This window comes from Aethalodelphis obliquidens, unplaced genomic scaffold (assembly GCF_003676395.1).
Source record: "Aethalodelphis obliquidens isolate GAN/ISIS:26980383/991018 unplaced genomic scaffold, ASM367639v1 scaffold110, whole genome shotgun sequence".
Lineage (NCBI taxonomy): Eukaryota > Metazoa > Chordata > Mammalia > Artiodactyla > Delphinidae > Aethalodelphis > Aethalodelphis obliquidens.
The window spans coordinates 1400079-1544257 of NW_020838054.1; the positions used below are offsets into that span (position 1 = coordinate 1400079).

Consider the following 144179-nt stretch of genomic DNA (forward strand, 5'->3'; position numbering starts at 1 on the left):
GGAAAACAGAAACATAAATAAGTGATGCTAGTATATTAAGCATCATGGGTGACGTATTCAACATTTACCAAGTCCCTGCTATATGCCAAGCAGTATGGTGAGGAAGCAGGAGGTGTGTACAAAGTTCTTTAAGAGCACAAAAGAAATTCTTGCAAAGGTTTGTAAAGACATTCACAAGGATTTTCACCACAGTGTGACATCAGGGAGTTGGCAGTAACCTAGACGCCCATCACTAGGGAAATCACAGCAATGTGGATATAGCTCAAGAACACAGTGTTGAGTGAAAACAGTGGGAAACAGAGATTTACAGCCCAGCACCATCTTTGTAAATGTAAAAGGCGTACACAAAACACCGCATGTCTTAAATGATCAAGGATCTATATCAAACATATTGCAGCTTGTGTCTAGAAGAAGAATGAGAGTGGGTATTGAGAAAGACGAGGACAAATAATTTAAACAATGTAAAATAATATAAATAAGAGAGGGGCCTTGCAGGGACTGATGATGACAATGTGCTGAGAATTGAGGAGCAAAGTTAACTCTCTGCACCTGAGATACAAATAACAAGCTAATGGGAATCCAGCCAATAACCCTAATGAGAAGAATATTTCAGGGGGCCAAGAAGCATGGGGAGACATGAAGGCATGAAAGTGCATCAGCGGTTCAGGGAACACCACCAGGTTTAGTGCAGCTTGTAGTGGTTATGAAGAGCTAGTACTATTTGAATATTTGAACAACACCCTACACGTGGAAGGTATAACCATTCTAATCAATCTGTCCCCCTTTACTACACTGGGGTTAAAGCTCATGCTCTGCTCTGCTTCCATGCAGCCAACTGGTGAGATTCTCTTTCAGCCTCCTTGGAATCTTTGCATCTTGTGACTACTCCAGAAACCCTAGTTCAATAGATCATCCCTGTTTACCATGGCCTCAAGGAATGTGGCCCTTGATCTGAGGCTTTCATGCTGGAGTTCCACCAGCAGCAATGCTGCTGCTCTGGCTAGGAGTGGGGTGGGAAGGGAACTGGAGGCCCAAGGATGCCTCGCATTCTGGGGCACCTGCCTGGGGCGGTTCAACCCGCCTCCACCAACTCTGTGCTGCCAGTTAACTCTCACTGGTCACATTCCAGCTGGAGTCATTTCCCAGCTCTGACCTATGTCTCACTAGCACTCAGCACGGTGTCTGGCATATAGTAGGGGCTCAATAAACTTCTCAGTTGAATACAAGCCTTCCAAAGGAAACCTAGGTCAAGGTGGATACAAGCAGGATGCAGAAGCAGGAATGAGAAAGAACTGGGGTTTGCTGTACTATGGAGGGTAAAGGGAAAGAGCTGCAAGAAAACAGGTGCACAGGCCCTTGTAGACAGGTCGCCTCTGGGGCACGGTGGGCATACAGTAGGCGTGAAATAGTAGGGAAATAAACTGTAAAGAAATTAACAAGTGTTTAACACATTTTCTTTTTTACGTATGTCAAGTAAAAGTATGAAACTGAATCGAGAAAAGGGAAGTATGTGGGTCAGTGCTGGGTCTGTGGAAGGACTAACACTTCCAGAGGTCCTGACACACTCCACTGCCCCTCCGAGGACACAGAATGCATCCACAGGACGGCCCAAAATCTCTTGGGGAAGGGAGGGCGTTACTCTCACCTTCAGCCTCTAAGGGTCACACAAGCCTGAGTCACCGCGGTTGCCACTGTCACTAGTTCAAAGGCTTCTTCAATCTAATTCTTCAACTTCATTCTTGTCCCCCACTCCACCTCCAGCTCAATTAGGCTCTGCCCCACTTTAAAAAAAACAAAAACAAAAACACCTCCAACCTAAGCCAGCCCGGACTTGGATAAGTGAACACTCTAGTTTGCTACGGGAGGCCCTTTCCCACGCCTCGGCTTGCCCCCGCTAAAGGAACGGGCGCTCTGGTCCTCGCCAGGCGACGCGAAGCGGCGCGACCTGTCTCCGCCCTTCCCGCCTTCCCGCCCGCCGCCGAGCCCGCGCACGCCGAGCCCGCGCGCCTTACGTTAGGCCCGGCCCCCGGTGCTTGCCCAGCAGCGCGCAGGCGCGCGCTTCTGGGCCCGCGAGGGGAAGGAGGGCGGGGCCGAGGGGCCGAACCCTGGGGGAAGAGGCGGCGTCGGTCATGTGATGCGGTTTCACTGTTTACACGCGGAGCGGCCGGAGCTTTCGGCCTCAGTCAGGCGCTCGGCTCCGTTTCGGTTTCACTTCCGGTGAGGGGCCGCCTCAGAGCGGGTGGTTAGCCGACGGCGAGCGCAGGCGGCGGCGGTGACTGCGGCGCCGCTGCCGGGGGGCGTGCAGCAGCGCGGCGGCAGCGGCGGCTGGGCCTCGAGCGCCCGCAGCCCACCTCTCAGGGGCGGGCTCCCGGAGCGAGCAGGGCGGACGAGAAGATGGAGGAGCTGGTGGTGGAAGTGCGGGGCTCCAATGGCGCTTTCTACAAGGTACTTGACTCCAGGGCAGGCCCCATCTTCGCCCTTCTTTCCCTCCCTTTTCTTCTTAGCCTCGGCCGGAGGCAGGCCTGGGGCCCTCTTCCCAAACGCCGCGCCCGGGGCCAGGGCGCGCTCGGCGGGATGTTGTTTGGGAGGGAAGGAAGGACCGGACTTCGGGCCTGTAGGAAGCCCCTTGAGCCCCGCTGCCTCTCCTGTATGAGGCCCCGGCGCCTGTCGGAATGAGAAGCGGGCAAGGAAAAGAGGGTGCCCTTTCGGGGACCGAGCCCCGGCAGGGAGAGCTGGGGATGGGCGAGGGCCGACGGCAGGTAGGAGATCCGGGCGGGAAGGGCCGGTATCCGCGCGAAGTGACGGTGACGGCTTATTTCTGTTTTCTTAAATATCCTCTCCCAGTGGGATCCGGGCCTGACGTGTGGGTAGTTGCCGAGGAGCAGGGGGCGCTTCCGTCAAGCCGCCTCCTGCCTTGCAAAGAGGGTTTGCCATCTCCTTTGGCTTCTCTTTTCCTGTCCAGCATTGGGACTTCGGAGAGCTCCACTGTTCTGGGCGAGCGGTGTGAAGAAAGAGTAGTAAGAAGCTGCGGTCGGTACCAAATCACAATGGCAACTGATTATTAGTGACCTTTCTTTGTGGATTTCAGAAAAGATTTTAGATTCAAAAGTTTCAGGAAGACCCAGACATATCCGAGTAATGGTTTAAAGAAGTTGGTAATCTTGAATATTCGTGGCCCCTCCTCCCTTGTTATAAATGTGGGCAAATTCAGGAATACAGATGCTTCAGCGTCTAAAAACATTGGCAGCTCTGCTACTTAAGAAAAAAAATTAACCCTCCAAAGGCCTGGATATATGCCATGAAACTTCAGGAAATTATCATTATTGGGGAATTTTTTTAAGTGAGTGGAAATAATTGTTCTGTGCTCCAAGGGCTTGACTATCTCCTCTGTGTAATGTTGCAGTGAACTGTATTGTTGAGGTTTTAAATAGGCATGCATGGTTTTGCTGCGGGCTTTTCTTTTTTTAAGTTACACCATTGCAGACCTTACTAATATCTTACATTTTCAAAAGGAGGCTTAAAAATATTTTCCTATGTCGGTAGTGCGTCTCTTGGTCCATACTTGCTGTGGATCTAGCAGTCTATAAGTTCTCGTTTCCTCTTGAATGTCTCTCTATAACTTCTGTAAGTAATGTCCCACCTTACTACAGTATCTTGGCGACAGAAGGTGCATATAGAAGGAAGCATGGGAGTTAAATATTGCCATTGTCCAAATGCAATTCTTAAATCTATATAGGATTACATAAACGTTTCAAACGAGGTATATAGGAAAATAAACATTGACTTAACTATATATGTGTTTACCAATTTTATGGAGATTTTGGAGATCAATATATTTAATGAATGAGTAAAGTATGTAAACTGTTCCATACTTTTAGCAAAATGATGCAGTCAAAATTCTGGTTGCATTTTTTTCAGTGATCCATAATTCTGCTGGTTAGTTTGTGTAGAATCGTTCTGCTTCCTAGATTGGTAGTTTTACTCACTAGATTTGGGGCACTAGCTGTAATAAATATGAGCAGGGGCTAATGGTTGAGCGGTATTCTAATAGATCTGGGATATTAGCTTAGATGAGATGCCACTCTTACTGTCTTTTAGTGGAGTTTGCTTGCTACAGAGGGCAAGTAGTACATCGTGGTCTTGAAGGATATATTGTTCTGTTCGAGCAACCTGTGATTTGCTTCTGTGATTTTGCTTGCAAACTGATTGGAATATAAGAAAGACCCTCTATCTCTGCTCTTAATCTCCCCCTATTTTTGTTTTTAACGAAGTTGCTTAATTTGAAGGTGAATAAAAGGAATGGGTTGTCCCTTAGTTCCTTGAGGGGAAATATTAAACATGAACAAACGTGTGCAGAGAAATTGCTGTTATGTTTATTTAGTTAAGGTTTTGTTTTTAAGAAAACCTCAAATGGTCTGTATTGGTAGAAAAATAGTTTCTATAATGACGAAGGTTTAAATTCTTATAAGGCTCAATATTGATGTGAGTTATAAAAGTAAAGCAAAAGTAAACTGAGTTACTTGTCCAGTGGGATGGGCAGAAAAGATGGGAAATAAAGATGAATAAAAAATGAACTATTATGGAGAAATGTTACATTTATGAAAAAATTGGGAACCTGGGTTCATCGGATTGATTGAAAAGGCTTAAAGAACTAAACAACTCAAACAGCTTCAGTATAATTGAATTCAGACTTTGACTTGCCTAACAGAACCACCATATTGTAAGGTAGAGTTCTCCATCTTCTGAGCACATGGTCCAAATTTGCAGTATAAACTGGGTAGAGTATATGCTGGGAACAGTTGGGTTTTTTCCTCTAAAAAATTAACTCAAACTTAGGATTCAGAATTACCAGAACCATGAAACCCAAACCCTAAGATTGTAACAGCTCATTTCTATTTTTCCCTCTGGTGTTTTTTCTTAAAAACTCGAAAGTTGGATTTAGTAACTGTCAGAGCCACTACTTTTGTGCTTAGGTATTTCTTTGACTTAGAAAAAGTCATGTAATGAAAATTTTCTTCACATTTTCTCTGAAGTCTTCTGTACTTCAAGGAAGTAAATTGTTCAGGTCAACCACATGTTTTTTTCTTCCCAGTCTAAATAACCTTTTTAGTGTTTAGTATCTTTATGGAAGCATCAGTACTCCCCTTTTGAGTTGAGCATTTTCCAACTTCATACTCACACACTCTGAAAACCTCCAAATTATTCATTAAATGTAAAATTCAGTGGTATAAGAACTGGCTTTCTGATTCCTGCCCACTATGGGAATGTGCTTCCTGAGATGACTACAATCGTGCTTTTAACTGTTAACAGGTGCTGAGAGCTCTTGAGGTGCCAGGCAGGGTTCTAGGTGCTTTACCTCTCTTAATTTGTTTAATCACCTCCCACAACCCTGAGTTACCATTGTTATTTCCAGTTTATAGATGCGGACGTAGATGTACAGAGAGATGAGGTAAGTGAGTTACTACTAAGTGTCAGAGCTAGTAAGGGTCAGATCTGGGCTTTGAGATCAGGTAATCTGCCTTCCTGAAATGATGAAATTTAGCTTAAAGAAATGAATTGGATTGGATTTCCCACCCATTTTTGTAAATTTCATTGTAACTTTGTATTTTTTACTGTAATAATGCCTTAGCATTATTTTGTAAGTACAGTTGCAAGGATATTACCATTGACACAAAGACATCACAAAATATTGAGCTTATGTATTAGCTTCCTTTTTATTAACTCTTGCACCTTGACACATTACACTGTAATTCTTCATATGAATGCCTATTAATGAAAGATAAAGTTACAAATCTTTAATGCTCCTATGAAGTTTGCTTTTGTTACATTGGGAACACATAAGAACTGAAGCATTCAAAAGTTAGAATACCTACACACAGGAAAATTAATAACTCATTTAATACTATTCTCTCTATACCTGTGTGTTGTCTTTGCGTCAAGGTGAACCAGAAAGGATGCATTTTTCTCAGAATTTGTGGTAAATGCCCAAGTGAAGGCGAGTATTCCTAGTCATGCACTGTGGTTGGAAGAATTGTTGATGAGGTTTATTGTACTTTTCCCTTCCCATTGTTCATTCTCATACATTGTTAGTTCCCACATTCAAAGGGCGGCGAAGCAATAACTTGCTTTATATGTGAAGCCTTGGGTTTGAATCGTATTTTATCACATTTCATATGTCCTTATTGTCTATCTCCTACAGATTTTCTTTAGGAGGGATATTTTGCAATGCTTTTAAGTTTTCTCTAATGAGAATTATCAATGCACTACATGTGCTGTCTTCAGTGATAATGTAGTAGTTGTGTTCATTGGTGGTCAGGGGCTTACATTGAAATTTCTCTGTACAATCTAAGGTGTGAGGTATAGTGGGAGAGTAAGACTTCACCCAAATAGGGACAGACTTTCTTTTAGTTTCAGCAATCCCGGTGATGTAATGTTTGACTTAGATATCTCTAGTCATTACACACTTTGGTTAGTATGATTTTATGATTGCCTCTTTGGCCCAGTTGCCAGGTGGGGGATCCCATAATGATTTTTTGATTTTCTGTTTATTCCCCCTGATAAGGAGCCTGTGTCTGTCTTTTTTTTCCCTTTCTTTTTTTCATTTATTTATTTATTTTTGGTGTGTTGGGTCTTTATTGCTGCACACGGGCTTTCTCTACTCTTCATTGCTGTGTGTGGGCTTCTCATTGCGGTGGCTTCTCTTGTTGGGGAGCACGGGCTCTAGGCATGTGGGCTTCAGTAGTTGTGGCGCATAGGCTCAGCAGTTGTGGTTCGTGGGCTCTAGAGTGCAGGCTCAGTAGTTGGGGTGCACAGGCTTAGTTGCTCCGCGGCATGTGGGATCTTCCCGGACCAGGGATTGAACCTGTGTCCCCTGCATTGGCAGGCAGATTCTTAACCACTGCCCCACCAGGGAAGTCCCACTGTGTCTGTCTTTAACTGCACTTTTAGCACCTTTCTCAAACCCCAAAGATTTTCATCACTTTTTCTTCTGAAAGTCTAAATAACCTATTAGTATTTAGTATCTTTGAGAAAACAGCCTTTTCTCTTTCTATCCTAATTTTTAAATCTTTTTTTAAGTGTGCTTTTGTTGAGATGTAACTTTCTCAGATGCAGGAGTGTTTATGGTTCTGCATCTTTTATAAAATAGGCCCCTCTCTGCTTTACCTCTCATTTATTTAGTGCCACCTATGTGCCAGCCATCATGCTAGGCACTAGACATGTGTGATTTCATTATTCACAACAGCTTTAGGAGGCAAGTCCAGTTCCCCTGTATCCATTCCTTACTTACACAGACAAGGCATCTGAGGACCAGAGACCATTTCTTGGAGAGTCCCGCAGCTGTTATGTCTTAGATCCAAGGTTTTGAACCTATCTCTCATTCACAGCAAAACTCTTAACCACTAAGTTTACTGACCCTTGTAAGAGCCCTAGCTCTCATCCAGTCCCATGCAGCTCCCTTCTTGTATTCATTCAAACCTATTCAGTTGCCTTCTTTGGTAACCAACCCCTCAGGAATCCGCTGAACCTATCTTCTCATCAACTTTGCTTGATGTAGATAGGTAGAGAGCACAACAAAACATAGTTTTCCATAGTTGTTGGTGGGTGAGGTGATAATGCTCTGGGGTGGCCAGGGAAGGGAAGGGTATGAGTGTTGGGGTAAGGCAGGGGCAGGGCCGAAAAGGAGGGTTATTGGAGAAAGTATGATGAGAAGCAGAAAGACGGGACCTTTGTTGGATTTTTAGCAAAAGGCCTCAGGAGTCAGAGGAGACCTTTGCAACCTCTGAGTTTCTTTTATTCCCCTTATTACAGCAGCAACAAGAAGGTATTCCATGCCTTCTGTATTCACGTAATATGCAAACAGTGGCTAAAAATGACTGGTTTGGGAACAGTCACGCCAACATCCATATACAGGTAAGCCTCATTAACTCGAGGCGGTGGCCGCCGTAAGCTGTGATGATTACTCAAACCATTTTTGACACTCTACATCCGGAATTGCTTTTAGTGTCTTTGAAAACTTGGAAGCTTTTTTTTTGTTTTTTGTTTTTTGTTTTTTTGGTTTTTAGTAGTCACACAGTTGCAGATCTTCCTCCTTTGAAGGGACGTTTAATCTTAGGAAATAGGCAAATGTGGTGAATGAGTGTGATTAAACTATACAATAACTCTTTGGCAAATAGAAATAAATTAAAATAGAGCAATGAAGTAATGAGACTAACTTTTAGAGTGCTTTCAAGATGGATTTGAAAAGTCCCCAACATTTATAAATGTTTTAAATCAGTGCTATCCAGTGGAACTTTCTGTGATGATGGAAGTGGTCTCTACCTGCGCTGTCCTCTACAGTAGGTACTGAGCCCTGTGTGGCTTTTGAGCACTTGAAGTGTGGCAAGTGTGACTCAGACTGATTTTTAATTTTATTTAATTGTACCTAATTAAATCGAAATATGTACATATGACCAGCAGCTTCTATGGTGAGCAACAGCACGGTTTTAGACAAGGGCAGTAGTATTGGAAAGGTACCTGATTTAGTGAGAGCAGTTCTTCACCCAGCTGTAACAAGGTTCTCTTAGCTGACTAAAGGACTTAACATTTTCAGCATATAATATACAGTAAAGAACTAATACTAGTTACTGCCAAGGCATGCAAACATAAAATTTTAGGCGAGGATGGAGACAGAGCAAAGACATTTTTGGGTAAATAAGGGATTAGCTCCTAATAGGAGTCCCACCCTCAAAAAGCAGATTGTTAATTTGGTATTCGCCATCATGTAAACACAAGGGAGAAGTTGGGGTGGGGTGGGGGTCTGTTTTTCCTTTCTCCGTAATTTGTGGGACTTACTTTATAAAACTAAACGTCGAATTCCTCCAACTTTAACTCAAAATCAAGCCTTTCTGTTGCTGAAGTAATAGGCAAACCCCTGAGAGCACTGGGGGCATGCGCCCTTATAAAATCTAGTATATTCTAAAATATCATGGTCAGTATTAAACTAGAGTTCTTGAAATACTCTGAAGAGAATGGGTGTGATTTAAATATGGCTAAGGAAAAGTAAGCAAGATCAAAATGATAGGAAGAAAATGTGGATTTCCCCCCCCCACTTTAAACCAGCAACTATAAAGATACACATACATGCTTAATTTAGAAATAATAATTTAGCCATTTTGAGTATCGCAGAACACCTAGATTCCATTATAGTCCACCTTGATCATACAAGGAAACTGTCTTCTAGCATAGCTTTGCATTTATTCTTTTGCATGTGGATATCCAGTTGTCCCAGCTCCATTTGTTGAAAACAGTGTTCTTTTTTCCCCATTGAATTGTCTTGGCTTCCTTGTCCACAAAGGATTTACTTCTACCGCACCCCAAGCTGTTGCTCCAGGTCTAAGCCTTTGCTCCTGCTGCCCATTAGGCCTGCTGGGCCTCCCCATCCTCCACTCCCTAAGTTGGATAGGAACCTCGTCCTCTTCTGTTTGTCTTTCCTGACCAACATACTACCACCCCACCACCCGCATACCTTTCCTCCAAGGCTAGGATAGGAACCCCTTAGGCAATGATCCATGATAACAACTATTCATTGAACCCTTAATAGGTACTCTGAAGTTCAACAGTGAATAAAAGGCCTATATCACCCACCCTCAGGAAACTTACTGTTGGTAGGAAAATGGGCAAAAGACTATAGTGGGATAAGTTTATGGTGAGGATACTCAGAAGATGCTATAAGTATGTAGAGGATAGAATTTAACTTAGTCTTCTGGGTTTTCCCATAGCAGCTGACATCTGAACTGAATTGTAAAAGACCAGTAGGAGATAGCTAGGTGAAAAGAGGGGAAGGACAATAGGAAAGAAGGAACAGCAGCATGTACAGAGAGGCCCAAGTAGTTTAGCACTGCTGGATCACAGCCTACAAGGATGTGAAAGATGAAGCTTGGAGTGGTGAGCAGTGGGGCCAGGTCACAAAGGGCCTTTTTCAGGCAGAGGAGTTTAACCATAATCCTGCAGACAGGGAGAAACCACGAAAGGACAGAAACATGTACAGAACACACTGGAGTAAGAAGCTTAAATCTCTAAAGCCATTTTAAAATGAATTAAGATATAAAGCCCCTTGGGTTTCTTTATGCTTTATCCTACTCCTCTAATTGTCAAAACAAAAACAAAACCTCCTTTCCTGCACCTATTAAAAACTTAATTTTATAGAATTACGGACAGCATGCTGATTAAAGAATTCTTGATAATTAGTTAGCTATTACTTTTGTTATGTCCTTCTGCAGATTATTAGCAATTGCGTCATCAGATTTAAAAGATTTAAACCTCTGTACTTTATATTACTATTTCTTTTTTGCCAAGTGCCTGCGAGATTGAGAATTTAATTAAACTCTGGTAATTGGACTTTTAGTGGTATTAGCAGCACATTGCTTTTAAAGAGAACTTAGTGTACTTGTGCATATATAGATTTGAGATTATATTTAGTTATTTACTATTGTATTCTCCTAAAATTGTATTAAGGAGAAAAAGATAGGTTACAGCAGATCTACACTGACTGGTATATAGCTCTGGAACAAGTTTCTTAGTTTCCAGTACTTCTAGCCTGAAGTATACCTTCAGCTTTGCATTGTAATTTTCAATTTACTTGTCTGTCTTTGTCCTATGAGATGCTGAACTCTGGAGCAATTCTTTGTGTTTTATTTTAACTAATGAGTATTCCTAGGGCCTAGCACATAGTAGGTATCTAAATATAGATGTGACTCATGAATGAGTGATCCTCACAAACTGACAAACTTTCACTTGAAGCTTCATTCTGTTAAACATAAAATGTTTGGTATCTGTAAAGTGTAACTGAAAACAAAAATGATGTTTAAGCTTAGAAGTTAATTTAACTGGTGTTTTTTTTCTTATAGGCATTTGTAAAAGATGTTCATGAAGATTCAATAACAGTGGCATTTGAAAACAAGTAAGTGTCTTGATATAATTTTAATATTTAGGTTCTTTAATATTTTATGCTAATTTTTCCTTTTACTCCTCATTTTAAAAAATTCAAGTGTAGTTTGAGTGTTTTTCAGGAATGGATCTTCATGTTACTGACCAGGAAGTTCGTGAACAACTCAATATTAAACCAATGGAATGACTGTTCCTGCTAATGACCTCAGAGATCCCTTTTGTATAATCTTGATCCTTACATCTCAGTCCCCTTGAATGTGAAGAAAGAAACCAGATTCTTCTGTATTAGTAACTGAGGGTTTGAATAGGAATATTTGTAAATGTTAAAAGATGAAAATGAATGGATTCATGGGTACTGGGAAAGTTGATGTGAGTTTTGTAATGTTAAATCTAAAATTGATGGTTTTAGTCATCTGGTATATTTTATTGGAAATAATTGTTTGCCCATTAACATTTTTATCTGTTTCATATGTTTATAATCATTAATAGCAGTAACTGATCGTTTCTGCTTTCTTCTGCTAGGTGAGTAAATAAAAATACCTAGAGGCCTAGGAACATTAGCTATACAAAGGCATCAATAGTATAGATGTTAGCATTTTATTGGGGGAGACAGGTCTCTTGACTAAATTTTTTTAATGCTCATAACGGCTATTTTCAGAGTAGCCATTCAAGAATATAAAGTACATATAACCTCCTTAACCGGAGTATAGATGTGGTCATGATCTTAGGATTTTACTGAACTCTGAAGTCTGGCCAACAATTATAATGTTTGGCTTTTATTTACCAAGAGGAATTAATAGTGTATCAAAAGCAGATTGCAAGTCTACAGAGAGAAGAAATAAATTAGTGGTTGCTTAGTGGCTGGTGGGGATGGAGAACCATAGCTAAAGAGTATGGGATTTCTTTTTGAAGTGATGAAAATTTTCTAAAATTGACTGGTAATGGTTGCACATATCTGGGAATATACTTAAACCCATTGACTTGTACATACACTTCAGTGGATGCTTATATGGTTATGTGAATTATATCTCAATAAATCTGTTAAAATACAGTATCTGACCCAGACGTGCTATAATTAGAATGTTAGCAGAATCTTGTAGCTGCCAACAGGGCAAAGTACAGTTGACCCTTGAACAACGTGAGTTTGAACTGTGTAGGACCACTTATATGTGGATTTTTTTCAGTAGTAAATACTACAGTAGTGCACGATCCAGGGTTGGTTAAATCCGTGATGCAAACCACAGATATGGAGGAACTGTGGCTACGGAGAGCTGACTGTAAGTTATCCGTGCATTTTTGACTGCACAGAGGGTCAGCATCCCTAACCTCCGAGTTATTCAAGGGTCAACTGTAGTTTTCTCGGATGCCTAAAACGCATTTAGGGAGACAGATAAAAGGATTTAGAGTATCCAGCCCAATTCTCAGCTCCAGACAAATAGTCTTGGTCCCAAATACAAGTTTGGATAATAGAATACCTTTCTCTGAATACATAGAGCCAAAAGTTCCAGAATGTGCCTCTGCGTGATTATCCATGCATTATACACTAGATAACAGCATCACACCTCTAACAGAGGAATCTTTGATAACTTGGAGAGTAATTTTTTTTCTTGTACTTATACTCTTATCTGCTTGTTTCCATCACTAGGTAAACACTGTTTCCCATAAAGGGAGAGTTATCTTTATTTGCTACTCTTTTAGTTTCTCCTATAGTCCTTAATCTAAGGTATTAAGCAAACACTTATTTCCTCTGTGCATTCAAGAATGTATCTGTATTTATTTATACAGTGATAGATCAGTTCTCATTTGTTTTCAACCAGATTTCTACTGTAAACTTAAAATTATTCTTTCTATGGACCTCCTAATTGTCTGCCGTACCGTAGCTGTGTACAAGTTTCTCTTCTAGCTGTCATCCTGGGAATTTGAAATAGATCAACTTTTTCCTTGTGTTTGTGTAGTATGTATGAGATTCAACACTGGGTTTGAGCATGTCACCAGGATTTGATAGGTCCCTACCAAAGTAGTACTTTCCTTGCGTTTCCTTTTTGTTTTTCTGGGTTTTTTAAAACAAACAAAAAACAAACCTGATGTTTTGTAAAACTTCAGACTATATTTACCCTTTCTTTCCTTTCAATCATAAAGAAACTCCTATAATACCACATTATTTTAGATGCTTTCTTTTTGCCTTCCATATTTCATATTTTTTGAATAAAAAATTTGATTTTTATCTCTATACTTAAGACAAAATAATTCTTTGGAATGAAGAAACTTTATTATTATATGCTTTACAAATCAAATTTAGCAGTGAATCTTTAACATGTTAAGTCATTGAATTCAGTAAGTATATTAAAAAATTTTTCTGAAGTAAAGACTTTTTTTTGTTTGTTTGGCCACGTTGCACAGCTTGTGGGATCTTAGTTCCCTGACCAGGGATTGAACTCGGGGCCCTGGCAGTGAGAGCACCGAGTCCTAACCACTGGACCACCAGGGAATTCCCTAAAGACAATTTTTTTTAAGTTTCAGAGTTTTCAAGGGTGTATAATAATACAGAAAAGGGGTTCAGTGTAATATAGGCCCTAATCATATTTCCACAAATTCTGACTTACCTACTGTGCTATCTTATATAATAGCTCTTCTTAAAAAAAAAAAAAAAAAAAGCACTTTTCTCAATAGGATTTTACTTAGAGAGCCCTTTAGCAGAAAACCCAGAAATGACTGCTCTAGCAGTTGAATCCTCCAGTGTTTCTGCAAAGTTTATCTTTTAATACTCTATATCATTGTAGATATAAAAGAATAATTTGGTGTTTTTCAAAATTGTTCCACATAACTTTAAATTAAAAAACATAGGCAACTTACTGAACTCCTGTAGGCTGTCTCCATCGGGTTTCTGTGGTTTAGGAGACCCCACCAGGCCAGTGCATTGCTGGTACGCCATACTGATCAGCAGCCAGCTATCCATGGCAAGAACTGACCGCCTCGCGGGATCTAAAATTTAAAGGGGGAAAAGTGAGTTGTGAATTGCTAATGTGCTGACTGCCCCATTTTGCTTGGGAATTAGAGGGCACTTAGGACCAGTTTCTGTGGTCATCGGAATGTGGTTACAATTCCTTTGCAAGTGGAAGTATGGTGATGACGTTACTAACGCTTACTGATACTAACGTATTTAAGCATCAAAGGAAATTGCTGTTGTGGCCCTAAGTTTAGAACTCTTAGAGGTTGAAATTATTGGAAGAAAGACTTGTTTGGAAAATTGTAATGTTGATCTATTGTGTTTAGAGAAATATTCCAACTAGAACTACAAGGCTGCTGTGCTGCATGCAGAGTTTGTTGAAATGTGTCTATATTGCCATTATGCCCCACTCAGCGGAACACTGACAGTTTTAAAGCATTTGCTTCTTTAAACTAGAAAACCAAAGGGTCACACTTAACCAAAAGTTGATGGCAGCATGGTCATTGTTTCCATTAAACCAAAAAACATGTTAAATAATTGCATTTGCTTATTTGCAGCTGGCAGCCAGAGAGGCAGATTCCATTCCATGATGTGAGATTCCCACCACCTGTAGGTTATAATAAAGATATAAATGAAAGCGATGAAGTTGAGGTAAGTTTCCCCTGCCATCAAGTTATTAAGCACTGAAGAAGGGGGAGCATTTAATTTGCCTGTGCCTTTTGTATCCCTTGTCTTTAACACTTTTCAGTCTGCATTGAGAATTATAGCTCTGATGTATGTGTGCTTTTGACCGCTCCATCTTAATACTGATTGGAAATAATACATTATGGATGCTTAAGTGTGGCTGCCCGAGCAGCACTCAGGGTGCAGCTTTGAAAGTCACCACTGATTTCCTTTGCCCACTAGTATTTCTTTTCCCCCTTCCCTCATTCTCTGAATCTTTTGTTTGAATAATATATTGTTAGTTTACAACTGTGTCCCCGTTCTAAGTAAAATGGGTTAGGAAAAAATCATTCCTTAACGATAGAGCAGCATCCTAGGCTTGCTTTAAGTAGCAGAAAATCCTCCTGGGATATTTGTAAGAACTCATCTGCGAGTTTTAGTATATACACATACAGGTAAAACATCTTTTCACAGGAGATGCTATGAACCAACTGCTTATGTGCCATTGATGTCTGACCAAAAAGTGCTATGGAGATGTAGCACATTGACAAAAACATTATATTTGTGATTTCTCTAGCCGCTGAAGATTGTTGTGACACTTAAGGCACTTGGAGTCTGCTTTATGTTGTAGTTGGTCTATATAGTATCCTTTTCTTCCTCCCTGTTCATGTACTCCATTTTAAGCTTCTTCTCTTCTCCACAATGCCTTGTTAACAGTTGAATTTCATGAGCATTTGTGGTATGATGGAGGCAGCTAAGAATCCATTTGTACAGGTCAGGTAAGGTGTACTAGGTCCTTGAATTCTTATTTCCTGTGCTAGGTACAGATGGTCAGTGAAACAGAAGAGGCCCCAGCCTTGACAAGGTCACATTCTAGTGAGGATAGCTAATATTACGGCAGTTGTAAGTCCTAGGAAGAGAAAAAGAGGATGAAAGGTGATGTAGGGGCAGGAGTGCTATTTTAGAGAGTGCTCAGAGAAGGTCTCTGGATGTCCAGGCCTGTGTTCTTTTCTCTACAGCTTTATAGTGGAAATAGAATAAAGTGCTATTTATTTACCAAAAATGTACTCAGTACTTACTAGGTGAAAGGAACTGGGCTTGGTTTTGTGACGGATCCCAGTAGGGAGCACAAACAGTGTCTGTACTTGAGGACCTTTAGCTGTTCACTTTCCCCAGGAGACTACGAGCTTCCTGAAGTCAAGGACCAGGACTTTTGGTTTGTCTATATCAGAAGGCCTCATAATAGTGTTTGGATGGATAAAGGGGACTGTTTTTTCTTTTTTTCCCTCTCAACTGAGTCACATGACAGGTGGTAACCAGTGAGATGCTGTTGCTACAGTGACCTCACTAACTGAGGTTGTTGCTCTAGCTAGCGCAGAGCTGAAAGGAATTGATGGTCACAAGAGAGAAATGTAGGTTAAATCAAGTTGTACTGAGTCACTGTATTGTATAACCATTAACTTAGGTCTTTTGGTCTGTCTGTACCACGAATGCTCATAATAGTGATGAATAGAGGGGACTTTTTTCCCAACCTAGTCACACAACAGATGGGAACCAATGAACCACAGTTGCCAGGATGACCTCATTGTGTTACATAACAATTAACAAATAACTGAGGTTATTTCTCTGGCTAGAGCAGAGGTGAGAGGAAGTGTTGGGGGCAAGAGGGAAAGGAGGTTGAGTTCAGTTGTATTTCATCTCTGTGTTGTGTAACTATTAACTTCAGTAGTAAAAGGGAGACGAGAGTCAGAGCCTTGAGTTGCCGGTCTTCTCTCCTGTCCTCTCCTCCCCATCCTCCTCGTCCTCCCTGTGTTGTCTTTCTGCTTCTGAGTATTTCTTTCTCTCTCTCCATGTGTCTCTTTTCCTATTAACCTTGATTTGCTAGTGTCTTCACAAAAGGTTCCGTGCTGCACATCATAAGTGAACTGTGAAGTGGTCGCCAGAGAGATCAGTTTAGAAGAACTGATCCACAGTGTGTGAGAGCAGGAACGTGGTATCCAGAGGATTGCCAGCGTGGAGTTGTCCATTTTAGTGGAGAGGGGACAGGAGACCAGAGAGTGACCAAGGATCTGTCCGTTTAGTTCCCAGGATACGTGAATGCCAGGTGGTATCCTTAGTGAGCTGAGTAGTCAGCGGCCTTACCCATTCAGTGACCATGCAGCCAGGAAGTAGGCTAGGGTTAGTAACTTCCAATTTGTTATTTGCTTATTAGAGTAAAACAAAAACAAATCTATCTTTACATTTTTTAGATACATTTTCTTAGCTCTCAAAGTACCCAAGGAAAGTATGCCCAGGTTTATGAATGGTCATCTTTTCTTGAGCATTCATATTCAGATTACTGATTATTACTGAGGCAGCATAGAGAAATAGGAAAGCACTTTTTACAGGACTCTCCCAGGTAATCAGGTAGTTTCTGAGTGTGTGTCTATGTCTAGAAGTAGGGGTGCAATCTGGCTTAAAGTCTACAGCTTATGGGCTTGAAAGACACCTAAGGTCATTTTAAGAAATTTTCCTTGATGTCTGATAATTTATAGATTTCTGAATGATGTTAATCATGAAATATTCTATGTTGTAATTTTTGTGTAGGTTTATTCCAGAGCAAATGAAAAAGAGCCTTGCTGTTGGTGGTTAGCTAAAGTGAGGATGATAAAGGGTGAGGTAGGAAAATGCCTATTTAAATTTTTTTTCTTATGCGATTTCCCTTTTCTAAAGCCAGGTATACTACATTTCAGTCTGGATTTCTATTTGAAAGTAATATCTAACTTGAGCATTTTATTTAAATGTTTACATGTTCAGTATATTTCGTGTGTTTGTTAGTTGATCAAATAGTTTTTTTTCCTCTAGAGAATTGAAAAACAACTGAATAGGTATAGCTTCTTGTTCTTACTTTAAACGCTGTGACCAGGAATGACTTTCATTTATTTCTCACAGTTTTATGTGATAGAATATGCAGCATGTGATGCTACATACAATGAAATTGTCACAATTGAACGTTTACGATCAGTTAATCCCAACAAACCTGCCACAAAAGATACTTTCCATAAAATCAAACTGGACGTGCCAGAAGACTTACGACAAATGTAAGTTGGTATGCAAGAAAAGGCTGAGAACTTAGAGGTGCTATGCAATTAATTTAAAAGAATATAAGTTTTCGAATAATAGAAATCAATTTTTAAATTCAGTGAACTTTGGCAAAAATGGTTTGCAAAAGTAGTGAAAAAAACATATTTAGCTTTTTCCAGTTATATAATCAAGCCAACATTCCACTTGTTTAAACTTACTTGGTTACATACATGGCTAATGTACATTTGTTTTCTAAAATACACATTGTTCATAGAATTTTAAGATTTTGAAACTGGTTAATACAGATATTCTGTCCTAAGTCACAGATCAATTTCTAGGCAATGGAGATTTGTCCAGGTTTTTTCCCTTTTAGCTAGTATTTTCAGATAAATATGTAACAAGTAGAGCTTAAAGAAGCTTCGAAAGGTCATCTCTCTTATAATCCTTGATCTGAAGTAATGCTTAAAGACCTTTTAGAGAAGAAATTCCTTTTTAAAGATTTCATCAAGGGCGTATATTAAGTTTGATTTGGACATGTCACACCTTAGATAAACAGTAACTTGTATTTCACAATACACAGAAATCCTGCTTCTTGATTATAGAGATTGCATATGTATGTTTGTGCCTTCTGATTCTTACACATTTCCTTCTCTCCCTTAAGTTGGTCAGTACTTTTTCTTTAGAAAAGAAACAGCAAAACAAAATCGGGTATCCTGTAGCTATCCCCAAAAGTGTTCAACAGTTGACTCAAGAAAATTAGTGACCTACCATATGTAACTGAAATCAGGAAGCCTGCAGGGGAGAGTAGTTCCCCTAAAGATGTCACCTCTGGTCATCTAAGACCACCAGTAATCCCCTAAGAACATAACTGGTTTTTTCCTTTCTCTGTAATCTCATATGCTTGATTGGCCTGAGTATATCAGAAATGTACAGCAAAGGAACTAAACTGTTAAATGGATACAGCATATTTTGCATAAATCAAGTTTAAGATGAATCTACAGTTCTACTAAGTGCAAATGTCTCTGTATATATTTGTACCAGTAGTTGGTAATCAGTCATCTGAACTTCACAGTGGATATTGTTTTTATTTCTAGGTGTGCCAAAGAATCGGCACATAAGGACTTTAAAAAGGCAGTTGGTGCCTTTTCTGTAACTTATGATGCAGAAAACTATCAGCTTGTCATTTTGGTGAGTGTGTTTGAGTTGTCTATTTTTGGTGTATTTCATTTAGGGCATTTGCTTTGATAATAATGATGTCGATTTATATCCTTTAGTCTATCAATGAAGTCACCTCAAAGCGTGCACACATGCTGATTGACATGCACTTTCGGAGTCTGCGCACTAAGCTGTCTCTGATACTGAGGAATGAGGAAGCCAGTAAGCAGCTAGAGGTATGTGGCTTTCCCTAGGGATGGTTGTAAGATTATCTAGAAATAACTGTGTGTTTACAAAACTTGAATATGGGCAGCTTGTCCTTTATTTATTGTTTCTTAGCAATTCCTTATATTCTATATTTTGAAAAATTAAATTGTACAGTGCATAATCGTACTAAAATTTTTATGCCTGAGGTTTCAGAATTAAGCAGCAGTTTATGTATGCTAAGGAACTTCTGGCCAACTCACTTTTTACTAGAAGTTCATCAAAGCTGCTAATAAAATGAAGCAATGCTTCTTCCATATAACATGTTATCATTAAAGTACTAGAGAGTATTTAAATATCTAATCATATTCCTTTCATTATGTATGTTTATCTCTGTTTAAAAGGGTATAGAACTTCTTCATTCTAATTGGTTGTCACTCTTTAAAACTCCTGTCTTCAGATTCCTGCCAGAGGCTATTTCCCTAACTTACTATTTCGTCTCTTAAGGTGCATTTTATCTACTTTTATTAATCCTCCAATAATTTCCATCACCATACATTTATTTTCATTGATAACTATTTAGTACTTCCATCCATTACCATAGAAACTAAATGGATCTTAGTTTAATGTGCCAACTGAAGTATATTATTGTCAGATTCCAGAGTTCCTCATCATTATTCATTTCGTTAGAGGGAGAACACCATGCAGTTGAAATAGTAAAGAAAAAAAGGAGTTCCAAACTGCATTTTAAGAGAGAAGGTGACTACTACTAAAGGCTGTATTCTTGTAAAACCCTGTGAAACGTGCCACCTTCCAACTTACTATGTGATCGCTGAACTCTCAGCAGGAGAGGAGACATTCATATCTCCTTTTGCTACTTTGTTTTCCTTACGGCCATATGGAGGTCTATTTAATTGGTTTTTTACTCTCATTCTTTCTTGATGTCCCTGTGTTCACAAGTTTGTGGTTTCTTTAGTGATTCTCTCATAGCTTTTAGGCCAGAACAGCCTCCTTACTTTCATTGTGAGTATTGTGGAAATATACTCATTTACCTCTTCTTAAACATCTAATTCTTCTTAAATGGTCTGTTATCATACCTTTGGCTTATCATTTATCAGTGAATTATCAATTGAAAAGAATGAACCAGGTGAATGAACCAGGACTCAAAAAACATGACCTCTTGAAAAGTCCTAGGAATATTTGATACATTTTGTTGCTCTAATCTACAAAAAAGGATTTTATACTTTTTAAATTGTTTATAGTAGTTACACTCATTCATTCAAATTATCAGGTATGTTGAATAATGAGAAACTAGCGTGCATGCCTATCTTTTCTCACTACTAATATTAAAGAGATCCACATATTCAGATACGAAATTTCCATTTTTCAACATGAGCCACTAATATGTTTGGTTTTCATTAATGGCATGCTAGAACTAAACATTAAATTTTGATAATACTATCTAAAGAGAGTGATTATCCACAAGTTTGAGGTGTCAGTATAACCTAGTTCAGTCATCACTGAATATTTGAAAGAATTCATCTTACTTGTGGATCCAGATCACAAGGTCTTACAGACTCTGATCTCATTTTAGGTTGCAGGCACATATGTAAGATAAGCTGTAAATCTTTGATACTCTGTGATCATTCAATTTAATTACTATACCAAAATTTTTATGATTCCTTTACTCAGGTTGGGGATGGGGGTGGGAGGGTGTCTTTCTAATGTCATCACTTCATCAGAGGACTATCTAGGCCCACAGTATCTAGTGATAAGTTATGTAAATGGCACTTTCTAGAAAAAAAAATATATGCACACACACACACACCAATATCCTTTAATAAAATGAAATGAAACACAACATTGTAAAGCAACCATACTCCAATGAAAATGAATTAAAAAATGAAATGAATACAATTTTCTGTAAAGATGGTATTTAAATTTTTTTTTTACTTAATTAATATTGAGTCTGTCAGACCCAGTGAGCTGGTTTTTATTTGGGAACATTTGATCTGCTTCTTAAGTATTACATTGATGTCATTGGTTAACTAAGGCAGCCTTGCAAATAGGTTTGCAAAAGTTACCTTGGAAAATTGTCAACAAGCCCTTTCCTGTTAACAAAAATATATCAAATGGCATAGACCTTTAGTGACCTAAAAAGTACTTACGCTGTGCGAAATATTTTCTTAAACCTGTTAGTTTCCAAGTGAAACTGATTTATAGGTCCCTGATATACAGGGTCAAGATAATTTACATGGCTGACCTAAATACAGTTGTCTTAATAGTTGATAAAGCATACTAATCAGATGTGTGTTTCTCTTCAGAGTTCAAGGCAACTTGCCTCAAGGTTTCACGAACAGTTTATCGTACGAGAAGATCTGATGGGTCTAGCTATTGGTACTCATGGTGCTAATATTCAGCAAGCTAGAAAGGTACCTGGGGTCACAGCTATCGATCTAGATGAAGATACCTGCACATTTCATATTTATGGGGAGGTAAATATTTTACTAAATAGTGTTTTTCTAAAATAAAAAATAGTATTTTAGCTGGCTCATCTTTTGTTGATTTAAATCTTTTCCCCATTTGTATTAGGATCAGGATGCAGTGAAAAAGGCTCGAAGCTTTCTGGAATTTGCTGAAGACGTCATACAAGTTCCAAGGAACTTAGTAGGTGAGTCGTCAATTGCTTTTGACACACACTACAAAAGCAAAAGTTAGGTAAACAGTTTATTTATACCGATAGAATTCCATTTTCACTCACTTGGGGAGTCACTTAGCTGAAGCTTAGTCTTTGAAATAGTCTGTTGCTACAGTGTACAAAAAATATTTGGTAAATACAGTCAAAGATTACATTTTCAGAAGGTGTGCAAAAGATACTGCTTTGCTAGTTCAAACCTACTGGTTCCTGGAAGGATAAATTTTGCACAGCCTCTTCACTATATGTATTTATATCTTAAATATGTTTTTTTCAAAATTAATGACATTTGGGGGCTTTTTATAATTTGGAATAGACTGGTATTTGATCTCTCTAATGGGGCTATAAAATGATAGCACTCTTCATTATCTCAGAGTTGAAGATCTGAATATAGGTTACTTAAATCTAATAAGTTCCAAAGCTAGAAGTAATTCCGAATGTCTCTAGGGCTTTCTGCAACGTCAACTGTAATTCTTCATTTTGACTTGTTTCATGATCATCACCAATCACGAGTACCAGCAAACACATGGGAACTCTGTATCTTTAGTAGAACATATCAACAAAGTGCAGTTTTATCAAGAATACTACATATGTTTTAAATTTATAAATAAAATTGGGACACACTGCCTATACATTTAAAAAAATTTTTAACTTGATATCATGACTGATTATAAAAAGTAATGCATGCCCTTTGGAATGTTTAAAGGAGAAGATAAGGACTTTCTATGCATTTTTTTCACCTACTTTCAGTTCTACTTAGCCTGCTCTTTTTATCAGCATAGAATTATAAACATCTTCCTATGCCATTAAAAAACACTTGGAATAGTATTTTTCTCCCAAAGACAATTAGTTTGAAGATGAAGTATAAAATACTAGTGAAATAATGCAGAATTATTTTCTCAACTATATACTACAGACAACCGAAGAGCATGACTATGTAATGTTACTGAGGTAACTTGCACACCAGTTGTGTGTATGGGAAATGTGTGATTAGCACCATCCTGGTTACCTCAGGATAAGTGGGGTTGTGAATGATATTTATTTTCCTCTTATTTGCAGTTTGTCAAGCAATTGCCTACATTTTATAGTTAGAAAAGTTATTTTAAATTTAGAAATTCTTAGAAAATATAACCATTAGACAGTTTTTTCAAAAATTACTGAATAAAAACTTATGTGTCAGATTCACGAAAGTTCATTTTGGAGATGGCTTGATGATAGGGAAAGGTCTTGGGTGTAGGCGCTGGACCCAGATTTCAGCTCTACTTCACTTTTTGGTCGCTATTTGGCCTTGGGCAACTGACTTAGCCTCCTTGAGTCTACTTTCCTCACCTCTAAAACAAATGTGATCATAGTGTCTACCGTATAGGATTGTGATAATTAAATAGGAAGATATAGATAGATAGTTATAGATAAAGATATAATTACATAAGCTCTGGATATAGTAGGGGACTCTGTAAATGTAGTTCTCTTTCCTTCCCCTATTCAAAACAATTCCAGTTCGGTAGAGCAGAATTATAGTAAGCTGTCAGTTGGGAATTGGAAATAACTATGTAACGTAGAATTGGATTATTTGCTATTAAAAGTAGATTCTACCTGTGGTCTTACCTAAACAGAAGAGGATCCCAGCAGTGACCTTTCACCAGAAAGCCTGATTTTCATTTTGTTCCTACCTAGAAAAATAAGACAGTTCTGTTTTAGAGGCTGTCTCTTCCAGCACTGGGAATGTTGGGAGTTTTCAGAAAGCGTTTTTGTATAAAATTTGGCAAGGCAGATCTATAGGGAGATGTCTAATAAGTATTGTATGAGTTTTCAAGTCCCACAATATGACTTATGATCTCTCTTATTTCCCACAAACTCTCTTTGGTACGTACACTGATTTATCTTTCTTTTCTAAAAATTTGCTTGTTTTTCACCCACTTTGACAGTGAATTGGTCTAATAAGTGTTATAGACATAAAGAAAAAAACCATGGGAAGACTCTCTCCTTCCTCCACCCCTTTTCATTTGAAGGGAAGAAGAGCTGAAATAATTGACAGAAAGACCTAAATCAGGAGTCCTGATTTAGTGGTGTCAGTTCTTTTCCCTGACCACTGACCAGTCATGCAGGTTATGACCAGTCAGAAGAGGTTATGGGGGTGAGTGAGGCTGGCACGCAAAGCAAGAGTGCCAAGGCTATGCTGATTAGAAGAACCACAAGGTTGTGCTTTGACAGGGCTTTCCCTGCATTCTTATTTAGGATTGGCTCAGCAAATTTTCGATTCCCGTTTTTTCCCCATCCCTACCTCAGGTGAAATGGTGGGGCAAGCACATGATGGGCGGGGCCAGTGCTGGGTGCTTTAAGAACCTTGGGAGAGCCCTTGGAATCAGATGTAATTCACATGTAGATTTCTAGAATCCCTTGTTCTTAATATTTGTAATGTCTTGCTTTACACTAATGCATGATGATGGCTGTGAAAGCAGTCATTTCCCAGTTAAGTATATGATTAAATTTTATAAAATGAGAGAGAATCGAGTGCCCATTCATTACTGGTATTTGAAGTCTTTGGAGTTTTAACAGATGATACTGATAAAACTTAATCTTGAATTGGTTTTAAGCTTTTCCATTGTGGTTTTAAGTTAAAAGTGTGATTTCTTAATCTTTTATTCTGACTAATCCCTTTACCTTCTAACATACTAATATAATTTGTGAGTAATGCACAAGAGTAGTAGTCCACTAACACATTGGCCTGAAGAATGTGTACTTTTAGATGTACTTATAGCTGCTTAAGCCACTTTTAAACTTAGAGTACCTTTTATAAATATGCCATATAAAATTCTAAAAATCTTTGCCATGGGCAAAGAAGCAGATTTCAATCAGGTACAGATAGAATTGAAATTGTCAAAGAACGAAGCCAATGTATTTTCTACTATCTGTCCTTTTCCTTAATTCCTTTTATAGAACTTTGCAGAAAGAATGATACACGCCACTATAGCTGAACATTTAAAATATGCCCTTTTATGCCAAATAAGAGCCTATCTTTGAACTGCCTTAAAAATTCAAAATTGCCCGTATCAGTTCACAAGTATTATCAGTTCACAAGTATTAATCAACTCTAATACCTGACCAGAGGAGTTTGAACAATGATGACCTCATAAAATGGAAAGCCAGTTTGACTCTGTCTTTTTGAAAAGAGTCTCTGTTTTGGTTTTGAGATAGATAGACAGACAGACAGATACGGAGGAAGAAAGAAAGAAAGAACTGAAATTATATGAAATTTTATACGTATATATAAAATGTGATCGTTTATGGTGGGGTGTGCTTACTGGTTTGAGGTATGTGTTTTTAAAACCAAACATGAATTATTCATTTCTTACCTTAGGCAAAGTAATAGGAAAAAATGGAAAACTGATTCAGGAGATTGTGGACAAGTCAGGAGTTGTGAGGGTGAGAATTGAAGCTGAAAATGAGAAAAATGTTCCACAAGAAGAGGTATGTTTCTAGTGCGTATGTTTCTGGTTTCTCTAATAAAAGTAAAAGTCTTTTATTGTCTTATTTGAGATAGTAACTTAGAGGCCTCCAATATGCACATAATGTGAATGTAAAAAGTCTATCAGGCATTCCAGTTAATTGCAGTTGTAGATAACGGCCTCTGTTTATTCTCTAATGCTGTGATTGTGGATTAGTAATTTTAACCCCTTTAAGCCTTATTTCTTGATCTTCAACATGAGTAATCACAAATGTAAAAAAAAAGTCTGAAGCACTCTTCACATATTACTTAATGTTCCTGACAGAGACAAAATTGGGACACTAGTTAGGTCTTCTGGCTTTCATCCTTTGGCTTTTTTACTTTGTGTGTCTGCTTATTTTCTGTGCTTTACATTTTTTAAAGTATTTGGGGTGGGGGGGTAAGGGCATGCTCTTCTGTACAATGGTACTGTTTAAAATAAAATCCTTTCAAATTGCCATAATTTTCATATATTTCATAGTCTTTTGTCAAGGTTCTTTTAGCTGAAGTTGAATCTTTGTGCGCTTTTACTGCATAATGTTTGCATTCTGTAAGTTTGTTTACCAAGACTGTTTATAATAGCTTCTGTTCTTAAAAATATGATCATTGGTACAATAATGGAGCTAAATAAAGTCTTAGAAATTGGTCCTTTTTTTTTCTCTTTTGTGTTTTGTGTTTTTCACCAAGGAAATTATGCCACCAAATTCCCTACCTTCCAGTAACTCAAGGGTTGGACCTACTCCTTCAGAAGAAAAAAAGCATATAGATGTAAAGGAAAACAGCACTCATTTTTCTCAGCCTAACAGCACAAAAGTCCAGAGGGTAAGAAATAATGGTCACTTTGAATTATACTAAAAGTCATTTCTTCAGCCCAAATGTTACAGTTGGTGTTTTGGGTATTTTCTGTGGTTAGGCTCATAAGGCTACTCATGCTATATTTGTTTCAAATCTGATTGCCAGCTTATGAGATATTACAAACCAAAGTGATAACTACTCTTCAGTTTATTCACAGTGACAAATCTTATGCTGTAAACATAAAATACAGGGTTGCATTCAGTGGTCACATTTTTCTTTTGAGGGTGGACTTTTATTTTTTCATGCTGTAGCTCTTGAAATTTTACAGGTTGTAGTAGCTCAAAATGTACCCTCTGTTAGATGCATAAGTTACTACTTAAAACCATATTTTTAAAACTGACTTTCAATATTTGAACTAACCTAATTGTTTAGAAATGGATTTAGAAGTCCTGCAGTGAAAGTCCTGCGTTCAGGCTTCTGTGTATCGTTTGTTATAGTTAATGACATCACTTGCATTCCTTATACTGCTTTAGGTGTTAGTGGTTTCATCAATTGTAGCAGGGGAATCCCAGAAACCTGAACTCAAGGCTTGGCAGGTAGGAAAACATTCCTTGAAAAATACATTTTAATTTTATATTTTAATGTTTATTCCCCTGGTTAAGAAAGACTACAAATGATCGTCAGAGTTGGGGGATGTGGAGGAGTGTCTGTGGGTTCGTGGACCCATTGCCCTGGGAAAAAGCTCATATTCCTTCCTGTTGCTTATAATAAGGGCCTTTCTTTCACAGTCCCCTGACCAATATCATCTCTTACCACTCCTCTCCCTTGTACTTGAGAGAGGCTTGAGCCATACCTGAAGTACCTAGAGTTCTTGAAACACTACTCTGCTCTCTGTTGCTTCTAGACGTATGCACATGTTTCCTCTGCCTGGCGCACTCTTTTTCCTCCAACCTGCCACCTTGCTTTGACCGTACTCCTTGTGCAGCTTTCCTTGTATACTTTCCATAGGTCCCCTCCCCCTGACGGGCTCAAGAGCCTTTCCCCCTTTCATGCTCCGATGTGTTCGCCCCTATCGTAGCGCTTACTACGTAGATATTTACTAGTTATCTCGTCACATTGTTAGTTCCTTGAGGGCAGACACCCGCCCTCAACCTGGCCTGTGAGAACTGTTTATGGGGAGAATATTATGACTCACAAGAGATTAAAAGCAAAAATGCCATTTTGTAAAAAGAAATATAACCGCAAGTAGATTGGATATTCCTCTCTGCTGGGCAGGCCAGTTCTCATCCCAGAACAGGAAATCACTTTTTCCTGGTGTCTGCTCTTGCCTTTCTTTGTCGTAATTTAACCATTCTGGTCCACTAGTAATGTGCTTAAATTAGAGTGGCACTTGGGTACATCAACAGTTTGGAAATGTTGAACGAGAATTTTTTTTCATTATTTGCTCCACAGTTGATCAACTAAATCTGTGACATAGCATTTTCAAGCTTATTTTGGTCATATGTGATCCAGGGGGAAGGGCGTAGCATTTCATCATAGGGCATTTTGGAAAATAATATGGTTAACTGCTTTGTAACAAAGCTGGGGAAAAAACTCAACCGTCAGAAATGTTTTTGAGAAAAAAAGATCTGAGTCATAGGCCTGATTGTTTCCATAGTTCATATATTATTCAATCAAAAAAAAAATCCATGTGAAGCTCATGGGTTTTCAATGGCACCTGATTCATTAGGTGGTTGTTGTTACTAGGAAGCAGTGCCTTGCTTACCAGATGGATGTCAGTCTGCAAGCAGTATTTCCTAATTGTTTAGTTTTGTACCCTATCAACAGCCATGTTCATGTGGAAGGAAAAAGAAAAAACCTATTTCAACCCCACATGCATGTAAGACTCTGTGTACTGAGCGCAAGCAAACAAAAGCAGCCCAGCGGTACCCACACCTATCAAATGAATGCTCTTTTTTTTTTTTTTTTTTTTAAATGCGGTACGCGGGCCTCTCACCGCCGCGACCTCTCCCGTCGCGGAACACAGGCTCTGGAAGCTCAGGCGCAGCAGCCACGGCTCACGGGCCCAGCCGCTCCGTGGCATGCGGGACCCTCCCGGACCAGGGCACGAACCCGCGTCCCCTGCATCGGCAGGCGGACTCTCAACCACCGGGCCACCAGGGAAGCCCTGAATGCTCTTTTTAGAAGGGTGATACTTGTAAGCTTCTTGGCTTCTCACACCTAGAAACTTCACCTAGAGAATTCTAATGTATCTACATCAAAGCTCCTGTGTGCTTTTCTTTAGTCACTTGTGAATATCAGTAACCATGTGAATTTCATCAGTAGCCGAATATTGAATTATTCTTAACTTTGAATGTCATAATTGCCAGCTATTAGTTTGCACAACTGGCCTAGGCTTCCCTATAACTGTGACAAGAAATAGTTTTTTTCTCATTTGTACTGATGGGCTAGAAGTATACATTTTTAGTCTACTCCTTTTTTAAAATCTATCCTTATATTAAAGTAGTACCATAGAGAGATCAAACTTTCCTGATGATTCAGTCCTTTACTATGTTCAGAGCGCATTATGGAAGTATATTGAAATGCTAAATTTTATGCTCATGGATGTGCCTAGTTTTTTTTCCCCCCACAGAATAATTACTAAGTGCATTTTAATTTCTTATTCTTCTTGTTTGTGTTTTGTTTGTACTCTGTTGACTCGGCTAGCAAAGTTGATTTAGTTTCTACTTTTGTACCCTGGTATCTAATTTTGAATTATTTTTTAAAGAATTTGATCTAGATAAAATCTGTAGTAAATGATTTAGAGTATTTTAAAGTATTCGTTTTGTTTATGCTTCTCATGTTAAAGCTTATATAATTTTGAGTTACATAATTTATGAGTTTACCAACATTTATTAGTAGTGTTTATATCATAGTAACCTGATGGATTTAAGGGTTGCTATACTGATCTGTCCTTATACACAGTAGGTGGGTAAAATATACCAACTACTTTTGTTTTTAGGTATTGGTTTATATTTTCAACAAACTTTCATGTACTTACTGTTTGTCAGACCCTGTGCTAGGGATTTAGTCATTATTTGCATTTTTCAGATTAATTCACCATTAATTTTATAGGATTATTGTTGCCATCTCTTTTTCAGGGTATGGTACCATTTGTTTTTGTGGGAACAAAAGACAGCATCGCTAATGCCACTGTTCTTCTGGATTATCACCTGAACTATTTAAAGGTGAGGACAGGAAGAACTTTAACGTTGAAACCTTTTGCACTAAAATATAAAAACTCCATAGTAAGTCTTAAAGCAATTAAGTTTCATACTAGCCTGTACATGATAATCAAAGACCTGTAAAAGATAATAGAAAAAAATGTTCATTTCGTTTAGCTTATTATATTCCTTCTGAAAACACGTCAGTTTTCCATCATTATAAATTTAAGGACCAGTATCCCAGTTCTCAAGAAACTCCCCTATTTCCCATTATTCTTCTGTTAAACCCTTATACTCACTTTAGACAATCCTGTCAAAAATACATTTCATCCCATTGATCCTTTCTAGCCCTTGTGAGTTTTTTCCAGGACAAATTTCGTGTCTGTAACACTTGCCTTTGTTGTCCCTTTTATGTCATTTATCAAGGAAATCCCAGGGTTTCATGAAGTCCTCTGTTTAAATGTTTACCCTTCGTAATTTTCTCTATACTCTGTTATTACAAAATAGAAACAATTTGTGTTGTTTTATAAATGCACATTTTAGTTAGTATTTGTACAGTTATGCCTCCTCTAGCTTACAAACTGGAAAGCAGGAACGAGGAGGCTGCAAGGCATAGCAGAAAGAGCACTGGATTGGCAATCCAGTGATTTGCTTGGGGTCTCTCTTCTTCCATGAACTAGCTCTGTGTCTATAGGCAAATCACCTCCCTAGACTAGGTGCTTTTTAAAATTTCTTTTGGCCAAATGTTCTGTAATTCGATAAAATAGAATTTCACCCATGTCACTTTTATAATTTCTTCTTTGTATCCATATGTATCAAAAATACATTGTAACTGGTACTAAATAGTATTTTTAAAGCAATCCAAGTTTCTATTTTATTTATGATGCTATCTTAATAAGAATTTTTTTGCTGATTTCTTAAAGAAATAAAATTAAATAATTTATAGTTATATGTAAACAAGGAAGGAAAATACAATAGCTAGGCACTTCTTATCATTCTTATGGTGGTCAGTTAATAATTGCAAGTGGGGAGGTTTCATCCAGCAAGGTTTGCATGGATAGGATACCCCATTGATTTGCTTATTCACTTTTGTTTTAAAGTGTGTTTTATGTGTAATCTGTTGTATGTGTTTTTCTTCATATTCTTAGCTTAAATAATTTTGAAGACCTGGAGAGTTAGGGTTGCATTGTATCAGTCCCTCGTTCTTTTGACTAATGTTCTTCCTTAGATCTTTTGATTTGTTCTTCACAATTGAGTATCTTTTTTGGTTATCAGCAGCTGTCCTGTTGTTGCCATTCTTTCCATCACCAGATCTTCCCTCGAGTGGGCTTGGCATCTCTCACCAAAAGGTGACTGCTTTGCCCCAGTGGGATAACCTGGACTACCATTCTGTTTTGCAAGATACACCCATTCCATGAGCTCTAACTGTACTTTTGGAGTAAGCCACTCACTCAGCTGCGGTCTCTTCTTTGTTCAAGTCCTCTGTAAAACAAATTCTGGTTCAGAGCACAGATGAAGCTCATCTAGATTCTTACCTGCCCTTTTCCTGAGGCTGCCATAACCAAGATTTTAGGAACCTAGCTTTACAGAGGCTTCCCCAGTGACTGTTCATGTGGACGGTCCCTATGACGGCGTCTGCTTGACTGAGACACCCAGTGCTACTCTAGTTGTGGATCCAGTTCCCTATAGCTAGTAAACAGATGCTTATGGGTAGATTGGAAGAAGGGTTAGAATTGAGACTTCATCTGGATTTGACAGAACCCAACATATTGGAAGCATTGTGTGTGAGGGTCTGTTAATGGACCCCAGGTGTATATTTTGATCAACTGACTATACTGTTCGTCATACTTGTTCTAGCAGAGTTGTAGTCTTTAAGAGGTTTTCAAGGCATGATATAAGATATCCAACTTGTTTTTGTCAACTGTTAAATAGTTCCCCTATATAAGGAATATAAACATTTTCAGTTCATCGAAGATAATTGTCTCTTAATTGTATAGTCACGTCCAAAGACCTGCCATAGTATATGTTCTTTGAAAGCAGAAGATGGCCCAGACTCAATGTTTTGTTAATTAAGATATTAAGTGGCAAATCTATTTCAATTAAGATTATTTACAATGTGTGATTTTTAAGGTTAGCTGGTTAAACCTTAAATGTCATTTATCTGTATTCATACGTTTTAGAGTTGTTTTATTCAATATCCTATTATCAAGAGGTCCAAAAACTAGCATATTTGTGCCTTAGCAGATCTATCGGATAATAGTGCCAAATTAAATAACTTTAAATTCTATCAGTATAATTTTAATGCTTAGTATTTTTGTTATATCTCTAATTCTGGACATCAATAATATGTTATCTATAGTAAATTTATTTTTAAGGAGACCATTCAATTTCCTGATAATTCTGTGTAACAGTGTTTACTATAAATTTAGAACTGAAATTGAAATATTTCCAGTATACTTTTTATCTGATGAAAAGGAGAAAGGTATTTTTAAGTAAAATGTCAAACTATTTTTACTGTTATCTTGTATATTTTAAATAGGAAGTAGACCAGTTGCGTTTGGAGAGATTACAAATTGATGAGCAGTTGCGACAGATTGGAGCTAGTTCTAGACCACCACCAAATCGTACAGATAAGGAAAAAGGCTATGTGACTGATGATGGTCAAGGAATGGGTCGAGGTAGTAGACCTTACAGAAATAGGGGGCACGGCAGACGCGGTCCTGGATATACTTCAGGTACAAACTAAGCATTTTACTCAGTAACTTTATCTGTTCCTAGACTTAATAGCTGCTAATCTCTAATACTCATTAGAACCCCATTATAACAGTTTCTCACTACATGGTTTCCAATTCACAGTGCGTCAAATTGTGTTGCAAGAGACATAGAGTAAAAACCTGATAATAACACATAGAGTTCACAGGGCAGGTGTGAGTCTGTCCACATTCTGACTGGGGATAAATCTGCTTAAGCCCTTGTACGTTGATGACTTTCCTAAGGCCTTTCCTGATTTTATTACTGTATAGCCAAAACTTTTTTCATTTGTGTACTGTGGCTCATTTTTTGTCAGGCATGTGCTGGTCATACTTGCTGGATGGACTGTGTAAATCAGGGGTCTGCATCCTGTGGCTCGTCAGGTGATTTTGAGTGGCATGGCCAAAGTCAGCCCTAGGCACAGTCAAGAAGTAGGCGAAGCTTCTCTTTGCCTTCTCAGCTCTTCTTTCAGTGCTTCTTTCTTCTCTCCCAGTACCTTTCATTGAACGCTGTCCCACTGCCAGTGCCTACTGTCTTTCTTGCTCAACTGTGTATCTACTATGTAACTTGCTTATGATGGTATAAGGTATAATCCATCTCACAAATATTTGCATTTCAAAAAGGAACTCTTTAAGATGGAAAAGCCTTCAAGATCCACAGGAATGAAGCTATAATGGTGAAGCTATAATTGGTCATTAGCTCCAACAGAGGAAGAGAGAGAGGTAGTAGAGCTGATATTCTGGAGTCGGGGAGAGAGACACCTACTCCTAAGGCCAACCTTGAACCTAACCCCTAATCCCTCTCCCAGCAGTCTGTTCTTTATGCTGTTGAAGTCCCCCGTCACCGTGGAGCTCTTTTCCCCACTCCCATCCCTTATGTCATTAACCCAGACCCTCAGGCATAACAAGTTTATTACAATAAATCCTTTATAATGATCAATTATCCCAGTGGGAGTGGGAGGGAAGGTTGTGGACCAAGCATCAGGCAAGCATATCCCCATTCAGCTAGGTCCAATCCCTTATCGCACAAGAGACCCTTCCCTGAGATAGTAGCCATGGTGGCCACCTTTGCCACCCTCTCTGAGGTGACCAAAATGTATGCATTCCCCTCTGTGCCTGGGCCAAACCTTGTTAAAAGGAACCCTCTTTATAGAGGTTTTGTTGATCAAGGTATTGCATTTAACTGTTGTAGACAACTTTTCCTCCAGAGAGCACAGATGTTTAAAGGAGCACAGCTGTTTAATGATGTGGCATACTCAGGTTTGAACTTAGATGGCTAATAAAATCTTTTATTTTTTTTAATGAGAACCAAAAATGTTTAAAACAAAAATTACCTCAAATATTGTGGAGACCTTCATTTTGAATTTAAGATAATTTGTTTTACAAAATGGAAGGTGATAATACTCTTTGGTGGGCTTATAAATTGGGAAGAGTAATGGATTACCCCTGAAACGTCTCTGGAAGCTTCTGTTAACCTAACTTTTTTTTTAAGTCGGACAACGGTATATAACTTTTAACTCTCGATAGGAACTAATTCTGAAGCATCAAATGCTTCTGAAACAGAATCTGACCACAGAGATGAACTCAGTGATTGGTCATTAGCTCCAACAGAGGAAGAGAGGGAGAACTTCCTGCGCAGAGGAGACGGGCGACGGCGTGGAGGTGGAGGAAGAGGACAGGGAGGAAGAGGACGCGGAGGTGGCTTCAAAGGTACAGAGGTTTTCATTAGTCGAGAAATGAAGGTCAGTTGTAACAGCTGTCTGAAGTTCTATGAAGAACCTTGCTGATTCAGTGATGTATTACCAAGACCCCCATTTCTCTGGTTTTGTACTCGTCACCATGGGAAAGGCTCATGCAATTGGCAATATTAGGCAGCCTTCCTTTCCCTCTGGTTCACATAGAATAAATACATGAATTAACACTGATAACTAGTTTCACCTCTTCTGGTATTCTAAACATCACAGTCTGATCATTAGCTCAGGTTGACCTGTAACAGCTGATGCAGAATTGTGATGCCTTAGAAATATTTTCTGTTCCTTGGTAGCATGCTAGGTTATTAGCCAGTGTGTAACTGGAATCACTAGGTTGTTGATCCTATGTTAGATTCTGTGGTGGATCTAAATAAATTGAGGATGGGGGAACAAAGAACTTGCAATAAGCATGTCAGAATCAGTGACCATCGAACCTTTTAAAAACGTCCCTATAGGAAACGATGATCACTCCCGAACAGATAATCGTCCACGTAATCCAAGAGAGGCTAAAGGAAGAGCCGCAGATGGATCCCTCCAGGTAAACCTGTGTGCCTCTTTCCATCTCAGTTGTTTGAGTTACAGTACTTTGAGATGTATGAGTTTATTTTACTTGATTTTTAAGCATGTTCAAAGGTTGTGAATTTGGTACATTGAAATATTTTCCTTTCAACACTACATTTGTGGGCAGTCTTAGTCCTTTGCGACAAGTATACAAAGAAGATTTCTCGAGAGAATATGCAGTCTCAGTATTTCTGAAGACTTTGCAGCCTCAGTGTGACTTCAATACCACATTGGTGGTCCAACCGCCCCCCCACCCCCCCCCACCAACTGCCCAAGAAAAGAAACATCCAGGAATGAACCAAGAGAGACTTGCATCAGCCCTGTGGGTCCCTCCTCCCCTGAGTTACATGGATAGAGTGTCCTCTTTGAGTGGAAAGTAAGGGAAAAAAGGTGTCTGGCTCAAGGGTAATAATCATGATACACAGGGCTGTTGACACTCAGCTGGTACTTGCTGAATCAGTCAGCTGCTTATATACAGCCAGCCTCTATTCTGAGAACCCCATCTCAAGTGGTAATCACCTGTGCCGAACCCATTGTTAAGTAATTTGAAAATTACCCCTGAGCGTGTCCAGACAGACACCTTTGCTGAGTGCTCTGTGTGTGTTTTATCTTACTTAATCTTTCAGCAGCCCCCTGAAGTGTAAAAAGTTTTATTATTCTGTTTTATAGGTGAGTAAACTGATGTTTAGAAAGATTGAATCACATAGATGGCATACGGTAGAGTGATATTTGAATACTGGTATCTGATTCCCAGAACCCATGTTCTCTTCTGCTGCTTCTTTAATTCTGAAGACTTAATCCAAGTAGTTAGGGTTCCTTCATGCCTATGGATTGGTTTGGGACCAATACCCAAGATTAGTGAGAGATGATTTTTAAGGGCAGAAACTCCATGATGGAGTATTTCTTAGAATTCATAGCGGTTGAAGTAGGTGTTAACCATTGGCTGGTTCTTAAGGACCAGCATAGAAAAGACCTTAGACGTAGATAGAGATCGATGAAATAATGCACACACATGTGCCTTACAGAGAAGTAAGGCATTTATGTACCAGTTTTATAATTCCGCTCTTCACAACCCAACAGTTAAAACAGTCACCCAGGACCAACACTTAAACACACTTTGAAATTACAGCAGACCATTTTGGGATTATATGTCACATTTGTACTTGAAGCAGATCAATATTTGTAATTGTTTTAGGCCCATTTGTCAATATTATCTTCCTTTTGTACAGCATTTAGAAGTCTATTTAGCAGTGTTTAAGTGTTCAGTGTTGGCACTTAAAATATTGCATAAATCTCAGAATATTATTTTTTAAATTGTATTCATCTCTACACTCTTCCTGGGATTCCAGTTCTTCCACACATTAGTGTCTTCAAATTTCCCTGTACCATTCTTATTCTTCAGAGTTCAAGTTGTATGATCATCTGACTTGCCTTACTGAAGGCAAGTAAGTAGCCTTACTGAAGCTACTAGAAACCAACGCTCGTATTTTTTTTTATTGTAAGACAGTGAGAGCCCTCAGTGTAAGGAAACTTAATTATACTCATGATAGACAGAAAGATGTCAGCTAAAGCTTAGAAGAAGACATGGCAGGATTGTGAGTTTTTATCTAACTTTGGACACAGTGAGATGACCAGTGTGTTCCAGTTAAAGAAGAGTGTTTTAAAATCAGAAACCAAATGAAGATCCTACCTGACCATAATTTCTTGCACTTCTTCTATTCTCACCCCCATATCCCCCTTTTAAGATGTGGAATTTACCCTTCGGGCTTAAATTTCTCATCAGGCCAATTACAGATTACAGTAGGATATGGTCTGTGTATATAACAACTGTAACTTGTTTTAGATCAGAGTTGACTGCAATAATGAAAGGAGTGTCCACACTAAAACATTACAGAATACCTCCGGTGAAGGTAACCGGCTGCGTACGGGTAAAGATCGTAACCAGAAGAAGGAAAAGCCAGACAGCGCGGATGGTCAGCAACCACTTGTGAATGGAGTACCCTAAACGGCATAATTCTGGAGTTATATTCCCTATACCATTTCCGTAATTCTTATTCCATATTAGAAACTTTGTTAGGCCAAAGACAAATAGTAGGCAAGGTGGCACAGGGCATGAAATGAACACCAGTTCTGTTAAGAATTTTATTTTTTGTCATATTGGCCATAAGCAACAGTTTTCAGATTTGCACAAAGAAACAGATCTTAAAATTTTGAAACATTACTTTTTTTTTTTTTTTTTGGCGGTACGCGGGCCTCTCACTGTTGTGGCCTCTCCGGTTGCGGAGCACAGGCTCCGGATGCGCAGGCTCAGCGGCCATGGCTCACGGGCCCAGCCGCTCCCTGGCATAGTGAGATCTTCCCGGACCGGGGCACGAACCCACGTCCCCTGCATCGGCAGGCGGACTCTCAACCACTGCGCCACCAGAGAAGCCCCTGAAACATTACTTTTAAGTAATTAAGTATACTTAGCACTTCAGGACAGGATTTTCGTTTGGTTTATTTTTTAAATACCAAGCAGTGGTATTCTTTCTTAATTTGGACCGTTACCCTGCGTTGGGTGATAACTCACTGGTACATTTCAGTTTTTCTGAATAAATAGCATTTATGGTAATCATATTACACTTCTGTTTTCAGTCTCATATGGAAGGCCAATGACATTTCATGTCCTGTGTCAGTTTATGTTTTGGTCCACTTTTCCAGTATTTTAGTGGACCCTGAGATGTGTGTGATGTGACGTTTGTCATTTTCATTAGCAAAAAAAAAGTTGTATGATCTGTGCCTTTTTTATATCTTGGCAGGTAGGAATATTATATTTGGATGCAGAGTTCAGGGAAGATAAGTTGGAAACACTAAATGTTAAAAGATGTAGCAAACCCTGTCAAACATTAGTACTTTATAGAAGAATGCATGCTTTCCATATTTTTTTTTCTTACATAAACATCAGGTTAGGCAGTATAAAGAATAAGACTTGTTTTTGTTTTTGTTTTGTTGCACTGAAGTTTGACAAATAGTGTTATTGAGAGGGATGTGTAATTTTTCTATATAGACAGGAGAAGAAATAACTGTCTTTTCATTTGAGAGAGGCTAAAACATTTTCAGCTAGGAGCAAATCTTCCTGGTCAAGAGTTAGTAGGATATGCCTTCTCTTTGGCCTGATGACCAGTTTTAAATTAGAGCTGTTTTTATTTTGTCCTCCCCATGTTTTGTGAAGTTTTTCATACTTTAATTTCAAGCTTATTTGGGGGAGATAGGAAGGTCATTTCCATGTGTGCATAATAATCCTGTGAAGTACAGGTACTTTGTCTAAGAAACAATGGAAGCAGGTTAAATGTTTTGTAAACTTCGAAATATTAGGTCCAAATGTATAAGCAGAATTGGAAAGCAGACTAGGATTGGTTAACAAATGATACTTTTTTTCTTTAGTTTTTTGATGTGTTGGATTTTGGGTTTGAGTCTCTCTTTTTTTTTTTTTTTTCTTATGAACAAGATTTACAGAGGAAAAATATGTGAAGGACCTTCACTCTAAGATGTTATATTTTTCTTAAAAAATAACTCCAAGTAGGGGTACCACTGAATCTGTACAGAGCCGTACAAACCGAAGTTCTGCCTCTGATGTATTTTGTGGGTTTGTTTCTTTGAATTTTCATTTTACGGTTACTTTTCCTTGCATACAAATAAGCATATAAAAATGGCAACAAACTGCACATGATTTCAAGAATATTAAAAAGTCTTTTAAAAGTATTGCCAAACATTAATGTTGATTTCTAGTTATTTATTCTGGGAATGTATAGTATTTGAAAACAGAAATTGGTACCTTGCACACATCATCTGTAAGCTGTTTGGTTTAAAATACTGTAGATAATTAACCAAGGTAGAATGACCTTGTAATGTAACTGCTCTTGGGCAATATTCTCTGTACATATTAGCAACAACAGATTGGATTTTATGTTGACATTTGTTTGGTTATAGTGCAATATATTTTGTATGCAAGCAGTTTCAATAAAGTTTGATCTTCCTCTGCTAAATTGACGTTGATGCAATCCTTACAAATGATTGCTTTTAAAATTTTAAGATAGGAAAAGAAATCTATAAAACGTTCTGTTACAAAATGTAACTGTATTACCATTGGAAATTTCACATGTCATAGGAAGTTAGCCGTTATCTACCAACTTTCAAGAACTTGATCTTGTTTAATAAGGTGAAAAAAGTCAACAAAATGGTACAAAAGCACATTGTGCCATTACAATATGCACTAAGTCTCTTTTTTACAAAGGCTGAATTCAGCAAGGCGCTAACTTGCTTAAATGTGAATTACTAACTTCTAAAACTGTAATTTGAGTCACATGTTTTCAAACGGAGTTGGAGTTTATTCATATTACAATATTTGTGTGCTAAACGTGTATGTTTTTCAGTTCAAAGTCATGTTTTTAAAATCTTATTAAAGTTTCAAAAATCTGAAGATTGTTTATCTAGATGTAAATTTTTATTAAAAAGTTGCACTTATGAAAAAGCAAAAAATTAGTCTGACAGATGTTTGCTCCTGGTCTTAAATTTCTAAATATAACAAAAATTAACGATGGGGGGAGGTATTAATCATGCAAAGCATACATTATGCCTTGCAAATAATCTTTTATGTGCCCTTAAAAAGCAGAAAAGTAGATATTTGAAACTAATTCTGCATATCCCCAGTTAGAGAATTTGAACACATTAATTACATAGTATGCTACTAAACCGTGTTAAACACATACTCTTGTCTGAGCACACATAAACTTCCCTTGCCATTTGGAAAATATTAAATATGTCTATGTTGAAAAATAGCAGCCATCCTCAAGTAACTTTGTTGGGTTTTCCTGGTCTCGCATTTCAGTGCTCGCTACACGTGAACAACCTATTGGTGGCGGCAGGCTTGAGACTCAACTTGGCTCACTCGGAGGCATTTCTCCCATCTGACCATGATCTTCCCGTTCCTGGTGGTTAGGAATATAGTGCCTTTTAGAGTCAATATACCGATTTGATCACTTTTGAGCCAGTTTGGTTCATGGCCATAAATAGCATCTTTCCCTCATGACCCTCTGATGCCTCTGATAAGCAGTTATTCTGAAATAGCCATTACCAGATGCTAGTCTTGATTGCTCAGAAGGCTTAATGTGTACCAGTATTTAAATTTTGATCGTCTTTCCCTCTGTGTGTTTATCTAGGGCTGTTTAAAAATTTTATTGGGGGCTATTTAGAGATCTACTTTCCATTTCTCTCAGAACTTTCCATGAAGAAACGGGGAAATCTGTATTTTATGCTGATGAGTTCTATGTTAATGGGAGAGGCATCAAAAGTCTTTGCAAGTTGCACTTGCTAAATGATTAAAGATAGGCTTCAAAACTAAGTGCCTAAAGGTCTTCCCACCAATTTCTATATACCATACGCTTGATTACAGGTCCAAAACTGGAAGGAAGATGTAAGTGTCAACAGAAGAAGGTTACATGCAATCCTGAGAACTTGGGGTATATCATCATTGTTCAGTATCATACAGAACATAGATGGTTTATGGTAAGAGGAGGAAAAAAATTCCAGTGTTATTTTTGGTAAATACTAAGGCATCTTTGTCAGATTTCCTTGGAGATCAAAACCTGTAAGGTATTACATCAAAGAACAGAGTACTAGTGCTCAAGGAATATATATCATTAAAAGTTGCAAGCTCAGCATGGATACTACGTGATAAAAAGGAACCTAAGGAATTATACTGTGAAGAGGGAGGAATCAGGAGGTAGATCCCACACTTGACCAGGCCGTAGACTAGCTCGGTGGTTGCTAGAAGAGTCATGTCACCTCTCCAGGTTCCAGTTTCTTCATGGGCTAAGTAAGTGGTTGCTAAGGTATCCTAACTCCAAAGTCGTATATGCATTAAGAAGGTATTCATGTTTTATATGGAGAAAACTACAGAGTAATTGTTAACGAAGCACCCGCCTGATTTCATCTGGTTCTCATTAAATATTTAGTGCACATTCGCTATATAGCAAGCACTTCACAGGCTTCTTGGGAATACAGAGATAATATTTCAGGCCTTCAAGAAGCTTAGTGTCGAGTGGGAGAGCTCAGTGAGTCAGTGGGCAGTTCCAGCACATGGTACAGTAAGTACTAAGATGCACAGGGTGAGGTGGGAGCACATAGAAACAACCCAAATCAGGGTGGCGAGGAGTCAGTAAAGGGCTTCTCGGATAAAGTGAAATCTTACCTAAGCCGGAGGACAGGTTGGAGAGGTTAGCCAGGATAAAAAGGGCTGGGGCCATTGATCTAAGCATGAAAAAGTCAGTTTGGGAAGCTTCCCGAAGCTTCAGTGTGGCTAGGCCACGGAATTTGAGGTAGAGAGTGAGAGAGGTGAGACGAGAGATGAGGCCAAGGAAGGCCTACGTGCCATGTTAGAGGTTTGGCTTTTGGGCGCCTTTGAAGGGTTTTAAACGAGATCAGATTTACACTTGAAGAGTGTGGAGGGACAGGCAGGATTGCCCACCACTCCAGGAGCCTCTGTCAGGTCGCCTGGAACCACCTAGCAGGAGGGACTGGGCCCACATCCAACTTCCTGGACGTTCCTCTGCCCCACAGTCCAAATCCAGCTTCCCAAAGGTCACAGGTGCTAGCAGGCTGTGTTCCCAGACAGCTCCCCTGACAGCTGGCATTTGAGCCCTGGTTTGATCCTTTGCCTGCAAGGCCACCACCATCAGCGTTGCCCTGTGGAAAGGTAGACTCCCAGGGAAGATACACCTTCCCCTGGAGCCCAGCCCCAGGGATGCAGCACGCGGGGTGGGGGGGGGGGGCGGCCTTTGCATGTGTCTCTGCGGGAGAGAATGGGCGTCCACATGCCTCTCCTTCCTGACCCTTACTGGTAATTTTCCCTCATTAAAACCTTCCCCTCTTGCATGCTGGTGTGCTGTTTGCCTTCACCCACCGAGTCACACAGATCGTGACCCACGTGAGTGCCCCACATGAGGCAAACTCCACTTATTCCAGCTCTGGCCTTTGGGAAACTGCAAAAGGGATCAACTAAGCCATACGAGGGCTGCACAACACCCCTCCTAGGGCTAGCGGTGGGAGGCCTAGCTGAGCTGAAATCACTGGTGAACGTGTTTCGGCCTTGGTCTAGGGCCATACCATGTGCCACAGAGGCTCTGGAAAGTCCTCCATGTGAGGCAGATAGAGACTCTTCCATCCCTTGGCCCTCCCTACAAGTTAGTCAGCCCTGTGAGCCCTCAGGGAAAAGAAGTTGACAGAAAAGAGCCCTTGGTCTCAAGTGCCACTGGAACAGTAGATGCAACCTAATCTCAGACATGAAACCTGGCACTGTGCAGTGTACCGCCCAGGGGCTTATTAGGCAGAGGGTGAGGGATTGAGGTCCAGACCGAGGGGCTTCAAAACACAGGGAACTGGACTCCCAACAATAGTCACAGCAGTCCCATGAGGCTTGAACAGCTTGCGTGATGAAGAAGCTACACCCATGAGGTAAGTGGCACTGAATGGCCAGCATTTGAGGTTTACCACCAGATTTCCGTTTGCTGAATGAATTGGCTAGTCCAGCCAATGGGGAGAGAGCACATGTGCCTGCCCTGGGCTTGCATCGGATGCTCGGGGAAATCAGATTCACGTAGCCACAAAGAGGAGACTTCCCTACTGAGGTCGCAGCTGCTTTGAGGCACGTTGGCACTATAGACCGACGGTATGAAAATCCTGGGCGTCAGGGATAACTTGCGAGCAAGTGACCTTAATTCAGAGAACGCTGGAGAAGCCAGTGGGATCTTACATGAGCAGGACGTCCCTAACTTTGCTGCTTCTACCCGGGAGTGAGGGATGGGATAATCCTTCGGTGCTGATTTAGGCCCCACCCAAAAGAGGAAGAGGAGATAAGGGGCCCTGTAAAAGTTGCCCCAGGACCCAGCAAAAATGAAAAGGCCGGAGGCGAACACTCCAGGCGTCCTTCTGAGGCTCCCTCAGGCAGCACTGTTATGGCTCTGGGCCTTGAACAAAGGGATTGCTAAGGAAGGAGAGATGGGAAAAACACTCTAAAGAGGTTGCAGAGAGGAGGTAGGGGTGCAGGAATCAAAAATGACTGATTTTTGAGCGGGCATCAAGGAGACCCCTGTGGAGAGCTGACGCAAGGAGATCCTGGGTGATGAAGGCCGTTAGTTTTCCCACTACCTGGACGGCAAGTCTCCAAAGCCGCCTCCTGTGTCCTTGGAGAAGGGTGCAGGGGAGGAAGCGAAGCAGTTAAGCACACGTTAATGCAGCTGGAATGAGACTCCCCAGCCCCACAGGCCTCTGTGCTACCCAGGAGACTGATTTTCTAGCCCGACTGCTAGAGGGCCCTTCAATCCAGATTTGAGTGCCCTCAAGAGCAAACTCGGCCTGGGGGCCAGTCCTCCGCCCTCGTCATAGGGATTGCTGAGTTTGTGCCCTAGTCCATGTCTTCCGGAACTTAGGTGCGGGGAGGATTCTGCAGACCTGGCAGCCACTGGAGCCCAAGGAGCTGTCATTCTTGGACCCGATGGGTCCACAGTAAGTTTCTCTGGCAGGATTTGAGACTGGTTTTACTTACACCCAGAGACTTGGCACAGTTGCTTCAGATGCCATTGGCCCCTTTGATGGGACCGTGCTCATGGTCCCTTTGTCAGACTGCAGGATTGGTACAGACATGCTGGGTTCCCTCAATCCAGCATAGTACCCTCATCTGCCGGGTGGGTGTGGTCATCGCCATCCCTCCTGGTGACTACAGAGCCTCTTGTATTTTCAAAGCCTGCCAGGATTGTGCAGCTGAAACAGTATCAAGTACCAGTAGGTGAGAAAGACAACCCGCAAGGCTTATTCCGTTGCCAGGAGGGAGTGGTAGCGCATACTACCTTCCAACTCCCAGCCTGTGTAGCCAGTGAGTAAATCCAGTGTCTGTGGCCCCTGATTGCAGATCATTGTGGCTTTAATAGTGGCCGCCATGTCACTCAAAGCACTTGATATACCAGTAGGTGACTGAACTGACTGCATCCATTACCGGCACTCAGTATGTGGCCGGCAGCTGCACTGTCCGGGCCTTCAGCCACTAGCCACATGTAGCTGCTGAGCGATCAAAGGCTAGTCTGAATTGAGATGTGCAATTCTCAGTGTATTTAGAATGCATGTATTTAGAACGGATTTTGAAGACTTAGTTTGAGAAAAAGAATGAAAAATACCTATTTTTTATATTTAAGTGCTGAAATATTAATATTTTGGATCTATTGGGTTAACTGAGCCATGTTAGTAAAATTAGTTATACCTGTCTCTTTTTACCTTTTTTTTTAATATAGTGACTACTAGGAAATTTAAAATTACACGTGTGGCTCACATTATACTACTCTTGGACAGAATAGCCCTAGACATTGCTCATGTTCCTTGCTCTAGATTTCTCCAAGAAGAAAAAAGAAATTATTTTGTTTTCACTTGGCAGAGCAGGGAGCTCACTTTTACTGTCCTACCTCAGGCATGTTGAACTTCCCCAGCAATACTGCAATATATCAATAATACGTTGGGAAAGCCCATTCCATTCCATTGATGACAGTTTCCATAGTGGCGCCCAGAGGAAACTTTTCACCATAATGCATGCTCTCTAAGCGCAAGTGGCAGGGCCTTGAATGAAGATAGATATCGGAGCCAGGCCACTGGAGTGCATAAGTTGGGGGCTATCTGAGCAGCAGCCCAAAGAGATATTCCACAACCTAATAAGGAAAAACTGCTGACCTTTCAAACACTAACTACACAGAAGGAGCCCTTATCGCCTGTTTGGCCTCTTCGGGTATTAGAGGCAGCACATCCTGCACATAGGAATGTTACTCAAGAATCTGTAAGTCACCAGAAGGGTAGCCAAATTCGATTGGGGACCCCAGCAGGAAGCAGCCACAGAAGCAATGAAACAATACCAGCTCCGCCCCGCCCCCAACTCATTCTGATCCCTTGGAGTTTTAATTATCTGTGACCAGTCTCACATCTGATGTCTCTTGACAAGAAGACTCTGCCAATATTGGGGGTGTGTCATCTCACCACTACTGGATGGTACATGCGTTGTGAATGACAATTATTGGCCCTGTTGGGGACAGATTATCTCACTGAAGGGAAAAGTGTGACTCTCAGATCCAACATTCCCAACCTGCTAGTGGGGTTGTTACTGAAATCAATTCCATCAGATGGGTGTCTCAGTGATGGTCCAGTTGGGAAAACAGAAATCACACCAGTGATTTTAACCGAGAATTTAATACAGGGATTGGTTAAACAGACCTTAAAGGACTGAAAATGCAAAACAGAAGCATTAAGTTTCCACAGAGGTGGGTTCTGCGGGAAGCATTTACCATCCTGAGGCCTGGGGGAACAAAGGGAGGAGACTGGGATGGTGAGAACCCAAAGGCTCAAAAATGAGGGCCACAGAGTAAAAACCCAGATCTCAAGCAAAGGGGTACTATCGGTCGGTACAGGTACCTTGATAACATGCAGGCAGACCCCCATGTGGCTGGGCTTAGAGCACCAAGGAGACGTGATAATGCTGGTTCTGAGAGCGGGGCGGGGGGGATCGGAATCTGGAAATTGGATTCAGCAGCTGCTACTGGAGCAAACTCTTCCTGCCAGAGTGAAGAACCATGGTCTTCCAGTCTCCTTCTAGAGCCTCTTATTGGCAGACCCTAATAGGCAGCACCGGCAAAGGAGAAATGTGGTGTGCAGAATCCCAGCCCCAGCCTCATAGAGTAGAGTGTAGAAGGATGGTTTGGAACTGAGATACAGTAGCTTAATAATTGACAAAGTGCAACGAACCGAAAAAAATGCGAAATGGAAATGGTACATCCAACGGGGGGTCAAGCCAACTGCAAGAACACGTGGCTGCCCAGCCAGTAGGTACTGAGATGGCCCTATTGCCTGCTTTGCCTGAGCTACTGGCTCGAGTGGGCCTCAACTTTGAGACTTGGTACCAGACAAGGAAGCCTGTTTCACTGATGGGTGAGCAAGTTCAGTGGAATACTGCTAAGCCATTTGTTATGTGGTGATAAATGCTGACAACCCCTGGCACTGGCTGCTCTGCACATTGTGTGGAAGTGCAGTGCTTTTTTGGTCATAAAGCATTCCACTCTTCAATGAATGAAATATCCCTTTACATAGACTCAGGGGCTGCTGCTAATGGCCTCACTCTTTAGTCAGGTCACTAAGCCACGCAGGACTATTAAAGTCATACCCCATAGAAACAAACACAACTCACCCACAAGCTCAGTTAATAAGTCACATATGCACTTGTCTCCTAGAAAAGAGCACATCCTGAGAAAAGCAAAGCATCTGCAATGAGAAACTCATCCGGGCCTGTGAGCCATCATAGCCATATTGACCTACGGGACCCACATCCAGACCCACCACAGTAACAAAACCACCATGAAGGGTTGTCATTTGACACACAAGAAACTACTGGCACCCCCAGAGCCTGCATTGGGTGGCAGCTACACAAGCATGGCATTCAGGGTTAGCTTGGTCACACCACAAAAGATAGGACTGGCTCACACTGGCAGATATACTTCACAGCCCCCCTGCCCCTCCATAGTCTGGACACACTCTCTAGGTATAGGGTTGCCGCCCACCTCCTCCAATCACATAGCACACGTAAAGTGAAGGCTCTGACGGACTACCTTTGCCACATGCCAGAGAAGGTCAATAGAGACTTCAGACCATGATGCAGATCTGACATCTATGAAGGAAAAGGAAGTAAGGAGAATTGGGTAAGAACGATCTTAGACTATAACGCAGTTCCAAGTATCGCAGGCAGATGGGGAGTTCTTGAGCCGAATCTGCATTAGTACCTCCACCGTGCTCAATTACTGACTGCAAGTAGTCTATAGGCAATATGGCCTTGGCACAAACACAGTTGTGGAGCCTGCAGGGCACCACCATGGGGCTGTTAGGCAATCGTGCTCTCCACAACGGACTGGAGTGGCACACTTGCCTGGCTGCCATACTACATAATAATAATTTCCCTCCTTTTTTGGACCTGCACTGACCATGCTGAGTAAGAAGGTTTTACTGCATGGATCACAGAAATGTGGATAAACACAAATTTGGAATGGCATCTGGTGTCCTTTCCCACTGGGCAGACAACTCTGATGTTGGGTTTGCCACACACCTCCTCTGAAAGTTGGGGGATACTTCTGTGATTTTTATGCTGATGAACAAAGTCGCCTTTGTCCTGAAGCCATCTTCCTTCATCTGAACAGACTGCCTTGGGTAAAGGAATTGTTAGCCCAGGTCTCTGTGCAACTTTTCATTCCAGGATAGAAAATCAGGTCTGGTTCATTCCTGAGGGTAGCTCACGGGCCCCAACTGGTGAGGCACGGACAGATTCAAACCTGTGAATCAAGGAGAGCACTGAGGAGTGAATAACTTCTCCGTTTTCCTAATCCAGATATGGACAGACTGTACCTGTCTGGGGCAGTGACCATAGTGCCAAATATCACAAAGCTAGATATGTCACCCCCAACTTCAGTTGTCTGTGAGGGATCTTATCAGCATCCCACTATCAAACAATGCCTCAGGTATCACTTCTACCAGGCAGTGGCCTCAGCCACTGTTTGCCTTTGCCTTCTACACTCATGTGTCCATATCCTGTGATGTCCATGCTAAATGGATGCAGAGGGTCACCTTGGACCCAACTCAAAGCAACATTATGTGCTTCCCACCCACTTCCAGGACTAGATTTTCTGTGTGCTAAGACAGCCTCCCTTGCCTCCACTGCCTCCCACTTGGACACAGGGTGACCCTCTTCGTGCGGGTAGCGACACAACTCTTCGGTATTCAAAGATCCAGTGGGCACAGTCTATATATGCCCAGCCTCTGGTGCAATTAGTAGGCTGTCCTTGGGGGCATTATGGACGCAGTTCATCACCATTTTACATGCATTTTCCCCCATCAAGGGGTGTTTCTAAGGCTCACCTGGGAGATTACCAAAGAGATAGCTGGGAGTTTCTCTACCAAAGATACTCTTGCCTCCTTGCCTCTGATTGTGTCGGATATCTGCGTAGCTTTGGGTTATTTACTGACTAGACAGTGTGTACTGTGGCCAACTTCTGGCTGAATACCTCACTGCAAGCTGTAGGAGCTGGCCACAGGGCTCTAAACCACTCCCTATCTAAGCCCTGGGACCTTTTTCTCATGGCTTGGTCTGGAGTCCATGACTAGAGGTTTCAGAAAACTCTAGTTTTCATGATGAACTTTGTACTCTTATTTAGGAGGCTCCTTGTTTCACAACGTCTTCTTTGCCATCCTCACCAACTTCAGAAACCCCACTGAAAAAGCCAATCAATTTCCGTCCCCAAATGTCTCACTGTGGGATACTGACAGAACTCGAAACCACCTACCTCATCTTACTAACACTTGGGCTTGTAAGTTATCCCAATTAAACCTATTATTGTGCCCATTCTCCATGATATAGTGGTATTTTCTTTAATTCACCTTCCAAAGATAGATTAAAAGGGGGCAGGACTGGAGGCAGGGAGGCTAGGATGTTGGAGTAATGAGCCAGTGCAATGGCAGTGAGAATGGAGAAAGGTACGATTGCTATGATATTTAGGACATAGAATCAGTGGGGCTTAGTGATTATTACTTGTGGGGGGAAAGGAGAGTGAAGAAACTAGCATTATGATTTACAGATTTTTGGCTTGAGTTATAGCTTTCTTTTTTTTTAATTTATTTAATTTATTCAATTTTGGCTGCATTGGGTCTTTGTTGTTGTGCACGGGCTTTCTCTAGTTGCAGTGAGCGAGGCCTACTCTTCGTTGCTGTGCGTGGGCTTCTCATTGCAGTGGCTTGTCTTGTCGCAGAGCACAGGCTCTAGGCGTGTGGGCTTCGGTAGTTGTGGCATGTGGGCTCAGTAGTTGTGGCTCACGGGCTCTAGAGTGCAGGCTCAGTAGTTTTGGCGCACGGGCTTAGTTGCTCCGCGGCACATGGGATCTTCCCAGACCAGGGCTCGAACCCGTGTCCCCTGCATTGGCAGGCGGATTCTTAACCACTGTGCCACCAGGGAAACCCCTATAGCTTTCTTTTAGAGGAAGGGAGATTTATTCATTTAACTAATGTTTATTAAACATATACCATGAGTCAGGCAGACTTTGGCATTTGATGCTGGAGATACACAAGAAAAAGACATTGGCAGACAGAAAAATTAGCATGAAAGATAATTACAGGGACAGATAGATATGTGCTTCCTCATACGATGCACAAGGGCACAACACACTTCAGTAGTGTTCCAGCTAAAAAAATTAATATGCTGAATCTAATCATGTGGAAACATCGGACAAGCTTACAAAACGGACATTTTACAGAATAAATGGCTTATGCTCGTCACAACTATCAAGGTCATGAAAGACAAATACTGAGGAACTGTTTGCAATCAAATGATACTAAGAAGACATGACAGTTAAATGCAATATGTGATATGGGATTGGCTCTTGAACCAGAAAATCTTGTTGTCTTTTGTTATAAGGGATATTATTGGGAAATTTGGCTATGAATAAAGTAGATTACATAGTAGGACAATGCTAATTTCCCAGTTTTGAGAATTGTACTATGATTACGTAAGAAAATGTTCTTTTTTTTTTTTAGAACTTTTTTTTAAATAAATTATTATTTATTTAATAATAATAATAATTTTATTTATAATAATAAATTTTATTTATTTATTTTTGGCTGCGTTGGGTCTTCGTTGCTGCGTGCGGGCTTTGTCTACTTAACAGCGAGTGGGGGCTACTCTTTTTTTAAAATTTTTTTTGGTGGTACGTGGGCCTCTCACTGCTGTGGCCTCTCCCGTTGCGGAGCACAGGCTCCGGACGTGCAGGCTCAGCGGCCATGGCTCACGGGCCCAGCCGCTCCGCGGCATGTGGGATATTCCCGGACCGGGGCACGAACCCGCGTCCCCTGCATCGGCAGGCGGACCCCCAACCACTGCGCCACCAGGGAAGCCCTGCTTGTCTGTTTTTATAGGCAGGGAACCTGTAAGTCATCTGCTGACTGGGCAGAGTATGTATACTTTCAGTGTGCTGAGCGGGAGAAAAATGGGGCCAATGTCTTTCCCTATATGGGATAGTAAAGGGACAGGGCATGCTGCTTGGGAGGGCTCTGGGACATTGCAACGGTCACATTGTGACAGAAGTCCTGTAGCCTTTGTTCTGGCAATACTGGCCCTTTGAGTTTATCTTGTTCTTTGTGCTTGGAGCACACTAACCACACTAACCTCACAGGAAAGTATAAGAAGGGGCTCTAACCTGGTCTGAGGGTCAGGAAAGGTCTCCTGAAGAATTACGGACAAAGATGATGTGAGATACACACACACACACACACACACACACACACACACACATACACACATTGGAATATTATTCAGACATAAGAAAAAAGGAAATCTGCCATTTGTGACAACATGGATGGAACTTGAGGGCATTATGCTAAGTGAAATAAGACAAATACTGTGTGGTATCACTTATATGTGGAATCTTAAAAAAAAAAAGTGAAAGTCAGAAACAGAAACAGAGGGTAGAAAAGTGGTTGCCAGGGGCTGGTGGGTAGGGGAAACAGGGAGAGGTTGGTAAACTTTCAGTTGTAAGATGAATAAGGTCTGAGGTTCTAATGTATAACATGGTGACTATAGGTGATAACACTGTATTGCATAATTGAAATTTGCTAAGAGTAGAACTTAAATGTTCTCACCAAAAAAAAAGAGAGAGTTGTGATGTAATAGATGTCTTAATTAACTAGATGGTACGAATCTTTTCATAATGTATGTATATATCAAATCACCACGTGTACACTTTAAATATCTTACAATTTTATTTGTCAATTATATCACAAAAAAGCTGGAAAAAAAATAAGTTGGCTTACTAGAACAATGAAATCACCTAGTAAAAACCTAGTTATGACACCACCTAGGAGAAAACACCCTATAAGTTTGTGGTGCTGTCTTGCAGGATGTGTTGTGCACTCTGAACCAGGACCAGTAATCAACATAAGGCACTGTTTGTCCCAGAACTAGAATACATGGGGCTAAGGACTAAGGGAGTGATGGTGAGAATGATGCCTAACGACATGCTTATACAGATATTTGCACTTTGCTTCTCATTCTCTGATTTCTGCTATTTTAGAAGATTATTATTCAAGAGAGAAATATCTCTTTCAGGGAACACAACAGTGGTTCCACTGAATTAGAAGCTGAAACTGCCACCTTATGCCACTAGGCAGGTCCGCCAAAAAAAAGAATTACTATGTCGGCTAAGGTGATTGATCCTAACCATTATTAAGTACTATATATTAATACATTATAGGAATGAACAACAATTTGTTTCCATTTCCCTACTGAGACATCCTTTATGTTGCTTTCATTATAACAATGAATGCCCTTGTACATGTTGTTTTGTACACATGGGTGAGAGGATAGATACCTAAAAGTGGAATTTGTGTGTCACAGAATATGTGAATATTTAACCTTTCAAGTTGTGGTCAAATTGCTGTCTTAAGTGGTTGTATCCATTTGCATCTCCACCAGCAATGATTGAGTTCCCATTTCTGTACATTCTTGTGAATATTTATTAATTTTTGCCAATCCGATGAGCATAAATTATCTCCTTGTTGATTAACTTGCATTCCCCTGATTACCTGATGTTGAACATCTTTTCATGTCTGCCTATAGTGATATTTAAAAAAGTGTCAATTGTCAATTTTCCACAAGAATGGTAGTTACATTCTGAGCAGTGGTATGTACCATCTTGTGAAGCAGTCCCTTGTATTCATGCTCATGCAACAGATTTTCCTTCCTAATTAGCTCTAGGTTGACTAGTATCAAATTTAGTTCCCTTGAAAATATAGGATGAAAGAGGAAATCCAGGGCAGGATTTAAATCTACATCTGATAATCTACAAAGTGGATGGCTTTTTGTGCCCTGGCCCCCAATCTGAATTAGTGTTTTGTAAACCAGGAAGTACTCGGGCTTAATCTTAGAGATTTTGTCCCCGAGTTTTTGTTATTTCTAGCGGCATAATGTGGATTGCTCACGAGTATTGCATTGTTGCCATAAACTGCCATGCCTTGCCTGTTGACAGCAACCCCAAACGCTACAGTCGAGTGCGAGTCACAGCAAGCCAGAACTGGAAAGAATCCTCACAATCAGTATGTCCACAGCCCATTATTTGCAGAAGGGAAAACTAAGGCTCAGAGAGCACAACCCATGAGGTGGTAGAGAGCTGAGTTTCCAACCCGTGTGCTCTAGCTTAATCCCTGAGCCCTCAGGGCAGCTGCGTGGTACCTGGTCATACGGTCATTTTCCACGGGTTCTATGACATGAACAAGTTTGCTGTTGGGAGGCAATTGTTCATGGGTCTCTCGAGTGTCTGAATGTCTAGGGGAGCTTTTGTCCTTTGTCTCTGACCCAGTAGTCTTGCATCTTCTGCCAGCATTTACAAAACTGTGGCGGGCTGCCTTGTTACTCAGAAGTACAGTAAAATCTCAGACACTTTCCTGTTCCTTACAGTTGAAGGCAGTAATTTCAAAAGCTGTTAATACAGGCATCCTCTGGTCAAATTAATTTTGGAAAAGCTGAGGCCTTCCCTCCCAAAAAAAGATTAAGAAAAGATAAAAGGAAAGGAAAGCAGCTTCTTTTCCTGCCGGCTCCTTTAATAAACTAAAGAGCATTATGAATTGCTCCTAGATGTGGTGGTAGAGTGGAGTGCGCTAAATTTCAAGAATTATTTACATAGGAAAAATTCCTTCCTCCTTTCCCCTATGGAATGCTTATTAACATCGGAAAGAACAATAAAAACAATAGAATATGATTAGTAGAAAACCATTTGGAAAGCCAGAGTAAAATGTAGTAAGAAAGATGGAAATGCAGTTGAAGGGGGTCGTTTCACATCCCTTGAAAACTAGACGGAGGTAGATGAACAAGTGTTCCAGCATCATCTACAAAGTGCTTTTGCAGATGTGCCCACACAAAGCGAGTTAATGGGATTTTGCCCAAGGGTCAGATTTTAGAGTCAAAAGGGGACTCTGAGACAACGCTGTCTTATTTTACACGTGTTGCACTAAGGCACAGCAAAAGGAAGGCACTTAAGGCCACCCAATTCACTGGTGACAAATGATGGGAATCAAATCGAAGTGTTCTGAGTCGCTTTTTTGTGTTCCCCACACACTCTTTGTCCTCATATTGTCCTATTGTTTCATTTATTTGTGACTCAACCTTAAGGTCTCTAAAGGCAAATACCATCTCGTTCCACTTAAGAGCTCCTACCACAGTGTAGCAACCTATTGAACATCTACCATATTCGCGATCGTCACTCTTCACATCCAGTGCTGCCCATCACAACTTTCTGCCATGATGGAGATGCTCCTTTTTCGCTCTGTCAGATATGGTCGCCTGAGCCATGTGTGGCTACCGAGCACTTGATATGGGGTTACTGGGACTGAGGAAGAAGGGATTTCTTAATTTCATTTCATTTTAAATAACGAAAATTTACATTTAAAAAGTCACATTTATCTGGCGGTGCTGCAGTGATTGCCTGTGGTGACCGTAGAGGCTATAGTGGTGCCAGAGGACTGAATTTGAGGAGGAATTAGCAGCCAGGGCTGGAGTATGACTCCAGCCAGGCCATTTAGTTGATGGGTGACAAGCAGTCCCGCTACTGGCTCAGGCCTTGGGAGCCCCGTTCATTCATTCGACAACGTTTGACAAACCCTAGAAGGGGCAGGCCTTGAGCGGTGCATGCGCACAAGCCACTAAAGCCGGCCATTACGAAGGGGCGAGGCCTGGGCCCGGCACGACGGCCGCACGTGCTGCCGGGGGTATCACGTAAGCGTCACCGCCCTGGGGGCTTCTGGGTAATGGGCAGCGGACGGGGCGGCCGCGTCTCAGCTTACCGGGCCCTCTGAGGCATGCCTTCCAAGGGGCAGTTGTCACGGGGGAGGAGACGGCCGAAGACTCGGGCGTTGCGGGCGGCGCGCCGCAAGCAGAGCAGTTGTCAGGCGGGGAGCCAAGAGAAGAACACGGAGATGGTGTCGTCCACTAGCGGCAGTGCCCCCGAGGACCAGGCCATCATGGCGGACAGGCCTAAGCCGGGCCCGCGGGCGTTTCTGTGCGGCATCCAGGCCTGCTACTCTCTGGTGAAGGTGTGGGCCTGCAAACACTCCCGGCTGCTCTTGTTTGGCGTCTGCGCCCTGCTCATGCTGCTGTTCTACTGCTACCTGAGTGCCAGTGAGTGCCACCCGGGGTACACCGGGCGAGGGCCCCTCAGGGGGACGGGAGGGTGAGGGGAGGGCGCCGAAGGGCGGGGCTCTGCGCGGTAGCACGAAGGCCATCCGTCTCTCCCGCTGCGTCTGCCCTCCCGTCCGTCCGACGACAAACAGCTTCCCTCCTTATCTCCTTTCAGAAGCACCTTCCCTCCCTTCCTCCCCACTTGTCCTCACAAAACCCTACCCCCTCACCTCCCGCCATTTTTTAAAAAACGGAGGTGAAATTCTCGGAACCTAAAATTAACTGTTTGGTTGTGAACAATTCGGTGGCGTTTAGATATTTAAACGTTGAGCAGCCACCACCTCTATCTCATTCATCACCCCGAATTCAAACCCACACCCACTGAGAATGCAGTTACTCCTCATTTCCCAGCCCCTGGCCCCCACCAGTCTACTTCTGTCTCTGTGGATTTGTTCTGGACATTTCCTATAAATGGGAACAGAGAATATTTGTCCTTCCTTGTGTCTGGCTTATTCTACTTGGCATAATGGTTTCGGGAGTTGGGCATGTTGTATATGTATTGGTACTTCATTCGTTTTTACCACCGAATACTGTTCTGTGGTATGAATATACTGCATTTTGTTTATCCATTGATCAGATTGCTGGGCATTTGGGCTGTTTCCAGTTGTTGGCTATAATATTGTTATGAATGTTCATGTACAGGTTTTTGTGTCAGTATGTTTTCAGTTCTCTTCGGCATGTACCTAGGAGTGGAATTGCTGGGACGTATGGGGATTCCATGTTGAACTGTTTGAGGAAGTCCCAGACTTTTCCAGAGTGGTTGAGCCATTTTATATTCCCACTGACAGTGTATGAGGGGCTCCATTTCACCAGTGTTTGTTACCACCCCCTCTTTTTGATTATCACCATCCTAGTGTGAGTGAAGTGGTATTGTATTGTGGTTTTCATTAGTATTTCTGTAGTGACTAATGATGTAGAGCATCTTTTCATGTGCTTCTGGATATTTGTATATGTTCTTTGCAGAAATATCTATTCAAATCATTTGACCATTTTAAACTGGATTGTTTGTGGTTTTGTTATTGAATTGTAAGAGTTCTTCATATACTCTGGATATGTGATTTGTAAATATTTTCTCTCATTCTGTAGGTTTTCTTTTCACTTTCTTGATAGCTTTTTGATGCACAAAAGTTTTCAATTTTGAGAAAGTCCAATTTTATCTGTTTTTTTTAAAAAAAATTTTGACACTTGTGCTTTTCATGTCATATCTAAGAATCCATTGCCAAATGCAAAGTCATGAAGATTTATGCCTAGGTTTTCTTTTAAGGGTTTTATGATTTTAGTCCTTATATTTAGGTTGTTGACCCACTTTGTATTAATTTTTCTTTATGGCATATGTTAGGGGTCTAACGTCATTCTTTTGCATGTGAATATCCAGTTATTTCAGTACCATTTGTTGAAAAGACTACTCATTCCCCATTTAATAGTCTTGGCACCCTTGTTGAAAAGCAGTTGACCATAGACCTATGGGTTTATTCATGGACTCTAAGTTCTGTTGGTCTGTGTGATCATCCCTATGCTAGTACCATACTCTTTTGATTACTATAGCTTTGTAGAAAGTTGAAAAATTGGGACATGTGATTCCTCCAGTTTTGTTCCTTACTCATATTGTTTTGAATATTCAAGGCCTCTTGCAGTTCCACATAAATTTGAGGACTAGCTTTTCCATTTATGCAAAAAGGCCCCTGGAGTTTCGATAGAGATTGTATTTTTTTAAAGCACTTTTCTATTTATTTATTTGTTTGTTTGTTTGTGCTGGGTCTTCGTTGCTACGTGCGGGATCTTCAGTTGCAGCATGAGAGGGTCTTTTTAATTGTTTTAGTTGCGGCATGCAAACTCTTAGTTGTGGCATGTGAGATCTAGTTCCCTGACCAGGGGTTGAACCCGGGCCCCCTGCATCGGGAGCGCGGCGTCTTAGCCACTGGGCCACCAGGGAAGTCCCTATAGAGATTGTATTGAATCTGTAGATCATGTTGGTCAGTACTGCCATCTTAAGAATGTTAAGTCTTTCAATCCATGAACATGGCATGTCTTCCCATTTATTTCTATCTTCTTTAATTTATTTCAGCAATGTTTTGTAGTATTCATTGTACAAGTCTTTAACCTCCTTGGTTAAATTTATTACTAGAAATTTTATTCTTTTGGATGCTATTGTAAATGGCATTGTTTTCTTAATTTCCTTTTTGGAATGTTTATTGCTGGTATATAGAAGCACAACTGCTTTTTTTTTTTTTTTTTTTTTTTTTGCGGTGTGTGGGCCTCTCACTGTTGTGGCCTCTCCCGTTGCGGAGCACAGGCTCCAGACGCGCAGGCTCAGTGGCCACGGCTCATGGGCCCAGCCGCTCCGTGGCATGTGGGATCTTCCCGGACCGGGGCACGAACCCTTGTCCCCTGCATCGGCCGGCGGAGTCTCAACCACTGCGCCACCAGGGAAGCCCGCACAACTGCTTTTTGTGTGTTGATCTTGTACCCTACAGCTTTGCTGAATTTATTAGCTCTAGTAGGTTTTTTTGTGAACTGTAAAAAATATTCTGCATATATAATTATTTGATCTGTGAATAGATAGTTGTATTTTTCCTTTACATTTTGGATGCCTTTTATTTCATTTTATGTTCTAATTGCTCTGGCTAGAACTTCCAATACAATGTTGAATAAAAGTGGTAAAAGTGGGCATCCTTATTTTGCTCCTGATCTTAGAAAGAAAGCTTTCAGCCTTTCACTATTGATTATGATGTTAGCTGTTGATTTTTCATAAATGCTTCTTATCTATTGAGGAAAATCCCTTCTATTCATAGTTGAGTGAGTGATTTTATCATAAGAGGTGTTGGATTTTGCCAAATACTTTCTCTGCACCAATTGAGATGATCATGTGAGTTTTTTTCCTTCATTCTATAAATGTGGTGTGTTCCATTGATTTTCTTAGGTTGAACCATCCCTGGATTCCTGGGATAAACCCCACTTGATCATTTTGTATATTCTTTTTAATATGCTGTTGCATTTGGTTTGCCAGTATTTTGTATCTGTATTCATATGTGATATTGGTTTGTAGTTTTCTTGCAGTATCTTTGTCTGGCTTTGGTATCAGATTAATGCTGACATCGTAGAATGAGTTAAGAAGTGTTCCATCTTCTATTTTTTGGAAGAGTTTAAGAAGGATTGGTGTTCATTCTTCTTTAAATATTTGGTAGAAATCACCAATGAAGCCATCTGCTCCTGGACATTTCTTTTCAGGGAGGTTTTGACTAGTGTTTCAGTCTCTTTACTTATACTAGGTCTTCTCTGAAAGGTCTTCCTTCCCTAGCTTCCTTTCACAAACTACTAAATCCCCTCACCAACTTACACAAATGCCTTTCTTTCCCTCATGAATGACTTCCATCCCTCATTTCTCCTAAGGCTTTTTCATTGTCTCCCATCACATAGTACTAATCTCCCTCACCGCACCACTCAAAGTGCTGACCTCCATCACCTCCTTTCTTAAAGCTCTTCCACCTCTAACCTCACCTTACTAACCCTCCTTACCTCACCTCTCAAATTCGTTTCCCCATCACCTCCCTTCTCAAGGACTTTCCTTGCTCAATTCCTCTCACAGAGGCCTTCCCTTCTTTCATGGTTGCCTTCCCTGCCTCCTCTACCCTCACAAATGACTTCCCTTCTTCACTTGTTCCCCTGAAAGACCTCCTTCCTTCCAGTCCTTTCACAAAGTAGGAAATTCCCTCTCCTCACAGAGTACTAAACTCCCTCACCTCCTTACTCAAAGAACTTATCTCCTTTACCTGTGCTCACAAAGACCTTCTGTCTGTCACCTCACTTCACAAATCCCTTTCCTCTCTTACTCTCAGAAATGCTTTCCCTTCTTCATCACCACTCTAAAAGTTCTTCTTAACTTTCAGTCAAGGTCCTTTAATTCTTCACGTCCCCACAACAACTTTCCTTTGCTCACCTTACAGGCCTTCTCTCCCGTCACTCAAAAGCCTTTCTTCCTTATTTCACAAAGCCCTTTACTCCCCTCACTCAAGGTCTTCACTCCCTCACCTCCCTTTTATTTATTTATTTATTCGTTTATTTGGTTGTGTCGGGTCTTAGTTGAGGCAGGCGGGCTCCTTAGTTGTGGCAGGTGGGCTCCTTAGTTGCGGCTCGCTGGCTCCTTAGTTGTGGCATGTGAACTCTTAGTTGTGGCATGCATGTGAGATTTAGTTCCAGGACCAAGGATCAAACCTGGGCCCCCTGCATTGGGAATGTGGAGTCTTAACCACTGCACAACCAGGGAAGTCCCCCTCACGTCCCTTTTAAAATGCCTTCATTCTCTTATGTCACATTGTCCTTTCTCTAACCTACCTTCACAGAGGCCTTCTCTTCCTCAGTCAAAATCCTTCCCTTCCCTTCTTATTTACCCTCCTTGAGACCTTTGCTCACCCCCCTCTCAGATGCCTGTTTCAGCCCTCCAAAGGCCCCCCGTTCTCCCCACTAACAGGTTTCTCTTCCCTCACTACCCAAAGCTAACTCTCTCCTTCCTCAGAAGTCTTCTTTTCCTCCTTCTACTCAATGCTCTTGCTGCCTCACTTTCCTCACTCAAAGTCTTTCCCACCTCCTCCAGATCTTTCTTGTCCCCCCCACTCAAATACTTTTTCTTTCCCCACAGCCTTCTCTCCTTAGCTCCAAGATAGCCTTCTCAAAAAAAGGGCCTTCTCTACCTTACCTCCCTTGGCCTGCCCTCCCTCCCAGTCCCCTCACAGTGGTATTCTATCTCCTCCTCCGCATAAAGGACTTGGCTCTCCCATAGTATTCCTCCCTCCCTCCCTCCCTCAAGCTCCAGCTTCAAGCCCAAAGACCTTCCATCATCCCCACCTCTAATCTCAATGACTTCTCTGTCCCTGCCATACCCAGAGGCCTTCCATCTCCTCAGCCAAGGTCCTCCCACAGTCAAAGAAGGAAGCAAAAATTGGGCAGAGGCATTGTTAAGTAAAATGAACAGAGACCACTATACACTGTGTCTCAGCTGCTTGGGGATGAAATTCAGTGTTGAATAAAGTATATGTTATGCATTCTTTTATCAACTATTTTAAATAGGTTAGAAAAATATTATTCCTACTCTTTGAAAAACATTTTAAGATGCCTTTTAAATGATCATCTACAAATCATATTACTTTGAATTATCCATATTTATTTTTCCTACTGTTCATCTAAAATACAATATATTTCTGAATTAGTTTTACTGTATTTGTAAATGTTAGTTACAAATAAAACTGAGAACCTTACAAACTGAGAGCTTTTTCATTCTCTGAAAACATAATTTAAGAAACAAAACTATAAATTGTACGTGTTATTTTCTTAGTCCGTGAGTTCTTCATTTTCTACTCCTATTTTGAGTAGAACTGTTATAAAAGGAGAATACTGTTATTCAGTGTGATTTCTTTATTTCCATGAGGACTTTTTCCAATATAGGTTTAACATGTTTTCTCCTAAAATAATCCATGATTCATTCTTAATGTTGTCAGATGTCCCAGATTCTCAGGAGGTAATATGTGACTGGATGGATTAAATATTATTTTCTATTTAAAATGATTTAACTTAATTAATGTAACTAAACTCATTGTGTTATGGGTTGAATTGTGTCCCCCCCACAACAAAAAATGTTGGACGTTTAACCCCTAGCACTTCAGAATGTGACCTTATTTGGAGATGAGGTCTTTATAGGGGTAATCAAGTTAAAGTGAGGTGGGCCCTAGTCCAGTATGAATGGTGTCCTTATAAAAAGGGGAAATTTGGACACAGAGATAGACATTGTTAGTAGAAAGACTATACTAATAGACACAGGGAGAAAACAGCCATCTATAAGCCAAGGAGAGAGGCTTTCCCTGACAGTTCTCAGAAGGAACCAACCCTATTGGTTGATCTTGATTTTGGACTTGATTTTGGGCTTCTGGCCTCCAGAATTGTTGAGGCGATAAATTTCTGTTGTTTTAAGCCATCCAGTTTATGGTGCTTTTTTGCAGTGACCCTAGCAAACTAATACACTGAGGGGTAAAATAATTTGGCCATGCCCCTGGAGTATTGCAGTGAAAGCAGGGCATCTGGTCCCAGAGCTAAAATTTCCCTTCTTTCTAGATAGACCCTTCTGAGTTCTCTTAGACTTAATGCCACCAAGGAGAATTGAGGTTGAGGGATCTGAATTAACTCTGGGAGAGCTCCAGGTTGTATAGTCTTTTAGACCTTGTTTTTAAGGTTACTTTTATGCATAAGGCATATAGACTAGTAGCATACAGGATGAAGAGACTAGTAGATCAGGACTAGGAGTTTGATCCCACCTCCTCCACCAATTCTCTGTAACCTGTTGGGTCAGCCCTTATTGCACATCCTTTTTGGGGAGATTAAAAAAGAGAGAGAGAAATAAAGATTGACTAATAGGTAATATTTTCAGAATGCTTTAGCTCCATAGGAAAAAACCACGTGACTGGTTTCTATATTATTATATAATACTTCATTTATCTGTTATTTGGGGGAGTGCATGAGGCAGTGCACCTAGATAGGTCTGATTGACTGCCTTGTACCACACTAGGCACCAAGTTTGGTCTTGCTTTAACCATTTGTGTATGTGGTGTAGTTGGAAGAGCCCTGATCTAGAAGTTAGGAGACCTGAGTTGTCATGATTCTGCCACTGACTTGCTGTGTGACTTTTGATGAGGCATTTTGCCTCTTTAGGCTTCAGTTATCTTGTCTAAAAATTGAGGAGATTTCACTAGACAGGTGTTTCTCCTGCCTCAGTCATTTGTATAACACCTTCACAATTCTTTGTTATCTTAATGCTATCAGTTATTCATATTTTTCTTTAAATTGCCTCACTTTTTAAATAAATATATTTATTTTAAAAGGAAACTATAGCACCGTTATAAATGGGAAACTGGTCATATTTGTGATTAAGAGAATTATTTATAAAAATAAGTATTGTGAAAACAAAGTAATGTTATTAAATTTAAAATTAGAAACAATTTAAAAAAATGAAAGATATATGATAAAATATTTACTTGTTTTACATTGTGCTAAGCAGTTCGTGTATGACTTCATTTAATACTCACAATTCTTCAAAATAAATATCATTCCCATTTTGCAGATGAGTAAACTGAGGCAAAGAGAAGTTTACTGATTTGCCCAAGTTCACCAGCCAGTATGTGGCAGAGCCAAGATGCAAGTTCAGGTCTATTTGAGCACAAGGCCCAGAAAAGACTGCGGCATAGGTAGACCCTCAACTTAAGTCTTAGCAGAATCCTCTTCAAGCTGATACCGTTAGCTACTGTTCACATTCTGTCTCTTCGCCCTTTAATTCAGTTCCTCATCTGAGAGACCTCACTGCAGAGCAGGACTGGCAACATGATTTGCAAAATGAAAATGTGGGGGTCCCTTGTTCAAAATGTATTATGAATTTCAAGATGATAGCAGAACATTAAACCAAGTGTGGAACCGTTCTAAGAGCCACATTCTGTACATTGCATAGGTCACATGCCCATGAAGCCCACAGCTTTGAGTCTGCCTTTTTTTTTCCTTTGAAACGTAGTTAGGTTTTCAGTCTTTTTTTGGTAACAGGGAAATTAAAAAATAAAAATTCTTTGTGACAGGGAAACATAATTGGTTCTTTACCATTTCTTGCTGCCATTTAGGGATGCTGCCTCCTAGTCTTTTATTTGCTGAGCTTAATGAGTGTACAGATGCAAATTAGAAGCATAGGGGATGGAATTATTCTGCATATGAATAACAGTGGGGGAGGGGAAAGAGGCTGGAGCTTAATAAGGTGAAGAGGAAGCTCTGAAAAGACCTGGGCACTGGCTGATGGAAGATTTTGGAGAGAGGAAAGGAAGTTGCTTCCAGTAATGAAAGAACAGGAATGTCAAAGGGGATTTTATAAAGGTTTGCCATATGGTAAATGATGTTTGGTGTCATGTATATTTTTTCTACACTTTTCATAATAAATAATAGCGAAAATTAAATACATCCATAAGTATTCAACTGTGTTCCACCTAAAATCAACACATGTAATGCTGATGGTACTTACGCCACACTTTGGGAAATAGTGCTCAAGTTAATTTATAAATAATTGTCTTTCAGAGTAGGGAAGAAACCAGTGGTAGAGAGCAGGTTAAACATGCTGGAGGTTTTGGGTTCAGGCTGCTGCTGCTGGTGCTTTTCTGAGTAAATGTTTAATTGCCTCCTCCTTTTGTACCCATCGAAGTGATCAAAAGATCTGTAATAGTTGAAAACCCAGAGAACCAAGAAGGGTGTTATCTTTATTTTATTTTTAAAAACATTTTTTTAGTTAATGTGTAGTTTGATCCTGTTTTTGTTAATTTTTAAAATTATTTATGTATTTATTTATTTTGGCTGAGCCGGGTCTTAGTTGCGACACGCGGGATCTTTGTTGCAGCATGCAGGATCTTTTTAGTTGCAGCATGCGGGCTCTTAGTTGCCACGTGTGGGATCTAGTTCCCTGACCAGTGATCGAACCTGGGCCCCCCTGCATTGGGAGCATGGAGTCTTAACCACTGGACCACCAGGGAAGTCCCAGGTGCTATCTTTATTGACATGCTGGAAATTTGGAGGGATTTCTGAAAGATAGAAAGAAGGCCAGGCCAGACACTAATGAGAGAAGTTGCAGCAACCCGTGTTTCACTTTAGCTAAAGCCAAGCCTGTCTGGCAGGGTCTAGAGGCTAAGGTACTTTGAGTTGGAGATGAATCTCCATCCTAGAGGGACTCCAGAGAGCACACCCCCTGCAGAAGATAACCTAGTGTGGAGACTCAGGTCACTGTGTGCTACTGCCAGCCAATACTTCCTTCAGATGGCGTGTTGACGAGAACAGTCAGTTGTGCGAGGGGGGCACTGAGTGAACAAATGGCAGTACAGAACACAGGTCCTGTCAAGGCTGCTTCCAACTGTAGCTCCTTTCCTGTATAATGTAGGGCAGTGAGCCTTCTAACCTGGCAAAGTATGGCTGGCAATATTAGTCTCCCTTCTTGTTCCCTGTGCTGGAAGCACTCTTCCAAGCCCTTTGTATGGCCAGTTTCTTCTAATCTTTTTTCTTTTTTTAAGCTGAAATATCATCTCAGAGAGGCCAGCCCCTATTTAAAGTAGGTCCCCTACCTTATATTGTATTGGTATCCACTTTCCTCATAGCATGCATTACAATTTATAATTTTTTAATTTGTTAGTTTACTTTTTTGTTTGTTTACTATATTGTAAGCTTTATGAGGGTAGGGATCTTATCTGATTTGTACACTGATGTATCCCCAAAACCTCGAATATAGTAGGCATTAAATACATAGTTATTGAACGAGTAGGGGTTAGGAGAAAACAAACAGGAAAAAATGGGTTATTGTCAAGATATGTACTACACAATGAAGATAAAACTGTAATGAATGAATACTTATGCATAGTGTTGAAATATATTAAAAAAAATGGTTTTAGAACTTCAAGTAGAAATGGACAAATCTACATAGTGGGAGACTATGATACATATATTTTAGTCCTTGACAGAAAAAATAAAGATATTGACCATTTGAATTATACAAGTTAGCTTGAATTAACATGTATAATAAAGTTCATATTCACATAATAAAGTTCATATTAAAGTACCCTACAGGCTGAGAATATACATTCAAGTGTATATGTATGGAAGTTGGTCTCATTAAAATAAGAAAGAGAATATTATCATTGATATAAAGGAGATTTAAAAATGATAAGTGAATATTCTTATGACAGCATATTCATAACATAACAACAAAATATATTTGACATATGGAAATAAGTGTAATAAGAACGGTACAGGACCTATGTGAATGCAACTATAAATCTATACTCAGGGAGATAAAAAGAGACTTGAATGAGTGAGATTCTTGGGTGAGATAATTTTGTACTGTTATCAGTTATCTCCAAATGAGTCTATATTTAAGTAAATTCATGCCTAGTACATGAGGCACACAATAAATGTTTTTTGAATGACTGTTAAATAAGGAACATAATTACCATAAAAATATTATTAGGATTTTTTGATTTGACAAAATGATTCTAAGTTTCATCTAAAATATTCTTCAGAGTTGAGAATAAAATTTTGATAATGAGGACTAATGAAAAGATTGCCAGATCCAGTTATTAAAACATACGATAATACAAGGTAAATTGTAACAGTGGTATTGGTGCATGAACAGATAGATTAGTGGAACAGAATAGAGAGTCAAGAAACAAATCTATGACTAAGGACTTAGAATATTATGGTGATGTCATAAGTAGGAAAGGATAGATTTAATAAATGGTATTAGGAAAACTGGAAAACATGTGTCCCTACTTCATAACATACTCCAAAATATTTTCGAGGTGGATTAAAGATTTAAATATAAAAAGTGAAACTATAAAAGTGTTAGAAGGAAATATTAGAGTGTAGAATGCTGTCGACTGAAAATATGCACAACCTAAAATTTGAGAATTATGTTTTATTCGGCAGACTTTCTGAGGACTTAAGCCCAGGGAACAGCCTCTCAGATTAGCTCTGAGGGACTGTTCCAAAGAGGTAAGGGAGGAGCCAGGATATAGGAGTTTTGGCAAAAAACAAAACAAAAAACAAAAAACACCCAGATAGTCAAAGATCAAAAGATTACTGCTAATTAAAGAAAAACCAGACATCTCAAGTTAATGAATTTAGCGCTTTTCTGTGTATGGGAAGATGCAAGAGTCTGGGCTTATTGAAATCATTCCCTTGATATGCATCTTAACTATCTAGGGCCAGTATCTTGCTTTTCTCCATCCTGAATTCGTTCAGGGTGCACCATCTGTGGAGGCTCAGTGACTTATGGCTTGGTGTATGTGGCCAGCTACATCCTTTGTTTACTGTAATGGCAGGTGACATTCTTTAAAAGGTCCACAATGCCATTTAAAACATGACCTGAAAGGCAGAAATAGTAAAGGAAGAGACTGATACATTTGATTACATAAAACATTTTAAACTTTTGAATTTCTTAAAACACCATAAAAAACGCAAACGTAGCTGACTACCTTGAAAAATATTTACAATATATGTGGCAGATTAAGGGTTAAGTTCTCTATTACACAACAAATATATGAAAGAGATCAGTTCACTGATGACTAAAGGTGCAAATTAAAACAAGGGGTAACATTAGTTTGGCCATCAAAGTGACAAACAACAAAAAAGGTGAGGGTCCAAGAATATTGACACTTGCCTTCACTGCTGGTAGATGTATACCTTGGGGCAGCCTTACTGGAGGGTAGTGTGACCAAGGTCAAGAGCCATTCCTTAAGAATTTATCCTAAGGAATTTTTCATGAATATCTGCAAATATATAGCTACAGTGATAAATCATTGCATTGCAGAGTTCTTTATTTTTTCTTTTTCTTTTTTTTATTGAGGTATAATTGACATCTGACATTATATTAATTTCAGGTATACAACATAATGATTTGATATTTGTGTAAATTGTGAAATCATCACAATAAGTCTAGTTAACATCTGTCACCATACACAGTTACAAAATTTTTTTTTTCTGGTGATGAGAACTTTTTAAGATTTACTATCTTGGGACTTCCCTGGTGGCCCAGTGGTTAATGCAGGGGGCCTGGGTTTGATCCCTGGTCAGGGAACTAGATCCCGCATGCCACAACTAAAAGATCCCGCATGCTGCAACTAAAGGATCCCGCATGCTGCAATGAAGATCCCACATACAGATAAATAAATAAATAAATAAATATTTTTAAAAGATTTACTTTCTTAACAACTTTTAAATATGCATTACATTACCACAGGACTTATTTAATTGATAACTGAAAGTTTGTACCTTTTGACCCACTTAACCCGTTTCTCCCACCCCACCCCTAACCCCACCCCACACCTCTGGTAGCCACCAGTCTGTTCTCTGTATCTATGAGTGTTCTTCTAGGCAGTGTTCTTCATAATATCAATAAATTGTAAAAAACTTAAATGTCTTTGTACGGGGGAAATTATTAACTCATTTATAATAGAGCCGTATAATGTGATACTGTAAGATTATTAAAGATAGTGTTGGAAAATATTTAATGATATGGAGAAATCCATGTCATGGGAATGAGGATGGATATCCTCTCCTCTTATATAGGAGGGAATCATGCAAATAAAACTAAAAGCAAGTTGTGTTGAAGTAGTGAGGAAGGATAAGGAAGGTTTACAGTGTCTAAGGCCTTGATTTTTATTCGTAAATAAAGAAGCCAACATATTTGCCAAGAGTTTCTGTGATGGGGCCTGACTTAGTTGGAATACATACTGTTTCCATGTTGTTAGTTGATTGGGCCTCCGAATGTCAAGATTGTCAGAGGCAAGTTCACTATTGTAAATTAGTTTACAGTGCAACAATGGGATGTCAGCCTACAGCTTAAGCATTTTGAAATTTATTTATTTTTTAATTAATTTATTTAAACTTAATACTCATTTTTCAGTTTCACAGCAAAAACATATTCTGATTATTAATTGTACCTAAGCTGTTATGGGTTTTAAATGCAATGTCTGTTAGCTCTTAGACTTTCCATATTTAATTTAAGCACAGGTAATTACTTTTAAAGGGTCAAAGAAAATGATAAATACTTTATATGTTGGGATTAATAATTTCACTTTTCTTAAGGGTTTTCGAATTCTGTGTCTCCAACTGAAAATATTCTGTGGAGCAATGAAAATGTTAATGGACAACCTCTGGAAGAAACTGCTGCCTGGGAACCTCTGGAAGAAACTGCTGCCGGGGAAACTCTGTTAAGTTTTTTCTTTCCAACAAGTAAGTTCCTGTTTTATTTTATTCCTCCCAATGTCCTTGTTTTGAAAACAGTAGTTAAATGTTTAGGAGGCAGTGTGGTCTATTGGCATTGGAGTGAGACAAACCTGAGTTTTAATCCTGACTCTGCCCTTTGCCTTAGGCAAGATAACCTCTGAACCTCAATGTCTTCATCTTTAAAATGAAAATATTTACCACAAAGAATTGCGAAGATGAACTGAGACAGTATTTTAAGTCATTCCATAAATATTTGTTACTCTTTACAGAATACTTTTCCTTTACAAATCTCTAAACCTTTCAAAATTTACCTTAATGGCATTGCTTGAAATTTAGTCACTGATCCAGTATTGTGAAATTAGTGTCTTCTGTGGCATTAATCAGGGTACTGTGTAGCTCTAATGTTATGGAATATACCAGATGTTTTCCCATCTGTTTCAATGATAAAAAGTTCAGGTTTCAAGTCACATCATCTCTGTCTTTTTGTGATTCTGTATATAATGTGTTTATCAAGCACATGATGGCCCCTGAGATTAACCACAAATAAACACATTTCATTTTGTACAGCATGTGGTGCCCTTTCAAGGAGAAGGTTCAAATAAATTGACATATGTGAATTATAAAGATGAAGCTTTTATTAAAAATCATGCAGAATTCTAATAAAATTTGATGTACATATATAAGCACAAAATTGTATCCATTGTTTAATTCCGACTCTACCACTGAATTCTTCTGTGATTTTGCATAAATCTCTTCATGTTTCTCTAAGAGGTTTCCAGTTCAAAACAAGCATTATGACATCTACTACCAATGAGAATAGCAAAATAAACAAACTCCTTAAATAATTTATTTAAAAATACTGCCATGGTCAAATCGATTGGAGAAAGAGAAGTCTGATAAGGTGGTATGTTGTGAAGCTGAAAGAATAGTGAGCGCTGGAGTTCGTCATAAACAACAAATGATGATTTAAGCTTTAGAGCTTGAGAAGATAGCAGATGTAAACTGTCCCATAGCTACCTATAATAAGTACATTATACAAACACTGACGCCACCTTTAAAAATAGTCTGAATAAGATATCTGCATTTCTGGGCTTCCCTGGTGGCGCAGTGGTTGAGAGTCCGCCTGCCGATGCAGGGGACACGGGTTCTTGCCCCGGTCCGGGAGGATCCCACATGCCACGGAGCGGCTGGGCCTGTGAGCCATGGCTGCTGAGCCTGCGTGTCCGGAGCCTGTGCTCCGCAACGGGAGAGGCCACAACAGTGAGAGGCCCGCATACCCCAAAAAAAAAAAAAAAAAAAAAAAAAAAGATATCTGCATTTCTGAAATACTCCTCCAACCTGGTGCAGTACGTTGAGCCAAAATCAATTTATGAGATGACGTTTTTGCCCAAAACAATCAGACCGTTCTATTTTAAGAGAAATATCATACCTAGGTTGATTCAACTCTTTCAACAGTGATTAAATATTTATAAAATGTTATATACTGTATTCTTGAAAAAGAATAACTACAAGTTCATAAAATGTGAAGTACTTTTAACCAATTTATTTCCTTCCCTATATAATTAAAAATGAATATTCTTCCCACTTAAGCACTAACAAAAAGACCGTCTTCTCATCATTAGACTGTTGTTAGTAATAGATTCATCTCTTGCAGATTAAAATGATAACCTTGAGACAGACTGGCAGGGAAGCTTGAGAGGTCACACAATCCTTCTCCCTTTGGATAAAATCATACACTTAAACTGATAAAAATTGTTCTACCCTTTTTATTCTTCAAAATTAGTAATTTGAGTCTAAAAGCTAATTTTAGTATCTGGCATAAAGTCCATCAGATGCAATTTAGGTATAAAATAACAGAAGCCCAGCATTAGAAGGGACCTTAGAGATCATCTAGTCCAGTCTCTTCTATGATTTAAAATCTCTTCTTGTATGATTTTCATTCCTGGAAAGTGGTCTTTGAACAATATCTGTAGTGAGGAACTCAGCACACAGGAAGTCCATCCGATCTCTGACCAGGGCCTGACAATTGTCACCCTTCCCTGAGTGTGTGATGTCCAGGACTGAACATGGTATCCTAGATGCAGCCCATCCTGGGGAGGAGAGTCACTCTGGGCCTGGCAGAATTGAAGAACAGATTGCTTAGAGTATAACAACAAAGTAGGCTAAGCTCTCACATGTCTAAAATGTTTGGGAAATGAATATCCAGGCCAACTGGTAACGCATTAAATTTGTGACCTTGCGCAAGTTACTTTGATCCTTTATTTCTTCATTTTAAAAATGGAGGTTGTAAAACTAATTTTGAGAGTTTGTTGTGAAGATTGGAAATAATGTGCGTAAAGCAAGACACCTGGCCCAAATAGGTGACTAATGAATGGTAGCTGTTGTTATTCTTACCTGAGCTTCAGGAATTGCCAGTCTTTAAAGTAGAGGAATATAATAAAAATATACCAAGAGGTAATAATATACTTATAACCATTATATTATTCTTTGCTGATGTTGAAGTGCTTCAGAGTGATCGTAAAACATCATTTATTACTTTTCTAAGTCTGTAGTTGTTGATAGTATTGGAGATTGAACTGAATCTATGCTGGCCTTAAGCCATACTGTAGAGGTTTTCTTTTCAAATAAAAATCTGATATCTGCGTTTTTAGTTGTCACTTGTTTTTTATATAAAGCAGGATGTTTAAAAAATCAGCTGTTTCAGCTTGTGAATCTTACAGATTCAGATATGTATGAATTTCTTACAGTTGCATGAATCTTGGTATTCATGCCATAAATCATTGCCTATTCAAAATTATAGAGTTGTAACTTAAGGCCAAAAGGAAGAATCTTAAAACATACTGCAGTGCCAATATGATTAAGTGTTCACAGAAAGTAGGTCAATGCCAATAGTATTACTTATTTTACTCTCTAGCAGTAAACTGTGTGAATTTTACTTACATTCAGTCTCACTGATGGATTCAGTGCATTTCTGCAGCTTAGTAAAATTGAGTGAGAGTGTATCTGTGGTATTCTTTTAACAAGGTGTTAGTTTTAAGGGCATTTGGCCTGTTCTAGTTATTTAGCCCTTTCTGTAAGTTTGTATCACTACTACTCAGCTTATGTTTATAGTCATTTTAAAAGTACCTTACCGGGCTTCCCTGGTGGCGCAGTGGTTAAGAATCTGCCTGCCAGTGCAGGGCACACGGGTTCGAGCCCTGGTACGGGAAGATCCCACATGCTGCGGAGCAACTAAGCCCATGCGCCACAACTACTGTGCCTGCGCTCTAGAGCCCGCGAGCCACAGCTACTGAAGCCCGCGCGCCTAGAGCCCGTGCTCCGCAACAAGAGGAGCCACCGCAATGAGAAGCCCGCGCACTGCAAGGAAGAGGAACCCCAGCTCACCGCAACTAGAGAAAGCCCGTGTGCAGCAACGAAGACCCAATGCAGCCAAAAATAAATAAATTTTAAAAAACCAAAAAAACAAAAACTACCTTACCAATGATCTGTTAACAATTTATATTTTTCTGCAGTTTATCTAGAATTGAAAATGTGTGATGTTAAGTAACTTTGTGGTAACTTTTCATTTAACTCTTATTTTTTCAGCATTTATTACTATTTGTATATTTCATTCAATCTTTTCTTTAAATGTACAAGCTTAAGTGTTTGTTTTTCTTTTCTTTTGTCTTGCGGTAATTATTTAATTAGGGCAAGTACTTAATAACCATGCTGAATTCTCTTTCTTGCATTTTGTTTCTAAAAGCATGCATTGTACAGGAGAATCAGGAGATAAAGCCTTGCCGTCACCTGCAAGATCTTAGCAAAAGTGAATGTTTGAGATACAAATGCTGTTATTCGTCATCCAAGACCAGTAAATTCAACTGTTTTGCCCCGCTACGAGACAGTAAGTTAATCCTTTTACATTTATTATATTCCTGTTTTTAAAAATTGAATAAACAGGTCACAATGGCATAAGTTTAAATTTGGGTCCCTCAGCTTAACATTGAAAGGAGGCTCCCAGCCCTAGAGCAATACCACCTGTAGAAAGTCCTGAGGTGGTCAGGCCTCTATTCATGAGCCATTTCTGCTTAGTCCTTAGATGTGACTATGGCAGTTTGAAATTAGTTTCATCTTTTCTTTTGCTTTAGTCACTATCTTGTCCCATAGATTCCAGGCTTTGTGAGATGTAACCCTCAATGCCTGGGAGAAGATACCAGTCAAGCATGCCTTAGCTTACTTTCTCTTCCCATCTTTTCTTCCTGAGTAGAATTCTTCTCATTTATCTTTTCTTCAGCATCTCAGTATGTAACAGTAACTTGAATGTTTCCTGTTAAGTCTGTTTGTCAGTTTCTCTCTTTGTTCTTTTGTTTTTGAATTAGGTTCTTCTCTTAAGATTTTTTTTCTTTACAATGCTTTGAATACTAGACCATCTGTTTTTTGCTCCTTCATTTGGATAGTGGGGACATATTACCAGTTGGTCCCTTCATGGACATATTTGATATGATTAACTACTAACAAATGGTACAGAAAGGACACATGCAAAACAGTGTCTTAGGTTAATATAGTCCCTATTCAATTTACAGGTCTTTGTTGAATATCTAGTATTAATAATGGGAACTGAAACCTGATCATGAACATAGTATTACAATTTTAACACTGTCACATGGTGTTTATAATTCATTCATCAGTTTAGTCTTTATATTATGTGTGAAGAGACATTTGGTTCTTGTAGAGGGAAAAATTGAACCGTGACTTACAATTCCCCAATCATATTAGAATGCATTTCCAAATGAATATAAGAATAAAATATACTTATTCACCTGCAGATTCTTGATTTCTCATTTAATATAATGTTTTATAGTTGAGAAGTAAACATTTAAGAAACAATTCCTTTGTCAAGTTAAGTATTCATAGATGAATTCACTTCCTGAGTATTGTAGGATATATAACATATGGCCAAGGAAAAAACATGCTTGGGTCATAGGAAGAAATATATATAGTCTGAATCGTAATAATCTGGTAACAAAAACAGTAGGATCATTTGGTTAAGGCTTCCATTGGGGGGAGCATACTTAAAGTGTAACCTTTAGTTGTATTTCAAGAACATTTCATGAACTCCTGCTACTTACAGAGTACCAATGATATTTACCTGTCATATAAGAATACCTCCTTATTTTACTTTATTAACTGATAGTTTTTTTAATAAAGACTATGAAAGAGCTCAGATTTGCTTCTCTTGCTTAAGTCATAAAAATAACAGGATATAATTAAACCACCAGAGCCTATGCAGATGTTCCGGATGTTTGGGCTTGGTGTGATCAGCATTCTCATCCTGGGATGTCTGCCCATTTGTTGCTACTTGCTTTGCCAGAGGAGGTAGGCAAACATCAACTTTTATTTGCTGATTGCTGAGTATACTTGAATATTTCTGTGTAGACACATTTATTCATAGCTCCAAAAGCACAGGGATTATGTTTGGGTCCCTTTTGTTTAAAAGAAGGTAGCTTGGGAAAAACCTAAAAGTTGAGTTACCATAATATTTCTTCAATGCATGTTATTTTATTTTTCCATAAATTTAAGACATCCTCTTGCATAGTCTATACATTCCCTCATCAAACAAAATCCCAATTGGAAGGAAAAATAAATCAGTGAGCTGAGGGTATGTGGAGTGGAAGTGGTTATTAACTGCAAATCAGAAGGATTCCCAGAAGTGTTAGCTTCCATCTAGTAGATGGTCACCTACCATTGGGTCTTAAAGTCTTGATCTTCCTTCAAGCCAATTTGTATCAGATTTCTTATTAGCATCTTATACAAAATCCCAGTGGGCTGTTGGCATGATGCTTGTAAGTTTTTCTAAATAGCTCCCTACCTGCTGGGACAGAGTGGGTGTGGAGGTAGAGAGCAGGGCCAGGGCTAGGGTCGGATGAGTGAGGCACTCACTCTCAGGTTTGTGCAAGTGCAGGGTGGGCACTAGCACAACCCTGAGAGCAAGTTCCTCCTTAAACTTTTTGGTGAAGAAAAGTTGCCTGTTGAAGATTAAGCATCTTTGATGTTTTTATTTGAGTTAATAAGAAGGTGATATTTGAGTTACCAAGAAATTATTTAGATTTCACCAGAAGATTTAGACTATACATGTTACCTTATTTTCAATAAAGATCATTAAGTCTTTTTTTTTTCTTTTTTGTACCTTTTCCTTGAGTCTGATGAATTTGTCATACTCATCATTGTAGTTTCAGTTCATAGCAGAATGCCTCACATATAGTGGATGCTTAATATATTTTTGTTGAATAAATGAATAAAGAAATACAGTGGATGGAGTTGACTAGCCTGGAAGGCAGTCATATAGTGATTTAAACTTTCTCATTGCTTTCATCACTTTCTCAGACCATTTTGAAGACACCGTTGGGTCACAGCCTTTCAGCTTTTCCAGTTTGCATGACTGTCAATTCTTTTCTCAGTTTTCACTTAGTTTCCTATAATGAGTGAGTTATCTCTATTCCTAGGCTTCTTTCTTTTCTTTCTTTTCACAGGTGAATGGGAATAGGAGTGGAATTTTTGACCCTTCTGTCTTCCCTCCAAAGCTTGATTTCATATAAAAATAACCCATGAATAAAAATGAAATACTATTTGCTAGAAATAGGTAGCTTAGGATTATGCCTTGCAATTTAGAATATCTGTTATAATAGGCCTGGTATAATAATTTCGTTATGGTCCCTCTGTTATGCCTCTGCCAAGGAGTTTTATGGGGATGCTAAGGTACACTGGAGTTTTCTCTAAAATGAGTTCCAGAGGATTATCCTTTAATAGAACATATTTTCTTCTTTTTACATAATACAAACTGCTTGAGAGACTTGAACAATGTGAATGGTATATATATAGAATGCCATAAATTTTGGTTTACTATAGTTTATTTATTTATTTACTTACTTTACTATTTTGTGTAAGAGTGGTATGTACCTTCAGTCATCCTGAGCTCTTTGTTGCAACCTCAGAGCAGGTGTCAGTTTCAGCTTGCTGCTTAGCTGAATTTCCAGGAACAGTGGATGGTTGAGGGTGGATGGGGCACTGTCAGCTTTTCCTGGTAAGCTGATTTTAGAAGCAAGGAGAATAATTGTGTTAGAACAAAGATCCTATCCTTGATACCAAACAAGGAGTTTAAATGGAGGCCAAAGCCTGCTAAACCCTCCTTTTTGGGAGCAAGGTATCTCTTTAGAGCTATCCCCTTAACTCACTTTCTGTTCTCCATCTCAAAGAATAAAGAGCTAGATAAACTGTTACAGTAGTAAATGACAGTAGGTAAAATAAATGATCCCATAAAAGGGAAATAGATGCAGCAGTAAAATCAAGTGTAGTGGTTTAGAAAAAGAAAAGAAAGAAGCCAAACACAGTTGTTTGTCTGAATCAGAGGGGCCCACAGCGAAATGCATATCTATAGTAACATGATCTGGGCCTCGTTGTTAGAAGAACCTTTGAGGCATTGGAACGTACTCTTTTTTAAAAAGAAAAATTATTTATTTATATATTATTTATTTTTGGCTGTGTTGGTTGTGTTCGTTGCTGCGCGCGGGCTTTCTCTCGTTGCAGTGAGCGGGGGCTACTCTTCGTCGCGGTGCGCGGGCTTCTCACTGCGGTGGCTTCTCTTGTTGCGCGGAGCATGGGCTCTAGGCGCGTGGGCTTCAGTAGTTGTGGCTCGCAGGCTCAGTAGTTGTGGTGCACGGGCTTAGTTGCTCCACGGCATGTGGGATCTTCCCGGACCAGGGCTCGAACCCGTGTCCCCTGCATTGGCGGATTCTTAACCACTGCGCCACCAGGGAAGTCCCTGGAAGATACTCTTAAGCTCCTCTTGCTGGATCCTTTCCTATACATTGAATATACATTCCTTCAGGAAAAAGCTGTTGTAGTTCTTCTATTTTGGCCTTCAGTCATAAGCCAAACAAATGATGTTTTGACATTCCTCAGCTCCTATAGTTTGGGCAGTGCCTTTTATTTACAAGTAACCTAAGGAGCTAACAACTGGCAAGAGTTGGAGGGATGAAAAATGAGAAGTAATATGAGTAGAGGGGAGGAATGAAAGCAGTTTACCTAAAGAGGATAATCACTTTCCAGAGACAAATGCATTTCATTTTTTAATGCCTGATTCACGCTTTCTCCAGTTGACCATGTTCAGTCACTGCTTGTGCTAGGTATTGTGGAGGATGCAGCAATGTCTAAGAGATAGGCTCTAGTTTTAAGGAGCTTCAGTCTACCTTAAAATAAATCCCAAGCACGACATATTAAGAACAATATAAGATGGAATATAATTAAGGACTAAAATGAGTGGTGGCAGTAACTTATAAAAGTTCTGAGGCATTGGGGATAAGGCTGAGTGGGAGAGGAAAGAGTGGGCTCCATGGTGGAAGTGCTATTTGAGCTGAGTTTTTGAAGGGAGGACAAGATTTGGGTTAGGTGGGGAGGGGGCCCTCCCACAGAATTCATTACATCCAGATGGAGTCTCCTTATTATAGATCCCTTAAATGCTTATCATTTCTAAGCAGGAGTGGCTGAACTTTGCCCCTTTAATAATCTGTAACTGAATCTGTAGTTTACTTCTATATTCAAGTGTGGTATGAACCAGGTAAACAGAAAACTCAAGCCAGCTTGAACTGGTTCACATATACAAAAGGGAACAGAGAGCATTAGTGAAAAGCTTTCTAAGAATTTGCTACTAATAGCCTTATTAAACTCGCATATAAGATGCATTTTGAAATTCATTATGTCCTCAAGGTTATGTAAGATCTATTTTTATTCTCATTAATAGGGATCAGAAGCCTCATTAGGTTTAAGTGTCACTGGTAGGCTTAAGACTTACATAGAGATGAAGGAACAAACAGGTGGATTGGGACAAAAGGAAGCAGGGGAGGGGGCTCTAGGGCGAGAGAGGAGAAAGGGGGTGGCTGAATTTTTCCTGTTACAGTAATACAGTGCCAATAACAGTAGTTTCAAGTGCAAAATTCAGCTTCTAATCTTTATCTGTTTTTATATAAAGTTTAATCTGTATGTATATGCCAGTTAAACATCCTGTGTATTATATAGTGATATGATACTTGAGTGTGTACATAGCTTTAGTAAGGTGAAAGATTCAAACATTGTAATACCATGCCTATTAAAATCAGATGAAGTGTATTTTCAATGTTCTTTTTCTTCCTGTCAGATTGAATTTGTAAGTTCGAATTAAGAAAAATTCAGAACTCAGTCTGAAAATGACAAGACTATGTTTTCTTTCAACTAATAAAAAAGCCATGTTTTTTTAAGATTGTAGATCATCTGATACACAGATGATGTAAATAGCACATCCCCCATACACTTTCAATGTTGCTGCTTGCCAGATGGCTGTTACTGAAAATTTCTACATTTAGACAAATCCTGCTGAGTGATTCTCTGTATTATAATGTGGTTTTCATTATGTAGATAATCTTAATACCACTTACTCTCATAGAATGGGAGGTAAAGAATTGGGAATAAATGTGTCAAAAATTGCCTAAAAATCATCACCCATTGAATTTTAAAAATAGGCATTTACATTTTCAAATCCCTATGTTTGTGTGTCTCATTATACTGTACAATATAATTAGTAATGTTATTTTGAAAAGGATTATGCAGTAATTAGCCAACTGCTGAAAGGTTTGAAGTTCCTAGGATTATATACATATGAATTCAAAGAAAGGAAATAAAGTCTATAAATTTTAAAAGTATGGCTGGGCTGTAAGAACTTTGACAAAATATGATCAGATGAGAATGTGAGCAAACTGGAACCCTTAATCTAACATGAGTCACTATAGATTTGAAATTCACATAAAGCCAGTTCTTCTTGGACCCTGTTCAAGGTAATTTAGTTATTGAAATAATAAGAGAACCTCATTATATGCGGATTATATGTCTGAGGTATTCCTATTGCAGGGACTCCAAGGGCAGCATTTTAGAGAATTCTGGGATATTAGGTACTATTAAAAAGAAGAGTTTGTTGCCAAGTAACTAATAACCTCATTGCAAAATGCAGTGGCCTTTTCTCAGCTTCCATCCAACTTGACCTTTTTGTCACAAGTACACTGTTGACTGCTTCCTTTTTGAAACTTTCCTTCCTTGGATTTCATTGTTCTCCTTACCATTCTGATCCACCTCAATTTGCTTCTCTTTGTTTTCCCAACTGTGGTTGTCTCCCAAAGCCTTATTCTCATCTATCAGAGAATATTACAAGTATGTAGTAGAAAGAATATTTTAAAAGATCTGTGTTCTACTTCTGCCTTCACTACCAGTTTTATAGTGAGCTTAACTTTTTTTGGTGTTGATTTTCTCATAAAGTTAGAGTAGAGAATTGAGTTAGAAAATTTCTGAAGTCCTTTCTGAACATAATGTTCTGGGCTTGTTTGGATAAATGACTCTTAAACATACATCCTGAAATCCTCACCTCTATCTGTTTTATATTTCCAACTGCCTTCATGAATTGGGTGTTCTGTTAGTGCAAAATGCACTTACTGCAGCATTGCAAAACTGAACTTCTTTTTCTCCCAAATCATCTCCCCTTGACACCCGTTCATTTCTGTCAGTGATTTCTTTAGTCTCCCAGGCTAGAAACCTTGGAATCATCTGTGACTATTTACTTTCCTTTATCCTTAATATGTAATTCTATTCTTTCAGGCTCCCTGTCATTTTTTTGGTTTCCTTTGGGATGAGTCTGGGATTTACCTCTTCATATTTTATAGTCGCAGCTTAGTCCAGGCCTTTTATGTTGTCAACTGCTGTCCTAAGTAAGTGGTTTCAGGAGAGGAGCAAAAGGGGAGCAAAATATATTAGTCTTCCAGGGATGCCATAACAAAATACCACAGTCCAGTTGGCTTAAACAGTAAACATTTATTTTCTCACAGTTCTGCTGGCTAGAAGTCTATGATCAAGATGCCAGCTGATTTGGTTTCTGGTAAGGGCTCTCCTCCTGGCTTGCCGATGGCCACCTTCTCTCTGTGTGCTCACATGGTCTTTCCATGATGCCTGTGAGGGGGGTAGAGAGAGAAAGAGAAAGCTGTCTGGTTTTTACTAAAAAGAATTTTAAAATTAGTTTTTATAATGACATTAATTTTACTGATCAAGGCCCCACCCTTATGACCTCATTTAACCTTAATTACTCCCTAGAGGTACCATCTTCAATGCAACCATACTGGGAGCTAGGGCTTCAAGACGAATTTTAGGGACACAAACATTCAGTCCGTAACACAAGACTAGCTAGCATCCAAATGCAAAGGCAGAATTGGGAACTGAGGAGAGCATTGAGATGATATGTCCAATGCAAATAATTTATACAAGAGACACAATAACTGCGATGGGGCTGCAGGTGGTTTTTGGAAGATGGCTAGGCTTTAGGTCCTGGAGAAGTTTCCTGGCCCTTCAATAGGAATGTGTGGCTGTGCCGTTAGGAAGGAGAGAGTGAGTAAGGATGCTTGCCAAGCTAATTTGGACATATACGTGGACCCCTAGTCTACTGTCCTTCTAATCCATCCTGTTATATCCTGCCAGGCTTATCTTCCTAAAATAGCATTATTTCATTTCATTATATCATTCAAGAACTTCTAATGCATTCAAGAATATCTGGATTCCAGGCCATCTGTTAGGTGCTGTGAAGGGCAAAGAGGTGAATCAGATCATGCTCTGTGCTTTCAAGGGACACATAGTCTAATAAAGGGTATATACAAGTATCCAAGATAGAAAGTCACACTCAAAAGGCACAGATAAAAACAATGAGCATGTTTGGCCTTTTCCAGTTTATGTGAAGTTTTCACATACATTGTCGTGTGTGACCTTCAAGACAGGTGCAGGGAGGTTTGGCTTCTTGCTCAAGATTACGTAGTGATAGAGCAAGGATTCCAATCTGTCTTCCGATTTCTTTCTCTTTTTACTATAGGAAATAGGAAGAAAATTAGATAAAAACAGCAGCATCTTGTTGCTTCAAGTCCACTCGAAGGGCTGTGGCTTTCATCTATATTGGACTCATTCTATAACTCCAGTAATATTTCTTGTAATACTCCATGTATCTTTTGCTCCAGCCAGGGAACTCTCTTTACTTTTCTTGGCATACCCCAGGCTTTATTCTTGCCTCTGTTCTTTTGCCCATGTTCTTCCTAGATCTTGGGATTGTTCTTCTTCATCCTCTTCACTTGTTTGAATTCTTTCTTACCTTCAAATTGCAGCTGCCCCAACTCTTCCATGAAGTGCTCTGCAACTGCTCCAGATTCCAGTGTTTTGTCGTAAAACCTCTTTCTGTGCTGGTATTCTTATCCACATAATCTAACATGTAATTATCCTTTGTTTCCTATTGTTTGTTTTCTTTCTCTAGCTAAATTGTAACCTCTGTGAGGACACTGGGGCCAAGTTCATACTTCTTTGAGTCTAGAACTGGGGATACCCAAATGGGGTTTCTACACAGGTATCATCATCATCCCTTTGGAACATGTAAGAAACGCATGTTCTCAGGCACCACCCCAGACCTGCTGAATCAGAAACTCTGGGTTTAAAGTCCAGCAATTTGTGTTTTAACAAGCCCAACAAGTGATTCTCATGTACACTCCGGTTTGAGAACCACTGATCTCTAGACCATGTGGTAAGCAAATCAGTAAATAATTATTGGAATAATCTAGTTAGTCATTTCTGTGGATTTTATGACTGTTTTGTGACGTTGCAAATGATAAGTTAAATTTATAAGCTTTCCTAGCTATAAAAGTGATGTTATGTTCTTTAACTATCTTAAATAATTTGTATTTATATTAATGAATTATAGTTTATTAAGGAACATGGAAAAATCAACCCACTAGATCAGTGTTTCTCAAACTGTGGACTGTAGATGGCTTCTGTGGAAGTAACCTTAGGAATATTTAATAATACAGATTGCCGGGCTTTACCCAAGAGATTCCGATTTTGTAAGTCTGAGGTTTGGTCCTGAAATTTATATTTTTAAAGCACCCCAAATGAATCTGGTACACAGCCCATTTGGAATTGCACTAGGTTCTCCAGTTCAACCGTTTATTCATTCATTCTTTCTGCATATCTTTATTGAGCTCCTGCTTGGTTTAGGCACTTGCTAGATGTTGTGTTCTCCATCTGATCATCTTCCTGGATAGCCTCGCTGTCCATGTTATGAGCCATCTAAGTCCATAGCCTTAGACTTCCCTGATGTACTCAATTCTGAGGACTCTTGCCTGCACTCTGCATTGGCCACCCATTTTTGTGCCCATATCCTGAACCTTATCATTCATCAAAAATTGAACCTATGAGTCTCTGAAATCTTAAACTTCAAAATCCTACTCTTTGACCATGGAGGGGGGTGTGTGTGTGCCTTGCTTTCTAGGTTTTTCCTTTCTTTACTTTTGCTACCCCTGTTTTCATTGAGACCTCCAGACTCTTTAACGTTCTCTTTTCCCCTGGTCTTCTACCTTTTTAACATCATCTGATTTCTTTATCTACCCTGGATCCTATTGCCTGTTACATCAATACAGTCTTTCCAGCTCCTTTGCTTCATTGAAATTGAATCCACACCACTTCTCTGCTTCTACATCTAAGCTTCTGGGAATTCCTAGAGGAAAAAAAAGTCTCACAACTGTATAGATATGTATCACTAGAAATTCCCAGTGGGCCTACTTAGTGTTTCCAGCCACACTATTCTACTTGATGCTTACAAACAACTTGCTGCCTTGCCACTCTGAGCTTTTCACACAGTGTACCTACCCACTGATAGAAATGCTGTCATATATCTATCTCCACTCTTCTTTATCTGGCTCACTCCACCCAGAATGCAGGCCTCATATTAGATGTCACCTCCTCTAGGAAGTTTACCCCAAACCTGCTGCCCAGATCGGGTCAGGCTTCTTCCTGTTTATCTTCTACCAACCTCTGCTTACCTCTACTTGGATTATCTCAATGTGATATAATTATCAGCCTATATATCTGCCTTCCCTTCTAAGTTTTAAGCTCCTTTGAGGGCAGGTCCCATGTCTTACTCATCTTTATGTCTCGCTGTTTAGAATAGCGTTAATTTCATAAATGAGCAGATGTGTCAGTGAGTGAATGAGTATTGGATAAGTTGATCTGTATATTTCAAGTGTGAGTATGCTGGTGACAGTATATGACATTTTATATGAAAAGAAGAAAATCACCTCTAGGACACTGAACAAATAATCTCACCCCTACTTTCCCCCCTTGAGCATTCTCATTAGATATTGGGTAGAAAATGTAACTTTGGATCTCAGTAATGTTAGAAGGTTGAACCTAATACCAAGTCCTCTGCAACCTAAACCAGTGCAGTGAGTTTTAAAATAATAAGGCTGTGTTGCATTTTTCTTTGTTAATTAAGGGGAAATGTACACCATGAAATTTAAAATAAAATCTGTGGGTAAAGAAAACACAGTCATTTTAATTATGTGAAGTAAGATACATTGAAGTCACAGCATTGGAAAAAAAGTATAAGTCCCTAATTTCTTATCTAAAATTCTGAAATTCAAGAAGTTCTGCAAACCTAAAACTTTTTTCCTAACTCATTTGGCAGCAAAACCTGATCTGACCTGACCTGAGACACTTTCTAGTCATTATTTAACGCTTAGAGTGAATATTCATATATTTTGTTGTAGAAATATTACTGTTTGATCATGAGATGCTGCCATAGACCCCATGAGAGTGTCATGTAATATGCAGTATATCATGTCATATTACCTTTCTAAAATCCAAAATATTCTGCATTCTGAAACACATGTAGCCCCAGGGGACTGAGAACTATGTAGTTGTTTCAGGTTTTTTGGTTTTTGTTTTTTGGTTTTTTTGAGACTGCAGTTAACAGTACTGCAATGTAAATAGACCATAGGTAAATCATATAAATGTATTTTTGGCCTTCACCCACTGTTTCATTTATGCCTGGAGACTTTTTATGATTCATTGAGAAAAAGGTGTTTATTTGCTCCATATCTGCCTTAGCTAGTGGAGCTCAGTGACAACCCAGTAATGTAGTTTTAGGGGAGAAAAGTGAGTATTACCTTCAGAGTCATGTCAAAATCAGGATTTTCTATCTTTGGGCCCCACATACACAGAACCCGCTGCTCTGTATAGCTAAGTAGCACTGTTGGGGCCAGGTATCCTCTTCTGTACACTATCTAGCATTGAGCTGAGGATAGGAATATGTATCTGTCATTACCTCTTCATAATCTTATATGCAAACCTCTTCATAATCTTATATGAAAATATTTCTCTCTTTCTTTCTCTTTTGTGTTTCCATCCTTACCTCTGCTTTGGGCATTCCTGTTTCTTTTCCTTGGATTGTTTTTAGGTATTTAGAAAGTGAAAGCTCTGTAAACATAAATATCAACTAACATTTCCTGAGTCCTCACTGGGTTACCAGGCTCTGTGGGATATATGAAGTTACAAGGTAAAGCTCTAGCCTGAAGTTATTTCCAAGCTCTGGGGGGAAAAATAAGACAACAGTAGACAAAATAGACTACAATAGCGTAGTGGGTAAGAGATTGTGCTTTAGATTTAAGCAGGTCTGGATTTGAATCCTGCCTCCAGTACTGAGTAGTCTGGTGACCTTGGGCAAATTACCTTCCTTCTCAGTGCCTCAATTTCCTGTATGAAAAATGGAAATGATAGAAATAGTACCTGCCTCATCAACTAAATAAGATCATGCACATGAAGTACTTATACACAGGCCTTGGAATGCAGGAATTCTATCATACCTGCCGTTATTAGTCATTATTTGCTAATGCTGCAGTGTTGTCTAATAGAAAACGTCTGTACTTGAGTCAGACAGACATAAGTTCAAATACTAGTAACACCTCTATTTACTAGCTATGTATGACCTTGGATAAGTTATCTTACCTCTTTAAGCCCCAGTTTAATCATTTGCACCTTATAGGGCTGTCGTGAGGATTAAATAAGATAAAATATGTAAAGCACCTGGCCAAGTTCTTGGCCTGTGAGAGGCTCTCAAGTACCCACCTCCATCCACTGTCCACACAAATGCAAAGAAGAACAGGATTGAATACCCAATGATAGCAATAGTGAGTGTGAGTGTGAAATTGTAAAATTGTAGATGATCATGTAATGTGAACTATTACTATTTAGTTTTGAAGTTCATAAGAGAGAGGAATCCCTATAGGCTAAGAGTGAAAGAGAAGGCTATCTAGACAAATAATATATAAGCTGGATCTTGAAGGGTGGGTAACATTGATGTCAGCAGAGGGAAGTAGGATGGCATTCCTGTTGCAGAGGATCCAATGATCAAAATAATGCTATATAGAATAATAATTATGGTTACAATGATAAATATGAGTGAGCCAAGTATAATACTTTCTATCAGAGTTATTAAATCTGGAATTAAACAATTAGGTGGGAATGTGTAAAGAGTTATGTGAGCAAATAGCCTTTTCCTTATAACCCACCATTGTTATTATTCTGTCACTGTTGATAAGTAAGGTTTCACTTTGAACTTTTAATATTGCAGCATATGGGCCAATCCTTTACGAAGGAAAGTGAACAGAATTTTAAAGGGTTTCAAGAACCGAAGACGCAAACCAAAGAGGGTTGCTGGAACATTAGGGAAAGCAACAGATGAGGAAGGGTTAGGTGATGAAAAGGAGCAGGAGACCACAGGTAATGACAATAGCATATAAAGTTGAAGTATTTAATATTTGATTCTTGTTATCAACATCTTGGTTCAATTGATGCCTATTTTTTTTATCCCACAAATGTTTGGACCACAGGAGTATCAGCTTCTGAAACAAATATTATCACTAGGGATATCTGGATGGGAGGAAGGTGGACAAGAAATGTGCTAGGTTGTTTGGGTGCCATATTATTTGGTATACATAGTTCAGCTCTTCAGGGAAACAAAGAAATGGAATCTGCCTGCCCTGACTCTGAAGCTCCATGATAGACACCCTTGCTAAATAATAATGACCATGGTCCTCCACGTGTGTTGACCACATGGCATATCCGGGGGAAGGAGCATAGCCTCAGGAGTCTGACAAATCTGAGATCAAATCCTGGATCCTAGGTGTAGTTTCAGCTACCTGCTCCCCAAACGTACACAATCCAGTATTAGAAGAGGTTCAGAGAGGGGATCCCAGGATCACACACGAGGGGACTACCTGGGCCTCATTTCACTTGCGCAGACTTACAGATCCCCTAGCCTTGGCCTGGGTCTCCTCCTCCCAAAGTAATTACCAAGGGCCCAGTAAGAATAAAATGGTTTGTGAGAAAAGAAGTATACTTCAAGGAATAGGGTACTAGATTGGGAGTCAGGAGACTCAGGCCATTAAGTAGTGGCATTTCCATGGGCAAGTAACTTAGCCTTGATACCATCAGCTGAGGGTGTGTGTGTATGTATCTGTGTGTGTGTGTGTGTGTGTGTGTGTGTGTGTGTGTGTATAGCTTAAGCATATGTGAAAATGCTTTGAAAATTGCAGTGCATTACTCAAGGTGTTCATTTCTAGCCTCAGTTATGGAGAAGGAGAGGAGTGGAATAACAGACCATTAAACTGAACGTCAGGAGACTGGCTTTAGTCCCAGTTCTCCTGTTATTTACGGTGGGAGTTTGGGCAAGTCCCTTAACTTTCCTGGGCTCAGTTCATGAAAATACAAAATGGAGATTTGGACTAGATGAATAGGAAAAGTGACTTATCTCAGAGGAAACAAAAGAAAATTCTTATACAAGGTATTATCTGTGTGTATGTAATTGATGTATTATTTATATAAGGTAATACATAAATATATATAATAATAGTACATGTATATTATTACACATACCTATATATTACTTTGTATAACTTTAATGCAGTACACACATGCACATATATTGGGGGTTGGCCAAAAAGTGCCTTCAGTTTTTAAGTAAAAGACACCTTTTTCATTTTCACCAAGAACTTTACTGAACAACATATTCACCCTTTTGTTCCACTGCCTTCTGCCATTTTTCCGGCAACTTCGTAATTCCATCTTCCCAAAACTTTTTATCTTTTTGAGCAAAGAAAAGTTATTTTTATTTTAAGGAAAAAAGATTCCACTAAGAAATAATAAACCAGTAAGTTTACGGAAGAGTTAACAGTAGCACCCTGTCCCTACCCTGGTGACAACTTCAGGTCTGTTACACAGCTTAAAACATCCTGAACATGCTTCTTTTTTAACCTAAAACCTGAGTGATCCTCAGAAAAGGTCTCAGAATAGCTGCTTTTCTTGTTTTTTTTGGTAGGTATATCTATGTGGACTTGTAAACTTATGCAGCTTTATCTATAATATGAGAGCATGAATCTGTGGACTACTTCCTAAAATTAGGACTCTTTCTTTCTGCCTTTTAAAACACATTCCAGCACTCCTAAAGAGCCGGGAGTATTAGCTCAGTGTACCCCTCTACGAGTATCTCCCCCACCAGTGTATTTTCAAGACTCCTCTTTTCTTGGGCAGTTGTACCCCTCAACCCGCCCCACCCAAGTATAACCTGACACTCAAAATTCTGCTACTCAGCTACTCTCATTCTGACAGTTGGAGTGTCACTGTAGCACTCTATTAGCTCCTGAAGCTCATAGGTAACTAGGTGCCTTTTACAGTCCTCCATAGAATTGAAATTTTTTCCATTAAGAGAATTTTGTAAAGACCGAAATGAATGGAAATCCAAAGGTGCCATGTCTGGTGAATATGGTGGATGAATCGGAACTTCCCAGCCAGGCTGTAACAGTTTTTGCCTCGTCATCAAAGAAACATGCGATCTTGGCGTTATCCTGATGGAAGATTATGCGTTTTCTGTTGACTAATTCCAGACGCTTTTCATCGAGTGCTGCTTTCAGTTGGTCTAATTGGGAGCAGTACTTGTTGGAATTAATCGTTTGGTTTTCCGGAAGGAGCTCATAATAGAGGACTCCCTTCCAATCCCACCACATACACAACATCACCTTCTTTGGATGAAAAGCGGCCTTTGGTGTGGTTGGTGGTTGTTCATTTCACTTGTCCCACGACCTCTTCCGTTCTACATTATTGTACAGTATCCACATTTCATCACCTGTCACAATTTGTTTTAAAAACTGGAACGTTTTGTTATGTTTAAGTAGAGAATCGCATGTGGAAATACAGTCAAGAAGGTTTTTTTCGCTTAACTTATGTGGAACCCAAACATCAAAGCGATTCACATAACCAAGCCGGTACAAATGATTTTCAACACTTGATCTGGATATGTTGAGTATGTCGGCTATCTCCCACGTGGTATAATGTTGATTGTTCTCAATTAATGTCTCGATTTGATCGCTATCAACTTCAACTGGTCTACCCGACCGTGGAGCATTGTCCAGCGAGAAATCTCCAGCACGAAACTTCGCAGACCACTTTTGACACGTTCCATCTGTCACAGTACCTTCTCCATACACTGCACAGATCTTTTTTTTTTTTTTTGCGTTTCAGTTGCTTTTTTACCTTTCTTGAAATAATAAAGCATAATATGCAGAAAATGTTGCTTTTCTCTTCCATCTTCAATATTAAAATGGCTACACAAAAATTCACCAGTTTTGATAAGTTTTTTTAAAATGCATGCTGATATAACAGCTGTCACAATACAATCTAGCAAAATGGTTTTGAATGAAGTTAAAGACAACTAAGCGCTACTAGAGCCATCTTATGGAAAAAAACGAATGAAACTTTTGGCCAACCCAATATATGCACACACGTGTGTATGCACACATATGACATTATAACTATACTAACAAAACTTGATTTCTGTGGGTCATTCTCTGAGGCATGGAAGTTAACTTTGTTATTCAGAAATTGTCATTGTAATGGTATTTTCTATAGTGTATTTTGTCTGTATGCCTCACTGTAATAAGATGATACATTGGCAAACTGAAAATAGCTAAGTTAATCATAGCATTCAATATATAGAATTTGAGAACTTTGTCGCAGTCAGTTCCTTCTATAACAAAGTGTGATGTGTGTATAGTAGTTTTCAAGTTGTTTAACTCTACTTTACTTTTCTCCTGTAGCATTATTTTCCCGTTGAGAAGGACATGTCTTTCAGAGCAGAGGAGACTGTCCCAGTCATCCAAATCTGATGGAGTGTTCTAGAAGGATAAAAATTAGTTCTTATTTTTGTTGTGTTTATTTCTAAATATAAAATAAAGATATAATTCAGTTTTTGTGCATCAAACCAGAATCCGAATTCTTATTAAAAATAGCTCCTACAGAATTTTAAAAAACATATGAAAAGCACTGCTTGCATTTCAGGTCCTAGATAGTGATGTGATTTTTGCAACTTGGGTTATGTTATCAACATATATATACTTCTGTTGGTGTTAAATAAAGCAGGGATTTCATGTTGTTATTCACCTTCAAGCAAAGTGGTAGAAAAAACCCAGTGATCATATTTCACTGTATATGGCACTCTTTGTTTTGAGGAAAAGAGGTAAAAATATTTTGTATTAGGGTTCTTTGTAGTTTATAATTTATAACATTTTTTCCACCATAAAAGTAAGACACACTCATTATAGACAATTTGGTAAAAAGGCTATGTAGAAGAAAGGAAAAAAACTCAACCATAATCTACTACCCAGAGCTGAACACTGTTATTATCTTATATTTACTTTTTGAAGAAAACAGTTGTGTTCTGTGACATACGTAAAATTGATTTTTTAAAAAAATTGTATCTTTTTTTATGATTTACTTTCCTCTTTGAAATGTGTAGGGCTCAAGTTTACCTGGGCTTATTGCTCATTCATTCAACAAACATTGATTTAGCCCCTGCTAGGCTATGTACTGGGGATATAATCATGAGCAAGATAGACTTAGCCTTTCCGTCACGGAGCTCACCATCCAGCTGGGGAAGAAGTCAGGTAAAGAAGTAATGACAGGGCTGTGATGGGAGGAGTACCAAGTTCTATGGGAGCAGATGGCAGGGACAGTAGCCCAGAGTTCAGGAAGAGACATTAAAATGAAAGGTAAGGGGGATGAACAAGCGTTTGCCATGGAATCACTGTGTGGTGGAAGGAGTGTTTCAGGTATGAAGGCCCAAATGCATGGAGTATTTGGAGCACTGCAGATAGTTCAGGATGGCAGCAACTTTGACTTAGATGTTCAATCAGAAGAACTTACAACCCACACTAAAGGGTTGGGTTTTATCCTGTGGTTGGCGGGAACCAATGAAGGGTTTCAAGCAAAGGAATGGTATGGTTAGATCTAATCCTTAGAGGTCACTCTGACTACTGTGTGAGAATTTGGGAGTGAGCAACACTGGGGTCAAGGGAACCAGTTATGAGACCGTTGTATTAATGTAGATGAGAAAATATGGTATACTCGGCTAGAGTAGTGGCACTTGTGGATAGAAGTAGATTTGAGAGCTGTTTAGCATCAATAGGACTTGGTGATCAGTGTGTGTGAGGGAAGAAATTAGGGTGCTGAAGAGAGTATTAATTTCAGGTTTCTAAATGATGGGTCAACTGGAAAGATGGTGCTGAGCTGGAACAGTGAGAAGAAGGGCAGGTTTGGCAGGGGGAGATGAGTCATTTTTGGATGGGCTGTTTTAAGTGCCTATGGGCCATCCAGGTAGATATGACTAGTAGGCAGTTAGATACATGGTTCTGGAGCTCAGGAGAAAGGTCTGGTTGGATATAAAAGTTTAGAGTCATCAGTATATAGATGGTAATTGAAATCACAGTGAATGATTGATTCCAACCAGAAAGAATAAGAAAAAAAAGAAGGGACTGGAATAGAATCCAGAGGAACACAAGCATCACAAGCATTTAAAGGATGGTCAGAAGTAGTGTAGCTGTCAGTGGAGACTGAGAAGTAGGAGGGTAAGCAGGAGAGAGCAATATAATGAAATCCAAGAGGGGGGCACTTTTCAAGGAGGAAGGAGTGCTCAAAAGTATCAAAATTTGGATTCATTTCCACTGGATTTGGTAACATGGAAATGAATGGTGACTTTGGCAATAGTTTCAGTGAAGAAGTAGGAGCAGAAACTAGATAACTTTGAGTTGCAGAGTAACTGGGAAGTGAGAAAGTGAAAGCAGAGAGTGTAGACAACTTGTTGAAGAAATTTGACTGTGAAAGGAATCAGAAATAATGGTACAGTGATTCACTGGTAGTACAGAATGGGGAGAATACTTTTTTTCAAGATAGGAGAGTAGATGGAACATTGAGTATAAAGGCTGGGGAGGTAGGGAAGTTGCAACTTGCCCTCCTGATCTCCACCTTGCCCTGCTCTGTTTTTTCCGTAGCATTTATCACCTGTGAATATGCTATATAATTTAGTCATTTATTATGCTTATTGTTTATTATTTGCCTTCTCCTGCCAGAATATAAACTCTCTGAGGTCAGGGATTTTTATGTGTTTTGTTCAGTGATGCATCCCAAGTGCCTAGGACAGTGTCTGGCACATAGTAAGTGCGCAACAAATAAAATACCTCTTGGATGATTGGATTAGAAACAGATGTTTTTGTGGTGTTCCTCATTTTTGCTATGACAAACAGGTACTTCCAAGATGAACCGAAATCTTAGGAAAAAAAAAGTCAAACCATACAACGAATGATCACCAGAGTTCAGTAAAACAAGTGGTTGCTTTTAAGGCTATTCCCCAAGAATCTAATACGGCTTCTCTAAATTTTAAGAACTGCCTTCAAGGAAAACTAAATGAAAAAGAACAACCAAAAAAATTCTCTGGGTAGAAATAAGTAATAAGACAACTCCATAAGGAAACAAATACTTTAGAATATAAGATTGAGATTTTAGCAAAAGCTGCTGCAGTCTATGCAGAAGATAAGCATAGTGTGAAACAAACAGCACTCCGAAAGCAGTAGAGAGGAACATCTGCAACTGTTCTCTGTTTAACAAATTAGAAGCTGAGTTGCAGGGTACACTGACAGAGATTACCACTAAGCGGGTAATGGGAGGGGAAAGAATGTGAGCATAGAGTGGCAGCCGAACAATTAAAGATAAATGCTGGAGTAGAGATGAAAAGTTGAAGCAGTTGAGGGTTGTTATTATTAAACATTAAAAGCCAAAGGGACCCTCACAAGAGTGGGAAGGAAATAAGGTTCTTAGTGCTGTCTCCAACCCCAGTGCCTAATGCACTACTAAGTCGTGTCTGACACAGATGATCAAGCCCTACAAAGAGATGGATCATAAGCATGTCACTAACATGCAAACCTTAACAGTCACAGAGTCATTTCCCTCAAGCCATTACCATATCTGTTCCAAATGAAAAGATGCTAGTTAAGTGAGAAGTACCTCTGATGCAGAGCCTGAACTGAAACTGATAAGTGTGGCTGCTTTAAAACCCGAGGTGATAGACATTCTCCCGAACTCCACGGGCATTGAGAGTTTAAACCAAAAATCACCAAACGGTCAAAGATCTTACACCTGAATCCCTGGCCAACCAGACGTTGGTAAAGAATCTGGTTAGAGGAACTTCCCTGGCGTTCCAGTGGTTGACTCTGCACTTCCACTGCAGGGGGCACAGTTTCGATCCCTGGTCGGGGAACTAAGATCCTGCATGCTGTGCAGCACAACCAAAAAATAAAAAATAAAGAGTCTGTATAGATGTAAAGTTCAATCACTTGGAAAATGAGGACAAGATCTCTCTTGAATGTCACCGTCACAGACAATGGAAGCTCTCCATAAAATAAGGGCTTCTCTTTAGTGTAATAAAGGCACATTTTATTCATTATGGCATTTTGTGACTATTTCTTTTCTATTTATGGTCTAAATAATGCACAACTCTCCCTTAGGAGGACTGGGAAACTCATAATACCTACTGTGGAATTGCCAGGCTGAATTTAGAGCCTTACATATTGGCTGTAATATGTGGACCATCCAAGTCAACTGCTGCCTGCCCCAGATCTCAGAGACTTGCTAAGAAAACGTAGCTGTACATGGGTTATAATTTCAGGGTAGGAGACCAAGCAGAGGGAGGTGAAACTCAAAAGGTATCCAGGAATAGCAGGACTGGCTATAGCATGTGTGGGGCCTAGTGCAAAATGCAAATGCAGGGCTCCATGTTCAAAATTACTAAGAATTTCAAGATGGCGATGACAGAGCATTAAGCCAAGCACAGGGCTGTTCTAGGAGTTGGGCCTTGTGTGACTGCACAGGTTGCACACCCAGGTACACCTTGGGGAATAGTTGTGACATATGGCAAACCAAGTTATCGTATATGGATCCTTCCCCCACCTTCACCCCTGTCAATGCCAAAAAAGTGATAGGGAAGTTAATGGAACTCAGTGTCAAACTTAACTAAAAACCTTTCAAAGGCCTTTGGGCAGAATCAGTATATGAAGGGAAATGTGGGAGATGCCCAGGGCCTGCAGAGGCCAGAGTGGTTAGGCTAAATGGTTCTAGTTGCACTCTTTACATTTCCTCATTGCCCCCCAGGTCAGACCCCAATTTTTTAGGTGAATATTACTAAAATTTTAAGAACAGATATCTCCAGTCGTACACAAATTGTTTCAGAAAGTAGAATAACAGGGACTCCCCTGGTGGCACACTTGTTAAACATCTGCCTGCCAATGCAGGGGACATGGGTTCAAGCCCTGGTCCGGGAAGATCCCACATGCTGCGGAGCAACAAAGCCTGTGCGCCACAACTACTGAAGCCTGCGCTCCTAGAACCTGTCCTCCGCAACAAGAGAAGCCACCTCAATGAGAAGCCTGCACACAGCAACAAAGAGTAGCCCCTGCTTGCCACAACTAAAGAAAGCCCGCGCACAGCAGCGAAGCTACAACGCAGCCAAAAAGTAAATAATTTTTTGAAAAGAATAACAGAAAAAGCTGTCTATCACTTTTATGAAGCTAGTGTGTTGTAGATAACACAGCCAGAAGAAGATAGTGCAAGGTAAGAATATTAGAGGCCAATTTAACTTCAGGACATGGATACAAAAATCCCACAAGTGTGTGTGTGTGTACTGAATCCAACAATGTATTAAGTAGGCTTTGTTCCAAGAGTGCAAGGATGTTTCAGTACTGGAATGCAGAGGAATAGAATTACATTAATGGGCTGAAGGAGAAAAATGTTATGATTTTCTGAAAAGGTAAAGAAGAAAGTTGATAAATATCAACACCCATTTATGATTTTAAAAAATCTTAGCAAACTAGGACTAGAAGGGAACTCCCCTAACCTTATGAAAGTAAACTAAAACAAACATACTTAGTGGAGAAAGTTTAGAGGCATTCCCTTTGAGGTCAAGAATAGGGCAATGATGCCTGATATCACAGCTGCTATCTAACATAATACTAGAGGGCCTAGCCAAAGAATCATATAATAGAAACAAATTACTTGTAATGACTAAAAGGCAACCACCGTTATTTGCATACAAATATTATCATTTACATAGACAATTCAAGAAAATCTACAAATAATTGGGACTAATAAGAGAGTCTTAGGAGTACTGGATCTATCCCCTAGAGTCCTTATCAGGCCTGATATGCCTACAGATCCATTGTATGTCAGCTTCCACTTACTTATTGCTCTGGGCAAGGATGGCCACTGTCCAGGTTGCCCAAGACTGAGGGATTTCCCTGGATGCAGGGCTTTCCATGCTAAACCTGAGATAGGCACCGTAGTTCCGGCTCTGATTTCTTTCTTCCCTCATGACCCTTCATGTATTTCCTTCATGTATTTAAATACATAGCTAGGCTATGTATTTAAATTTGTTTGGGTATTACAGTTTATCCAGCATTTCTAGATAACTTTAGCATAAGGTATGGATCCACATGAGCTCTATGTGTACTTTTGCCAGAATTTTCCTTATTAAGCCTTTAAGAATAATGAAATGTTTAATGACATGAGAAAATGTTCATGTGCAGAGTGAAAAAAGCAAACTACACAACTCTATAGTTGGGTACTATTTTTACTGTAAAAATATGCCATGTATTTGTATCTTTGAAAATTTTTGAGATAGCTAGCAGAACTTCTGCAGATAGAATTGACTTCAGTCTCAGAGGAGATTACTCTGGATGGAGGGAAAAGAAATCTTATAGGATGAGCAGCTGGCAAGGGGGAAGGATGGTAGGTTAGGAGAAGAAAAATGGTGAAGATTGGGAGAGGTAACACAGGGGGAATGCTTCCATTGTAGTGAGACGGTTTGTATTTTAAACACTTGTAACCCATAGCTCTTTTTCTTTTTTCACATTGTGTGACTCCTCTCATTGGAGAGGGAAAGTGATCAAATGTTATTCCTCAGACCCCTGGATCCAGATTACATTGTCTTGTTGAGCATGTAACTAGATCATTGGAGCAGGCATTTTAAACAATCACTTACCAAGGGGATTTTTAAAAATCCATGCTTTAACCAGGGCAAGAATAGAATAAGTTAACTAAAATGTATTTGATTGTTAAATATCCCTAGAAAGGCTCTGATATATCTCAGATTTTTTATGTTAATTAAGCAAACTGTTATCTGTGAGCCCAGGCTCAAAACAGAGCTTTGATGAGTTGTCAGGGATTTCTTGGTCATGAAAATGATGGAGGTCTGTTCTTGGAATTTTTAGGTATAAACGTGCGTCAAAATAGGGAAACCTGCCTGAGGAAGTATATTCCTTAAATAGTTAAAAATAGATTATGTAGAGAGGAGGAGGGTGGGTGTAACTATAAAGGAGTAGCACTAGGGAGATCTTTGTGGTGATGGAATAGTTCCACATCCGGATGGCAGTGATGGTAACAGTGAACCCACACATGTGATAAAATGACATTGCACTATACACACACATTGTACCAATGTCAATTTCCTGGGTTTTTTTTTATTGAAGTATAGTTGATTTACATATTATGTTAGTTTCAGGTATTATACTATAGCTTTGTGAGATGTAACCATTGGGGAAAACTGGGTGAAGGATATGTAGGCCCCCCTTTGTTCTCTTTGCAACTCCCCAGAAATTCAGAATTATAAAAACATAGAGAAACAGCAACAACAAAAAATAGGTCATGTAGACTAGCATCTCCCAGGAAAAGCCAACATGACCCCCAGATATCCTGTCTACTTTGTCTTAGTTGAGTACCAAGGCTGGGAGAAGATGTTTGGGCTGATTGACATCTGTGTGCCTTGCCAAATTATGTGTTAGACGATAGAAAGCTAAATATAGCCTTAGGAGCCTTATTCATTTTCACTTTTATATAGGCCACAGTGTCTTGCTTCAGTTAGAGAAATGGCCTTCTGAAACATTCTTCTACAACTGTTTTATTTAGACAGTTCAGTCAAATGACCAGTTGATTCACTGGAGGGTGAAAAAAATCACCTAATGAATTGAATCAGTCAGAATGTCAAGTTCTTCACCTAGTATAGACAGATATGGGATGCATGTCTGTGATAAAATAGCTCACAGAACAGTTTTTAGGCAATTTGACTCACAGTTTTTTAAAGTAGAGGATCATATTTGAAATGAGCGTTAAAATACTTAGTACATTAGAAAATTGACCTTAACTGTTTAAGTTTAAATACAATAAGAACATTGAGAACTAGAAAAGACCAAACATTCTCATCCAATCACCTCATTTTATATGTAGCGGACATTTATATCTGAGTAAAAACTAAGATTCTGACATATCTAGACATCCGTTTTCATAGGTTTGTTACCTAGGGCATGGGGCCTAGTTTGGTTTGTGTCTATCTCCTGGGGGATTTTGGTTTATTTCTGACCCCTGGAGGCAGAATCTTGGTGATGAGTGAGTGAACAGAGTGCCTGTATTCCTCTAACTGGCCCCATAGACTAGGATGGAGTCCTATGGAGAGAAGAGCATCTTTATTTCTCCTTGGAATATAGCATTAAGTGCAATGAGGACTGAATGGAAGCTCCAGGTTGAGAGCACTGGAAGACAGCATCCTGAGCATAGAATTTTCTCAAGGACAAGAACAGCAGTGGCAGTGACTTTTTCTGGAAGAACTAGAGCAGATTTGTTCATTCACTCAATATATATTTATTGAGCACCTACTATATTCCAGGCACTGTTCTGGGTGCTTGGGATATGTTATGGGACACAATAAAGAGCCCTGCCATCAAGAAGCTTGCATTCTGGTGAGGAGGGGGGTAAGACAGAAGAAACAGTAGGCATAATAAATAAGTAAATTATATGGCATGTTAGAATGTCATAAATACTGTGGAAAAAGAGTAAAAGAGTAGAAGGAGAGGAGTTCAGAGTGGCATCGAGGGGAGGCACAGGTTGCACTACTGAATAGTCAGGGTAGAATTCATTGAGCAGGGAAGATTTGAGGAAAGATATGAAGGATGTAAAGGAATTGGCTGAGCTGATATCTAGGGGACGTGCATTCCAGCAGAGGGGACAGCTAGAGCAAAGACCCCAGGGCAGGAATGCACCTGGCATGTTTGCAGAACAGCAAAGAGGCCTGTGTGGCTGATTCAGAGAGCAAGGGGAGGGGTATAAGGCGAGGAGATGAGAGTGGTGGTCGGGGCCAGAAGACGGAGGCCATGGTGAGGACTTGGGCTCTCATTCTGCATGAGATGGGAGCTGGTACGAGGTTTTGAGCAGAGGAGGGATGGGATCTAGCTTGTGTTTTAATAGAATCACTTAGGTTGTTGTGTTGATAATAGACTGTAAAATGGCAAGAGGAGAAGCAGGGACACCAGTTATGAACCTGTTGCAGCAATGTAGGTAGCTCAAATCAGTGTGGAAGCAAGGTGAGAAGTGGTGTTAAGAAGGTCTGATTCTGGGGATACTTTGAAGGAAGTGTTGATAGGATTTCCTGACAGATTGGACGTGAGGTGTAAGAGAAAGAGTAATCCAGGAAAAACTGGAAGGATGGAGTTGCTATCAATACTGAGATAGGGAAGGCTGTAGGAGGAGCAAGTTAGAGCGGATGATCAGGAATTAGCCATGTTGAATTTGAGATGATTATTAGATATTCAAGTGGAGATGTTGAATAGGTTGCTGGACATATGAGTCAGGAATTCAGAGCTGGAGATAAAAATTTGGGAATTTAAATCCATGTATTTAAAGCCATGGATAGAATGAATAAGATAGTTAAAGAAGAGGACCAAAGACTAATCCCTGGGCTATGCCAAAACTGATGTAAGGAAAAAGAGGAGAACCAACAAAGAAGACTGGGAGTGTCAAGTGAGGTAGGAGGGAAACCCAAAGTGTTTGGCCTTCAGGAAGTCAGGGGAGGAAAGGAGAAAGGTGTGATCCATGGTCAAATTCTGCTGATAGGTCAGTAAGATAAGAGCTTAGACTTGAAGGGTTATCAATGTGGAGGTCATGGTAGACCTTGATGAGAGCAGTGTGATGGAGTGGAAGGAGTGAAAGCCTACTTGGAATGAGTTTTAAGAAGACTAAGTAGAGGAATTAGAGACAGCAGATATAGGCAACTCTTTTGAGAGATTTTGCTTCAGAGAAGAACAAAGAAATCAAGCAGTAGTTGGTAGGTGGAGGGGGTTTACTGAGATCAAGAAAAGTATTTTTTAAGGTAACGTATTTAATAATTGGAAAAAAAAGATCATTTTTTTCCCATTTGAAGTTCATTGACAAATGCACGGTTAATGCAGATTGTGTTGAATTAAGACATAATGTATCTAATGGATATAGAGTTGACCTAAACACATAAGAAGATGGTCAGCCTCAACAACCATTAGGGTTAATGCAACTCAAAACCAGAATGTAATATAGCTTCACAACCACTAGTATGGCTACAGTCAAAAGGAAAGAAAATAACAGATGTTGGTGAGGATTTGAAGAAGTTGGAACCTTCATACATTGCTAGTTTGATAGTTCTTCAGCATGTTAAACATAGTAGCACCATATGACCCAGCAATTCCAGGTATATACTAGGTATATACTCAAGAGGTATGAAAACATATGTTCCTGATCTTTAGGAGAAGTATCCAGTCTTTCATCTTTAAGTATGATATTAGCTTCATAGTTTTCCTAGATGCCCTTTGTCAGGTTGAGGAAGATTCCTTTCAATCCTAGTTTGTTGTTGTTGACAGGGTGTTAGATAGATTTTGTCAAATGCTTTTTCTGTGTTTATTGAGATGATCATGTGGTTTTTTCCTTGACTTTACTGATACAGTGTATTACATTGATTGATTTTCGTATGCTGAACCAACCTTTCATTCTTGAGGTAAGTCCCACTTGGTGATGCTGGGTTTGGTATTTTGTTGAAGATTTTTGTGTCTATATTCATAATGGATATTGGCTTAGTTTTCTTTATTGTAATGTCTATGTCTGATTTTGGTACCAGAGTAAAATGGCCTCAGAATGAGTTGGAAAGTGTTCCCTCTTCTTATGTCGCTTGAAAGAGATTGTAAAACCCAGTGAAGCCACCTGGACCTGGGCTTTTCTTTGGGGATAGTTTTAAAACTACTGATCGAATCTCTACTTTTAAAAGGTCTGTTTAGATTTTGTTATTTCTTCTTGAGTTTCACTAATTTGTTCCTCTCTTGAACTTAACCCTTTCATCTAAGTTGTCTAAGTTATTGGCATATAACTGTTCATAGTATTGTTTTTATTTCTGTATCCTTTTTTATTTCTGTAAGATTGGTAGTAATGTTCTCTCTTTCATTTCTTTTTTTTTTTTTTTGCGGTACGCAGGCCTCTCACTGTTGTGACCTCTCCCGTTGCGGAGCACAGGTTCCAGACGCACAGGCTCAGCGGCCATGGCTCACGGGCCCAGCTGCTCTGCGGCATGTGGGATCTTCCCGGACCGGGGCACGAACCCGTGTCGCCTGCATCGGCAGGCAGACTCTCAACCACTGCGCCGCCAGGGAAGCCCTCTCTTTCATTTCTTAATCGTTTGAGTTCTCTCTTTTTTGCTTCGTCAGTGTAGTTAAAAATTTGTCAATTTTGTTGATCTGTTTCAAGAACCAACTTTTATGGTGTCGTTGATCTCTATTTTTCAACTTTCTGTTTTATTCATTTGTGCTCTAATATGTGTTTCCTTCCTTTTGACTGCTTTGGGTTTAATTTGCACTTCCTTTTCTTGTTTCTTAAGGTGGAAGATTAGGTTATTGATTTGAAATCTTTTTTCTTTTAATATAGGTCTTCACAACTATACATTTCCAGCTAAGCATTGGGTTTTAGTTGTATCCTATGAGTTTTGTTAAGTTGTATTTACATTTTCATTCATCTCAAAGTATTTTATAATTTTGTTTGTGATTTCTTCTTTGATCCTGTGGTTATTGAGTGTGCTATTTTATTTCCAGTCTTTTAATATAGTTTTGACTTTTGAACTCTGTAAATATTTTACAGATCAAGGGATTTAAGAAAAACCTTAAGTTGAATATATACAAAAACAAATGATTTAGAATGATAACAGTAATCACAGAGGAAAAAATTAAGTCAAATAAATTTGACTCTGAATAATCTCAGAAGGATATATCCTAAGGATATAAAAATCAGGTGATCATATAATTGTGGTTTGTTCCTATACTTTTTTTTTGGCAGTATGCGGGCCTCTCCCATTGCGGAGCACAGGCTCCGGACATGCAGGCTCAGCAGCCATGGCTCACGGGCCCAGCCGCTCCGCGGCATGTGGGATCTTCCCGGACTGGGGCACAAACCCGTGTCCCCTGCATCAGCAGGCGGACTCTCAACCTCTGCGCCACCAGGGAAGCCCTGTTCCTATACTTTTTGTTTTGCTCCATTGATCTGTTTATCCTTCCCCTCATACGACACTGTCTTATAGCTATATAGTAGGTCTCGATATCTGGTTGTTTAGGCCCTCCAGCTTTGTTCTTTAAGGTTGCTTTAGCTATTCTTGGTCTTTTGCATTTCCATATAAATTTCCATATCAGCTTGTCAGTTTTCATCACAAACCTGCTGCAGTTTTTATTGGGATTTCATTGACTCGATAAATCAATTGACATATTAACGATATTGAGACTCTAACCTATGAACGTAGTATTTTCCTATGTTTGCATACTTAGGTTTTCTTTAATTGCTCTCAACAGTGTTTTCTAGTTTTCAGTGTAATGATCTTACACATATTTTGTCCGACTTATTTCTAGGTATTTTAGGCTTTTAGTTGGTAATGTAAATTTTAAAAATATTTATTTTCTACTTGTCCTGATCTATAAAAATTAAATTGATTTTTATATTTTGATCTTATATCAACATTGTTAAATACACTTATTAATTCACATTGTAGATTCTTTTGGATTTCTTATGTATGCGATCATGTCATCTGCAAATGATAGTTTTTGTTTCGTCATTTCTAATCCTTATGCCTTGTATATCTTTTTCTTGCTTGATTACACTGTCTAGGACCTCTAGTACAGTGTTAAATGGAAGTGTTGTCAGCAGACATCCTTGCCTTTTTCCTGATCTCAGGGGAAATTTTTAAAATAATTTAACAATGTGATTTTTTGGGTAGTTACTATTTATTCAGATTAAGGAATTTCCATTTTCTTCCAAGTTTGCTAAGAGTTTTTTTTTTTTAAACCACAAGTAGGAGTTCAGTGTTATCAAATGCCTTTCCTGCATCTATTGAAGTGATCATATAATTTCTACCTTCTCTTCCTGCTAATATAGTAAATTATACTAATTGATTTTCCCATAAACTCCACTTGGTTGAGGTATATTATCATTGTTAAATATCACTGGATTAGATTTACACACACACTTTTCATTTACACACACAATTTTTATTTCTTTTTTTAAACCGTTTTATTGAGTTATGATTGACATGTAAAAAGCTGTACATATTTAATGTATAAAAGTTGAATTTGGGGATAAACATGTACCCAGAAACCGTCACCACCATCCATACCATAGACATATCCATCACCTTCCAAAGTTTCTTCCTGCCCCTTTTACCATGTTATGTAATTTTCATTTCTTAGAATGTGTTTTTCAAGTTGTGGTCATGATGGCTTCATAAAATAAGATGGCAAGTATTCCCTTTTTTTCTTGATCTCTGGAAGTATTTGTGCAAGATCAATGTTATTTCTTCTTCAAGTGTTTGAAAGGCTTTATCAGTGAAGCCATTTAGGCCTAGAGTCTTACTTTGTTGGGAGGTTCTTAATAACAGGTTTTATGTCTTTCATAGATATAGGACTCTTTCTTCTTCTGTCAGATTTATTGAGTTTTGTTTCTCAAGGAATTTGTCCACTTCCTCTAGAGCTGATTCTGACCCATTCTCTAACTTTTTTCTTTCTGGGTCTGCCAACTACACTTGCATTAGACTTTCCTACCATATCTCAAATGTCTCTTACATTTTTTCAGGAATTCCCATCCTTTTTGCTCTCCACTCATTTTTCTAGCTATTATCTATTGACGTATCTTCTAGTTAACTAATCATGTTTTCAGTTTTGCCCAATCTGCTGTTAAACCCATATGCTGAGTTCTTAATTTTAACCATTTTATTTTCTGTTCCAGACTTTACCTTTGACTTTTTATTATATTTTCCACTTATATGGTGAAAATCTCTCTGTTACCATATATTTTCTTGAACCTATTCATCACAGTTATTTCAAAGTCTGTGTGTGGTAACTCCAATATCACCTATGTTTCTGTTTCTATCCTGTCTCTTTTTCTCTTGTCTTGTGTATTTGTATGCCAGTAGATTTTGATTGAATGCTCAACATTATGTATGAGAAATTGTAGAGGCTCCTGATCATGTTGTCTTCCTCCAGAGAGGACTACCCTTTTCCTCTGGCAGGCAGCAGAGGATGAGATCACCTTAATTCACCTAGGGACTTTGCTGTCTCAAGGCTAGTTTGCAATCTTTATATGTCCAGGTTTAGCTCTGGTTAACCCCCGCTTGTAGGGTGTAGCCCTCTAGGAGTTCCAAGTAAGAATCAAGATTGGGGCTTCCCTGGTGGCGCAGTGGTTGAGAGTCCGCCTGCCGATGCAGGGGACACGGGTTCGTGCTCTGGTCTGGGAAGATCCCACATGCCGCGGAGTGGCTGGGCCCGTGAGCCATGGCCGCTGAGGCTGTGCGTCCGGAGCCTGTGCTCCGCAACGGGAGAGGCCACAACAGTGAGAGGCCCGCGTACCGCAAAAAAAAAAAAAAAAAAAAAAAAGAGTCAAGATTGGTTGCTAGGGTTCCTCCTACCTGGTAGGTCATAAACTACAGTTTTGCTCTCCCCAGCACTGTGAGCTTGTCACAAACTTGCTCTACTTTGCTGATGCTTTCTACCTGACTTCTTAGCCTCATTCTCTGCACAGCTTAATCTGTTAATGCCTCTAAAAGAAAACGGGTTCCAAGTGTTATATTCTATTCTGTGTCCTCCTAGTTCTCTAGGATCTTGGTCTGTCAACATTCAGCTGCCTTGGCAGCTCCAAACTTCATTTTTAGTCTCCTCAACCCATGTGATGACCTAAAGCTAATCTACTGGCTTCTCTGTCTCATGCTCCATGCCAAAAATATCCTGAGGGAAAAGTAGTGTGCAGAAAGTAAGGCTCACCTTAATGAGCATCCCTTCTTTCTGGATCTTGTCTCTCAAGTCCTGGCTGCCTCAGTAGCCCTCTAATTCCTTCACAAAAGGTATTTTTGAGAACGTGAATTTACTAGTTTTTCTTGTTAGGTTATTGGTCTGCTACAAAGCTACTCCATCGTAGTTAGAAGAAGTCTTCTGAACTCACGATTATAATGTGTGTGTGTGTTTCCCTTTATCTCTCTACATTGCTCAAAACGATATAGGAGCAATAACTCTCCAATAACAGTGAACACATCTAGCATTCAGATCTTTGTTTCTATACATCATTTCTCACTAAAATGAATCAGATTTCCTTGAAGAAATGGCTGATTTCAAGTAAAGTACAAGATAAGCCTGGGTATCTTGCTGTACCAGAAAGTAAGAAAATGACCAAAGAATGATGGGAACATGTCATAAGGACACAGGAGCCAACTCAAAGGGGCACCCAATGGCTAAGTCTGGAATAATTTGAACATCAAAAATAATAACGATGGTAATGGTTTGGAATACACTGAGTTAAGAAAAATTCATAAATCCTTGGTGATATTTAAAAGAAAAGGAGAGGAGAGGAGAAAAAAAGAGGAAATCTCTGTTTTTGTTTTTATTTTTACAGAAGAATGCCAGCTACTAAATGTAGAAAGAATAATATAATTAGAAAAGTGCTGTTTTATAACCCCCAGAGTAATAAATGGTTTGGGTAAGAATGATCAGTTGATGCAAATATGACTGGGTAAAATGTTATTGGGAACAAGTCTGAAATGATCACTCCATAGATTACTTTTTTTTTTTTTTTTTTTGGGGGTGGGGGGGCCTCCCCTTTTTGGGCCCCTCCCTTTTCAGGGACCTGCTCCGGACGCGCAGGCCCAGCGGCCATGGCTCACGGGCCCAGCCGCTCCGCGGCATGTGGGATCTTCCCGGACCGGGGCACGAACCCGTGTCCCCTGCATCGGCAGGCGGACTCTCAACCACTGCGCCACCAGGGAAGCCCCACAGATTACTTTTAATAAAGGGAAAAATATGCTCTTACAATGGAAAAGTCCAGTGGTCACCACTGTAACCAAGTGGTCAAGCTTGGCAGTGCCAGTAGTGGTTTGATGTGACACTGTATGCTTTTGGTATGACTCAGTGGTAGGTACACAATGTCATTTATGTGACGTTCTTACTGGAAATGTTTGACCTGAATCTCATTACAAGGAAATAGACAATTCTACAATGTGCAGCATGATGAAGGACAATTGACCTGGCTTCTTCAAAGGATTTGATGTCATGAAGAAGAGGGGGAGTCGGGGATGGTTCTGGATTGCAGGAGACTAAGGAGACACGACAGCCAAATGCTCTGAGTGAATCTTGAGTGGATCCTGGATTGGAAAAATGGAATCCATAAAGGACATTTTGGGGACAGTAGAAGAAATTTTAGTATCTACTGTATGCTTGATATTGAATTTATGGTGAATTGTTTTAGGTGTGCTAATGTTGTAGTTAAATAGGGAGATCTTACTCTTGGGAAACGCATACTGAAATATTTCATGGTGAAGGTCATGATGAAAGTAGCCTACTTTTCTATGATTTGGAAAAATGGATGTGTGGGTGTGTAGACAGATGGAGTGGGTGTAGCAAGATTGTAACGGTTGGCGAACATAGGTGAGGAGTACATGGGTGTTGAGAAGTAGAAGGGGGGAAGAAAAACCCTTGTAGCCTTTTCCTGTTACTCAACAAAAACCCACAAGATGGCAGTAGAGGAACACTCTTAGAATGTACTTCTTTGCAGCCTTTTATAAGGTGACCTTATTTTCTGATCTGAAAAGCAGGATGTGAGGATCCAACAAAGGATTGCTTTTGCTCTGTGAATACATTTATATGAAAAGTTATACAAAAGTATGAACACGACAAAATGCCATTTGGCTGTATCAGTCTATGGATTGCTTTTGTTGAAATAAATACCATTTTGTTAAATTTGATCCACAAAACTTCTGAAATGTATCTAAAATGTTGTGTAAATGAGAATTTTTCTGATGAGCATATCCACAACTTTCACCATGTCTCAGAGTAGTCAGTTATCAGTCCCCAACCCACTCGCCAAGATAAAAAGTATTTTGCAAAATATTTGGGGTCACATAAAGCAATTCCTTACCAAACAGAATCAGTCATTTGCCTCTGCTTATTTTTTTACTCCCCAGAGAAAGGTAGTTTATTGGTCAATGGAGATGCTAGCCATATAAAACTTTCTCTATAAACATATATCAAAAGAGTTCATATTTGAGGTTCATTTTTTTTAGATTCTTGTGATTACGGAAAGCTTCTAGTCTCCTGTGAGTGTCACCTGTGCCTCTTGTTTTCCTCCAAGAGTTCCTGGTTTGGATAAGGACTAGGTTTCTACAAATTGCAGTGTCAGCAGCTTGCAATGTGAGAGCCAAGCCATACAACACTCTTCCCTTTTTGATTCACTAACCAAAGAGCAGGCTTTGTTTTCTGTGCAGTCGAAAACAACCTGGTAGATAGGTGTCTTAAGAACTTGTATATTGACTTGATTATAAAAGAAAATCCCTGCTAAGCACCTTGGTCTGGCTATCTGGGTGGTATGGATTTTTAAAAAAGGGTCATGTGTTAGAATCTACCAAGGGAAAATAAAATGCTCATTTAAGATGCATTGGCAGTGTGTAGTTGGCTTAAAGTATCATTTACTGAGCTCTTAAGCACTTTTCACTCTCTCAACTTCGTTCGTTTTGGAGAATTCCTTATTGAGCGACTATGAGCTGTCAGTAGTTAGCGATGCGACTGCAAGTGAGAGACGAAAGAGTAAAATGGTCATGTCTTTAGAAAGGAACTTTTAACTTCTCCCTTCTTGTATTCCCAATGGAAACACTGTGTCATGCCATGTTGTTGGGTAGAAGAGCTTATCTTAGGTAAAGAACAGGCGAAATAAATCATGACACATCCATATGATGGACTGTATGTAGCTGTTCAAAATTATGACATAGATTCGTAGATATTGACATGGGAAGGTGTCCAAACTGAATTGTAAGAGAAACAGAGCAAGTTGCAGAACAATATGTAAAGTATGATCCCAGTTTGAAATATATATTTGCTTTTATATGTTCAGAAAATAAGATCTAGGAGATTATTCACTAATTTGCTTAAAGTGGTTTATGTTGTGAAGGAGAGAGTAGTATTGCAGTGAAAGGGGGCTTATATTTTCTACTTTATATATTTTTCTATCGCCTGGATTTTTTATGAGAAAGTAATCTGAATAAATAATGATGTGGAGGGAGCGTATGTTGGCACAATCCTCTGAGACTTTCATAATGCTGAATATAATTGTTGCTCAGTATAATCAATTGTCACTCATCTTAAACAGACCAAAGCCAAAGAAAACCAATTAGTTAACTTATAAATTATATCCTTTCTACACTTGAAACTGTTTACAATATTAAAAGACCTGAAGTGGAACAATAAAAATAAATGTATAAACTAAAAAAGGCAAATTGTTTAGAAGAAATGAGATAACCATTTAGAAGGAATGAGATAACTGTAACAGGAATATGGAATGGCGTTTCTACTAAACAAAGCACAGAGTTTAGCTCTGAGGTTTCTGGTTCCCAAGCAAAGAAAGGTAACTAGGTTGGCTCTATTGTCTGTGTTTATACTGAAGGAAGAATGTTAAAAGAAATATATTGTATGGTGTCTTATATAAGCAACACTGAGTGACATATCGGACAATGTTTTTTATTATATGTTTACCAAAGACACAGAAACTTCTGACTGAATATTTTCTTCACATGCCCTCTTAAAAATGCAGCCAAAATGTCAGATCATAACTCAAATCACTGAAAAAGTCTTTTTGGGGAAACTGAGGGAATATAGTCCAGATACATATTTTCCTGATGATCCAAACAAATCATTTTCAAATCTGGCTGCATATCAGAATCAACTGGGGGGAGGCTTTTAGAAGTTCAGGTTCCATGGTCTACCATGTATCTTCAGATTCTCATTCTGGAGATCTGGCATTGGGCTTGAGAACCTGTAATTACTGGTGCTCTGTGCATATTCTGGTGCAAATCCTGGTTTGAGAACCACTGATCTATGCTACACAATAAACATAGCACATTTTCCTCTAGCATATGTTTTATTCGAAGATAAGTAACGTTTTTCCTATTAAAACAGATGAATTATGAAGCATAATTTGAATTTTGCATTAATTTCTGAAATAAAATATGAGCCTTAGACATGTAGTACATGCAAGGGCTCATTTGGGGCTATTTCCCAGACCCCGAGGAGGTAGAGTTCATGCCTTACTACCGTTAAAGTTATTTATTTATTTATTTATTTATTTTTGGCTGCGTTGGGTATTCGTTGCTGCACGTGGGCTTTCTTTAGTTGCGGCGAGCGGGGACTACTCTTTGTTGTGGTGTGCGGGCTTCTCATTGCGGTGGCTTCTCTTCTTGCAGAGCACGGGCTCTAGGCACGTGGGCTTCAGTAGTTGTGGCACGTGGGCTCAGTAGTTGTGGCACGTGGGCTTCAGTAGTTGTGGCACGTGGGCTCAGTAGTTGTGGCACGCGGGCTCAGTAGTTGTGGCATGTGGGCTCAGTAGTTGTGGCACATGGGCTCTGGAGTTGTGGCTCGTGGGCTCTAGAGCACAGGCTCGGTAGTTGTGGCGCGTGGGCTTAGTTGCTCTGTGGCATGTGGGATCTTCCCGGACCAGGGCTCGAACCCATGTCCCCTGCATTGGCGGGTGGATTCTTAACCACTGTGCCACCAGGGAAGCCCCTGTTAAAGTATTTTGATGGAAAGGTTTTTAAAGCACTAAAGGAATTGTGTCAGGGTTCCGTTATAAAATCCTTGGAAGGATTAGAAGATTGGAGGTCAGGAGGCAGCTCTGTGATCTCCAGAGGGTAGGAAGGGACCCAGAGGCTAGGAAGCTGCTGCTCCAGCCCCTGTTACCACTGCTGCTGCCTCCACTACCTCCACACAGAGCTCAGGGCTTACCAGTGACACTTGACCAACAGTGACAATAGCAGCAGGAAGATGGACTTTGCCTCACTCCTGCCTTCCAAATCTTGTGCAAGAGCATCTCATTGGTGAAATGGAATTCACATCCAGGATCCTAGCTGCAAGAGAGCCAGGGAAATAGAGTTTTTAGTTTTTCTATCCCTGTGGTATACAGGCAGGTACGTGGAAGAGAGTAGGAATGGATATTGAGTGTCAAAGGATGCTGTCAAGTAAAATCACGAACCAAAAATGCTAAGCAGCTGGATTTAACTGGCTAGGGAAAGCCCTGAGATTCACAAAACATGGAGATATTGCCATCTGCTTGTAACGCTGAATGAGATACTCTTTCCAGACAGGCTAAAATGGAAATTAATTTTTCCCTTTTATAGAAGACATTCTGTAGCTGGCTCTGTTCCCAAAATGGCATTTGTTATTGGCACTAGCGTCTGAGCCGAATGCCTTCAATTAAGAATTTGTGAATCACATGTTTCACAAATAATAAGTTGCTTATGAAAAATCTTTTCTTTAAGTATGTGCGTGACTGATTCTGAGTTACGTGAACTGCCATCCCATCATTTTTCTTGGTGCATGAGTGTGTGTGTGTGTGTGTGTGTGTGTGTGTGTGTGTGCGTGCACACGCGCACGCACGCGAGGACGCTTCCTAGAAGGCTTTCCTGAGCTAGGAGATAGGCTGGCCGTTCTCCTGGTTGTCTAGACATGGGTTATTCATGGCCACCTCCAGCCTGCCTGTGCTTGTGTTTGCTTGGAGTCAGAGGTGATGCTTTTCTGAAAGCATCACAGTAATAATAGCTGTTTATTGAGCACTTGTTCTCTGCCTAACATTGTGCTAAGTGCTTTACATATATTTATTTTTCTAATACTTATGATAACACTTTGAGGTCTGTGTTACTACCCTGTTTTACAGATGAGGAAACAGGCACAAAAAGGCTAAATAATTTTCCAAGGTGACAGAGCTAGTAAGTGGTAGAGCCAAAATTCAAACCATTTACCTGATGCTAAAGCTTCCACTACCTTACATGACAGTGAAGAGAACCTCAGAAAATTACTTGTGGAACTGAGACCTCTTTTCTGTTTTACTCTTATTATCCCTTTAGTCCCTCTATTTTGGCCAAATGTATGACCAGACTCAGGAACGGCAATATTGAGAGTAATAGCACGTTTAGGAGGGGAAGGGACATTTTTGGTATAAGCTGAGATGCCCAGACAAGGATGCAAGACCAAAAGTCTGTCTGGTTATTATTCTGGTTATTGAATAATCAACTGCTTCAGTGCAGACATAACACAAGATACTCCTTATCTTCCCTTATTGTGGGGTGAGACTATAGTACATTCTGCGTATTCCTATAGTGTTCGGGGTCTAGATAGGGAAATAAATTGGAAAAAAATAAGCAGAAGAAGGAAGAGAAATAACCTGCATTTGTCCACTGTTTTATCTAAACAAATTCCTAGTTAAAAAGGTAGTTTCTCTCAGAAAGCCTTGAGTTCTGACTGATGGGAATTTGTTGCCTGTCATTGGAGTGATGTCAACAGAATTGGAGTGATTTCTACTCATTCTTTAACTTGTTATCTCATAATTTCACCATTCCAGTCTCGTGTGTGGCACAGGACCATACATGGTCAAAGTGAAGGGGAAGAGAACAATCTCCATCCAGTATAAAATACCCAACTCAACACTAGATTAAGCACAGCTACCCTTATCCCACAGACATCTGGTACAGTGTTTCTCAAATAAGACACCATTAGTACTTTGGGAGGGACTGTCCTTCACTGGGAAAGGCTGTCCTAAGTAGACTTTAGGGCACTAAGTGTCAAGTAGCTCTGAACCCATCCCCTGGAGAAGCCAGGGCTCTGGCCTCATCCATGGTGTGACTCTGAATAGGGTATGCTGCTTCCTTGTGGGCCGTTTCTCCCGGGAAAACTGCCTGAAACACAGACAAGTAATTTGCTCAAAGTAAGATCACCAGATTAAAATACAGGATGCCCAGCTAAATGTTAAATTCAGATAAACAATGAATAAATTTTTATATAAGTATGTCCCCCAAATTTAACTGGGTATCCTGGATTTTTATTTGCTGAATCTGACAAGTAATCAAGTAACCTGAACCTAAGGTCAGTTGGCAGATCCATATGACCGAATAAGTGGTAGATCTATGACTTGAAGCAGGTCTGTTTAGTGTGACTTCAGATTGCATGAATTCTCCTGCTCTGTACTGCCTTCCACATTTGTTGAGCAGCTTACGAGTACAAAAACCGTGCCATGCAGGATGCAAAGATACAGTTATAATTCCTGCCTTCAAGTTATTTGGCTTCTCCAGGATGAGAAAAGAGAGTTGGGAAGAACTGTATATTAGGACTATCTTCCTAAGGGCCTACTACGTGATGAAAGCTGAATCGCTTTATATTCTAGAGGAATTTTGGAAGTTTAAACGAGCAACTTATGTTGTGCTTTCCTCTGAGGAGTCTTGTAGAAACATTCAGGTTATTTTATAGAGCGAGAGCTATTTTATAGAGCTCTATTTTATAGAGCTATATTTTATATAGCTGCAGAGACAGCACCATGAGAAGCCCTTCCTGGGACTGACTTCCTACTCTTCTTATTTGCTTCGAGGGGTGGCTGATTAGGAGGCTTGACCAAGGTCAGAGGCTTATGTTAATTAATGGGTTTCACATATTAGGCAGGATGGTCCTATGGATAAGAATGCAACCCACCCAAGTAGCTTGCTGAAGCTAACCAAGTCTTACTAAAAATTCTCAGGATTCCAAAAGCTGAAGAAGCACTTTTTAACATTAATAACTTTGTATTCCCTTTTGCCTTTATTAATGAGACTGTATATATGGAAGTGTTCTGCAAACTGGAAAATATATTTATTTATTGACTTTTCTTTTTTTTGTAATAGTTTTATTTATTGATTTATTGATTTATTTTTGGCTGCGTTGGGTCTTCGTTGCTGCGCATGGGCTTTCTCTAGTTGCAGTGAGCGGGGGCTACTCTTCGATGCGGTGCGCGGGCTTCCCATTGCGGTGGCTTCTCTTGTTGCGGAGCAGGTGCTCTAGGCAAGCGGGCTTCAGTAGTTGTGGCTCATGGGCTCTAGAGTGCAGGCCCAATAGTTGTGGCACACAGGCCCAGCCGCTCCGCGGCATGTGGGATCTTCCTGGACCAGGGCGCGAACCCGTGTCCCCTGCATTGGCAGGCGGATTATTAACCACTGTGCCACCAGGGAAGCCCCTGGAAAAGACATTTAAATGAAATAACTGTGAAATACAATTTTGTCATCTGTGTTTTGGTTTTTTTTTTACATCTTTATTGGAGTATAATTGCTTTATAATGGTGTGTTAGTTTCTGCTTTATAACAAAGGGAATCAGTTATACATATACATATGTTCCCATATCTCTTCCCTCTTGCGTCTCCCTCCCTCCCACCCTCCCTATCCCACCCCTCTAGGTGGTCACAAAGCACCGAGCTGATCTCCCTTTGCTATGCGGCTGCTTCCCACTAGCTATTTTACGTTTGGTAGTGTATATATGTCCATGCCACTCTCTCACTTCGTCACAGCTTACCCTTCCCCTTCCCCATATCCTCAAGTCCATTCTCTAGTAGGTCTGTGTCTTTATTCCCGTCTTGCCCCTAGGTTCTTCATGACATTTTTTTTCTTAGATTCCATATATATGTATTATCATACGGTATTTGTCTTTCTCTTTCTGACTTACTTCACTCTGTATGACAGACTCTAGGTCCATCCACCTCACTACAAATAACTCAATTTTGTTTCTTTTTATGGCTGAGTAATATTCCATTGAATATATGTGCCACATCTTCTTTATCCATTCGTCCGATGATGGACACTTAGGTTGGTTCCATCTCCTGGCTATTGTATATAGAGCTGCAATGAACATTTTGGTACATGACTCTTTTTGAATTATGGTTTTCTCAGGGTATATGCCCAGTAGTGGGATTGCTGGGTCATATGGTAGTTCTATTTGTAGGTTTTTAAGGAACCTCCATACTGTTCTCCATAGGGGCTGTACCAATTCACATTCCCACCAGCAGTGCAAGAGTGTTCCCTTTTCTCCACACCCTCTCCTGCATTTACTGTTTCTAGGTTTTTGATGATGGCCATTCTGACCGGTGTGAGATGATATCTCATTGTAGTTTTGATTTGCATTTCTCTAATGATTAATGATGTTGAGCATTCCTTCATGTGCTTGTTGGCAGTCTGTATATCTTCTCTGGAGAAATGTCTGTTTAGGTCTTCTGCCCATTTTTGGATTGGGTTGTTTGTTTTTTTGTAATTGAGCTGCATGAACTGCTTGTAAATTTTGGAGATTAATCCTTTGTCAGTTGCTTCATTTGCAAATATTTTCTCCCATTCTGAGGGTTGTCTTTTGGTCTTGTTTATGGTTTCCTTTACTGTGCAAAAGCTTTGAAGTTTCATTAGGTCTCATTTGTTTATTTTTGTTTTTATTTCCATTTCTCTGGGAGGTGGGTCAAAAAGGATCTTGCTGTGATTTATGTCATAGAGTGCTCTGCCTACGTTTTCCTCTATGAGTTTGATAGTGTCTGGCCTTACATTTAGGTCTTTAATCCATTTTGAGCTTACTTTTGTGTATGGTGTTAGGGAATGTTCTAATCTCATACTTTTACATGTACCTGTCCAGTTTTCCCAGCACCACTTATTGAAGAGGCTGTCCTTTCTCCACTGTACATTCCTGCCTCTTTTATCAAAGAGAAGGTGACCATATGTGCGTGGGTTTATCTCTGGGCTTTCTATCCTGTTCCACTGATCTATCTTTCTGTTTTTGTGCCAGTACCATACTGTCTTTATTACTGTAGCTTTGTAGTATGGTCTGAAGTCAGGGAGCCTGATTCCTCCAGCTCCGTTTTTCGTTCTCAAGATTGCTTTGGCTATTCGGGGTCTTTTGTGTTTCCATACAAATTGTGAAATTTTTTGTTCTAGTTCTGTGAAAACTGCCAGTGGTAGTTTGATAGGGATTGCATTGAAACTGTAGATTGCTTTGGGTAGTAGAGTCATTTTCACAATGTTGATTCTTCCAATCCAAGAACGTGGCATATCTCTCCATCTATTTGTATCATCTTTAATTTCTTTCATCAGTGTCTTATAATTTTCTGCATACAGGTCTTTTGTCTCCTTAGGTAGGTTTATTCCTAGATATTTTATTCTTTTTGTTGCAGTGGTAAATGGGAGTGTTTTCTTGATTTCACTTTCAGATTTTTCATCATTAGTGTATAGGAATGCCAGAGATTTCTGTGCATTAATTTTGTATCCTGCCACTTTACCAAATTCATTGATTAGCTCTAGTAGTTTTCTGGTAGCATCTTTAGGATTCTCTATGTAAAGGATCATGTCATCTGCAAACAGTGACAGCTTTACTTCTTCTTTTCCGATTTGGATTCCTTTTATTTCCTTTTCTTCTCTGATTGCTGTGGCTAAAAATTCCAAAACTATGTTGAATAAGAGTGGTGAGAGTGGGCAACCTTGTCTTGTTCCTGATCTTAGTGGAAATGCTTTCAGATTTTCAGCATTGAGGATGATGTTGGCTGTGGGTTTGTCATATATGGCCTTTATTATGTTGAGGAAAGTTCCCTCTATGCCTACTTTCTGCAGGGTTTTTATCATAAATGGGTGTTGAATTTTGTCAAAAGCTTTCTCTGCATCTATTGAGATGATCATATGGTTTTTCTCCTTCAATTTGTTAATATGGTTTATCACATTGATAGATTTGCGTATATTGAAGAATTCTTGCATTCCTGGAATAAACCCCACTTGATCATGGTGTATGATCCTTTTAATGTGCTGTTGGATTCTGTTTGCTAGTATTTTGTTGAGGATTTTTGCATCTATGTTCATCAGTGATATTGGCCTGTCGTTTTTTTTCTTTGTGACATCCTTGTCTGGTTTTCGTATCAAGGTGATGGTGGCCTCGTAGAAGGAGTTTGGGAGTGTTCCTCCCTCTGCTATATTTTGGAAGAGTTTGAGAAGGATAGGTGTTAGCTCTTCTCTAAATGTTTGATAGAATTTGCCTGGGAAGCCATCTGGTCCTGGGCTTTGTTTGTTGGAAGATTTTTAATCACAGTTTCAATTTCAGTGCTTGTGATTGGTCTGTTCGTATTTTCTATTTCTTCCTGATTCAGTCTTGGCAGGTTGTGCATTTCTAAGAATTTGTCCATTTCTTCCAGATTGTCCATTTTATTGGCATAGAGTTGCTTGTAGTAATCTCTCATGATCTCTTTTATTTCTGCAGTGTCATTTGTTACCTCTCCTTTTTCATTTCTAATTCTATTGATTTGAGTCTTCTCCCTTTTCTTGATGAGTCTGGCTAGTGGTTTGTCTATTTTGTTTATCTTCTCAAAGAACCAGCTTTTAGTTTTATTGATCTTTGCTATTGTTTCCTTCATTTCTTTTTCATTTATTTCTGATCTGATTTTTATGATTTCTTTCCTTCTGCTAGCTTTGGGGTTTTTTTGTTCTTCTTTCTCTAATTGCTTGAGGTGCAAGGTTAGGTTGTTTATTCGAGATGTTTCCTGCTTCTTCAGGTGGGCTTGTATTGCTATAAACTTCCCCCTTAGAACTGCTTTTGCTGCATCCCACAGGTTTTGGGTCGTTGTGTCTCCATTGTCATTTGTTTCTAGGTATTTTTTGATTTCCTCTTTGATTTCTTCAGTGATCACTTCATTATTAAGTAGTGTATTGTTTAGCCTCCATGTGTTTGTATTTTTTACAGATCTTTTCCTGTAATTGATATCTAGTCTCATGGCGTTGTGGTCGGAAAAGATACTTGATACAATTTCAATTTTCTCAAATTTACCAAGGCTTGATTTGTGACCCAAGATATGATCTATCCTGGAGAATGTTCCATGAGCACTTGAGAAAAATGTGTATTCTGTTGTTTTTGGATGGAGTGTCCTATAAATATCAATTAAGTCCATCTTGTTTAATGTATCATTTAAAGCTTGTGTTTCCTTATTTATTTTCATTTTGGATGATCTGTCCATGGGTGAAAGTGGGGTGTTAAAGTCCCCTACTATGATTGTGTTACTGTCGATTTCCCCTTTTATGGCTGTTAGTATTTGCCTTATGTATTGAGGTGCTCCTATGTCGGGTGCATAAATATTTACAATTGTCATATCTTCTTCTTGGATCGATCCCTTGATCATTGTGTAGTGTCCTTCTTTGTCTCTTCTAACAGTCCTTATTTTAAAGTCTATTTTGTCTGATATGAGAATAGCTACTCCAGCTTTCTTTTGGTTTCCATTTGCATGGAATATCTTTTTCCATCCCCTTACTTTCATTCTGTATGTGTCTCTAGGTCTGAAGTGGGTCTCTTGTAGACAGCGTATATATGGTTCTTGTTTTTGTATCCATTCAGCCCATCTGTGTCTTTTGGTGGGAGCATTTAGTCCATTTACATTTAAGGTAATTATCGATATGTATGTCCCTATTCCCATTTTCTAAATTGTTTTGGGTTCGTTATTATAGGTCTTTTCCTTCTCTTGTGTTTTTTGCCTAGAGAAGTTCCTTTAGCATTTGCTGTAAAGCTGGTTTGGTGGTGCTGAACTCCCTCAGCTTTTGCTTGTCTGTAAAGGTTTTAATTTCTCCATCGAATCTGAATGAGATCCTTGCTGGGTAGAGTAATCTTGGTTGCTGGTTTTTCTTCTTCATCACTTTCAGTATGTCCTGCCACTCCCTTGTGGCTTGCAGAGTTTCTGCTGAGAGATCAGCTGTTAACCTTATGGGGAGTCCCTTGTGTGTTATTTGTTTTTTTTCCCTTGCTGCTTTTAATATGCTTTCTTTGTATTTAATTTTTGACAGTTTGATTAATATGTGTCTTGGTGTGTTTCTCCTTGTATTTATCCTGTATGGGACTCTCTGTGCTTCATGGACTTGATCAACTATTTCTTTTCCCATATTAGGGAAGTTTTCAAGTATAATCTGTTCAAATATTTTCTCAGTCCCTTTCGTTTTCTCTTCTTCTTCTGGAACCCCTATAATTCGAATGTTGGTGCGTTTAATGTTGTCCCAGAGGTGTCTGAGACTGTCCTCAGTTCTTGTCATTCTTTTTTCTTTATTCTGCAGTAGTTATTTCCACTATTTTATCTTCCAGGTCACTTATCCGTTCTTCTGCCTCAGTTATTCTGCTATTGATCCCATCTAGAGTATTTTTAATTTCATTTATTGTGTTGTTCATCGTTGCTTGTTTCATCTTTAGTTCTTCTAGGTCCTTGTTAAATGTTTCTTGCATTTTCTCTATTCTATTTCCAAGATTTTGGATCATCTTTACTATCATTCTGAATTCTTTTTCAGGTAGACTGCCTATTTCCTCTTCATTTGTTAGGTCTGGTGGGTTCTTAATATTGCTCCTTCATCTGCTGTGTGTTTTTTGTCTTCTCATTTTGCTTATCTTACTGTGTTTGGGGTCTCCTTTTCGCAGGCTGCAGGTTCGTAGTTCCCGTTGTTTTTGGTGTCTGTCCCCAGTGGCTAAAGTTGGTTCAGTGGTTTGTGTAGGTTTCCTGGTGGAGGCGAGTAGTGCCCGTGTTCTGGTGGATGAGGCTGGATCTTGTCTTTCTGGTGGGCAGGTCCACGTCTGGTGGTGTGTTTTGGGGTGTCTGTGGACTTATGATTTTAGGCAGCCTCTTTGCTAATGGGTGGGATTGTGTTCCTGTCTTGCTAGTTGTTTGGCATAGGGTGTACAGCACTGTAGCTTGCTGGTCGTTGAGTGAAGCTGGCTGTTGGTGTTGAGATGGAGATCTCTGGGACATTTTCACCGTTTGATATTACGTGGAGCTGGGAGGTCTCTTGTGGACCAGTGTCCTAAAGTTGGCTCTCCTACCTCAGAGGCACAGCAGTGACTCCTGGCTGCAGCACCAGGAGCCTTTCATCCACACGGCTCAGAATAAAAGGGAGAAAAAGTAGAAAGAAAGAGAGAAAGAAAGGATAAAAGAAAATAAAATAAGGATAAAATAATATAGTTATTAAAATAAAAAATAATTATTAAGAAAAAAAACTTTTAAAAGTAAAAAGCAAAACAAAACAAAAAACCCGACGGATAGAACCGTAGGACAAATGGTGAAAGCAAAACTATACAGACAAAATCTGACACAGAAGCATACACATACACACTCACAAAAAGAGGAAAAGGGGAAAAATAATAAATCTTGTTCTCAAAGTCCACCTCCTCAATTTTGGATGATTCGTTGTCTATTCAGGTATTCCACAGATGCAGGTACATCAAGTTGATTGTGGAGCTTTAATCCGCTGCTCCTAAGGCTGCTGGGAGAGATTTCCCTTTCTCTTCTTTGTTCTCACAGCTCCCGCGGCTCAGCTTTGGATTGGGCCCCGCCTCTGCGTGTAGGTCGCCTGAGGGCGTCTGTTTTTCGCTCATACAGGATGGGGTTAAAGGAGCCACTGATTCGGGGGCTCTGGCTCACTCAGGCCGGGGGTGGGGGGGAGGGAGGGGCACTGCGTGCGGGGCGGGCCTGCAGCAGCAGAGGCCGGCGTAACGTTGCACCAGCCTGAGGCGCGCCGTGCGTTTTCCTGGGGAAGTTGTCCCTGGATCCCGGGACCCTGGCAGTGGCGGGCTGCACAGGCTCCCCAGAAGGGAGGTGTGGACAGTGACCTGAGCTCGCACACAGGCTTCTTGGGGGCAGCAGCAGCAGCCTTAGCGTCTCCCGCCCGTCTCTGGGGTCCGCGCTTTTAGCCGCGGCTCGCGCCCGTCTCTGGAGCTCCTTTAAGCAGTGCTCTTAATCCCCTCTCCTCGCGCACCAGGAAACAAAGAGGTAAGAAAAAGTCTCTTGCCTCTTCGGCAGGTCCAGACTTTTCCCCGAACCCCTCCCGGCAAGCCGTGGCGCACTAACCCCCTGCAGGCTGTGTTCACGCAGCCAACCCCAGTCCTCTCCCTGCGCTCCGACCGAAGCCCGAGCCTCAGCTCGCAGCCCCGCCCGCCCCGGCGGGTGAGCAGACAAGCCTCTCGCGCTGGTGAGTGCCGGTCGGCACCGACCCTCCCTGCGGGAATCTCCCCGCTTTGCCCTCCACACCCCTGCTGCTGCGCTCTCCTCCGTGGCTCCGAAGCTTACCCCCTCCGCCACCCACAGTCTCCGCCCGCGAAGCGGCTTCCTAGTGTGTAGAAACCTTTCCTCCTTCACGGCTCCCTCCCACTGGTGCAGGTCCCGTCCCTATCCTTTTGTCTCTGTTTATTCCTTTTTCTTTTTCCCTACCCAGGTATGTGGGGAGTTTCTTGCCTTTTGGGAGGTCTGAGGTCTTCTGCCAGTGTTCAGTAGGTGTTCTGTAGGAGTTGTTCCACGTGTAGATGTATTTCTGATGTATCTGTGGGGAGGGAGGTGATCTCCACGTCTTACTCTTCCACCATCTTCCCCCTCTCTCAACTGTATTTTAAATGTGATGAAACAGACATCAGAAAAATTAGAGTTACATATGAGTTAACTGGATAAGTAGATGGTATCACCCTGTACGCTTATCTTTTTGCAGCTTGCTCTATTCACTGAACCCTGTTTTTGAGGTTTATTTGTGTTGATACACATAGATCTAGTCCATTTATTTTAACTGCAGTATAATATTCCAGTGTATGAATAAAGCACAGTTTTATTTATCCCTTCCCGTACTGATGGATGATTAGGTTGTATTCACTTTGTTTTTTGCTATTGCAAACAGTACTACAATGAATATATTGTAATGTACATGTCACATGCAGGAAAGTTTTCCTAGGATAGAAACCTAGAAGTGGTTGGTTTGATGCTAGCCATGCAAATTAAAAACCACTCAAAACAATATTATGTATTACCTATAAATACATACATATAGAGACCTGGATAAGAACATTCATGGGAAATATACACCAGGATAAGAACATTCATGGGAAATATACACACTAATTTTGGGGGAGTGGTTACTCTGAGGAGGGAAAAGGGAGGTAGATATGGGAGGGGTTTGGAGCTTGAGCTATAACATCTTATTTCTTAAAAAACGGAGATAGTTCAGAAGCATATATGGCAAAATGTTACCTTCTGTTAAATCTGGGTGGTGAGTACATGGGTGATGTTACTTTCTGTATGATATAAATATTTCATAAAGATAATGAAAAATATTAAGTTATATAACTAAAAAGATAAATTGAAAGGATTCAGGACACCAGCCCCAGTGTTGACTCCTAGTTCACACTCAGATAAAAGTTGAAGAGAATAGGATTCTCTTTCTGTTTAGCCCAGCTCAGAGTTACTTCCTCAAGTGCCCGGCTCCCAAGAAACAGGGGACATGCTTGTTCAAACCAAAGCAAAGTATATCCAAAAAAAAAAAAAAGGTACAGCTACTTCCTAAGCAAATCCCTATTCAATCGTATTTCATGCTCTCTGATGGAGATGAGGATCCACTCAGATTTCATGAGGTGAGCAGTTTAAAATGGAGGCATGGCATTCCTAAAGCTAGAAGAGGTAGATAGTTTTCATTGTTAGTTTCTTGACAATTACAGTGCAAATCACATGAGGGAGCTATTGGCAAAGGGAACTAGAAGAGGGCGCTGGAGAAGGATATTTCACCCTGGAAACAGAAACAAGCACTGTCCGATAGCCCTGTCTAACTACCTTTCTAAGGTCACTTGCTGTTTGAGCAAGGGTGAATGCTCGCTCGCAATTGTACAGCTGATCCGCAAATAGAAGGGCAATAGGAACCTCTGCCACCTCCTCAATCCCAAATCCACAGCAGTTGAAAACAGTAGCTAGGGCCCAAGTGCTACATTTTGAAAAGACATTTTCCTCCCTAATTAAATACAAGGCAGTGTCACTATTTGATGTTACTGGCTAGGATTTTAAAGGATGGATTGCTGAATTCTGGCGCATAGTTATTTGATTAACAAACATAATAATGGTAAAAGACAAGAACAGAAACCCAAAAGACTCTATAAGGAGGTAACAAAAGTCACATTTGTGCCTAATCATAAGATTATCTAATATTAATCAGCACTTCATAGTTTGCAAGTACTACCCAATCATTCATTAGTTAATGTAAGCTAGCAAACTGGCAAGTAGTTTATTATGGTTTGCTGACCAGAGCCTAATCAATGCAGAAGCCATTTTACTTGAGATAATACCACACTCATGTGGAAATTTTCTGCCTTATATTTTATGCCACATAAATTCACCCCCCATTGCATTTCACAGATCAGATTAATCTACCAGTATTAATAACAGAAGTGAAATTTAAAGAGATCTCAGCCAGTGATCCAAACTAATTAACCAGCAAAGAACTGAAAAGGAGCTCTGTGTTTCCCTGTCCCCAGAACCCACGCACAGCAGACGCCTTTGTCCTGGTTGCAGATCTGACCACGTAGGAGAAATTTGCTCAAACAGCTTTTGCGCACGCAGTGGCATTATTGGGTCTGGCCACTGCTGTGCTTCTTTGCCAACAACCGCTATTGAACATTTGCCACCTTCCCTGCTGCTGCTGAAGCTCAGGATTAGATGCAGGGAGGCCAGCAGCCCTCACAACTTCATCTGTTGTCTCGGCAGGCAGACAGGAGCTAAGCAGCATGGCAGAGGGAAAAACCTTTGAAATCATCAATTTGAAGACCCTGCCTCAAATTGGCGAGTCTGGAGGGGAGGGGAATAAACAGGGCTTGAAGTCAAAGGGCCAGCAATGGCTCCTGAGGGGGAGAGAGAGAGAGAGAGAGCTCTTGGGGAGCAGGTTGGGTAGAGAAGGACACTATTCTGATGGGGAGAGCGTAGGGGTCTCAACTTGGGTACCATGGGCGAGATACTTCTTTGCTGTGTGGGGCTGTCCTGTGTACTATAGGATATTTAGCAGCATCCCTGGCCCTTCCCTCTTGCTCCACCAAATGGGACAACAGAACTGGCTCCAGACACTGCCAACTGTCTCCCAGGGATCGGAATCACCCCTGGTTGAGAACCACTGGTGTGGCACATTACGGCCTTTTCAGCAGGCTGCAGTTTGGATTTTTGTGTACCAAATGTGGCCTAATTCACCTCTGTTATGCATTGGATTGAGTCTTCCCCAAAAGATGTTGAAGTCCTAACCCTTAGTAACTCAGTATGTGACTTTATTTGGAAATAAGGTTGCTGCAGATATATGTAGTTGAGGTCATACTGGTGTAGGGTGGGCCCTAATCCATGACTGATGTCCTTATAAGAAGATGGCTACGTGAAGACAGAAACCCACAGATGGAGAAAGCCGTGTGAAGACAGAGGCAGAGGTTGGAGTGAACACAAGGACTGCCAGCAACACCAGAAGCTAAGAGAAAGTACCCTGCTGACACCTTGCACTCGGACTTCTAGCCTCCAGACCTGTGAGACAATACATTTCTTTTGTTTAAGCTGTCCGTTTTGTGGTAGCTATTTTTTTTTTTTTTGGTGGTACGCGGGCCTCTCTCACCGTTGCGGCCTCTCCCACTGCGGAGCACAGGCTCCGGACGCGCAGGCTCAGCGGCCATGGCTCACGGGCCCAGCTGCTCCGCGGCATGTGGGATCCTCCTGGACCGGGGCACGAACCCGTGTCCCCTGCATCGGCAGGCGGACTCTCAACCACTGTGCCACCAGGGAAGCCCCCTGTAGTAGCTTTTTTGATTGCAGCTCTAGCAAACAAATGCAACCTCCTTGCTAAAGTTGGTCTGTTAACAAAAAGTCACATTTCAGGGAAGAAGTTTTCAGGCAGGGATTTGGAGCAGTCTGTCAGAGGCCTGCTAGCTCTCCCCTGGCAAGTATCAGTTTTCGCATGGCGTCCTGTGTTGGTAACTTGTGCCCAAAATGGGGTTGGGGGCTGCTTTCAAGAGCCTCAGATGAAAGACAAACAGCATGCAGAACCAAACCCCATGGAATGTCCATCCCTATCCTTCATCCCTCTCCTGCATCTTCCTCTCTGATTATTTCACTCAAAAGCCAAACTATCAGGCAGTAGAGTAAGCATCTTTCTTTCTTCCCTGACAACCTGTGTTAGTCTACAAGAAACTCAGATGCATCCAGTCTTCTGTACTTATGGTCAAAAAGTGGCAAAGTTAGTTAGGGTCTTGAGCTCGTGGCACCTCTTGTTTCTTTCAGCTTTCCTTCCTGAAAAACGTGGCTCAGTGCAAAAACTGGCTTCAAGTGAGGCTGTGCTTGCTTACGAGACACAAGGAGATGACTTGAAGGGGATGAAGGGAGGTCGTTGACAGTTTAGATTTTCTTTTTTAAAAATTTTAGATCTAGGGAGTTTGGCACGTTCAGAACTCCCCTAGCTCTTGGCTTCAGGGTCTCCCCAGGGGTTAGAGGCCTTCGCAGCAGTTCCAAGTCCAGGGAAGGTGGATGGAGCAAAGGGAGACCCTGAGGTGAGAGGCATATGGCCTCTTAATTTAACTCTTACTCTGCCTTGGCAGGGCCAGCTGGGCACACAGGCAAATTTACTGTTTCAATGTGGAATAGAAGTAGCAGTGGGAGCAATTATGTGGAACAAAGCTTGACTTTTTTTCTCAAAAATTGGGGTGTGGGGACACATGATAGCAGCTCCCATTTCATATGTGCTTCTGATGTGCCAGGTGCTTCACAGACTCGCCTCATGGAATTACGACAACTACCCTTGGGAGATGGAGATCGTTAGAACAGTTTTCAGATGATGTAACTGAGCCTCAGAGAGGTAAAAGTGTTTTACTCTAAGTATGCACCGCTACGAGGAGCAGAGACCAATTTGAATCCAGACCTTGCTGAAGGCAAAGGCCAAACCCTTTCGTGTCACCACACTGGTCCTGGGCTGCTAGCCCTTGCCTTTCCTGCAAGGCCTGGAGGTCTCCACATTGTGGGTGAGAGAGGCTGTCTGGAGAACCGGGATGCAGTAGGTAGAACGCCCCACCCCCACAAAGATGTCCAGAATCTGTGAATATGTCACCTTACATGGTGTTAGGGGGTAAATTGTGCCCCCCAGAAGATATGTTGACGCCCTAATCCCAGACCTCAGTTGGGAATGGGGTCATTGCAGATGTAGTTAGTTAAGTTAGGATGAAATCGTATTGGAGCAAGGTGTCCCCTTAACCCAATATGACTGGCATCCTTACAGAAAGGGGGAAATCTGGACACAGGGACATAGAGGAGAATGCCATGTGACAATGGAGGCATTGAGACTGAAGAGGTCGAAATGCTGCAGCTGCAAGCCCAGGAACACCTGTGACTGCCAGAGACTGGAAGAGGCAAGGAAGGATCCTCCTCTAGAGCCTTTGGAAGGATTGTGTCCTGCTGACACATTGATTTCAGTCTTCTGGCCTCCAGCACTGTGAGAGAAGAAATGTCGATTGTTTTAAGCCACCCAGTTTGTGGCAGCCCCCCAAAAACTAACATGCACGGCACGAGGGACTTTGCTGATGTGATTAAGGTCACAAACTTTGAGATGGGCAGGTTATTCTGGTGTATCAGGGTGGGCCCAGTGTGATCACAAGGGTCCTAGTAGGAAGGAGGCAGGAGGGTCAAAAGCAGAGAGTGTGAAGCTGCTCTGTCGCTGGCTTTCAAGATGGATGAAGGGGCCATGAGCCAAGGACTGTGGGTGCCTCTAGAAGCTGGAAAAGGCCTGGAAGTTGATTCTCCCCTAGAGCCTCTGGAAGGACCACAGCCCTGAAGAAAACTTGATTCAAGCCTACTGAGACCCATTTTGGACTTCAGACCTCTGGGACCATAAGATAATAAATTTGTATCACTGTTTTTTAAAATTATTAATTAATTAATTAAATTTTTGACTGCACTGGGTCTTCGTGGCTGCGTGAGGGCTTTCTCTAGTTGCTGAGAGTGGGGGCTACTCTTTGTTGCGGTGCGCAGGCTTCTCATTGCGGTGGCTTCTCGTTGCGGAGCATGGGCTCTAGAGCGCAGGCTCAGTAGTTGTGGCTCGTGGGCTCTAGAGCTCAGGCTCAGTAGTTGTGGCGCACGGGCTTAGTTGCTCCACAGCATGTGGGATCTTCCTGGTCCAGGGCTTGAACCTGTGTCCCCTGCATTGGGGGACACGCCACCAGGGAAGCCCAAATTTGTACCACTTTAAACTGCAGAGTTTGTGATAGTGTGTTACAGCAGCCGTAAGTGATGAATACACTGGAAACCTCGCAGCCTGGCCTCTGGCCAATAACCAGTGTCCAACATCCAGCTGCTCTCTGAGACTGGGGCTAGAGTGAGGACCTGCCCTATTTCACTCCCACGTCTCTGGGTATAGTCTATGAAAAAGAACAAAACATATTTACAAAGCAGACGTCTTCAGACACTGACGTTAATATCCCAAAATATGAAAAGAGAGAGTACAAGGTGAATGAAAATAAATGTGTGATTGATTTTAACACCTGATGTTTGTAGAGAGCTTTACATTTTGCAAAACTCTTTCTCTTGTGTGATTTCATTTCATTTTCATAATGGCACTGAGAGGAAGACAGGATAGGGATCCTGTCTCATGGATGAGAAAACTGAGTTTCGGAAAGGTTAAGTTACCTGCTCAACATCACAAAGCTAGTAATTGCTAGAGCTGGGACTTTGAAGATACAGGTTCTGATTCTAAGTAGAAGTCTTTTCTACTAAATCATGCCTTCTCCTGCCAGTATGAGTAATGTTTGGTTGAAAAATAATCATAGAATGGATACAAATTTCATAGCCCACACAACTCAGTTTCACAAGTTGGTTCACTATTTCTGTAAGTGGATTTGGCTTCTTTCTTAAGTCCTGAATCTAAATCTACTAGATGATGCAAAGTGTAATGTCAGTTACTTTTAGGTGTTAGCTCACACCAGGATCCTTCTTCCCATTCTTTTCCCTCAACTGCCTTCTAGGTTATAGGGGCTTTATAAAACTTTATGGCATGGGTCATGCCAACCGCTGCTATGGTTCTTGTGCACTATCACCTCCATGGAGCATCCTCCGATACAGTTGTGTCCCCATCTGCCTCCCACCATATGGTCCATGCCACTTTATCCAGCATTTTTCCCTCTTCACAACCACATAATGCTTTTGGGCCCACCAGCTCATACATTCTCTCAGGAATAAGGGGACATCTTCCTGCTCTGTCTCTCACTCCCACACCATTTGTGGTTATTACAGGGTCTAATGTTGCCCCTGTGTAATCTGTACTGTTCTAGCAGTAATGTGTACTGTTCCCATGCTGTGGTGGTACAGGGAACTCCTGCCAGGCTGTGCCCTTACAGTCACCATTTCCATCATGGGCTTCAAAAGCTGAAATTCAAGAGGGGAACACTCTCATGTTTCTCTCTTCTACATCTCTGCAGTGACAGTCCTAACCTGAAGGCAGTGTGTGTGGAATGTTCTAGCTGTTTGGGCTTGTGTGGTGCAAGGACATCTTGGTGTGGGAAAACACCAGTGAATATATTTCAGAATATTCTACCACCAGGTCATCTTAATTCAGTTATCAGCTAGGCGGAAATATGTTAAGAGTTCGGGAAGTTTTGCCATGACAGCATATGAAAAAATACTGACTTCAGAATAATTAATTGGTCAAGTTGTATACACATAATTTAATGGCCATTATATCTTGGTGAAGTCATTTAATTTCACTTAGCCTCAGTTGCTGACTGGGGGGTTATCAAGATCAGATCCAGGTTTTGCAGGGCTCAGGCTTATACTGTTTGGGGGCCCCTCTTGAAGAAAAGTGATTAAAAAAAATCACAAAACCAAAATGAGGCGTAAGAGGGGGATATTTGATTCATTGGTTCCCAGATAATCCACCCCTAGGGTAATAACAACCTCTGGGTATCTACCTCAGGATTGGTGAGGATCCCAGAGGTAGTGAATGTGAGAATGCTTTGTAAACAATGAAGTGCAGTATGGCTACAAGAGTGGAACAAACTTTAGAATGCCTAATTTGCTGTGTTACATACAAGTTCCTAGTCTAAGTGATTACATGTAGGATATTTTTTTTTGGTAATAACTATATATATATATTTTTCTTAAATTATTTATATTTTTGGCTGCGTTGGGTCTTTGCTGCTGCGAACAGTCTAGTTGCAGCAAGCGGGGGCCACTCCTCACCGCAGTGCGCAGGCTTCTCATTGTGGTGGCTTCTCCTGCGGAGCATGGGCTCCAGGCGCGTGGGCTTCAGTAGTTGTGGTACATGGGCTCAGTAGTTGTGGCTCACGGGCTCTAGAGTGCAGGCTCAGTAGCTGTGGCACGCGGGTTTAGCCGCTCCGCGGCACGTAGGATCTTCCCAGACCAGGGCTCAAACCCGTGACCCCTGCATTGGCAGGTGGATTCCCAACCACTGCGCCACCAGGGAAGCCCCATGTAGGATATTTTAACTGATCTCTTTTCTGAGGTACATTCCATGTTATCTTGGAAATGATAGTTTGAATGTAAAAGGGAAATCAGTTAAAGAGGGCCTTTGAATTCAGGGATTAAAAGAGATGATGTAGCTCAACAGACTATTATAAAATAGAAAAGAAAAGAAAAGAAAAAGAAAAATGTGCAGGTTTGGGGAGGTGGCAGTACCATTTCTCTGTGTAATGAGCATTGTTTCAGAATTGGAGTGTAGTGGAGTGAACCTGGTCAGAAGAGTTGGATTCACGTCTGGCTTTGCCCTAACTCACTGTGTGACCTTGAAAAGGTGTCTTATCTGACCTGGGTCTCATTTTCTTATATGTAAAATGAAATAATTATACTAGATAGTCCGCAAAGTTACTTCCTCATCCACCATTTAAATTTTTTAAACAATTAGAATTGTTTTGTTTTAAAGGACAATTCCTAATTATAAATAATTTAAAGAATACAAAAAAGTACAAAAAGAAAGTTAGAAAATCACCTTAAAATAATTGGAATTCAAAATTCAATGACTGCATTAGTCAGAAGATTAGACATAGTTGGAAAACAAATTCATGAACTGGAAGATAGACCTGCAGCAGTTCTCCAGAATATAGTTCAGAAAGACAGAGATGGGAAATATGAAAGCAATACCAAAGACATGGAGGATTGACTGAGAGGCTTAAAAATTGCTGAGAGAAATCAATCCTCAGATCCAGCAAACCAAAATGAATTCAAAGCAGAAAGAGAAAATCCTCATCTAGAGATATTGCAGCGAACCCACAGAACATCTAAGAAAAAGAAGATACCTTAGAAGCAGGTGGAGAGAAAAGACAGATCACCAAAACAGGAATAGCAATGGTGAATGATATTTAAATAGCAGCAATTGAAGTGAGAAGACAGTGGAATCATATCTTCAATAGGCTGAGAAAAAATAATCATCAAAAAATAATCAGTGGGGGCTTCCCTGGTGGTGCAATTGTTGAGAGTCCGCCTGCTGATGCAGGGGACACGGGTTCGTGCCCCGGTCCGGGAAGATCCCACATGCTGCGGCACGGCTGGGCCCGTGAGCCATGGCCGCTGAGCCTGCGTGTCCGGAGCCTGTGCTCCGCAACGGGAGAGGCCACAGCAGTGAGAGGCCTGCGTACTGCAAAAAATAAATAAATAAATAAATAAAATAATCAGTGGGTTGTACAGTCAACAAAAATATTTCTCAAAAATCAGGCAATTAAAGATATTTTCAAAAAAACAAAAACTGGGTGTTTATTATCAAAAAACCCTAACTAGTGGAAACTTCTAAGGCTATCCTTCAGACAGGAGGAAAATGATCCCAGAGAGAAAGCCTGAAAGATAATAAGGAATATGAGTAAAGACATTGGTTAATATGTGTGTAACTCTAAAGAAACACTGATGGTATAAGTTAGTAAAAACAATATCTAATTTGTGAAGTAAAAAACAGTACAGAAGTAAAATATCAGGCAGTGATAGCATATATCATGGTGGACTAATCTAAGCCAGTGGCGCCTATGCTTCTGGACTTAATAGTCCAGCATAGGGGCTTTCTGGACTATTAAGGGGGGGGGGCGCTCATGCAACCGGCTGCTCTTTGAACACTGGGCATGGCTCCAAGCTGGTCAGCTGCGCTTTATTTATTTATTTACTTACTTATTTATGGTGATCTTTTTTAGTTTTTTTTTTCCAGCTGTGCTTAATTGCAGCTAGTTTTATACTTCACCCTTGGGGTTCTATAACCAGGGCTAAATGGAAGAATGGATATTGGGTTAGACACCTAGAAGGCTCTGACACAGCTGTATAGCTACATCTGATTTCCTCAAGTTGTGCTGGGGAGGATGAGGCTCAGAGAAGTCACAGGGCTGATGGCTAACAGAGAAGGAGCAATAGTCTGTTTTTTCTGACTCTGAGTTTATCGAACTTGGACTTGGGTCCACTTGCTCGTGTGCAGTAAAGCCAATCTACTGACACGGAGGTGTGGTGAAGGAAAGTACAGCATTTATTGCGATAAATGCTGAGCTCATGCTCAAAAGACCCAACCTCCCCAACGGCTTTCAAGGAAGGGATTTAAAGGCAGTATGAGGGAGGGGGCTGCAGAGTGCACGATCAGTTTGTTCACAATTCTCGAATTGGTTGGCTTTCAAGGTGAACTTTCTTTTTTGTTGTTTTATTTTTAACTAATTTTTATTGGAGTCTGGTTGGTTTACAATGTTGTGTTCGTTTCTGATGTACAGCAAGGTGATTCAGTTATACGTATACATGTATCCACTCTTTTTTAGATTCTTTACCCCTATACTTCATTACAGAGTATTGAGTAGAGTTCCCTGTGCTGTACAGTAGGTTCTTAAGGTGAACTTTCAAGCATCACCAATCTTCTTATTTCAACCGGTCTGGAGTCTCCATGCTTGCGGTCAGCAGTTTTCATCTGGTGGGGGTCGGCTTCCTCTAAAAACAACTTAGGAAGATGTGTCAGGCCTTCATCTGTATCTTTCAGGGAGCTGGGAGTTTGGCGACTCTGCTGTGTGGCTGGTTTATAGTCTAAGTTGTTCCCGGTTTCCCAGCCCAACAAACATTCTTTGTCTCTCCATCTTCACATTTCCTAATCATGAACTCTTGAGCCAGCCTTTTGAGACTCAGGGGAGGCCTGGGAGACTAAAGCCGAAGCCTTTTACTTCAAAGCACAGGGACATGGGGGCTTGTATATGGTTTCAGTCACCCCTTTTCTTTGATATTCCTCCATCTTGAGGGGAACAGGTTAGGACAAGAAAGGGAATAGTGTTTTGGATAGAGAGCTTAATCTTAAACTCAGCAGAGGAACTCGGTTTTAGGGGGACTCGGTGTCAAGTTTAGTGTTTTTTTCCCAGCACCATGTAGTCTCCTTGCTTTTACAGCAAGGTATTTTCCATCCATAACTCTTTGACACAAGGGTGTTTGGTTAGAGGCTGGCATTTGGATCTGATGTCAGACTCCTGTCTGTGGATTATCATGTCGATTGGAGCTAGTCTACAGCCACCTCAGTGGGGATGAGCTCAGGATCTCTGAGCAGATTAGGCAGTTTGAGATCCCGTCTTCATGACTTTCAGCCCGCTCTGAAGGGAGCCTCCAGTGAACTGGGAAACTTCCTCTCAGGAGTCACTTCAAACACCAGCTCTCACAGGTCTCAGACCCTTGACTGCCTGGGGGGTCATATGAACTTGGAGATTGATTGACAAGAGATCCTTTTAAGTTTGTGGGACTCTATAGATGAAGGTCAATTGTCTGGTGTAACATTAAAACAAGGGTAAATTTCTGTGGTAGCCTTGACACCTTTAATAAGAAATTTGACACTTGATAGAGAGGTTGGTGAAGACCTAGTTGGGGTCTTAGGTGGTCAAAACAGCAATAAAATACGGTGGTTCTAGCAATAGTTTATGCTGGCCTGAGGCAGGGATGCTGGCTGCAGAATTTAGAAGGAGACCACACGTGAGTTACTCTTCAGAGATTTCAGGAAAGGGGTCTCTCCAAGATGCCAGCAATATGACTGGTGCACTTTGGAGATAATTGCATTGGCTATATCTTTGTACTAAATATAGCTGTTGGGTGGAAGAAAAGGCTCCCCCGAAGAGACCTTGACATTCTGGTAAGGGTATATGCTCACACCACTCATTTGACTCTGTATGTTCATATCATGTATGAATTTCTACTTAAAATGTGTCTTGATTACCTGTTGCTTATTCTTTAAAAAAAATTCTCCTTGCTGATTATCTCTACTCATCTTTCCTGTACTCAGCTCAGATGACACTTTTTGTAAGAAGTGTTATCAAACCTCCATGTCTGGGAGAGATGTACCCTTCTTATGTTCTCACGGTTACCTGCGTGGAATACCGTGGTGTAATTTTCTGTTTACTTGTCCATCTGTATCCCCAGTGCCCTGTGCCTGACACACAGCCAACTTCAGTGAATGTTAGTTGAATGGAAAAATGAATAAGTGAATTGAATGGATTGCAAGTAAATTTTTGTGAGGATTTGTAGAAGAAAGAATTTGCATCTGAGTGGACGGAATATAGGATGCTCCCTAAAGCAGTGGTCCCCAACCTTTTTGGCACCAGGGACTGGTCTTGTGGAAGACAGTTTTTCCACGGACAGGGTGGGTGGGGTGGGGATGGTGCAGGCGGTGATGTGAGTGATGGGGAGCGATGGGCAGCGGCAGATGAAGCTCTGCTTGCTCGCCCGCCGCTCACCTCCTGCTGGGGGGCCCAGTTACCAACAGGCCGTGAACCAGTGCCGGTCCGAGGCCCGGAGGTTCGGGACCCCTGCCCTAAAGGATATATCATTAGAGATATTTTTCAAGAATATGTAGCACTTTATAAGGGGGAAAAGGCAAGAGGAATTCCAGACACAGGAAACATGGAAACCACAGAGGCAGGAGAGGTAAAGTATAATTATGTAATGGCCAGTTCACATTGGCTAGATTAGTGGTTTGCAAACTTCAGGTGCATCAGGATCACCTGGAAGGCTTCTTAAAACCCAGATTGCTGTGCTCCAGCCCTAGAGTTTTTGATTCAGTAGTTCTGTGGTTCTGCTGGTCCAGAGGCTACACTTTGAGAACTACTGAGCCGGAGAGCAGTACACTTGAAAGGAATAATGGTAGATAAAGCTAGATTGGGGCTGCACTGTGGAAGGTGTTGAAATGATAAGCTGAGCATCTTGTTTTATTGATTTTATTGGTATAGGGGAACCATTGGAGATTCCTGAATGTGGAAGTAATTTGACTAGAGCTATTGCTCAGGAGGATGAATCTTGTAGTACCCTAAAAGATGACCTGATGGAGGTGGGTAGTTGGGGGGCTGGGAGGAGAGATTGGAGGCAGAAGACTGGGCAGGAGGTGACGTCAATAATCCATTCTATATCGCTCAGATTTACCTTTTAAAATGTTAATCATTTTGGATGGCAATCTTCCTAAAGTATATTTCACACTCCCTGCTCTCCTACAGAGAGAATCCCGAACATAATGCATTCTTTCGATGACTCCAGGTTATCGTTCTGAACATCGATGATTGCACTGAGTTGTAACACAGTGTGCTGTCATGGGGATGGAGGTGTGAAGAGCTTTGTGCCCAATTCAGAATGCCCTAGAACTGCTGTGAATTTTTAGTTTTGTGTCTTCTATTGATAACATTTCTATCTCTCCCTTTGCAGCTCCTCTCTCCATTCTGATTGGCTGATCCTAATCTGCAATGGGCTGGAAAACCAGCTATAATTGTGTGTAATGTAAGAGTAAACAGAGTGTGGGTGAAGTGCTCTTCTATGAATAAAGCCTATAAGCTTTGGGGTGTGAACTCTGCAGCATTTATTTGGGCTGCTTACAGGTCTCTCAAAGTTCTTCCTATTTTATGGCTCTGTTCCAAGTAAGTGAGATTGCCAGGAATATGAGAAGTAATGTGTTGTCAGTGGGAGTACCATGTATTTTTTTTTCAAATAAGAATACTTGAAAAACTTTATAAAAGTCATAATTCTGAGTAAACTGAGTTCAATGAAAGGGGGGAAATAGCATTTTAAAAGATAAATTGGTTGCTTTCAGATCACTCTCTCCCTACCCCTACCCTCCAATGTCCTCTACCGTGGTAGTCACTGAAATTACACTCTAGACCACAAGTCATTTGTGATATTCCTCTTGAGAAGCCACCATAAAAGATGAAGGAAAGTTTTTAATGTTTGAGATGATGAAGAGTGCTTGTTAATAGATAACTAATGAGAACCTGCTGTGTAGCACAGGAAATTCCACTTCGCTGTACCGTAGAAACTAACACAACATTATAAAACAACTATACTCCAATTTAAAAAAAGAGTGCTTGTTAAAGTGATAAGACAAACCATTTCCTTGATAGACTGTTGGGAGGTAGGAAGGGAAGGGAGAATCCCATTTGGTAGCATACTGAGTCTCCAAACAGTCTGCCTCTTTTCAGAGGAAGTAAGTCCTGTGAAAAGTCTTCAGGCAACCGCTTATGGGCTCTGTGGAGTTTATTAACTTGTTTTTCACCAAAGAGTAAATGTTGTAGATCCAAATAACAGCAGTTGGGGGACAGGAAAGGAAGAGAGGATGCTAGACCAAAATATCTATCACCACAGTGACACTGTAAAGAACTTAAGCAACATTTACTTATAAGTTTGATTTCATATATATATATATGAAATTGCTTATGAAGTCATCAAATTTTTATCCTTAAAAGAAAAAGCCAGAAAACAAGACCACAAATGACAGAACATCCTGGTTATAGCCCAGATGGCTGCATAAAATAAATAGCCATTTCCTTGATGGAAGCATAGGCAATTTGGCTGTGTGAAGCTGCAATTCCAGCAGAGATCCTTGAAACAGATGTTGATATTGGTTGTGCATCAGAACTTTCTGAAACAGCAAGATGTTCAGGTAATATGAGAACAAATAACTGGTACCTTCTTATCCTTATGTCAGTGCCACAGGGAGACATTGCTCTCCCAAAGGGAGATTGCCTTGAGATACCCACAGCAGAACACATAGGAACAAAAAGTAGGGAAGATGGAATTTTTCTATAGTTCTATTACAGACTGGGAACATCTCCCAAATCTCCATGTTCCTCCTGTTCATTTTGATCCTCCCATTCTGTCTCCCTGTGTAGCTCTGCCTCCCTGAAGTCCTGTCAGAGAGCATACTACATCAGCTGTTCCTGTGAGGCAGGACAAAGGGACTGTAGGAAGGAGAGTGAAATTCTCTCATCTCAGGAGTAGTTGCCTACATGAGGGTGGTTAGGACTCTGACAGATGGAGATAGGTGAGGAAGAGCCTTACAGGTAGAGGGAATGGCAAAAGCAGAGACCAGAGGTGAAAAAGAGTGGAATGGGGCTTCCCTGGTGGCGCAGAGGTTGAGAGTCCACCTGCCGATGCAGGGGACATGGGTTCGTGCCCCAGTCTGGGAAGATCCCACGTGCCGCGGAGCGGCTGGGCTCGTGAGCTATGGCCACTGAGCCTGCGCGTCCGGAGCCTGTGCTCCGCAACGGGAGAGGCCACAACAGTGAGAGGCCCGTGTACCGCAAAAAAAAAAAAAAAAAGGAGTGGAATGTGTTCATGGGTTGGTGACCAGAGAAATATGGCTAGAATGTAGGGTTTGTAGAGGGGAATGGAAGGTTGGAAAGAAGACTGGGGAACTGCATGAAAAACAATGATCGGCAAAATATGAATTCAAAAATATGTTTTCAAGAAATCTTATGAAACTAGTGAGAAATTACTTACAATTTTCCATCTGATATCTTATTTGGGAAGAATCACTGGATTTTAGTAACTCCGAAAACATTTACCCTTAGAATTGGAACAGGTATCAAGAATTTTAAAAGTAAGATGTATTGTAAAAATAAATAAATAAAAGTAAGATGTATTTAGAAACAATTCAGTTATCAGAATAAAAGTTTTTTACAAATGGAAATCATATATCTTCTTATGCCTGTCCTGTAAAATAAATATGATTGGCTATAAAAAGATGTCACTAAAGATGCCTCAGATATTTAAAAAAAATAAGAAATTATTATGAGGAATTGTATGTTGACAAATTAGAAAATGTAGATAAAATGGATGAATTCCTAGAAAATATAACATACCAAAACTCATTTGACAAGAGTTAGAAACCAAAGAATTGAATCACTAATCAGGAGCCTTCCCACAAAGAAAACTCCAGGCCCAGATGGCTTCACTGGCAAGGCCTATGAAATACTCAAGCAATAAAAAATTCCAGTTTTGCACAAAACCTTCCAGAGAACAGAAAATGTGTGAACATTCCCTGACTTGTTTCATGAGGCCAGCTTAATTCTGATGGACGAAAACATTAAAAGAAAGGAAAAATGGAGGGCGATCTCATTCATTGTGATACATATAAAAACTCTAACCAAATATTAGCTAATAGAATTCAGCAATATATAAATAGGATAAATCATCATGACAAAGTAGGATGCATCCCAGGAATACAAGATGACCATTAGAAAGCCAATGTAATTCACTACATCAACAAATTAAAGGGGAAAAATCATATGATCGTCTCAAAAAGATGCAGATGAATCAGCTGATAAAAGTCAACATTCTTTTATGATGAAAATTCCTAGCAAGGGCTTCCCTGGTGGTGCAGTGGTTGAGAGTCCGCCTGCCGATGCAGGGGACACGGGTTCGTGCCCCGGTCCGGGAGGATCCCACATGCCGCGGAGCGGCTGGGCCCGTGAGCCATGGCCGCTGAGCCTGCACGCCCGGAGCCTGTGCTCCGCAACGGGAGAGGCCACAACAGTGAGAGGCCCGCGTACCGCAAAAAAAAAAAAAAATTCCTAGCAAACTAGGACTACAAGAAGATACCTAAGAGGCCAGGCACATGCGGTAAGCTGTAAGAAATCCTGACTTGAAACCAAACAGGATGAGCTATCACTTTTAGTGAGAATAAAAACTAACATGACTGAGCATCTCGGGCCGCGGGAGGAGCGGCAGCGGCCAGGCAGGCAGCTTCGCGAAGCTCTCGGCGCGCCGCCGGGACCCACAGGCCCCGGGCACGAGCCCGCCCCGGCAGCCACGCTGCCTAAGGGGAAGGTCATTTCCGCCGAGGGGGCGGCGAAGGAGGAGCACGAGAGGAGACTGGCGAGGTTGTCAGCGAAACCGGCTTCCGCAAAAGTGGAAACGAAGCCAGAAGGCGGCAGGAAAAGGTAAATCTTCAGACAAAAGAGTGCAAACAAAAGGAAAAAGGGGAGCAAAGGGAAAACAGGCCGAAGTGTCTAACCAAGGGACTGAAGGAAAGTTATCTGCAGAAAATGGAGGAACTAAAAACGAGGAGAGGGCTTCCCTGCTGGCGCAGTGGTTGGGAGTCCGCCTGCCGATGCAGGGGACACGGGTTCGTGCCCCGGTCCGGGAGGATCCCACATACCGCGGAGGGAATCCCATCTCATCCCATTTTTTAAGTGTAAATGCTTCTTTTTTAAGAGGTTGAAATCATTTGCTGGGTGTTTATTTTTTGGTGCAACCAGAAAACAGTGGGATATTGAATACAGGAGGCTTTGGTTGTCTTGGGTGTCAGCCTAACATTCCATAGATGGGCGGTAGCTTTTATATCCTATAATACAAAGCATACTAAATGGCAGTTTGGAGTCAGCTGTGCATTTAAATGTCTTGAACACTTTAAATTACTTCTTTTCCCACGTTGTTTTTGGTAGAATTGTTTCCTAGGGCAAACCACTCACTCCTTGATCTTGGCTCTCCTGGTCAGAATTTTGTGCACTCTGTAACATCTTTGGTCGTGGTAGTCCAGTTCTTCTAGTAACTTTGTTAATGTGCTGTGAATGATTGACAATTTGAGTATGTAGTGTATATGATATTAAATTGTGAATTAGTGGGACTTACGATGTAACAGCATATCAATATTGGAAGATATTGGTACTTGATATCTTGTTAAGGAAAATTTGCCTCCACATTTTAAGCTGGAAAGTCACTAGGATAACTGTTGAGAAAAGAGTACAACTACATGATTTTTTAGATTTTTGGTACATATGTTAAGAATTATATACAACTTGAAATGCCTGTGTACTGATCCTCAAAACAACCAATAAAATCTCAATTATGAAAGAAAAAAACAACAAAAAACTGATATGACTAATTTGGAAAATAATTTGACATTTTCTAATGAAGTAGAAAATGAAGTACAACTGTGACTCAGAAAGGCTACTCCTATATATATTCCCTAATCAGTACATTCTCATCGCCCTGGTAATGAAACAGGAACCATTTATAGAAAATTCAAAACTATGGAAAACTATACTGAAAGATTTGGAACTGCATACATATGTGATTAAACCATATAGAAAAGCAAGGAACTAGTTACTGTACAATTTGGGATAGTGACATCCTTCAAGGGGCAGTGGTGATCTGGAGGGGATACATAGGGGCTTCTGGGTACTGGAAATGATCTCATTTGGTTGATGTGATAGTGTGATTTATAAGAAATATATATTTGGTCATTCAGATGACCAAAATATATTTCGCATATATATTTAGTCTTCTTTTTCCATGGTTCCTGTCTCTCAGCTCCTAAAACCGTTGGAATTTCCTGTGCTAAGAGCCATAAAGGTATCTTCTGTTATGTTAATGAGGCGACTTTTGGAAAGCCCTTAGGTAACCTAAGGGTAGGAGGTTGGTTGCCAGGAGAATCAACTAGTGATTAGAAGGTTGGAACTTTCAGTCCCTCCTCCCCCACCTCTAAGAAGGGGAGATGGGCTGTAGATTGCGTTCAGCTGCCAATGGCCAATAATTTAGTCCGTCATGCCTATGTAATGAAGCCTCCATAAAAACCTGAAAGGACAAGGTTCAGAGAGCTTCTGGGTCGGTGAACACGCGGAGGAGCTGGGAGAGTGGTGCACCTGGAGAAGGTCGAGGAGCTGGGAGAGTGGTGCCCCTGGAGAAGGCATGGGAACTCTGCTCCCATGTCCCATGCCTTGCCCTATGCATCCCTTTCATCTGGCTGTTCCTGAGTTATATCATTTTATGATCAACTGCGGATCTAGTAAGTAAAATGTTTTTTCTGAGTTCTGTGAGCTGCTGTAGCAAATTAATTGAACCTGAGGAGGTGGGTCATTGGAACCTCCAGTCTGTAGCTGATCGGTCAGAAGCACAGGTGATAACTTGGGCTTGAAACTGGCATCTGAAGTGGTGAGAAGGCATTCTTGTAGGACTGAGCCCTTAACCTGCGGAACCTGATTCTATCCCTGGGTAGCTAGTATCAGAATTGAGTTGCATTGTAGGACACTCAGTTGGTGTCCGGAGAATTGCCTGGTGGTAGTGGGAAAACACCTCCTCCCCACAATTTGTAATTGGCATCTGGACACTTCTAGTTGGTATCAGAACTGAGGTTTGCTATAACAAGGTCCTGGCTCATGTAAACACATGGTTTGGGAAGAAAAAGGATGAAAGGGTGGGGGATGAGGAACCTTTGATTCCTTGGTGGCTACATGGTCACACGTGGTATGCAGCAGCAGCTGTGCTGCATCAAGTACTAAGGGTAAAAGTTACCAATAGAATATAGAGGTGGATCCAACTCCTGGGAAGTTAGTTCACTGTGTGCATAAGGAAATACATACTAATAAGACAACGGCAAAAGATTCAGTCCCTTGGCTATTGTTATCTATAATAGCTAAACTAAAAGTAAAAGAAAATGCTGGGTCCAGCCTTGATGCTAAACCAAGGTCAGATTTGGGTCAGTCTGAGCTTGGGCCACTAGCCTCAGAGCCACCTAGAAAGGGAAGAATTATGTAGGGGCAACAGAAAGTACCTGTACAACCTCTGGTCACAAAGAAAGCCGTCATGTGGGGGAGAGCAAAACCTTCTTGGAACTATTGAAACAAGGGGGGACAGTGTGAAGGAGTTGTTTCATTTTGCAGATTTGGTATCATCAGCTTCCTGAGGAAACTTTACTAAAATGGATCGTGAGAGTAAGTAATTTAGGAGCTGTGGCTTTCGTTTTGAATGCTACAGAGTGGAAGAGCAAATTTGGGTTGACACAGGAGGTCACAGGTCACTATGGAACAGTCACAGATGGCTACCGTAGAACCAAACTAAAATGGAGTCACTTATGTCAAGGACAAAATGGAGACAGTCAGTGCAGGCACATAAAGGAAACTTAACCTAACCTTGCAGGAATTGACAGCTCTTCTCAGAAGAGCATAGGACACCAGCCTGTCCCCCAAAGCCAATTCTTCTGTTCCTGTCATCTCTGGACTTCCTTGTTCCTCAGACTCAGCTATCCTAATCCAAATAGGGAAGATGATCACTGAAAAAGCCAAATAACTTCAGCATTTACCCCATAAAAATCCCTTAGTCTGTGAGCAACTCGGAACTCATTGCTCTTGTAGCCTTGAGTTTTCTGGTGTGCAGGTCAAAAGCCTTGCAAGAAACTCATCTTTCTCTTTGTTTGATTTAGTATGCAGACTTTGGATTTTGACACCATACATGATCCAGACACAAAGTGGGTTATTTCCAGGGGGACAGCCAGCCTGGTGGACTGGATAAAAGCTACTCTAAGGTCTGTTCACCCCGAGAAGGGGGACTGTCACCCTCTATGAATGCCAAGTGGAATTCCCCAAATGAAGCAGCTGATATGCTTCGTATACAAGCCACGTAGGACTGGTTTTTTGATGACCAGAATATTCACCCACTGAATATGCCCTTTACCCAGGTCATGGTAAATGTTGTGTCTCTCGGAGCCCCCTTCACGTGGGCACCCCATATAACCTTATTGCTGCAAAATCGAAAAACAGTTCTGGAGGATTTATCAAATTTGCCATCTCAGCTTCCCCTTATGGGTCTTACAGATGCTAATAAAAACATTAGTTGAATTAACAAGAGAATGGGAAGAAGCCTGGGGACAGTCAAGGGACTCTTCCCAACCAGGTGGAAGCTTTTAAAAGATTGTTTAGAAATAAGGTGAAAAAAGCAAATACTGAAAGGGGCGGAACAAAGAGGAATCAGAAAGGGGGGAATCACAGGACTTGTCCCAGCAGGATGGAAATTTTTAGATGGTTATTAGGAAATGGGATGAAAACAATGAACATTGATGGGATTAAAACAAAGGAACGTTGGGCAAAGGGAAACCCTGCTGGTTCCCTAACATTAAAGGGCCCCAACAAGCTCGCTCTATTTACCCATGTTTGGAGAAATTTTAAAAGCTGGAAGGCAAAAATTACAAGAAGAAACCTGACCAGCAGTTGCTTGGGGCAGCGGTTTGGCTGAAGAACGACAAAACGGCCTGGGTCCTTTGTCTCGACCGACCCCTTATAGCCGCAGAGCTAGCCCAAATTGGCCCTATCCTGTTTCTAGCAAGATACTGCGTTGTTTTTCAGAGACAACAGAACAGAAGCGTGAGTCATGCAGCCAGAGCATGCGCAGAGGAGAAAAATTTGACCTCAAGTCACACCCGGAACCAAAGGACCCCCCAAAGGACCTTTGGACATGACCAGAACCTGAACATCGGAACCCTTTCAAACCCTTTCAGAAGCAAAGGGTCCCTTGTCCAGGAAGATCTGGTGCTGAAGCCCCCTTTAACCATACCTTACCATTAATGGCCAAGTTCCAAAGCCCTCCAATCAAAACTTGCCCCGCCAGCGCTTCTGCATACCAACCCATCCTCACCTAACCGAACACCAGATCAGGGAGACAGCTTTGAGCCCTGCCTTCTGTCTCCTTACCAGTGGACCTTGCAATCAAGCCTTTTCTTTTCTCAAAAGCCCGTGGCACAGTATTGGCTTCTGTGTGCATCAGGCAGGGAGACTTTGCTGTAACACCCTCCCTGGGGACCCAAAGCCTTTTGCACAAGGGCAGGTCAAATAATGGTCGGGGTGGAGAAGAGAAGCTTCCAACAACTGTAGTACCAAAACCCATTGATGAAGCCCTGACTCGGGCTACAATCTGATTGAGAGAATGTAAAAGTGTAAGAGTAAATAGGATTATGAAAGTTGGAATGTCTAAGCAGGTATTATGTACAGAAGTTGTGTCAACTTTACCTCAATATTTTATAGGAATAGGTATCACGTCTGGCTGGGGAACACTTCCCCTACCCGGTACTGTAAAACCCAAAGCTGTTGAGGAAGTCCTAACAGAGGCTACAGTTAGGAACATAATGGTTGATGGAATTAAAGTAAACGTTTGTAGGAGAATTGGAATGTTTGAACGGCCTTTATGTGAAGTGGTTGTGTCTCTTTTACCTGATTGTATTATGGGGATGGACATTGTATCTGACTGGGGAACACTTCCCTTACCTAATATTGCAAAGCAGAAGGCATGTGCGTCCACCCTTCCAAGCAATATTAATTGGACATGCTAAATGGGAACCAGTAAGATTGCCAGAACACACACAGCGTAGCACGGAAGCTGGAGTGCTGGTGGGAACAAATTCTCTGTGCGTTAGCCCTACGTGGAGTATGGAGCTTATGGCAAAAACCTGTGAGTGCCTCCGAGTGACAGCTACTGGGACTTTGGACTAGAGAGTGTCCATTGGAGTGGCATTTACTACCTCGCTGTTGGACGCTATTAATTAAAGCTACCCCCATGACGGAAGGACCTAAAATGATCTTAAAACCGGAAATACAATGTCTTGGGTGATGTCAGAGAAACACTCTAATGGGGATGGCAGTGCCCAGAAGAGTTCCATAAGAAAATGGAGATTGTTTATACAGGACCATGCTGCCTGGGGAATGCAAGGAGGAGATACTCGCTCTAGCATGGAGCCTCTTTTCCCCCAGGACTGACTCTGGAACTGCAGAAGGAGCTGCCGAATTCTGTCATCACTTGGATAATGCCCTATGAACAGCTCTTGACGATGAGTCGCTTGGTTTGTAGACTGCATTTCCAAGGTGAATGGACCTCCCTGTTTGGGAGGCCTCCACTCCAGTAGAAGAAGGTAAAAAGAAATCGATGAGCTCAGTGGGCTGAATTGCCTGCTGTTTCCCCAGCAGTGATGGAAGAATTGAACAGTGGTAAAAGCCCACTTTTATGTTTGGCTCTGTACTGATTCATGGGCAGTGGCCAGTGGTCTGTCCACGTGGTCAAGCAGGAGGGCAGTGGAAAAAACCTGGCCTATTAAAGGGATGCCAATGTGGGGCACAGCCCTATGGAAATTTGAGGGTTGCATCAAAGTAGGGCATGTTGATGCCCATCAGAAGAACCCCCTTCCAGGTTAGGAAGGTGATTGGAATTGACAGGCAGATATCCCTGTGTGCTCACTTAAGGTAGCTACTTGGGTCCATGAAACGAGTGGCCATTGGGGGTCTGCAGCAATGCAGAGACGGACTGAATCTAGACATATTCCTCTTGCACCCTTTGAGGCACAAAATGCCAATAAGAGCTGTTCTATCTGCCAGCGAAAGAGACAGAGAATGTAGATGACTCTATGGCAGATTCCCTGGGGGGGAAGGCCCCAAGCATAGCTGGCAGGTCAGACTGATGCTGGTAGCCCTGGGGGCTGCAAGTGGTCCTGACAGGAAGAGACACTGACCCTAGACTGGGCTTTGCTTGCCTGGTGGCAGATGCAGATGCTGTGAGTGCCGTAAAAGAACCAGAACAGAAGATATTGTGCTAATTTGGGACAGTTGAGCGTCATTTCTTCAGACCAGCCGATCTGGTCTGAATACAGAAATAATATCGGCTGTATTATTACAGCTGATAATTTCCAGCAATGGGCAGAGAGATCTCCTCAGAGTAATAGTTTGGTGAGAATTGGAACAGGTAGTTGAAATATTGGTTGTCTGAAGTGGGGGAGAAATAAAGGCACGAAGGGCTGGGTTGTACGCTTTCACGAGTATGTGCTCACATTCAACGTGAATGTGAGTGGGGCTACAGGACTGTCCCTGCTGGATAGATTCTGTTTTTCTGGTGGGTCTGGGGAAGAGGGGGTGAGGAAGGTCCTGGTGTACTTTCTTCCCTGTATCACCCCAACTTTTTCTTTTTTCCCTGCTTGGTGCAGTGGTCATAGAACCAGGGCTGCAACTACAAGGTCTGGAAGCAGGGATGATTCCTCAGCAAGAAATTTAGGATCCCTTACCGCAAGACAACCATAGAAGTCAAAAGATACTGACACATTACTAGACTCTCATTCAGTCATTAATGACTATCCAATCCATCATCACATCTTAGGAAAATGTCTCCCAGGGCGAGGCCACTCAGGTTTGCAGGTTTCTATTTGCTCTGGTCAGGTTCCAAAAGCAGGAGTGGTCTCAGCAATATATGTGTTTTTAACCTTTATGTCACAATTCCTAAGGGCCTGATGGCGCAGAATGTGCCTTCACCCCAAATGCCAAATTGGGGCTAACAGTGAATTCAGCTATATTGCCTGGTGGTAAAAATAGCCCGCTAGTTGCACCTATGTAACATTACTTTATGTGAACAGGAGTGGACTGGGCAGGGAGGAACTTTCTAGACTAGTATTGCTGCCTACTATTGCTTGTTATTGCTATTACTTGCTAGACTACTGTTGTTGCCAGCACAGTGGCCAAACCTAATGTCTCTTCCAAAGGTGGAAAAGTTTGGGTACAAGTGGAGAAAAGGAAAAATGGTAGCTGATGAATAAATGTTATGTAATGAGGGAAACCCAGTATTACATTAACATCTATCTCAAAAGAGGATCAGAGCAAGAGATGATGTTTTCTCTTAGCTGGAATATACCAGGTGCCTGAAAGAGTAAAGCCGTATATTGCTGAGAACACTCTTGCTTTTGGAACCTAACCTAGATGACAGGGTAGGCAGGTCATACTCATGAGTGAGGCCTTTTAATGGAGGGATCATTGCTTTTAATGTATCTGGGCTTCCCTGGTGGCGCAGTGGTTGAGAGTCCGCCTGCCGATGCAGGGGACATGGGTTCATGCCCCGGTCCGGGAAGATCCCACATGCCGCGGAGCGGCTGGGCCCGTGAGCCATGGCCGCTGAGCCTGCGTGTCCGGAGCCTGTGCTCTGCAATGGGAGAGGCCGCAACAGTGAGAGGCCCACGTACCGCAAAAAAAAAAAATAATAATGTATCTAACCATTGCACTCAGAATCCCACTTGTAACTCTTCTGACTTCTAGTACATATAAAACACTTTATAAAATGCTCTTGAGGGCAACCAGGAAGATTACTATAAAAAGCATGAGGGTTTTTCAGCACTGGCCCTGAGGAATTCTCAGGGGAGAGATGTCTGGATGTAAAGGCATTATCTTTAAGACCCCGGCTTGCACTATGTGATTTTGCCCTTTCCAGCATTCACAGTTGTAAAAAGTTCAACTGCAGATAATGCCTGCCTGTCCACTTTCAGTTTCTGATCTTCAGCTCCTAAAGCAGTCCTGGAGACTGAAACACAAATGAAAACACATTTTTTTCCACCATGCAAACCTCTTGCCAGGCTGCATCCACTTAGTAACCAATCTGGTTGGCTCTAGGTGTCTTTTGAGCACAATTTCATTCTTCTTTGAATGTCCAGAGAGAGAATTATCTCTTGGCTGGGGTTAAACTGGTAAGGATTTCATGCTCTCAAGTCTGATCCCTTGAAAATCTTCTGCACATCCGTAAGTTTTTTCCCTTGATCTTCAAATAGGCACTGAGTAGATACGTGATGGCGAGTAACAGGGCACGGGCAGAGGCATGGCCACGGGCAGATATAAGTTGGGGGACCAAACAGGGGCCATAACATTGGAATATCCTCTCACTTCACACAGTGAAAGCCACTAATGGAATGTGAACGATCAAACTGAAAAGAGGATGGGTCCTGGAGTCAACATGCATCCCTCACATCCCTGTCATGGCCAGTCATATTCTCTTTCTCTCCTGGGGAAATGTAAATGGATGAAAATGACTCTGAGACAAAATACACTGATTTCTTTGCTGATATCCAGTATTAGTACTTTGCTTTTTCCTCTTCCCTTTAAAAAATCCATTGCAGGATCACAGTCTGGTAGATAAGGGAAGGATCATAGGGAACTTCTAATCTGGTGGTTATCCAGTTGTGCTCTTGGGAGACTTCTCAGAACCATCACAGAGGAGACTCTGGGGACACCCTCTATCCCAATATAATCAGAACAATTCCACTTCCTTCATTTATTCACTGAGGAGGTATTTTCTTAATGACTATTATATGCTGGTCCCCTCTCTGTATGTATGTGTTTGTGTGTGTGTATGTGAGAAGACCCAGTGGCAAGGGAGAACACTGAAAGGTGGGTCAGGGTGACTGAGTGTAGAGTAACCCTGGGGAAGGTGAGAGGGAGCAGTGAAAGTCTGTTTTATGTGGTGGATCCCAGGTCTTTGGACTCACTAGATGTCATTTTCTCTCTTTCTAAAAATATTTATTTATTTATTTATTCGGTTGCACCGGGTCTTAGTTGCGGCAGGCAGCCTCCTTAGTTGCAGCTCGCCAGCTGCTTATTTGCAGCATGTGGGCTCCTTAAGTTGTGGCAGGCGGGCTTCTTAGTTGTGGCAGGCAGGCAGGCTCCTTAGTTGTGGCATGAGAAATCTCAGTTGCGGCATGTGACCTCTTAGTTGCAGCATGTGGGATCTAGTTCCCTGACCAGGGATCGAACCTGGGGCCCCTGCATTGGGAGCGTGGAGAGTCTTATACACTATGCCACCAGGGAAGTCCCTAGATGTTATTTTCTTGGCAAAATTTGTTTGGGGACTACTGTGACTTAATCCATGTCTATCTCAATAGCCCGTTATCTCAGACAGCAGATACATTATCAACTGATCATTTGAGAGAATACCTAGGAGGGGGTGAGGTTCCTTCAATAAAAGTGATTTATTATACTTCAAAATTATATTAAATCATGTTTAAAATTTTATTTATAACTAATTCATTTTCCTTGATTGAGACTTTATGCCCACTGATTAGTAATTTGCCCCTTTCTTGGCAACTACCATTCTATGCCTTTTTTAAAATTTATTTTTGGTTGCGTTGGGTCTTCGTTGCTGCACATGGGCTTTCTCTAGTTGCGTTGAGCGGGGGCTACTCTTCGTTGCGGTGCGCAGGCTTCTCGTTGCAGTGGCTTCTCTTGTTGCGGAGCATGGGCTCTAGGTGTGCGGGCTTCGTTAGTTGTGGCACATGGGCTCAGTAGTTGTGGCTCGTAGGCTCTAGAGCGCAGCCTCAGTAGTTGTGGCGCATGGGCTTAGTTGCTTGGCAGCATGTGGGATCTTCCCGGACCAGGGCTCGAACCCGTGTCCCCTGCACTGGCAGGAGGATTCTTAACCACTGCGCCACCAGGGCAGCCCTACTATTCTATGCTTTGGTTCTATGAATTTGACTATTTTGATGCCTCATATAAGGAAAATCATGCCATATTTGTCTTTCTGCGACTGGCTTATTCCACTTAGCATGATGTCCTCAAGGTTCATCCATGTTGTTGCATATTGCAGAATTTCCTTCTTTTTCAAGGATGAATAATGTTCCATTGTCAGAAAAAATCAAAGCTAATAAGTTTTGGTACGGATGTGGAGAAACTGGAATACTTGCACTGTTGGGAGGGAATGCAAAATGGTGCAGCTGCTATGGAAAACAGTGTGGAGGTTTCTCAAAAAATTAAAAACAGAACTACCATATGGTCTAGCTTTCCCACTTCTAGGCATTTATCCAAAAGAATTGAAAATCTCGAGGCAATATTAGCACTCCCGTGTTCATTGTAGCACTGACTGTTCACAGTAGCCAAGATGTGGAAACAACCTAGATGTCCATCAGCAGAGGAATGGATAAAAGTGCTCTTGATAATAAGGAGGTAGTGTGTAGACAGGGAGAGATCTTAACCTCCAAGTCCTGGCTTCTAATGATGTGAATTTTTCAACAGTTAGTTCAAATCCAGGTATTATTTCTAGGAATTGATTCCATGGGAATCACGTGCCAAAGTGGGAATACGTTGCTTTGGAGCAATAATAGCTATTATATATGAGTGGTGGGCACTTTGCACTCATCTCACTTAATCCTCACAGTAACCCTCTGAGAGACACAATATTATTATTATTATTTTACAGATTTTGCAGGGATTAGTTAACTTGCCCAAAGTCCCATAGCAAGTGTGTTGCAGAGCAGGGGTCTGAACTTAGACTGTCTTGGCCTTGACAAGGAAAATACATTTTTTAAAAAATGCTATCACTTCAAAAAAATATTTATTTAATTTCTTTATTTTTTTGGCTGCATCAGGTCTTTGTTTTTTTAAATAAATTTATTTATTTATTTTTGGCTGTGCTGGGTCTTCGTTGCTGTGCACGGGCTTTCTCTAGTTGTGGCGAGCGGGGGGCTACTCTTCGTTGCAGTGCGCAGGCTTCTTATTGCAGTGACCTCTCTTGTTGCAGAGCACGGGCTCTAGGCACATGGGCTTCAGTAGTTGCAGCACGCAGGCTCAGTAGTTGTGGCTCGTGGGCTCTAGAGCACAGGCTCAGTAGTTGTGGCACACTGGCTTAGTTGCTCCACAGCATGTGGGATCTTCCCGGACCAGGGCTCCAACCCGTGTCCCCTGCATTGGCAGGTGGATTCTTAACCACTGCGCCACCAGGGAAGTCCCGTTTTTATTTTTTTAACATCTTTATTGGAGTATAATTCCTTTACAATGGCGTGTTAGTTTCTGCTTTATAAAAGTGAATCAGCTATACATATATCCCCATATCCCCTCCCTCTTGCGTCTCCCTCCTTCCCTCCTTATCCCACCCCTCTAGGTGGCCACAAAA

General features: G+C 40.7%; 2 protein-coding genes and 1 non-coding gene across 14 annotated transcripts in view; 2 read left to right on the forward strand and 1 right to left on the reverse strand.

Annotated features, from left to right (window-relative positions):
• The first annotated feature begins 2150 nt into the window (after window positions 1-2150).
• On the forward strand, window positions 2151-36498 carry FMR1 (fragile X messenger ribonucleoprotein 1). Of its 12 annotated transcripts, none has more exons than XM_027096888.1 (17): window positions 2151-2445; window positions 10887-10939; window positions 14431-14524; window positions 17123-17194; window positions 17468-17616; window positions 18694-18787; window positions 18874-18990; window positions 21283-21453; window positions 21551-21629; window positions 25012-25121; window positions 25825-25959; window positions 26466-26528; window positions 29073-29159; window positions 31675-31870; window positions 33413-33595; window positions 34092-34174; window positions 36041-36498. In XM_027096888.1, exons 1-17 carry the CDS (start codon window positions 2395-2397, stop codon window positions 36200-36202), a joined length of 1899 nt encoding a protein of 632 aa, XP_026952689.1. In that variant the 5' UTR covers window positions 2151-2394; the 3' UTR covers window positions 36203-36498. The 12 variants fall into 12 exon arrangements, with proteins under 12 accessions (XP_026952689.1, XP_026952691.1, XP_026952690.1 ...); XM_027096890.1 differs by having other exon boundaries at window positions 36092-36498; XM_027096889.1 differs by having other exon boundaries at window positions 33449-33595.
• A 16644-nt stretch (window positions 36499-53142) lies between these two features.
• Window positions 53143-119878, forward strand: FMR1NB (FMR1 neighbor). Its single transcript, XM_027096885.1, has 6 exons — window positions 53143-53461; window positions 66164-66310; window positions 70047-70187; window positions 71563-71659; window positions 82791-82939; window positions 119769-119878. Exons 1-6 carry the CDS (start codon window positions 53143-53145, stop codon window positions 119876-119878), a joined length of 963 nt encoding a protein of 320 aa, XP_026952686.1.
• Window positions 119879-144176: 24298 nt separating this feature from the next.
• The window catches only part of LOC113614990 (U6 spliceosomal RNA), a 107-nt gene continuing 104 nt past the window's right edge, over window positions 144177-144179 (reverse strand). The window contains exon 1 of the small nuclear RNA XR_003430808.1: window positions 144177-144179. This exon is cut by the window's right edge and continues 104 nt beyond it. This is a non-coding gene — a small nuclear RNA (U6 spliceosomal RNA).

What these genes read in the sequence shown, in the direction of transcription:
- FMR1 (XM_027096888.1), top strand. Translation starts at nt 2,395, where the DNA reads ATGGAGGAGCTGGTGGTGGAAGTGCGGGGCTCCAATGGCGCTTTCTAC. An exon ending in AAGCCAGTAAGCAGCTAGAG is followed by an intron (nt 18,991 to 21,282) that starts GTATGTGGCTTT and finishes GTTTCTCTTCAG; the next exon opens with AGTTCAAGGCAACTTGCCTC. An exon ending in CATTTCATATTTATGGGGAG is followed by an intron (nt 21,454 to 21,550) that starts GTAAATATTTTA and finishes CATTTGTATTAG; the next exon opens with GATCAGGATGCAGTGAAAAA.
- FMR1NB (XM_027096885.1), top strand. Translation starts at nt 53,143, where the DNA reads ATGCCTTCCAAGGGGCAGTTGTCACGGGGGAGGAGACGGCCGAAGACT. An exon ending in AAGTTTTTTCTTTCCAACAA is followed by an intron (nt 66,311 to 70,046) that starts GTAAGTTCCTGT and finishes TGTTTCTAAAAG; the next exon opens with CATGCATTGTACAGGAGAAT. An exon ending in TTTTGCCCCGCTACGAGACA is followed by an intron (nt 70,188 to 71,562) that starts GTAAGTTAATCC and finishes TTAAACCACCAG; the next exon opens with AGCCTATGCAGATGTTCCGG.